At 44.7% G+C, this 144179-nt stretch overlaps 2 protein-coding genes across 13 annotated transcripts; one reads left to right on the top strand and one right to left on the bottom strand.

The window, feature by feature from the left end:
* Positions 1–33460: 33460 nt before the first annotated feature.
* On the bottom strand, positions 33461–128065 carry LOC147612928 (chromatin-remodeling ATPase INO80-like). Of its 12 annotated transcripts, none has more exons than XR_015263326.1 (25): positions 127519–128047; positions 127251–127320; positions 127001–127064; positions 126035–126900; positions 125677–125868; positions 125478–125588; positions 124689–125110; positions 124484–124592; positions 124205–124285; positions 123888–124060; positions 123668–123793; positions 122703–122864; positions 122525–122582; positions 121921–122151; positions 107757–107903; positions 107134–107664; positions 90553–90810; positions 90337–90444; positions 50499–50593; positions 50226–50382; positions 49925–50128; positions 49637–49816; positions 34188–34602; positions 33888–33948; positions 33461–33778 (listed from the first exon to the last, which is right to left on the bottom strand). XR_015263326.1 is itself a non-coding variant. In XM_086782200.1 (24 exons), exons 1-23 carry the CDS (start codon positions 127542–127544, stop codon positions 34234–34236), a joined length of 4728 nt encoding a protein of 1575 aa, XP_086638326.1. In that variant the 5' UTR covers positions 127545–128065; the 3' UTR covers positions 33625–34077; positions 34188–34233. The 12 variants fall into 12 exon arrangements, 9 of the variants coding, with proteins under 9 accessions (XP_086638326.1, XP_086638322.1, XP_086638324.1 ...); XR_015263328.1 differs by having other exon boundaries at positions 33888–33921; XR_015263327.1 differs by having other exon boundaries at positions 33888–33912.
* LOC147612929 (uncharacterized) lies at positions 118361–119413 on the top strand. Its single transcript, XM_086782204.1, has one exon. The coding sequence runs from the start codon at positions 118498–118500 to the stop codon at positions 119272–119274; it is 777 nt and encodes a 258-aa protein (XP_086638330.1). The 5' UTR covers positions 118361–118497; the 3' UTR covers positions 119275–119413.
* Positions 128066–144179: the final 16114 nt, after the last annotated feature.

The following is a 144179-nucleotide window of genomic DNA, read 5'->3' as shown; positions in this document are numbered from 1 at the left end:
GGGGCACCTATAAAATGGTGTACTATTATAAAATATCCTTGGGCAAAATGTCACCCGATGGTGATGAGACTTTGAGAAGCTCATGGTTAGGGTTTTGTTGGTGGTTGCATTTTTTAATCATTTTTTGGGGCTTATTGAGGGAGAGAGATTATAGCTTATAGCTTGCTTGGTTGCTTCTTCTACTTTGATCACTTTCTAGGGGCTTATTGAGAAGCTTCTTCTACTTTGATCACTTTCTAGGGGCTTATTGAGAAGCTTCTTCTACTTTGATCACTTTCTAGGGGCTTATTGAGAAGCTTCTTCTACTTTGATCACTTTCTAGGGGCTTATTGAGAGAGAAGCTTGCTTGGGTAGCAAGATGAGAGTATATTCCTCATAGTATCCTTGTGCTTAGGAATCATGCTGATACCCACCATGTTGATACCCTGATACCCACCATTGATGTGAGTGGAAGGATTATTATGTGGTTTGGTTCTTTTCCCCCCTTTAATTTCCTTGGTTTGGATCTTTGTCTTCTTGGGTTGTTTGGTTAGCTTCTTCATGGGAATTTTTTGGAATCTTTTGGGAGCCATATTTCAATGCTCAAAGTAGCCTTTCGTAGAGAGGAGATTTGGCATCCACCAATGATTGATTTTAATGGTATGAAGTCATGGTGCTCATGGTGTTGGTGGTTGCCAAAGGAGCTTTTGGCATCCACCAACAATTGTTTTTTTAATGACATGAGGTCAAGGTGTACATGGTGTCAGTGTTGGGTGGATAGGCATTTTTCCATGAAGGGGTGTTGGAGGTTGATACCTTAGAGCTGTTGATGTAATAATGGCTAGTTTTGGCATTGAAGGGGTAGTTGGTGTAGAGGTCTTCAAGGTAGATGGCAAGGCTTTGAGTATAGGTGGGATATAGAACCTTCGCTTCCCACTTGCAAGGTTTGGCATTGAATTGTTTTGATAGGTAGAGGCCTCATTACTTAGGGAGACTAGATGAGTCTTGATTGGGAAGGTCAACAATGAGGCTATTTCCTTTGTGGGGATGGAGTTAGAAATATTTATCATAGTGAGTTCTTTTTTAATTAGCACAAAGAGATAATGTCACCTCTTTGAACTCGAGCTTCATCATCATGGGTTGCTTGGACCAATGGTGAGGCTATTTCCTTTGTGGGGTTGGAGTTAGAAATACTTAGTATAGTGAGTTCTTCTTTAATTAGCACAACGAAATAGATACTGCCACCTCTTTGAACTTGAGCTTCATCATCATGGTTGTGTCCTTGGACCAATTGATGGTACACTTGGTGGCCTCCATCCACCGAGGATGATTTTTTTTGGAGAGTGAAAATAAATCATGAAGCATAAAAAATTATAGGGTTATTTTTATTGTTTATTTTATGGTCATGGGACCTTTGTTGCATCAAATGAGAATGGATTATAAGACCACATTGGGACAAGGTTTTGTCAAACCTAGAGATTCCTAGGTATCATATGTCATGATATTATGGTCCCTGTATATACGGTTAAGATGTTGTTTAAGCTTTATATTATTATTTTGAGTAACCCTAGCCACATATGTTAGGAGGTACTTAAGGTTATTCTTGCCCTAGTCTTTAGAGGTAGCACTCGTGTGTTATGTGGGGTGAGTATGTTTCCATCTCTAAATCCAAATCAAAGGTCATGAGAGAGCAAGACTCAATGTGTTAAGTGGGGTGAGTATGTTTCCATCTAAATCCAAATCAAAGGTCGTGGGAGAGCAACACCTTTGCTCCTAATATATGCATCCAGACTCTCGTGTCTTTGAAGTTACACAATAGTACATGTCTTTTCATCTTGATCACCGTCTACGAATTTTAATACAAGTCTAACAAACATTGATAGAATTAATTTTAGCTATGGTGTCAAACTCTTGGGCTAGCACATATTTACTCGTGGGATGTGATCTCCTTATACAAAAATGTTAATCTTTAACATTTGGCCTTGCATTCAAAGATAATATATGGTTGGTACTCTAGTTATACACTAGCTTGGCTTCTTTTATGTATGCATGTTTGAGTTTGACATGGTAGGACCTCACTTATTAGAAATCCACAATCACAAAAAGTGTGTAGGTAGCTTAGCCCAAATGTTTTTAATGTCTCTCAAGACTCCTGTTAATGTGACTATGTTACCATCTGCAAGATTTACTATTAATAAGTTTGTTTCTTCCAAGGGTGGTTCTCCCTAGGTCTCCCAGAAATGCTTGGTGGTTATGCTAACACTAGCACCACCATTCAAGATTATAGTGATCTCTATTCCTTTGCATTCTATGGGGATTAAAGCGTTTAGTTTTTCACCCTTGGAATAGTATGCTAGTTTTTTACTGGCATTTTTGGGTATTCCATAATGAGTTTTAGCATTTCATTGATGGTTTGAGTTTAATTCAAGCTCAACAAGATCTTCAATGTGTGCATGTAGGTTTTAATCCATCCAATGTTTCAAAGTGTCTCTCCATAATCGAGTGTTTCATTTTAATAGAGAGCCTATGAGCTCATTCATTTAAGTGGATAACAAGGGGATACAAAGGCAATCAAGTAAACAATGGGCAGTTGCAAGTGTGCCTAGTTTTGGTTAATCAAGTAAACAACACAAAAAACATGCATTTTTCCACATTTAGTGGCCAATGCCTATAGCTAGCAAAAGAATTTCATTCTAAAGTCATAGTTAGGCACCTAATGATATAATTTGATCAAATATTTGATAATTGTAATTCCTTGTTTCCTTGTGTAGAGAGTCAGTGCATACCTCTCGTCCACATTTCCCTGTGTAGAGAGTCAGTGTATATCTCATGTATTGGATTGGATTGATGGACATTATGCCCATAAAATTCTAATAACTTTTGCACCTTAACTCATATGAGCTTCTCACTTTAAAAGTGAAAATCTCACATAGCATAGAGCTTAGCTTAATTTTGTGGTATTTTCCTATTTTCTATATTTCAATGCTTTGTAAGTATTTAACAATACATTATCTTTTGTACACAGAAGATCTACCACTTAATATGCTCAATTTTATGGATCAAAGTGAGTGGAAGATATGGGATAGTTAGTAGAACAGGGCTAAGGTGAAATTACAAATCTAGTAATTGGATTTTTCATACCTTTTTTGGGTAAATTTCTTAACTTTTGCATCTTAACTCATTTTTAAAAGTCACAATCTCACATAACATAGAGCTTATTAAGATTTTAATGTAGTGTTTTCCTATTTTTATAAATATTTCAATGCTTAGCAAGTGTTTAAAACTACATTAATTTTTGTACACATGTGATCTACCACTTAAAATGCTAAATTTTATGGATCAAAGTGAGATGAAAGATAAGGGAAGGTTAGTAAAATGGTTGGATTTTCGTATAAATTCTTTCAAACTCTTAGAAAGCATTTAAAAGTTTTATCCTTTAATTACATAAATTATAATATTGATGCAAAGTACATTAAACTTATAAAGATTAATGTACTTGTAATTATGAATCATTTAATTATGTTTGAAGACTCATGTATTTTTAAATATAGAATCTTCTATATCTAATGAAATGTAAGCAAAAGCTTCCTTTCTCACTAAGCAAACTGCTACTATATTTACACATGATCCTAGGCTCATTTAAGCAAAACAAACTAGCAAACAAGTGTAGGGTTTCAATCGTGCTATATTAATACAATATATTAACACATGATTCTAGGCTCATTTAAGCAAAACAAACTAGCAAGTGTAGGGTTTCAGCTGTGTTATGGTGGTTGGAAGATGAACATAGCTATGGCTATTGCATTACACACAGTAGAGAAAGGGAGAGAGAGAAGACAAGTTCAATACTAGAGAGAGGTGAAGTACTACATGGCTTAAATTGATGCGACAATTGCTTGATTATTTTAATGAAAGTACAAGTATCTTTATAGGTTACAAAGGTTGCCTCTTGACATCATTGCTTATGTTACTCACACACAAATATCTAGATAGTATTTGATACCCCTCTAAGAGGTGGTTCACACACATAGACTTCCTCACTCTAGGAGTCCATAGGTAAGACCTTGATTCCCAACAATCCCCCCTCAACAAGGGATTACTTCATACTATGTCAAGGATAAATCAGACTCATGTGTCCGAGTTTCCCATGCTAGTTATGGGGTCCCAAGGGTAGAGTGCACATGGCATCATATCACTCACAAAACACAACTAAACAATACACACCGAATCATAACACAATGACACAACACATTACATTACTTCGGACTCTAAAAGGCCCAATCATGGCATTGGAGACCCCATATCTCACCTTGAGGTCACAGCATTACATAGCAAACTCTAGCTAAGATGTTGAACACATGCAACAATACATGAAAGCAAGGGTGTACATATTGTTCTTTACTTCCATGGGCCACTATCATTGCTACTTCTTCACAAAGACACCATAGAGAGATGCAAATTACATTATATTTCAAATAAAAATAGCAATATATTATGACAAATACTTCCATGGGCCACTATCATTGCTACTTCTTCACAAAGACACCATAGAGAGATGCAAATTACATTATATTTTAAATAAAAATAGCAATATTGTAGCATAATATTGTAGCATATTATGACAAATACCTACGACTATGTTGAACACATGCAACACTATATGAAAGCATTTTGGGCCTCAACTATCATCTTGGCCTTCTCCATCCACCCTAAATTTTCAATGAAGGTGGCAACTTCAGCTCAAAGAGGAGCCTCATTTTCCTCTTCAATGATGCCAAATGCTCTCCTATCCCAATGGCTATTGTTGTTTCTTTCACCTCTAGCATGTTCTTGCTTGCAAGGTCTAGCGCTTTCTTTGTTGTGAGCTTCTTGTAGAGCTCCTACACTTAAGATGTTGTTATCCATGCTTCCATAAGGGCATCCGATCTAGGTTCCTTTTCTTTGAGGTGCATGAAAGATTGAAGAGAGCAAGGCTTAAGATGCTTGCAAACATAGTAATATTAGAGGGATTGCTGGATGAAGCCATGATAAAAGAGTTTACAAAGAGCCTATTGCAATACGAAGATATAAGGGGAGAGTGGGGTGGGATGTGTGCCTAGAAGAAGAGTATTGGAACATGGTAATCTCTACTATATTTATAACTTTGAAAGAAATAAAAATTACTATTCTAAGCATAAAAAATACTATTTTAAGCATAAAAATAACTATTTTAAGCACAAATGTAATTATTTTAAGGTCTTTCTCAACTCTCTCTCTCTCTCTCTTTCATTCTCTCTCTCTCTCTCTCTCTCTCTCTCTCTCTCTCTCTGTGTGTGTGTGTGTGTGTGTGTGTGTGTGTCTCGTGTCGTTGAGATCTCAATTTCTCCATCTCTCTCAATTGCCAATTTAATTACCTAAATGGTCACGGAAGAAGCTAAAAACAATGCCAACAATAATGTCTAAAATAATATATTTCTTTCATTAGCAAGTGAAATACATCAATACGGACATCGCGGGTGCTGGTGGAAGAAGGAAGGTGGTATGGAGTAGGGAGCTCTACTAAATGGTGTAGAGGTGCGGGTGGGAATAGTGGCCTTGCAAGTTCAGGCCATGGTGCCCAGGATGAGGGCATTGTAAACGAACCCACGAAGGACATATGTGGTATGACATGTCGATATTGGGGCTCCCTTGGAACACCATGTGGCCATGATGAGGCACTTGATTGTGTTGGGCTCATGGGTGCTGGGAGGACAAGTGAAGGATATGGCTAAGGAACGAGTGGAGATGGTGCCCCCATGTCCATCTGCTGCTCTTATCAAGCATACTTAGACCTCACCCCTGAAAAATTGTTAACCCAAATCAATGTGCACGTAGGCAAGTGGTCATAGACACGAACTAAGGCACACCTCATCGCTCTCCACATTGATGCAATGTCATTGTAGGATCCTTCATGCTTTAGCCATGGTCCCAGTATGGGCAAAGCAATCTAGGACTACATCCTCGTGATTGGTGGAACGTCCCGAGTAACTACCTGCCATAGTACAAGCTCACAATTGGAATATATATAAATGGACGACAATATAAAAGACAATGACTATATAATGATTACAATACTCGAGTTGAGTTGTAATGAGGTGAGTGCTGTGAAAGGCTAGCTACACTCAACATCTAGGATGGGATTCCTGTTCGCATCTAACTGGTATGGTGAGGTTTGCTCTTGCAGTTTTGCCTCCAAGAAGATACGTTATCCACCTCGAAACCTGAACAATCTACAGCTACCTCGCCTCCCTGCCTGTCATACTTTGGACGACTGGACGTACTCTCACTGGGCTCGTGAAGATGGCAATGAGCAAAATAGTGACTGGAGAGACAAAAAACTCTCTCACTTATAGCAAGAGTAGTATGATCCAGGTGTAGCTCAATCCAATGGGATTTGCATCCCTTTCGGAGCTAGGGATTCAACCCGTACCGGTGCACAAAAGCTTTATCCATTTGATGGAGAGAATGCTAAGAATACTACTATTATTGACATAGACTTACACAAGCTCAATCTTGCCATTGCTCACTCACTCATCATCCCACTCATTCATGCATCCAACACAAGAAGAAAGCTAAGCTAATTCATACACAAGCTCAAAGCATCCTTCGTTCTCAAGCTCTTACTTCCCTAGCATGCACACAAACCTTGAAGCTATCAACAAAGAAACATGCATACTAGAGAATAGACATGAGAAGAGAGACAAACAAACATCATCTCATTGCATTGCATTGAATTAAAAAAAGAACATTGCTCATACCATAATGGGGAGAGAGAAGAGCTTGCACCTCTATGGAAAAAGAGGGAGAGCTAGTCTCAAGAGAGCTCAAACATGAGTTTAGCCCAATGTGTCTAAGCTCTCAAATAAGCCACTTTTTACAGATCCTCAGGTACATAAAGTCCACAGTTGATTATGGACTTTTCTATGAGGCTGGTACAGAGAAACAGTTGTATGGGTACACAGATGCTGATTGGGCTGGTAGTAGTATTGTAGACAGGAGATCTATTAGTGGTTTTATGTTCTCATTTGGGAGTGCTACTGTGAGTTGGAGCAGTAAGAAGCAGCCAACAGTTGCCTTGTTGAGTATAGAGGCAAAGTAAAGGGGTGCTGCTATGGCAAAGTAAAGGGGTGCTGCTATGGCAGCTTGTGAGGTAGCTTGGTTTTAGAAGCTACTTGGTGACATGGAAGAGCTCGTGGTGGATAGGGCAGTTGTTATATATTGTGAGAATATGAGCAGCATACAGTTGGCCAATAACCCAATATATCATGCTAGAACGAAGCACATTGAGGTGTATTATCACTTTGTGAGAGAGAAGGTTCTAACAGGAGTTGTAGACCTGGTATATGTCAGCACAGAGGATCAGGTGGCTGACATCTTCACGAAGGCATTGGGCACAGAGAAGCTCCACAGGTTTAGGAGCTTACTTGGAGTGCAGTGTGTGGAGTTGAGCTCGAGGGGGAGTGTTGAGATATCGAGCTCAACTAGTGCTACGACGGACATTGATGACCCACTTGGGTGATAGCTTTCGCATCTACACCACTGGCATGGTTGGTGAGATTATGGGTAATATGTGGCCAATGGGATGACAGGCTATGTGACAGCCATTTTGGATTACTAGAGACTGGCATAGTTATAGTGCCAGCTCATTTAGTCAGGTTCACATTATGGACCGACCCTTGTATGTTGTAGTAGTTGAGTACTAACCCATATAGTGTGTACTCTTATCTTTATGTTATGTTGGTTGAGTAGAGAAGAAGAAGATAGAAGAAAATTCAGCTATCCATCTCTCTTTTGTGTGTTGTACTTGGGTCCTTCATTCTTACACAATGAGTACCATTCAAGTTGTGCAATCTCTCACACTGGACATCTCTCTCTCTCTCACACACACACACACACACGCACACACACACACTCAACTATGATGATGATATTTCATCCTCCATAGCTCCTTGTGTGATCTTGTGGATACCAACAATTGTAACAAGACGATGAAAGGGAAAGATATGACAAGATGTATGAAGTTCTGTGCTCTAAATTGCCAAAGCCTATAAAGAAAGATGAATTCATTAACAATAGGCAAAATATGGACTCTCATTTTTGCCCCTTAAGGATTTTCACACCCCCTCTCTCTAGAGAAATGGGCTCATGGTAAAATTTTTGCAAATCAACTCAAAAGTGATTGGAGTTTTGACATTTGGAATTTGCTCTTCGAGACCTTTCCAATGATATATAGCATGATAAGCAATTCTGAATATTTAAGAAGTCCCCAAATTGGTGATGATGTGGCATGTAAAATTTCACCATGAGCCCATTTCTCTAGAGAAAGGAGGTGTGGAAATCCTTAAGGGAAAAAAATGAGAGTCCATATTTCACCTAATGGTACATGGTGTCTACTAAAATAGGAAATCTATGATTCAGGCATGGTGAAACATTATTCCAAGGTTTATTTTTATTTAATGGTGAAGGAGTCACTTGTGTATAACTTAAGAAATGGCTTCGCAATTGGGAGGTCTACTTCTATGTGTTTCCTTGTGGGAGACAAAGGCAAGGTGGATATATTGACTTCACATTTCATGGGCAAAGCTAGATCTTGGTGGTTGCAAGCAATGCACAAGCATGTGTGGTGGTGGGAGAGTTAAGCCTATGAAGTTGTGCAAAGGTTTGTGACTATCCCCACCATGAACAAAAGAGCTTTAGAGCAAGATGCATGAAACTTCTACCTAAGGAGTCTTTTTCTAGGTATGACGAGGAGTATTGGTATCTTTCTTTCTTTGTGCCCAACGTCAAGTAGAAGGAAGACATAGATAAATTTGTGTGGAAACTAGATAAAGGTTTCATGTAAGTGGTTCAATGCATTATGAAGAGTGACGATGACATTGTCCTAGAGAATATGTGGGTCTTTATGTGTTCCTCGTGTGGGTTTCCATGGGAGTAATACACTTGCTGAAATTTCTAGGAAGCAAGAGATTGGGAATCCATACACTCAAATGCAAAAGGTTTTGGACATTGTCTCGTGTATCAATGATATTCCAACGTGCATAGATCTTTTTCCTATGATGGAAACTTTCACATGTGTTAATTTGGAAGCCCATTGTGAGTATGGAAACTTTCACATGTGTTAATTTGGAAGCCCATTGTGAGTTAATTTGATGAGCTTCATGATGATGGATGGAAATTCTTAGCTCATTGATGGTTGTGTGGACGAGCCTCTATCACCTTCCTCAAATACTCTTCACACTTGGCTTTGTAATGCATGGAGGATCGATGATAGTTATGAGCAGCAAACACATGTGGATTGGCACCAAGTTTCTTGTGGTGGTGACATCTTTTCTTTGGGTTGATATGGAGTCGTTCCCAAGAGATATGAAGTGGTACAGAGATGGTGGAATCCATATATGCTACGGAGTTGGATGGTTTTTCTTTGGGCATTAAATTTTTAATAGAGACTACTTGTGACGAGAATTCTCATGATGATATCTTGGTTGAGGTGGATAGGGATTTAACTATCCTGATTGTGGTTCCATGGGCTACACACACTTTGTTTCGCATGGATGCATCTTCTACTACAAGTGCTTATGCTTTTCCTTTCTATGTGGAGCAATGGAGTGATGCATATATATATGATTATAATTACTTTGAGGAGGAGTTGAATCCCTATGTTCACAAGGGATGGGATAGTCGTGCATTTGCTCATGATGTGGATGCTCATGGCGTAAGCATATGTGATTTTTATACTTTGGACAGCTATGTTTTAGATCCACCTATGTAGGGTGTTGCACATGCATCTATTGGTGTGGATAGCCATGCTTGGGATTGAGGGATAGTCTATGAACACTGCGTTTGTGAACCCGGTTTGCGATGCTTTTTTTGAGCTCGGAGTGGAAAGTGTATGATTGTAAGCTCTATGAGACCACTTCATGTGTGGATGCCTTATCGAAGTCTAGTGTTGATGAAGATCATGCTTATGATGGTCTTAAGGATCATACTTTGGATACATGGGAAGATTACACGTGGTCATGGTTATGCACATGAGGATTTTGACATGTATTGATCAGAGTGTTGTGGGATGACAGTGATGCCTTACACTTGCTTATTGGAGATCCTTTTGACTCTCTTTGTACATGAGACATTGGCAGGTGCTATGCTCATTATATATAGGTGACATAGATAGAGTCATATATATGGAGGTTTTTTGGATTATTATTGTACTACCACTTATCATCATGAGGACAGGTATGCCTATGATGATGCATGTGATGGTAGTCTTGATGATGTCGATACCCACTATGACGATTCATATTCTATACTTGATGGTGTAGATTTTTGTATGCTTGGTACACATGTTACTAGTGTGATGAGTTGGGGATTTGCTTTTACAACAATGAGCATGTGTATTTGAATGATCACACCTATGCCCATATGGATGTCAGCTATGAGGTGTGTATCTTTGGGTCTTATGGATGCTGATATGATGTGATGGCTTATGCAGTTGAGGCAATCACTTTTGGATGTGTCATACACTCCTTGGATTGTATTGTCTATGGAGGACAAATGACTACCCTCATGTGTCCTCCATAGATAATACAATCCAAGGACACATGAGGATAGTCATGTGTCCTCCATAGACAGTACAATCATGTGGCATATGACACATCCAAAAATGAATGCCTCAATTTCATAAGACATCACATGAGGGTAGTCATGTGTCCTCCATAGACAATACAATCCAAGTGGCATATGACACATCCAAAAATGAATGCCTCAATTTCATAAGACATCACATCATATCAACATCCACAAGACCCTTGGATTGTATGGTCTATGGAGGACACATGACTACCCTCACAATAGAGATGAGGACTCTTTGCATTTTACATTTGGTTCAAGTGGTCATGTGGATGGTGGATCATGGCAAGGACCTTATTTTGGGACATGTGGTCATGTAGATGTGTATATGGATCATGGCCTTTTGGGATTCCCATTTGATTCAAGAGATTGGGTGATGATTAAGGATGCATGATTTTTAATCCAGGGGATATGCTTTTCAGCTTGGGAGTCAGTCTATGTAGTTTCCCATTTGATCTAGGAGGTTTCATAGATTATTATATGGGATCATGGATTGGTAGCTCCCCATTATGATTTATGACTCATATGGGAGTTTATGAGGTCACACGACCAATGTTGTCTTTGTAAATATAGCCTTTTGTATACCTTGTGTGCATGACTACCATTCAATTTTGAGGATGAAATCATTGTGGGAAAGGATGTTTTGTAATGTAGAGATTTAGGTGCACATTCACATGCGGAATGGGCCTAGGCACTTTGGGCTTAGGATCATTTACATATATGGGTTATTACAGCCTTGGGGGATAAAAGGTAGAGGGCACATGGGTTATTATAGCCTTGGGGGATAAAAGGTAGAGGGCACATGGATATTGTACCTTTTTGACATATCACTTTTGGGGATCTCATGCCCAAGCTTCCATGGTGGTACTCCCTCATGAGTGCAAGGTGGTGCTCTGCTAGAGTGAAAATGTGGTACTCCATGTGATGAGTGCATTTTTCTCTTCTCTCTCCTCACCTCTTTCTTGCATTGGTATATCAAATCCATGGATTCTCTTCATTGCACCCAATGTAGCATAACTTAAAACATCCGAGGCACAATCCACTATATCCATGCGTGTATGTTCATGATCTAAACTATGCATCACATTCTCATGTGCAAATCCCTCTATGTGGGTGTGATCCTTTAAGGTAAAAATATGATCAACATGATCATCATAAACTTCATTGTTCACTAGGGAGTGACAACATATCCACACATGAGAGATAAGTGGAATCATCATCCAGAAAGTCACTAACCCTGGAATCTCCAAGGTCATTGAAGTAATCCTCATAGGTAAGGTCATTGAAGTAATCCTCATAGGTAAGGTCTCTCTCATCAATAATGGATCTAAGAAAATTTCAAAGTCAAATGTAAAACTCTCTAGATCCATATGTATAATCACGTGTCTCCTATGGAATCTCACCTTAATAAAGTCATCACTGCCCTCATGCTCAATGCTTGATTGCTTAAATATATGCAATATACTCACATAAATGCTAATGCTAGGTAAAATTATGAGTAGCAATATCGTGAATGTCTCCACATGCGAAAGACCTAAAGGAATATTCTAATATATCTAGCATAAAAACCTCAAGCCTATGCTTATGTGTATCACCTGACTCCACATGTGAAGTAACACTAACCTCGTGTGTGCTGTGGATGCATCACTAATCGAATGTTGACCCCACGAGATCATCTAATGCCAAACTATGATCCCTAAAAAGGTAGGTAGGCCTAGATATATCAACATTTATAATGCTCGTTGTATGAACACTTGTAATTCTAGATGCCCTCCTTGCCCTTGTTTTTGCAATCATGCCCATATGACTTTGCTCACACACATCACTAACACAAATATCAACATCATGTGCATATGTGTCCATGTCATCATATACACATATATCACTATCATCATGTGTATTATTAAATGCATGTGTGTGTGGTACATCAATATCATCATGTGTGTGTGTGTGATACATCATAATGTGTATGAGTATAAGATACATCATCATCATCTCTAGATCTATGTCGATGTAATCTACACCATCAAGAACATAAGCATGGTGGCTCAAGAGTGTGGGACACTCATACAAGTCACCAAAAGAAGAATTGTCCCATGCGAATAATTCCGAACCATTTGTGTTGAGGTAGCCAAGCAACGAGTCAATGAAGTCATCGTATAGAGACCATCTAGACCATAGATCCTCCTCATTAAAATAATGACTCAAAGGACTAGGAAACAAACCCACAAGCTCAAACATCCAACAATGGAATGAGTATGCTGCCATGTCATAGCATGAAGTCTACATAGTATGAAGTCTACACAAATGAGGGTGTAGAGGTCTAAGCCTTGAAGTACCAACAATATGTGTGAAATCGGCAAAAGATATGTGAACCATGACACAAATTGCCAAGTCAAAATATTGATCATACAACCATGAAGTCAATGCACGACACTCCTAAGATTAGGATATGAGATGGTAACATAATAATATTGATGATGATGATGGTGTGTATTGTGTCGGAAGATATAAGTAGTAAATCATGGCTGTGTGAGAAATATAGTAGTAGTAAATCATGGCTATGTGTGAATATAACACCCAACACACTCAAAGCGTGTGAACATAATAATATTGATGATGATGATGGTGTGTATTGTGTTGGAAGATATAAGTAGTAAATCATGGCTGTGTGAGAAATATAGTAGTAAATCATGGCTATGTGAGAAATATAGTAGTAAATCATGGCTGTGTGAGAAATATAGTAGTAAATCATGGCTATGTGAGAAATATAGTAGTAGTAAATCATGGCTATGTGTGAATATAACACCCAACACACTCAAAGCATGTGAACACACTAAACCAATCACAAAGTGTGTGAATAGGAGCTAGCAATGCACTAATACATGTGAACACATCCACAATGCACCAAAGTGTGCAAACAAGGCCAACAATAATGCTCCAATGAGCATGAAAAAGCCTTAACAAATCCCAAAAGCATGTGAACACCCCACACACAAGGTAGATGAACAAAACACCAATAATGTATAGCTTGAACACACACTGCAAAAGTGAACAAGCCCAAACAATGCACCAATGCACATGAACAATCCCATAATGCACCAAAGTGTGCGAACGCTACAAGGAAATGATGGGTTACTAATGCCTATACTAGTGCCCATTCATGGCATTGTAAATGATGGGTTACTGACGCATACACTGGTGCCCATTCATGGCATTGTAAATGATGGCTTACTGACGCATACACCGGTGCCCATTCATGGCATTGTAAATGCCCTGAGCATCGGTATACATGCCGGTATATGCATCGATACATAGATGCCGGTATGAGTGCCATTATGTATGATGGTATCTGTGTCAGTAAAATATCTATACCGATGCCCATACCAACATAGATATTGGTGCTCTGTGCAGATTTTATTTTTGCCAGAATAGTGCAGCCAGATTGCAGCTAGCTACACCATTCTACCAACTAGTTAGAGTACTCAGCCAACTGTACTCAAATTTGACAAAAAATAAAAGTTTTATATTATGTACGACATCGATAGTTACAAAGTTGGATATTTACATTGAGGTGTACAATGCCCTATATATACCAAAAAGGCAAGCCCATATACCAAAATGGAAAGCCTACAAGTATTCAAAGTAGTCATACATCCCCACATAGGTGTGCAATCCAACTGGCAAGCCTAATCACCACCAAGATCGAGCATATCTGTAGCCGTTGCCGCTCCCCAAATGATGGACGTGTACTTCGACTCCAATTTCTCGAGGAGCGCTTATGTGCCATACTTGTAACCATACCTCTCCTTGCTCGAAAATGGGGCACGGTCTACCATGCTCTCCTGTATAAACAAGTCTGTAAAAATTCAAATGCATGCAAATAATACCCATCAAAGACAATAAAATGTAAGAGATTAGTAAAAAACTTAGAAATTACTCACAAAAGTTCTCCTAGCCACACCACTATCAGAAGATGCGACAAGCCCACACTCTCCATCCATGACCATGTAGCTACCTTCTGGTGGCTGTATTTTTCAAGCACATGTCTCTCTACTATGCTTGGATCATCCACCACTCTTTATCATGTAGCCAAGTAGTTTCTCGCTTTCCCTCCTTTAAGGCATCCCTTGCCTTGGATCTCTGTGATGCCATGGTTTTCACCATGACACTATTGATCCAATGATTAGGGACTACCTCACCTCCACGAGTGGACTAGCTTAATTTGCGAGATGATGAATTTCTTTTTATCTTGATCCAAGGTATCCCAATTCTTCATCACTTTTGATGTGAAATTTGGATTTTGAGGACTTGGCAGATACAACCTTTCATCTCCTTCCCTACATCATCCATAACCACGGAACCATTGTGCACATGATAAACTTTCTCGCTTATTGGTGTTGTGCGAGGACTGTAAGGACTCTGAGGTGTGCATGGTGTACTAGATGTGGAGGATATGGGTGTGTGCACACGTTGCGGCTCAATCCATCCGCCGTGCCACCACCCCCATCACAACCACTCCCACCACCATGGCTACATTTATGTGTAGATGAGCGACAAAAAGGTGCACACTAGTGTATGCGATGAGGGAGTGTGGACCCGTGTGGCTTCAATGGTAAAGGGACTAGAGGGAGAAACCCCACCAAAGTACTAGTGGGTGACGACTCTCTACTCGTGAAATGTATTAGTAGAATTGTTTAGGGTCATAGCTTATGGTTTGGGCATGAATGAAAACTCCGAAGAACCCCCAGCGGGGGTATATCTGGGCATGTGTAAGAGGCTCTAAACCTCTAGAGTGTTGGCCATCTTGCTACACACACAAAATAAAAGTTAAGCTTGGCATGCACATATGCATGACAAAGCCTATGCATAGCCAAGCAATGGCACTTTGGCATAGGCTTGGCTATGCATATGCATGCCATGGTGGTAGCAAAAAAAGGAAAACCTCCATGGCATGGCTATGCATAGCCAAGCCTACACACGACCATGCCAATGCATAGCCAAGCCTATGCAAAGCAAAGTTATGGCTATGGCTATGAATTAGCATATGATTGGCTATGCATAGACATGGCCATGTAAATGCTTGGCTATGCATAGGCATGCCATGTCGGTTTCCCTTGGTGGTTACCTTGCAACTGCCATGGCATGCCTATTAACCAAGATCAAAGATTTTAAGGAGTAGCTCGCTAGTGTGTGGATGAGATATATCCTAATAGTACATTGGTACCCACAGTTCTCAATGCATTGCCGGATTCTTATCAGAGTTTTTCCTCTACCCTTAGATTCATGATGAAGGGAAATCCAAATGTCCTTACATTTGATGAGCTGGTTTCAGTACTTTTGCACAAGAAGAGCAGTCTAGGCAAAACAGATATGTTATGCGAGTTGGTGACCAAGCTTTTATTTCCAGTTAGAAAGGAAAAGGTAAAGCTTCTTCGCATAGTGGCTATAAGACAAAATCAAAATCCTTAGGTAAGGATGCAAAGAAAGAAGGTGACAAGCCTAGAAAGAAGGGCAAGTGTCACTATTGTAGAAAACCACGGCACTACATAAATGAGTGCAAGAAAAGGCTAGATAATGAGAAAAGAAAGAATAGGGCATAGTTGTGGTGGCTGAAGCATCTGCACCAAACGTAGAGAAGAAGGAATCTGCAAGTTTTTCTCAAGATGATTGGGCATGGACTGTACATTGTAGTTATGACCCTTCTGTTCATGATGTATGCATGTCAGTGGGGTAGAATGGGATGCTTTGTACTTTGACAGTGGTGCTAGTAAGCACATTACTTCACAAAAAACTTTATTCTCATCTCTGGAATCTGTTCCAAGTGCAAGAATCATCACATGTGCAAATGGTTCCTTATATCCTATCAAAGGAATTGGTAGAGTTGTGGCTCACAGCTCCAAATGGGGATGCATTTACTCTTTCTAAAGTTTTATATGTACTAGGCATTAAGAAGAACTTGGTGTCAGTTTCAACCTTACCCTTATTAGGCTTGACAGAGTGAAATTTGTGGATGACAGATGTACAGTTCAGGATAGAAATGATGGTTATTCTATCATTGCCTCAAGTATCTTGCTTCATGGCCTATACAAGATGGATATATTTGAGAAGTTGCAACATAATGCTTGCTCAGTCTCTACGACTCATGCTATGAGTGATGTAGAATTATGGCATGCATGATTTGGCCATCTAAATTATGGCAATTTGTTACGTCTTCAAAGGCATGATATGGTGTCTGAGGAGTTGCCAACTCTTGAGACCCCTACTAGACATGTATATGAGGGGTGTATTCTTGGTAAAATGCATCGAGAATCATTTCCAAAGGATGGATCTATGAGAGTTGTTAAGAAATTACAGCTTATACATAGTGATGTATGTGGTCCTATGAGGACACCATCTATTGGGAGATATCTCTACTTCATTACTTTTATTGACGATTACTCGAGATATAGCTGGGTGTATCCATATAGACTCTACCATCCGGTTTCAAAGAGGATTTTGGTAAGTAGAGATGTTTTTGTCAAAAACTCACTTTAGCCCCCATGCTTTTATGTAAAAAACAACAGAATGTATGCTCATAGGACATGTTTGATTTGCTCCTACCTTTGTTTAATGGAGGGCAGCCATATGTAGAGTATGTGAATGCTCAGCCAAGTGCTAAAATTCAGCCTTTGCAAGTGCAAAATCAGCCTGCAAATCAGCATTTTGATGAGGCAATTATTAAGGATGTAGTGGATGAGGAGAGAGCAACCATAGAAGAATCTAGGCATATGCCAAAATGGCTTGTGCAGACATTGAGGGATAGCAAGTTGGCAGCTCCTTTACCTAGCAGAACTCATGTAGGTTCTCATCATGCAGATTATTCTCATGTGGATCATGTTCTCATGTCTACTTTATGTAATGAGGAGGAACCTGTTTCCTTTGAGGAAGCATAGGATGATAATCATTGGATGCATGCTATCTAGGATGAGTGTAACTCTATACTCAAGAATGACACTTGGTATTTGACATATCCATCTCATGGAAAGAAGGCCATTGGTAATAAGTGGGTTTACAAGTTAAACTTCAAAGCAGATGGTAGTGTTGATCGCTACAAGGCCAGACTTGTTGCAAAGGAATATGCCCAGCAAAAGGGCATTGATTATGATGAGACCTTTGCATCCACATCTCGTATGACTACCATTAGGTGTCTCCTTGCTTTGGCAGCACATCATGGGTGGAATGTACATCAGCTGGACACTGCATTCTTGAATGGTGATTTACATGAGGAGGTGTATGTATCGCAGCCTCCTGGTTTTGTTGGCCTTAAGTAGGCTTCTAGAGCATGGTATGAGAAGATTCATGCATACTTGGTTGCAAATGATTTTTGCAATAGTCCAACAGAGAGTACCCTCTATGTAAAGAGGAGTAAAGACACACTTTTGGTCATTGTTCTATACGTTGATGACATGTTGCTCAATCACGGGACTCGATATAGATAAGTACAAAGCATTGGCAGGCTATTAAGCGGGTTTTCAACTATAGGGCACTCAATATTTTGGATTATTTTATCCAAAGGGGGGTGAATCACAGGTGTATGCTTTCAGTGATTTAGATTGGGTTGAATGTTATGACACACGAGTGTCCACTAGTGGGTTTTGCTTTTGCCTTGGTGATTCATGTATATCATGGCTCAGCAAGAGGTAGCCTACAATGGCCACTTCCAGTTGTAAAGCTGAGTATAGGGTAGCTTTTACAGCTACAATTGAGTGTGTGTGGGTCAGACGTCTTATGTTGATTTGGGTGACAATCGTCTAGCACTACGATTTTCACTGATAGCTAGAGCGCATTAGTAGTTGCGAGAAACCCAGTGTTTCATGCTCGCACTAAGCACATTGAGGTGCATTACCACTATGTCACTGAAAGACTCTTTACAGCAAAGATCAGCTTGGTCTATGTGCCTACATGCTTACTGCCTTTTCAGGATTGATCGACCATACCCTGTACATGTTCACATCATCACTTCAGGGGGGATTTGTAGCATTATATGTAGTGATGTGTGTGAACACACTTAGGACCACCCAGGTACTTTTTCCCTCACTAGGAGGTTTTTTCCCCCGTGTGTATGTACACCCTCTTATCTACTCATTTTGTGGTGTGTACTTATCTTTTATATTTGGCACAAATTTGTTTATTATAATCTAGTGAGTTTGTGTGCTCTCAAGTTTCTCTATCTTGTGTGTGTGCATTGTTGCAACCCTAACCCTAATTCTAACACCTACTCGTGCCCATACTGACGTCCAATGTTTTTCATTCAAATTTTTTAGTTTGAACATTTTTTGCCGCACCTGACATTGTAAATTTCAATTTGAATTGGTGACCGACAAACTGGGTCTTGCATTATAAAAAAAACTCCATTAGCCCAAACAAAAACATCCAAAGGAACGTGTGTAGGACCCGAAATTCATAGCGTGACGCATCTGAACAACTAGGGTCCACTACCGGCGTACTGACAATTGAAAACTTAGGCAACGTGGTGGACATGGCAACATGAAAGAATGACAACGTGGCACTCAAAATCAATGGTGATGTGGAGCCACAAAACATTGACGTACTAGCAACGTGCCAGACATGGCACCCCTAAACAATGACAATGTGATGCTCCGCCACATTGAGGCATGTATCAATCTTGAGGAGAGATGCATGTGCCCATGCACACGTAAGTATCAGGTCACTCAAAAATGAAGAATTTATAGCAACCATACACGTGTGTATGGTATATCTAGTGGAACGTTTATAAAATCTACGTTTTCACTCACAGGAGGATCCTAGTAATTTAATGATCATGCATATATGGCTGAAAAAGGCATAAGGCATCAATGTACAGTGCCATACACACCTCAGTAAAATGGTGTGGCTGAGAGGAGGAAGAAGAGGTCTCTCATGGAGATGGCACGATGTATGGTGAAAGCCCAAGATTTATCTCATGGTTTTGGTTAGAGGCAACTATATGCGCAAACTATGTGTTGAACAAATTCCCTACCAAGGCCTTGTAGTCTAAAACTCCTTATGAAGCTTGGCATGGCAGGAAGCCTTTTGTGGCTCATTTGCTTGATTTTGGTTGTCTTGCTTATGCCCTTGTACCTGAGAAACAATGCAGTAAGCTTGATGATAAGGCAATTAAATGCATATTTGTGGGATACAATTTAGAAAACAAGGGATATAGACTCTATCAAGTGTCGAAAACTCACTTCAGCCCATGCTTTCATACAAAAAATAGTAGAATGTATGCTCACAGGACATGTTTGATTCGATCCTAGCTTTGTTTAATGGAGGGCAGCCATATGTAGAGTAATTGAATGCTCAACCAAGTGCTGAAATTCAGCCTTTGCAGGTGCAAAATAGCTGCAAATCAGCCTTTTGATGAGGCAATTATTGAGGATGTAGTGGATGAGAAGAGAGAAGCCATAGAAGAATCTAGGCGTATGCCAAAATGGCTTGTGCAGACATTGAGGGATAAAAAGTTGGCAGCTCCTTTACCTAGCAGAACTCATGCAGGTTCTCATCATGCAGATTATTCTCATGTGGATCATGTTCTCATTTCTACTTTATGAAATGAGGAGGAGCATGTTTCCTTTAAGGAAGCATAGGATGATAATCATTGGATGCATGTATGCAGGATGAGTATAACTTTATACTCAAGAATGACACCTGGTATTTGACAGATCTACCTCATGGTGGCAAGAAGGCCATTGGTACTAAGTGGGTTTACAAGTTAAAACTCAAAGAAGATGGTAGTGTCGATCGCCACAGAAAATGACAACTTGTCTATCTACTGATAGACCCAAATCTGCAAGTAGCTTTCTCAACCAAGCTACCTCACATGCTACCATAGCAGCACCTCTGTACTCGGCCTCTATACTAGATAGAGCAACCGTAGGCTGCTTCTTGCTGCTCCAAGTCACAGCAGCACTCCCCAAAGAAAACATGAAGCCACTAGTAGATCTTCTATTTGAGATACTACCAGCCCAATCAGCATCTATGTACCCATGTACACATATCTCTATCCCAGTTTCATAAAATAGTCCACAATGCAAAGTATATCTCACATACCTCAGTATGCGTCTCAATGCATCCAAATGCGGCTTCCGAGAAACCTGCATAAATTGACTCACCAATCCAACGGCATAGCTCAAATCTAGCCTGGTGATCGTCATGTAGATTAAGCTTTCTACTATGTGCCTATACATAGTAGGATCCTCCAAAATCTCTCCTGAATCTGCACTCAACTTGCCATTTTGATCCAATGGCACTGAGATAGGCTTACAACCTGTCATACCATACTTGGACAACATGTCCAAGCCATACTGTCTCTGTAGTAATCCGATACCATGTGGTGATCTAATCACCTCAATGCCCAAGAAATATCTGAGCTCCCCCAGTTCCTTCATCTCAAACTTCTGTCAAAGATCTTTACATCAAAGATCTTTGCATCATGATCCCCCGTAATGATCAGGTCATCCTACATAGATGACAACAAGCACAACCCCTCTATCACTGTGTCTCACATACAGCGAGAAATGTGCATTGGCTACATGAAAGCCAATAGTGACAAGATATTCAGAAATCTTATCAAACCATGCTCTTGGTGCTTGTTTTAGGCCATACAAGGCTTCCTTCAACCTACAAACATGCTCGGGGTGACTCACATTCTCATAACCAGGTGGCTGCAACATATACACCTCTTCCTGTAAATCCCCATGCAAGAATGAGTTCTTTACATCCATCTGATGTAAAGACCATTGCTTTGACACAGCCACTGCTATCACAACTCTCACTATTGCCATCTTGGCAACTGGGCTGAAAGTTTCGTAATCAATGCCATATGTCTGTGCATATCCTTTGGCTACCAATCTAGCCTCGTACCTGCTTATGCTTCCATCACTGTTATGTTTTACTTTTGTACACCCACTTGCATCCCAATGGCTTTCTTGCCTTCAGGCAATTGCACTAAATCCCAAGTCTCATTTCCAAATAGTGCATCCATCTCCTCATCCATAGCTTTCTCCCAACACACATTTCCAACAGCCTCATCAATGCATGTGGGCTCTATAACCTGCACAACTTTTGCCATGTATGCATAGTGATGTGCCACATAACCATCATAGGTAAACCTTTGCATAGGAGTCTTCACTCTCCCACATCTTCGCAGCTTTACATTCATGGCTTCCATAGCCTTCTTTACACCAGGTGTTCTCATAGAGCTGGTATCCCAAGATCCTTATCAAGGCTCATCTCTGAGCCACTAGACTCTCCATCAACATGAGAATGCCCTGCAAAAATGTCAAGCATACTAAGGGGCTCAACCACTTTCTCTTTGCCTTTATGTGATGTACTAATCACATTTGCAGGACTGGTATTATGACGTAGCCTGCCACTCCATGATCTATCAACTGAACCACTAGATGAGGACTCTCCTGGTCCACTCATCAAAGATTGTGATTGCTGACTTGCATTCTGTGCAACCACATTTCCACTCACATTAGCCCCAATAGCTTCTTTTTCAGCAGCATACCAGCTGCTCATCTCATCAAAAACAACATCCTTGCTTACCCTCAACTCACATGTAGTAGGATTGTAACAACTGTATCCCTTTTGCTCAAGGGAATACCCAATAAACACACATTTTTTAGCTTTTGGATCCAGCTTCGTTCTCAGCTCATCTGGCACATGCACATATGCAATGCATCCAAAGACTTTAAGATGAGACAAATCACGTTTTTTGCCAGTAAACCTCTCCTCTGGAGTTACATCATATATGGCTACAGTTGGAGTCCTGTTCATGATGTAAACTGCTGTAGAAACAGCCTCAGCCCAATAGCTATGCAGCATATTCTTCTCTCCCATCAATTCTCGTGCAATCTCAGCAATGTGCCTGTTTTTTCACTCAGCAACTCCATTTTGCTGCAGAGTGTATCTGCATGTAAACTGTCTCCGAATACCATTCTTCTTAAAAAATTCAGAGAACTCATTGGAGAAGTACTCTCCCCCTCTATCTGACCTTAGGCACTTTACATATTTCCCTATTTTCTTTTCAACCATAACTCTAAAATTCTGAAAATGAGTGAACACCTCACCCTTCTCCTTCATGAAGTATACCCACACTTTCCTTGTGTGTTCATCAATAAATGTCACATATTACCTGCACCCTCCCATAGACATGATCTTCGTAGGACCCCATACATCTGAATGCATAACATCTAGTGCATTTCTGCTCACATTTCTATCGCGTGGAAATACATGCCTTGTTTGCTTTCCAAATTGGCATGCTTCACATATTTTTTGCATACCTTCAACTTTAAACTTTGGCAGCCCTGTCACAATTCCTTTAGTCTGCACACAATTCCTTTATTCTGCATAGACTGCATTCTCTGCACATTCACATGTCCAATTCTTTTATGCCAAATTTCTGTGTTTGCAACAATTCCTAAACCATTTGTTTGTAAACATTGCAGCACTCACTTCAGGCATGTTTACATTCAATGTAAACATTCTGTCCTATCTGTTACCTTTTGCAACCAACCTACACTTGTCTTTAAAGTCTTCAACATAACAACCATCAGGGTTAAACCGAACCTGCGAACCCTGCTCAATCATCTGGCCAACTAAAACCACTCTTTGTTATATTCGGAACATGAAGTACATCTGCAAGGTACTTCACTTTGCCATCCTGCATAGACAATGGCACATCTCCAACATGGGCAATTGGATGAGAAGTGTCATCCCGTGTTTCCACAAAACTTGGTCTTTCAAGGTTTTTCATCTCCTTGAACCACTCCCCATGACTTGTCATGTGGTCCGAAGCACCTGAATCAATGTACCATACATCATCTTTATGTGCTCTCACAACATGGGGAGTGCGTTGACTATGCCTCCTACTGAGCTTTCTACCGCCATTGAGTGGGGACACTCGGAACACCACTCTACTGAGCAAACCTTCACTCACACTCTCTTAGCTCTCACTTTGCAACTCACCCACTGCACAGATTCTTATTAAGGTGCAAAGAGTGTCAAGAAGGGCCAATAAGTTTAATCCAAGTGTTGGGATGAGAAAAAGGCAAAGAATATAATAAAATCTCTTAAAAATGGGTAAACTCTCACATAAGATGAAGAGTTGACTAGTACAGGGTTTATTAGTTAAAAAATGAAATTTTTTAGTAAAAAAATAAAAATTTTGACACCTCAGAATGGGGAGAAGGGCTCATGAAGGAGGCGCCTAGAAATCACATCAAGAGGGTATTTTTTAATTCAAAAAAGTGAGATATTTCATCTCTCCTCTCTCCTCTCTCCTTCAAACCAAATCAAAAAAGTGAGCTAAACTAGTCTAAACTTGTCTAAAATGGATCAAACTAGAGCAGGAAGCCTCTAGATTCTAGTTGGACTTGGTTGGTGGCCTCCCTCACCTATAAATAGACTCCCATTCCTTTATATTTTCATATTGGAGTAACTTTATGCTAGTGTAATTTTTATTTTAGTATATTTATATTATCTCTCTACCTTGCCTCTCCATTGTGAAGCTTGGGGCTTCACTAAACCTCCTCTCTCTTGAAGATTACCCTTTCCCCTTGGTTTCAATGGAACTGGTTAACCCATCTCGCACTTAGAGATGTTTAGCCAGATCTTTGAAGCCTTTGGCCATGTGGATGACCAAGTCAAGGTGAGTGCCTTTGGCCACACCCTAGACGATAAAGCAGTTAAGGAACGAAATGAAGTCCCGTGGAGCAGCTATACAATGTTAAACAAAAGGATAGTGAAACCATCCGAGATTACATCAACAGAGTTAGATATCTCCACTCCCATTGTAGTGCCAGAGACAAGTTCTCTGATGAAAGGAGAATAGGGAGATTTCTAGAAGGTCTAGATGACGTACCCCTACACAATTCCTTGTATTCCTTGGCCCATACCTCCTTCGAGCAATGTTGCAGGAGCGCTACACATTCCCGAGAACTCCATGTTAGGGCACATCAAGAGCCTTGTTCAAGATAACCAACACCAGATCTAATGGAAAGAGCAATGAGTCCACCTCCAGAGAACAAGTCGAACAGTTGGCCGCAACATTAAGGTAGCAAATGACCCAACATTGGAGAATCAGCCAAGGTTGGCCAACCCCATCTCTATCCAAAGAGGGAGCCAGTATAGTGCCCAATTTATCGGGCTAATCATACCATCACAGAGTGTCCACATCTACGAACCTGATCCACCCTCTAATGCACATATTACCAAAGACGGGGCAATCATGAAATCACAAATTGTTATCAACAAAGGGCTGCTCAAGCCTACGCTCTACCTCAAGCCCTGCCTGCTGCAAACCCAAGGCAACCACTGGCCTTGCCAGCACCTGTGCTTCACAATGTACCTCAACCAAGCCAAGAAGTGACCCAAAGAGTAATTCTTATAGTACCCGAAATGCCCTTACCACCCCTAGTTCTCCCTCCTCAATCCCCATTGCTACGAGTCATACCTATTTGTCAGCTAACCACCCTGACAAAATTTTTTGAAGAAGGGGACGAGGGGGAAGTTCCTAAAGGTCCCACCTATGAACCTCTTGAGACAATCAGTCCACCCTCCCAAATTCTAAGCCACTACATGATGGAGGGCGACCAAATGTTCCCAGTATACTTAGCCGCCCCAACCCCACAGGGCCGGGACATGAATATAATGGCTAAACGACCACCCATGGAATGCTACCATTATGTAGAACCTCACCGAGTGGCTAAGTGTCCAATCAAGAAAGGGATGGCAAGCACCTCTGTGTAAGTGCTTCCGCATTAACCCCTTTATGCATTGGGTGTGGGATAGACCACATATATAAGGATTGTCCGCCGCTGAGACCAGGGACAATAGGAAAAGCTCCTGAAGCTAATCCCAGCACTAGTATTAACATGATGTGTAAGAGATAGCTTCATTCATACAGTCCCTCTCAACGCCACCATGACCAAATTGCAGAACAGATAGAGGTCCGCAGCTCATGTTGCAACAGAGGCATCAACCTCGCAAGACCAAGGACATGCAAAGATCTTATCATCAAAGAATGTCCTTGAACAAGCATGAGCAACTAGACGCTCGAGAAAGAAAACCATGAAAAATTGACAAATGGGATAACCGAGTATTATTAAGAGTGGTTTGGAAGATGGAACAACCACACATGCATCAACCTCTTTGTTAGAAGAGCCACCTAAGCTAGGGGACCAATTGACACTAATCAACTCCCTAAAAATCTTTCTGAATACCCTAACGCCATTGAGGAGAAGCAAAGATTCTTGGTAGCACTGCCAAGCTCAGGTAGAAGATGAGCCTCTAACTGCTTATACCTTGAGCCATGCCCTTCGGTCTCCAACATGAGACCAAATGAAGAGGCTCATGTATATAATAGAGAGCTCCCAGACCCACTCACCCTCTCATAGGCCAACTCTAGCAACAACACCCTCTCCGACAACAGCTACCCCCCACCAGGGAAACCGGGTAGCTGAATATCTCATAAACTTGGGGGATGACCATCTCAAAAGAATGGACACACAGGTCCCCATCCAAACACCTTATACAAATGAGAGCTTGAAAACAAGCCAAAAAGGTGACCTTCCTCACAGAACAGCCTCTGCTCCTATAGACATTTCTGGTCTCTCTTCCTACCTCTCTTCTCAGATCCAGATCCCCATTGGCGCCTTGCTTCAAGGTAGCCCAAGCTTATGGAAGGATTTGAAAGATTGGATGGAGATATGCCTCTGAGCAGGCATGCAAGAATCCATGGAGCTAGACATATCTAATGAGTCAGAGGAAGACGAACTCATCAAACCCCATGAGATCACTAGCACACTCTGAGTAAATAAGCTCGGACAATACTTTGAAGGCAATGAACTCAATGTTGCATTGTCGATAACCTTCAACGGCCTCCACGTCTTACAAAAATCCTAGATGGGGGAGAAGAAGTGAGCATTGTTACCAAACAATGCTATGAAAAATGGGAAGCACCTGCCATGGATGACACAACATTACTGGTAAAACTTACTGATGTAGCCACCACTAAACCCATTGGTCTATTAAAGGATTTGAAAATAAAGATCCTTTGGGACCACCTTCTGCCACACCTTTGTGGTGATGAACTTTGGATGTCGGTTAGGTTCATATGACTGCATCCTTGGGTGACCATTCATGAGAGGGAAACTAAAATGATCCACGATTGGGATACCAACCATATCTACATTCGAAGGAAAGATCAGAGAGTTACGATTAACAACGCACATGAAAGGTACATTGCATGAGCGGCAAACCCTTTGCAGAGGACTTAGTAACTACCAGATCCATTGCAGAGTCCACTTGTGTCAAACTTGCCATAAAACAATAGATAATGAAAAGGATAGTGAGGAATGTGTACCTCTTTTGGAGCCAAAAGACTCTAAGAATTGGATGCATATCCTTGCTACCTTGGACATACTTTCAAGACACATGAGAACCAGGTTTGCTACAGCTAATGGACAGGAGATCACATGCTTAGCACTGCATACTTGCCTGATGTCGCCACTCATGAACCTAAATAGGCCGATACAGCAGAACCATCATGGGGAACACACTCACATAGAACTTGCAAGCCTGATGGATTCCGAGGGCCAGAACGCTATGTTTTCCCTACCGATTCGGACACCCACTGGCTAAAATATGTAGAGGCGGTTGAAGCACATGACCACTTCAACCAAATGTGGCAAAAGGAGTTCACAAATAATTCCCTTTTGGTCCACATGACCACCCCAAAGCAATGAAACCCATTGCTCTCAAACCCGAACCCGAAAAGCTCTACTGCTCTACGTGCAAAGCAGAAAAAGAGCTTTTGTTGCAAGAAAAAGAAGCCAAAAAACTGATAAAAGAAGAAAGCGCTAGTGTAGAAGAGACCAAACAAGTGCCCAAGAAAAATCAAAACCTAACAGGTGGCCGACATATTTGTGCAATATGACTTGGCCCAAAGGTCCCACAACAATGGACAGCCAGGGACCTTATATGATGGTCCAGCCAAGGTGAAGGAAATTAACTTGGCAGGCCAGGCAAAGACCCAAGGCCAATAAACATTGGAAATAACCTCTCTACCAAGGAAAAGACCAAGCTCATCGCTCTACTCACATAATTCCAGGATTGCTTCGCTTGGAAGTACATGGATATAAAGGGTGTACCTCTCCCAAAGTAGTCAAACACACCAATCCGATGGTCGATGGAGCAAGACCGGCCAAACAAAGGGCTTTCCAAGATGATCCAGGAAGAAATCAATAGACTTATTGACGTCGGATTCATCTACGACATAAAGCACACAGAATGGGTATCACCCATAATGATAGTGCCCAAAAAGAATGGAAAGGTAAGAGTGTACGTGGATCTCAAAAAGGTCAATGATGCTACTATACGGCATCATTATCCCTTACCCTTCACGGAGCATGTGCTCAAATGAGTCGCACGAAAGAAAGTCTACATCTTCCTTGATGGATTCTCCAGTTTTACAACCAGGTGGTGATCGACCCCAAGGATCAACACAAAACAGCCTTTGCCAAAAAATGGAGAACTTGTACATACCGCGTCATGCCTTTTGGATTGACCAATGCCCCCAGTACCTTCCAGTGACTAATGTACACGGCTTATAAGTAACATCTTCGAAAATTCCTTCAGGTCTTTATGGATGACCTCTGTGTCAACTCCTCGTGGGAAGGCACACCTTGACTATTTACATAAGGTGCTAGAAAGATGCAGGCTGTACTACTCCATTTCATTGAACCCACTCAAATGTCAGTTTTTGTGGGTTTGACAGGGAGTTATCCTGGGATACATTGTCTCCCAATAGGGGATCTCCATGGACGATAACAAGGTGCGGCTCATCCTTAAGCTACCCCCACCACCAATTTTAAGGGAGTCTAGCGTTTCATGGGACATGTTGGCTATTATTGGCGTTTCATTTTTATGTATGCTGATATAGCTCGATCCCTTTACAAACTCTTGATCCTTTTTTAATGAACGAAGGAATGCCAATAGGCTTATACCACCCTCAAGAAAGCCTTGGACATTATCTTTCATGTCCACATCGACGCCTCTGCCTTTGCTGTTGGATGTGTATTGGCCCAACTAGCAAACACAAGATGGATTTTTCCATCAGCTTTTCCAGTCGCCAACTAAATGAGACCAAAAGAAATTATACTACGACTGAAAGAGAAGGATTGGCCATGATTTACATCCTTAAGAAGTTTTGCAATTATCTTTTGGTGACCAAATTTATCTTCTTCGTAGACCATCAAGCTCTTCTATACCTTGGTAAACAAGCCCTGTATAACAAGAAGAATCATCATATGGCTACTGATCTTGCTTGAGTTTGACTTCACTATCATCGCAGTGCAAAAGGACTCACAACATGTCTTCGCAGACCACATGTCAAGAATACAAACGGCGAGTCACCCGTGGGAGTTGATGATTTACTAGATGCCTCCCTGTTCCAATTATGTTTAATTCTTAAATGGGATGAGGAGGTAGCACACTTTCTAGCCAATGGCTTACCAGTTGACCCCCTCCTAATAAACAAGGACCGTACCCGACGCCTCATTAAACAGGCAGCCCCCTGCCAACTAATTGCAGGACAACTCTATAGACAGGAAAAAGATAAGATTATCAAACACTGTGTCCGTGAAGACGAATATGTCTTCCTTGTAGAACAGGCTCACTCTGCTCTGGCGGGGATACTTTGTGGCGGTAGATATCACTACACGAAAAGTCATCACAATATCGGGTTATGGTGGCCCACCTTAATGGTTGATGCAACGGAATACGTCAAGTGCTGCGAGATGAATGCCAATGAGCGACAATCTCTCGCTTTAAGGACAACATGCCCCTGAACCCTGTTGTGTCCTTGCAACCTTTCAAAAAGTGGGACATTGATTTCATTGGGCCCATTAATCCCGCGGTTAGGTACACTCAAGCCCAATATATTATTGCTACCACGGACTACTGCACAAAATGGGTTGAAGCTCAAGCTACCCGTAAAGCTGATGCACGCTCTACCGCAAAATTCATGTGTATGAGTTAGTAATCACACTCTTCGATTGCTCCCTTGAGATTGTGAGCGACAATGGAACGCACTTTATTAATGAGGTAATCCAATTCCTCTTACAAGAATTCCTTGTCACGCACAAAAAATCTTTTCCATATTTGCCCCAAGCTAATGGCAAAGCAAAAAGCAATAACAAAGTTTTATGTACCATTCTCAGCAAAACTGTTGAGACTAACCGCAACGATTGGGAACAAAGATTGTTGCCACCACTCTAGGCCTATCGAACTTCCTACAAGGCTGCTACCAATGCAACACCCTCCTTCAGTCGATCTATGGTACTGAAGCGGTTACACCAATGGAGTTCTTAGTCCCAAGCTTATGCATTGTTACACAAGAAAAACTCACGAGAAATGTCTTAGGTTGTCATCTGTTTCAGCTTGAAAAGCTTGACGAAACGCGCCTCCTAGCTATACATAACATGATTGTAGAAAAGCTAAGGTGTAAACAATGGTTCGATGACCAGCTGAAGAATAAGCAAATGAACGAGGACGACATGGTCCTCCTCTTCATCACAAAAACACATAAAAAGAAACTCAAGCTCAGAGGCTTAGGACTTTTCCTAGTCACTAAGATAACCCCGTAAGCCGTTGTGTACATAGATACGACAATGTCGAAATGACGAGACCACTATCCAAAATCACTCTAAGGACCATTCATGACAAAAAACAAACAAAAAACGAAACAAGGAGCCCAACAAGAGGCTAAAGCGAAGTAAGCCAAACTTAGAAAGAAACATATAGTAGTCAACATGGGCCAAGTTGTAGACCTCGAAGAAGAAGACTGGAAGGTGAAACTGCTCGATTATGGTTAGGAATAACCACCCTGACGAGCTTCGCCCAAAAATTAGTTCTTGTAGATACAGGGACTAATTACAACTTAATGTCTTATGAGACATGGCTTTCCCTCGACGAACCCCCATTGAAAGAGACTCCTCATCTCAAGAACATAATTTAAGCATAATCACGCTTATGTTCCACATTGAAAATAATCCCTTGGAAAGAAAGTTTTATGCACAAAGAGATACTTCTTGGAAGAGGTTGGATAGGACACAATTGGTGCAACATAGACTTGGAAGAGATTGGATAGAACACAATTGGTGCAACATAGACTTGGATGCAAGGACAGCTGTCCTATATAGCTGGCCTCCAACCAAGTTACAATTCTCATGACAGACGAAGAACCGATACTTGCTACTCCCTCATGCCAAGAATTCACCTGTCCACTCACCACCGTTCTTTCACTCTCCAATCCACACAGATCCATGCTGCTCAAAAAGAGCCAACGAACCCACCACTACCTCTCACATCCTCTCCACTACCCCACTTGACAGCATCCCAATTTCGACTCTCAAAAGCCAAGTTGTTGATCCCCCACAAAAAACTGTTCCACTATATGTTCTTACCTCTTCAGCCAACCGGTACTCTAATATCACGAGACGAATGTGGTGGAGATGTTGAGTTTGTGCTCCTTACAAGCTTTCTTTTTCACGCGAACGCACACACACACACAAGAGAAGACAAGCACACAAGGAAGAGATAAGAGTACATACTATAAAAGAAAGTAGTCGCCTACTAAAATATACAAGATTTGTTCATTCAATACGAACCACCTAACTATATAAGGTGGTATTATAACTATGCCATAACTCTAATAAACCAAAGTAATTATCACATAACCAGTACCATTACCAATAAATCAACCATAATCTCACCAACCATGCCAGTAGAGTAAGTGTAGAGCTATCATTCGAGTGTGCCATCTATATCCACACTAGTTGACTCAATATCTCAACAATAGAAAGACATTCACTTATGGTGTGCTCAAGTCCCTAGACTTTAAGCCAATAAATTTGAAATCGTGCCAAGTATGATTGTATACTTAGGATGGATTAGTTATCTATATTAAAAATCTATTATTGATGGTGAATCTTGAAGGCTATTCTTCACCAATCTCCAAACAAAGTCAATGAACTTGGTGGTGAGAAGACTGGGTGTTTTGCACTAGGGATTTCTACCATGAAGTTAACCAAGACCTCCCTAGTGTTTGTCAAAGAAAAAAACAAGACCCTAAAAAGATAAGAGAACCCTCCCTATATGCGAATGTTTGTCTCAAGGATTTACCAAGAATACCACCTCTAGATGTCTTGACCATGTTATAGAGCTCATTGCTAGAGCCATATCATTTGTGAAAGCACCTTACCGATTCAAGATACAAGAGTAAAATGTTTAAGCAAATAAATGATCTCTTGCAAAAATGATTCATTAAACCTAGTTCATTACCTTGGTTTTTAATCAAAAGAAAAAGGATGGGACTTTTAGGTTGTGATTAGACTATGGAAGACCCAATACGTAGACAATAAAGAACAAGTATCCTCTATTTTTGACCATCTTCTTGTACAATTGTCAAAAGCTACAATTTTCTCCAAGATTGATCTCAGATTTGCATATCATCAAAAGCTAAAGTTTTCTCCAAGACTAATCTTAGATAGGATATCATGACATAAGAATCAAACAGGAGGACATCTTTAAGACTCCATTCCGAATTAGGTATAAACATTATGAGTTTACAGCCCTCCCTTTTGGATTAACTACTACTTCTGCAAATTTTATCTCATGAACAATGCATAGTAATTTAGGCATAGTTTTTAAAGCATGTGTTAGCACATTCAAATAATAATCAATTGACAGTTTCACACTAGATGCACATGTTATTTGATATATGAGGACCACTCACACAAGGTGTTATAAAAGGATCCACGTTAACAATAATCAAAGGCAATCAACTTCCAATTTCCATCTGGTTGAAAACTACATATAACGAGCACCTAAAGACCAACTTGTATATTCGAATGTTTTGAAATTTGGCTGGGTGGGTGCGTGTCAAAATGAATCTAAGGTGAAGGTCATTGTGTAAGACACCAACTGTCCTCTTAAGAAAGGCCGATTGCCACCATGACTTTCCACCAAGGAAAAGGTTGATCAAAGGCATTTCACAATTGTTATAGCATGTGGAGAGGCCAAGATTCAAACACATCAAATTTATTGAAACACGACAACAAATGAATAGCGAAGTATTGACTACTCTATCTCAGTACAATTTTTGCATGATGACACAATGCAAGTGCAAGTGATGGAGAATGAAAAGGCTAGCTTCATGACTCGATGGGCTGGATCCTCGTGACGGTCGAAAGAGGACACAAGAACACCCACAAATTAGGGCGCAACACAAGAATCCATTGTATAACAACTCAAAAAAAAGCCTCCCTTGCAAATATACAATTCAAAAAAGCATCCCTTGCACACACACACAACCCGATATCCACTCCTCCCCACCCACAAAAAAGATTGGCCATCATTCACACACCATCGTTGCAACAAATGTCTTTGCTACAATCCCGGTCCCCTTCGTTGGGTGAGGTCACTTTGCCAATTTCATGGGCTTACAAGAGACTATGCAAGCAGTTTGCTTATGCAAAAGATTGGAATGCCTCAAGAATTTCCATTGAGCATTAATGTTTCTCGTGAACCAACGTCCATTAAAAGTTAATGCGCAAGGCTAACTTCAATCTCAATTGGTTTTAATGCTTCATCACTACCTAACATCTTCTTCAAAATATAATTCATGGTGCATGGTAAAATGCTCACCAAAATCAAATTTTGAGTGTCCATCTACCGCATTTAGCAGTTGTTTTTATAGGTACGGGTTATATTCAAGATTAAGAGATTTTGAATAGGCATGAGATTTACGAGCCCTGTGTGAAGGAGACGGCCCCCATAAAATCACGAATACACCAAATCTACAATACTTGTTTATCAAGCTGCCTATACTCAAGCTTTTTAATAGTCATAGCAACTACAAGCCACCCAATCAAGATATACCACATGGATGTGCAAATCCAAACTAACTGCATGGATGCAGCTTTATATTGAGCTAATTATTTATAATTTTTCAAATCGACCATTCGTAAACCCCCCAAATGTTCCAACACTAGTGCCAGTAAATAACAGGCATGATGTTATCATCATTACCGAAGAGGGTGGATCCCTGTCCCCACACCCACAAATACAGCGATCAAATTCTTAAAAATTGCAAAATGAAGACTGCAAGAGCAGGTATTGCAAACGTTTTACACTACAAAAAAAGATAATCAAACCTCAGAGTGGTATGCATGCCCAGGCCTGCAGCAGCTTCCCAACATTCAGAAAAACAATTTCCTGTGAGACAACAGTAGTATACCTACTGTATAGTAAATATTTCTCCTTTTCAGCTGACAACTCTCTCAGAAATGTAAATGCTTCAAGAGGGTGGTGAGTGCATTCTACTTTCTTCAACCTTTCGGCGACCTGCTACCATTTAATTTTATGTAATCAATGTAAAGCTTTAAGACACGTCCCTACACACATCTATAAGTATTGAGGCCCTAGTGCCTTAAACATGGTTAAAAAATTTGCACCTGTAAAAAGATACGAGCGGCTGGATGTAACTGAAGCCTCTCCTTATCAAAAAGCACCTTGGCCAAAACAGTTCTCATTCTGTAAAGGGAAGGATGACCCAGCAGAGAACCCTTCTTGTGGACTAAGCTCCTCATTGTCCTCCATTTTATACATATCATGCACATTATCCTCAGCTGAACTCTCCACAGAAACACTTCCACAACAGGTCACCATCTGGACACTATCATGATTACCACTTGCCATGGCCGTGATAGATGCACTCTTCTTTGACCTTCCTCTCACCGTTGACATGCCAGCATCAGTAGCCTCAGAGAAGTTTTTAGGCTCTTTCACGTCTTTTTTTCCATTGGAACCCTTGTTTGTTTTAGGTGCTTTAGGAGGCTTTGGTGGCTTGCCTTCCACGTCACTCTTTCTCTGCAGAACAAAAAACAATTTGTTTCCGGTGCCATAAGATGCAGACTAACTATGTGCACTCTCTCTTTTAAAAAAACAATGTGCACATTTCCATTTTTTGGGTCTTTTAACTTTGACAAAGTTCTGACCAACAACTCTACTGTGCAAGGCAAGGGCTGGCAACGATGCAAACGCACACATGTATGCAAAGTTACACGCAGGAGACGTACAAATGAAAAGCTGAGACAACCTCTAGAGTTAGTCAGATCATGCACAACTGAACTGGAGACACACTCTGCTGCTGAGTACAAGCTCACCCTTGCATTCTGATGAGATGCAAACCTGAATATGCAATTAAAACTAGAGAAACATCTACAGAGCCATGTCATCTGTCTAGTGGCATAACTTGCAAGAGATATAAATGAATGCAGAGACAAGCCTCCAATCTAAAAGGTGGCACTCACCACTTTATGGTTCATATTCTAATCTATGATTTCTATTGCTCAAAGATGCTTGATGAATGCCACACAACAAAATGGTGCCCTCTCCCATCACATGAAAAGGTCAAAGGTACTCAATCCGCATGCTTATGCAGAAGTAAAAGTGACTAGCAAGTTTGCAACATAATCATTTATGAAAGAAAGGAGGCAACAGAGAGAAGACTCGCTAGCATAGAGTCGGGAACATGGGACATCGTTTACATGGAGTCCAAAACATGGGTGAAGGTCATCATGGAAGCTTGGGCATGAGGTCCAAGAAGAGAGGCAAGAGAGAGAAGACTCGTTAACATGGAGTCGGCACTAAGCTATGACGAAGGCCACCACACTGAGATTCTATCACTTCTCCCAAGGTGAAGGGTAGACTCAGCCATGATAAAGGTTAAAAAGGCCATCCATGATGAACGGTAGACTTGGGCATGGTGACGGTTAGCACACATGCATGTGCAAATACAGTGTAGGCACATTGATCAATACACTGCTTTGGCCCATCAACTATGAGAAGGGATGCAGCTTATATAGGCATTGGAGGTGCTTCATAAAGAGCAGGCCGGCCACCTTGTGAGTGTACGTGGGCAGTCGTGATGGCTGCCCACACTTTTCTTTTGTATAAAGGTGGTCATGGGTCACCTGTATTCACCCACGTATGCTCCTATTCGACAGCACAAAGCATGGGGATCACTTTGAAGATAGGCAGCAGCTACGAACAGGTGGCAATGACCTCCTCCGAACAATTTTGCGGCATTTTTCATAGTCGGGCTGAACACCTTTTCAATTTGACTCTTAAAAACGTTATTATCAAGGTTTCTAAATGCCACGTGCAGGTGTTCCTATGTGCCATCATTTGCCCCAATTTTGAAGCCTTTCACACCTTACTTAGGCTACATATATGCATCAAATGAATCCTACTAAAAGCTTGATCCTATGCACTCCTCTTACACCCTGTTCCTATGCAATGGTTTGTCAACTCAAAAGCTGTCCCTCAACAGGGCTCACAACCAGGAGATGACCACTTCTATGTACCCACCTTTAACACCCCCCCTCAGATCCTAGTTCATCCCGTGGCACCGACTTCGTGAAGATATCTACGACATTGTCCTCATGTTATGTACCTGGACACTAATCCAACGAGATTAGAGGGCCCCAAGATTAAGGATTAGCAAGTAGATACTTGGCTATGATTCCTGGATTGATAAAACAAGCTTAATGGCTGCTATAACTATTTATGGCACAGTTATCACTATATAAGTGAGCTTGTTTTATTATGAGATACAGCAATGCAGATGCACCCGCTGAAGGTTTGGCTTGGACCAAGAGAGCAAACATGCTCATGCCACGCACATGACGAGTAAGTAAGTCGGCGTGTCGAAGGCTTCAGAGCAAGCTTCAGTGGTATGGGACGCAGCAAATTGCCTTACGAGATGAATCAACTGGAAGAGGTTGAGATTGCCCGACCGTCGTTGTATGGGACAAATTCATAAGAGTAAATCTCCTTGGGAGACACCGGTACTATTGAAGCACAAGGACGCAAATTGGAGAATGTGTGTCAACTATTAAAACTTGAATAGTTACGATCAAGAATAGATATCCCCTTTCCAGAGCGCATGATTTGATTGGTAGGTTGCAAGGAGCTTCCTATTTTACGAAGATTGACCTTCCGACTGGTTATCACCAAATACGGATAGTTGAGGAGGAAGACGTCTTTAAGATGGGATTCCGCACCTGGTATGACCATTACGAGTTTCACGTGTTACCTTTTGGACTCACGAATGCTCCTGCTACTTTCAACCAATTGATGAATGATCTCTTTGGAGATTCGTGAAATTCATGGTCGTGTTTCTAGATGATACCTTGATATACAACCGTACTCTCAAGGAGCACGTCGAACATCTCCAGATCATCTTGAGGATTTTGAGGTGAGATAAGTTGTATACCAACTACACGAAGTGTGAGTTCTTAAAAGAGAAGTCATATATCTAGAACATCGGATTACACGAGATGGGATGAGCATAGATCTTGAGCATATACATAAGGTTTTAGATTGGCCTCTTCCTTAGATTGTGAGGCTACTTTGGGTATTTTTGGGATTCATTGTCTTTCTTAAGAAGTCCGTGCGGGACTATTCACGATTAACTGTACCTTTCCAATACCTCCTTCAGGAAAGCAGATGTCATTCCCATAGCCCAATGTCTTGGAACGAGAAGCTGGAAGAGGCTTTTCAAGCTCTCAAGCTTAAGGCGAAGGATGTGCCAATATTGGCCTTGCCGGATCCCAGCAGTCTGGTATTTCAAAGCAAGAAGCTTGACAATACCCAGGTCAGATGGCACACTCGAGAGAAATAGTTGTATTCCATTATACACGCTATGAAAACTTAGCGGCATTATCTTTATGGAACCAAGTTTATTGTGATGATCGACCGTAAGTCGATTTAAGTATATATGTGATAGACCTGAGTTGAGGGGGAGGAAGGAACACTGAACTAAGTTGATGCTGTACTTCGATATGGAAATAAAGTATCGAAAGGGTAGTCTAAATTGAGTGGTGGATGCCTTGAGTAGAATTGAAGAGGTGACCTCATAAAGTAGCATTGTATTATGTCCAAGCTTAGACTTTAAATAAAGCGGTTCCAATGTGTGTGAATAACCATTAGTGTGTATGAGCTCTTTTGTGTGGGAACCTCCTCTTGGAAGACTATTATGTAAGTAGTGATGTGTGGCAAAGTGACACCTAGCATCATGTTTGGCATATGGCATATGTAGTGGCATAATATGCTTCGCCTTTGTAAAGGGGAGTCTCTCCTATAAAAAGCACCTATTTCTATAATGCAATCATGCTTTCCACGACTCTTGTATATTTTCCATAATCCCCTCATTAATGTACTGATTATCTTGCTCGTCAACATACAACATCTCTCTCTCTCTCTCTCTCTCTCTCTCTCTCACCCCTCCCGCTGCTCCCTTCGCTCTTCGCTCTCCCGTCTTGCTCCGCGCCTTTTCCCCACCCACCCACCCACCCACCCACCAACCCTTGGTAAGGCCCCCAAGGCAGCAACATAATGGGGACTTGAATTTCATCCATTTCTTCTCTTTCTCTCCCACATATTTACCTGCGCCTTTCAAACATTCCCTCCCTCTACAATGGGAGGGTCTGTAGATGACAAAATCAGCCAGCTTGATCATATCCTTAGGGATCTTATCAAGGACCAGAAGAAGACATTGGACAGCACCATCACCGCCATCAAGAAGGACTTATTGACGCGCATGGGGAAGCTGGAGGCCGAAGCGGAAATATGGAAGGAAGAGAAGCTTACCATGCAAGAGGAGTGGGAGAAGGAAAAGCTCGCCATGCAGGAGGATATCAACCTTTTGAAGGGCGAAGTGGCATCCTTACGCGATCGTTCACGGGAGGAAGGAGAGACTCTTGAGGTGGACAAAGAGACGATCAAAGAAGAGATCACCAAAACCCTCACCCACACAATCGAGGGAAAAATGGAGGCGGCCTGCGAAGGATGGATAGAAGTGATGAAGAAGAACATCAAAAAGGAGGTGCAAGAAGATGTACAAGTGATGAAGAAGAACATCAAGAAGGAGGTACAAGAAGATGTACACATGATGCAGTCTACCCTTGATGAAGAGAAGATGCGACGGATTCGGGACCTCAACATCCGAGTCACAGGGATACCAGAGAGCACTACCTCCACGCCCGAGATTGACGGGCGGAACCTATGTACCAAGGTAGGACTAAAGGAGGATGAGCCGCTCCCATTCACTAGAGTATGGAGGACAACCCCAAAGGACTCCACCAACGGCAAGGCCTTAACTACAGTTCCCGGACGAGGAGAGTAGGATGAGCTTTATGAGAAGACGGGCTATCTTGAGGAGCTTGCCAGAGGACCCCATCTACTTCGATGATGACCTCACATGGATGCAACTGGAGCACAGAAGAATATGCATGCCGAAGATCAAGGCGGCACGCAAAGAAGGGAAGAAGGTACATTATAGGGATGGTCACATCTACATTGATGGGAAGAGGGTCGAATAGCGCCATCTGGCCTATGAGACACGGAGGAAACAACATGAAGACAAAGAGATACACATAGCAATCTGGAACTGTAATGGAGTCCTATGGACACATCCAGGGAGACTTGAGGAGGTGATGGAGGGTCGGGATATCATCTTGATGACAGAGACACATGAGAGCCCGGAGAGAGGCTTACCATGGGTTGAGGGTTATCAGTGGGAGTCAGCTCACCGACAGGGAATGAGACAGGCCACCTCTCGAGGTTCAGGAGGTATTGCAGTGCTTTTCGGGCATGGGTTACATGAGCATGTTCGAGTCGTAGCACGAGACTCAGAGGCGAGATACATGTGGATTAGCTTACGTCTCTCGGAGACCAGATGGATTTATATCGGTCGCCGTTTGCCACCACCGAGGAGCCGGGTGGAGGAGAGGCTAGTGAGTCTCCATACTCTGTCTTATCTGAGGAGATCTTACACTATTCGACACTGGGAGAAGTCTTCTTGATGGGGGACTTCAATGCACGGACTCAGAGCAGACAGTGCGAGATCTATGACTTTGAGGATCCCTTGAGACTAGAGCCACTAGCTACAGAGGATACGGGGACCACTCGGATATCCGCTGATGGAGGAGCAGACAGCACTGGATATGGGCAACATTTGCTGGAGCTTGGGGCCCGACACTATCTCGTTATTTATAACGGGATGACTCAGTGGCCAGATTCAGGTGGGTTGACTTGCTTTCCAGTGGGAGGCGGCAATAGTACAGTGGATTATGTGATGGGATCCCGGGAGGCAGCAGATATGGTGTCTCACTTCACCGTACCACCATGCCCCATTGGGGCGGATCATACATACCTATCCCTCACTTTCAGGAGCTTATTGGAGACCCACCCACACATCATACAGCCACCACGCACTATTTTTCACTTCACTCAGGACCTAGCCGAGGTGTACGACTATCATGTTCATGATCAGCTATTTGCCTTAGATCCATCGGCACCCATGGCCATGCTCACCTCCCAGCTCTCACATGTACTACACTCCGCAGCCGCGAGGAGTTTCCCATACCACATACAGACAGGACGGCCACCTACATCTGGGAGCATGTCCCAGAACCGATGGTATGATGATGAGTGCAGAAACCTTTACCGCAGTCTCCGAGTGCAGAGGGCTCGCGGGGAGATCACCCATAGACAGGCAGGCAAGAGGATGCATACTCTCACCCGCCGTAAGCGGCGAGCTTATGAGGAGGCTCAGTACTGGGACACATATCACATGCTCATGAGCAGAGATGCTGCTCCTGCTTGGAGGAGACTCAGAGAGCCCCGTCCTCCCAAACCTATTGCCTATCCTTAGACCTGGCAGACATATGCAGAGAGACTTTATGATGTGCCTGCACAGCCCCCTATACCACAGCCCACAGAGCCATGCTCCACAATCTCCACCTTCTTCACCCCACCTATGGTTAGGAGGGCCATATGTTGACTCCAACATGGACGGGCGACAGATCATACAGCATTACAGGGAGAGCATCTCATCTATGCTATTGATACATTGGCACCATTTCTTGCTCATCTCTTCAACAGAGCTCTGTCAGAGGGGTTTCCGGCAGAGTGGACGATGCACACTATTGTGCCGATCCATAAAGCGGGAGATGTACTAGACCCCGGGAACTACAGGACCATCATGACTGGCCATATACTGGCCAAACTATACGGGGCAGTTTTGGAGGCAAAGCTGAGCACTCATGCAGAGATTGGGGGATTGAAAGCAGCAGGCCAGGCAGGCTTCCGTCGAGCCTTCTCGACCATCGACCACATTTTTACATTGAGGTGCCTGATTGATCAGGCCAAGGCACGGAGGCAACGGCTCTATTGTTGCTTTGTGGATTTCCGCAAGGCATTTGATATTGTGCCCAGAGAGCGCCTCTTTCAGTGACTCCAGACACTAGGCATACCTTCAGACATGATGTGGGGCATATACAGGCTATATGAGCAGGTCTTTGGGAGAGTCCGATGCCCAAGAGGCTTGTCCGACATAGTTGCTAGCACCATTGGTGTGAAGCACGGGTGCCCGCTCTCCCCCACGCTCTTTGGGCTCTATATTGATGAGGTGGTCGATTACATCACACAGGCAGGAGGCTCTTGGGTTGAGCTATCAGGTATTACTGTCCATGTTATGCTTTATGCTGATGACATCGTCTTGGTATCCGACAGGTTGGGCTTCAAAGACACCTTGTGGCTCTTGATGACTTCTGCGCACAGCAGGGTGGGAAAACCAGGGTTATGATCTTCCACACTTCACCCGCAGTCAGGAGCCACACTACTCTCACATTAGCAGGAGGGCGAGTCGAGGTGGTGAGCTCTTATGTTTACCTTGGCATCACATTTACTAGCTTAGCTGGACGCTTCTCCATGGCTCAGGTAGTCCGAGATAGAGTGACCCGGGGGTATGCAGCTCTTGCTGGCCTTGAGCGTCAGTGTCATCAGGCACATTTTCAGGAACCCCGCACGAAGGGGTGGCTCTTTGATACATTAGTGACACCAGCCTTGATGTATGCAGCAGCGGTTTGGGCACCGGGGCTTGCAGCCTCCACATGGGTACAACTGGAGACACCACAGATCTTGATGCTCTCGAGGATGATACGCAGCAAACCATCCGTCCCGCACGACATTGTTCGAGCTGAGTTTGCTGCACCACCTATGGCAGTGGAGGCATTGTTCCAGACGATCTCTTTTATATACAGGATGAGGGAGATGCCCACAGAGAGATTATCCCGCCGAGCTTTTGAGGCATCCAGACAGCTGGCGAGGCTGGACACACTGGATCTTGGTATGCACAGATGCTACAGTGGTTCTCACATGATGGGATAGACATTCAGCGGTTGCCACCTTTTCAGTATGATCAGTCTGCTCCACGGGGTTACCTCTCTCTCAATGAGGGGAACAGAGTGAGGAGACAGGACATATGGCAGCACTACATACACGAGACATGGACAGCACCAGAGAGCCCACTACCACCGAAGATGCTGTATTACAGTGACCACTTTATGAGCATCTCAGGGGATGGGTTTATACATCGACCGCGGTACATGGATGTATACATGCCACACAGCTCTCGCGTTGCTATTGGACAGCTACGAGTCTCATCACATCAGCTAGAGATAGAGGTTGGGAGAGCGGCACGGGTTTCCAGAGCTGAGCGGATATGCAGATTGTGCCGCGAGGAGGTGGAGACTGAGGATCACTTTGTATGTAGATGTAGAGCCCACCAGGGGGTCAGAGATAGATATGCAGGATTGTTTGAGGAGCACTCTTCACTACATTAGTTGATGGAGGCCTCGGACCAGCGACAGCTTGGCAGACTACTACTAGAGCTTCATAGTTCTCGAGAGAGACTCCTCCAGACACCCGCTCCCACTAAGGGTGGGAGACAGTCCCAGCTCACAGATTTCTTCCAGAGAGCTATGCCAGTGCCCGTGGGGTGACCGCACAGAGAGCAGAGGAATTGAGAGCCAAGAGGAGACCTAGACAAACTGGACATAGAGCACCCCGACTCCGTCACCGAGAGATAGCAGCTATCCGAATGAGACACCAGATGGAGACACAAGAGAGGCTAGCTTGCTTTCACTCAGACTCAGGGTACATGTTCACGCCATTCACAGCCTCACCATCGGCGATGTATGATATCTTATATCCCTCTTATGGCACTGGATGGAGTTAGACATAGATCTGCATAGCATGCTTGTACTACCCCTTCAGCATATAGAGATGCATCTCGCCTTAGCACTCCATCCACATCCCCACCCCCCCCTTATATTGTTTGTATATGGGCTCCACCGATCCATGATGATTCATAGTTGTATCCAGACACATGCACACTTTTTCTTCTCTTTCTTTTCTTCTGATGACCGGAAGAACACAATTGTATTATTTTTTGTCTCATAGGCCGACTTTGGCCTCTTGTAGACGTTAATATATCTTTCTTTCTTTCTTTCTTTCTCTCGCCCCTCTGTGCACAGCCGCATTGTTCGCCACCTTCTCTGCGCAGCCGCCGATCTCTCTCCGTAGGCCGACTTTGGCCTCTCATAGACGGTTCGCTTCGAACCTGCGCCCCCCCCTTCGAACTTCGCTGCCCTCGCTTCGAACCTGTGCCCCCTCTTCCCTTTGCTTCGAACCTGTGCCCCTTCCTCTCTCTTCGCTGCCCAACCTGCGCCTCCTCTTGTTGCAGGTACTTGCCTCCCCACTTGCAGCTGGCCACTTATGGGGGCCACCAACTGAGGACCAAAATCAATACTAGAAAGGGGACCCCTTCAGTCCAACATGGACAGCTCGCTGAACAACATGGACGAAGAGGAGATTGTCGCCGAACTCGGAGGAGCCGCTGCTGCTGCATTTCATACACCGGTAAAGTCCCCTTTTGTTAAGAAGTTTTACGTGAGAAAAGGTAGGGAATGGACACTCTCCCTGGGGGTCAAAATGACTGGGGAAGACATCCAAGAGAATTGATAAAGCAATGTATGATGAGATACACATATTGATCAGGACAGAGATACATCTCCTGCGTGAGGAAGTTAAGCAAGAAATGCAGCAAGAAACACATGCATGTTTGGCTGAAACGTATGCAGACATGTATGCATAGATGAAGGGCGAGATGCAAGCCCAAATACAGGCGGAATTGCAAGTTGCACAAACTTTTATGCAGGCTGAAATCACAAAAGAATTGCAAGAGGAAATGCATGCAATGATTGTAGTATGATCTTGGAATTAAGGGCAGAGCTGAATGCATCAAGGAAAAGTTAGACCATCAAAATGAGGGACAAGGCATGGCTGCAGCACCTCAAATGCAAGAGGAAATAAAAGAACTAAAAATACAGGTGGAGAAGGAGAGAAAAACCTTCGCCGAGGTTCCACAACGCACCAAGGCGGAGGTGGAAGAAAATGCTAAGTGGATTGATGTGGTAAAAAAGCACTAGGGAATGCCTGACAATAAAGTGGAGGTGATGAATGCAACCCTGAAAGAAGAGGCTAAACAGCGAGCCAGAGCCCTACATGTACGGGTTACAAGGTGGGGGGAGAAAGGTCCTCCTCAAGAAGATGCTAAGACACTGAGTACAAAGATAGGAGCCACAGAGATTCCTAATGCAGAGGCCAGAAGAGTGGGAAAGGATGCCACCAGAGAGCACGAGCATTGACATTGAAATTTGCAGATATGAATAAGAAGAAGGCGTTTCTCGCCAAGAGGGCCGCGCTTAAGGGGGAGAGAATTTATCTAGATGAGGATCTTACGCCGGCCCAGGTAGCACACCGGAAGGAGAACATGCCTTGAGTGTTCGAAGCACGTAAGGAGGGGAAGTGGGCTGTATATAAAGATAGGCAAGTATTCATCCGGGAGCGCCGGTCATCTTGACGAGGAACGGCCTATGGGACCTTGAAGTTATCGGTGTGGAACTGCAATGGAGCCCTACGGGTAGATGCAGGGTACTTCAAAAACACTTTCAAAGGCCGGGATATTGCCATGTATACATGGACACACCAATGTGCAGGGAGTGAGTTACTGAGGTTCCTGGGTATAGATGGGAATCAGTATGTCGACCCCAACCACACATGGCAGGGGGGGCTAGAGGAAGTGGGGGGGGGGGGGGGGGGTAGCAGTACTGTTAAGGGAGGACTTACGAGAGGCAATACATGTGATGCATAGAGGTGCAGGCGCACGCTACATGTGGATCAAAGTGAGCACAAATAGACCTCGGGACATTTACATTGCAATATGCTACTTCCCACCGGCACATTCCAGATACGCTACGTCAGGAGAATCACCATATATGCCGCTATACGAGGACATCATGAGATTTGCGAGCTTGGGAGATGTACTACTCACGGGGGATTTTAATGCACGAACAGGCCGGCAATAATCAGCTCTATATGCTACGGATGAGCCCATGTACCGCGAGCTAGCAGCAGATGAGATAGGGATGCACAGATCTGCTCAGGACACAGGAGAGGTGACAGAATATGGGAGACACTTCCTAGCCTTGGGGAGTGCACATGGGCTAGTTATCTATAATGGCCTATCCCATTGGCCAGGTTCAGATGCTCTCACATGCTGGAACAAAAAGGGACAAGCTAGTGAAGTGGATTACCTGATGGGCTCACCTACCTTGAAACATGATATACAGGATCTCTCCATTTCAGGCAGACCCATTGGGATAGCAGCAGACCATGCACACCACCCTCTAGTCATACCAGATACCCAAGATATCACTATACTCGGGGAGATGTTGCTGCATTGTGGATATGTTAGAGGCACACCACCCTCTAGTCATACCAGATACCCAAGATATCACTTTACTCGGGAGACCTCTAGTGTATATGGCAATGCAGTATATGATGGTTTGTTCGCTCTTGACCCAAGCAGTCCACTTGATGAGCTTACGAAAGAGTTGGCAGATGTGTTACATGGTTCAACAACATATGCTTTCCCGTATACCCCCCCTCTTTCTACCCCTCCTCGCCATACGGCCCCACAGAGTGCGTGGTACGATGATGAATGTCGCGAGACTCGTAACCGCTTGCTGCGGGAGATCACCCTTGGCATCCACACACATAGACAAGCTAGAACGCTCTTCAAACGCCTTGTGCGGAAGAAGAAGCGGGATTACCTGGCCAAGCTTGAGATGGAGATATACCAACTATTTTTGGGGCAGGACAGCAAGAGGGCATGGAAGATGTTCCATGAGCGACAGCCACCCACAACTATCACAGCACCTGAGGCATGGCATGAATATGCAAGAACTTTATATGAAGTACCAGGGCAGCCCCCCACCCCTCATCCGTCAGCGACCCGCCCGGATTATAGTACTTTTGTCACCATTCGGATGGTTTTGGATGCTATTGACAGACTACATAATGGAAGAGCCCAAGACCAGGATGGTTTGGTAGCAGAACATTTTTCATATGCCAGAGATGAATTGGCACCACTGCTAGTACACATGTTTGACAGGGCCATGTGCGAAGGTTTCCCAGACAGTTGGTCGGCACATACTATTGTACCTCTATTTAAGAGTGGTGACCCCATGATACCAGGGAACTACAAGACCATCATGATTGGCCATTGCTTGGCCAAGATATTCATATCTATTTTGGATCGAGAGCTGAGTAGATGGGCTGAGACACATGGACTCAGAGCACCTGGGCAGGCAGGTTTCAGACGAGGTTTCACGACTTTGGATCACATATTTACCCTCAGAGCTCTCATTGAGGAGGGACGAGCACGGGGGAAGAGGATATATTGCTGCATTGTGGACTTCTGCAAAGCCTTTGACAAGGTGCCACGTGCCAGACTCACGAGGAGATTGCATGACATTGGTGCTCCCGAGGAGATGCAGTGGGGCATTTATGCATTATATGAGGCGGTGATAGGCAGAGTATGGACTCCCGGAGGCATGTCGGATACAGTGACTAGCACCATTAGGGTGAAGCAAGGATGCCTACTGTCACCCACCCTCTTTGGACTTCACATTGATGAGTATCCGACTACGTCAACAGGATGGGGGGGCAGGGGGGCCAGTCTGGTAGGGGTTTGGATACCCATGCTGCTATATGCCGATGACATTGTACTTATTGCAGACTCCCCTGAGGGTTTGCAACAGCATTTAAATTTTTTGCAGTCGTTTTGTGCATATAGGGACCTCACAGTGAACCTTGGGAAGACTAAGATTATGGTCTTCAATACCGCACAGGCCTGGGTGACTAGATCCGACCATCACTTCACTTTTAGAGGTGAATCAGTGGAGTACACCAGATCATATGTGTACCTAGGAGTCACATTCAACGGACCACAGTTCTCTCTGAGGCAGGCAGCAAAGGCTAGATTGGCACATAGATATCCAGCCCTAGGGACACTAGAGAGACAATGTGCCTACATTCAGTTTCAGGAGCTACGCACCAAACTCTGGTTGTTTGACACATTGGTCACACCTACACTCTTATATGGCTCACCCATATGGGGACCCATCCTCTACCACACAAGGAGGGAGCCGCTCGTCAACCAGGTCGGACCAGAGAGAGTTTCTATGATGGATGGCAGGTACTAGAGAAACCACTGGTGACTATGATCGCACGCATGATTCGGAGCAAACCATCGCTACCTCATGAGATTGTCAGAGCAGAGATAGGAGCCACACCAGTGGTTACCGAAGCCCTGTTCTAATCAGTGACATTTTTGCACAGGATATGGGAGCTCCCCAGACAGAGATACCCACACCTAGCACTTACCTCTTCCACACCTAGCACTTATCTCTTCCAGGCAGTTATAAGTAGACGGCGATACACGATGTTGGTACGCCTAGATGTGATGGCATGACGATCAATGCACTCCCTCCATTTGATTCCAGCCTGGACTGCCCCTTCTTGGACCTTAGTCGCTCTAAGCAGAATAGGGTGATAGGGATGGACATCGTGAGGCTAGATGCAGAAAGGACATGGTCCAGCCCCCCCCTACCTCTAGGCACGAAGATGGCCCACTATCGGGACCATTTTCTACATCTCTCCCTCGATGGCTTTGTGACACGGTCTACATACATGGACACCCATCTCTCACATGGCATTCGCAGTGCCATTGGACAGATCCGCACTTCATCACATCAGCTGAGGGTAGAGATTGGCAGATACGAGGGGATGAAGCCAGAAGGCCGCATTTGTCAACTATGTCACTAGGAAGTGGAGTCAGAGGAGTACTACATATGCCGATGTACTGTGTACTATGAGATACAACGGAGATACGAGGGGATGAAGCCAGAAGGCCGCATTTGTCAGCTATGTCACTAGGAAGTGGAGTCAGAGGAGTACTACATATGCCGATGTACTGTGTACTATGAGATACAACGGAGATACTGGTGTCTCTTCCGAGAGGGTTTTGGACCATTACGACATGTGATGGAGTTTGAGGATCAGAGATGTTTGGGATTTTTCTTATTGGAGCTCAGACGCCATCGAGAGGCTCTCCTATGAGCCAGGTCAGTACGCCAGGATCCACCCCGCCAGCGCCATGACAGATTTTTTTAGGGCCAGGGACCACCCCGACAGATACAACCAGGACCTCCACTACCCCCTCGGCGAGCCAAACGTCCCATAGACGTCCTTCAGGAGGAGTCACCCTTGACACATCCATAGCACTTTGTCGAGCGAGACACCCATGCTTACCAGGACCTCGTCCACGGCCGCTTCATCACCGGTGGATTAGAGCCATCATCACCCGCCACATGAGACGACTGCCCCGCCACTTTAGTTTCTCGATCTTACAGCACCCCATGAGAGAGAGATACTGAGATGAGCAGATTACACCAGTCTTATGCTAGTTGTAGATATTATACACTTTTGTTATACCTCAGTACGAGTATTTTCCTTTCATGGCTGTCTAGGACTGTTTAGGACTTTTTTAGTCCTTTTTGTCGTACTTTTGATGAGAAACCATCAGCTGTGTACTATGTTTTGGTCTCATAGGCCACTTTGGCCTTTCGCAGACGTTAATCTCTCTCTCTCTCTCTCTCTCTCTCTCTCTCTCTCTCTCTCTCTCGTGTTCCTTGCACACCCGCACCAGAGGGTACAACAGCATTCACTTTGGTCGGTATTGGCAACAAGTCCAGGCACGGAGCTCCACACATTTCAACCAAGACTAAGGAGTCATGTCATCTGTGAGTGTGGCAAGTGGCCACTTCCTTATCAGGAATGGATTGCTGTTCCGGAATGGGGAGGTTTGTTTACCGGATAGCGCTGAGATTAGGAAAAGGATAGCGGGTCATCCAGGGGGATACAACAAGCTTCATGGCCTTTTCCAGCAAGTTAGCTATTTATGACGCAATTATCACTATATAAGTGAGAGCTTGGGTTGTTATGAGATACAGTTGTGCGGATGTGCCACCGAAGGTCTAGCTTGGACCAAGAGAGCACAGATGATCATGCCACGCACATGGCAAGTATGTAGGTTGGTGTAGGGGAGGCTTTCGAGCAGCAAGCTTTACTGGTATGGGACGCCAAAGTTAGACACAAGCCTATGGGATTGTGCAAGAAGCCCTAGCCTTGGCTCGGGGGAGATCGGTGGATGCTAGTCGCGGTTGGCAGGTGAGCTAGCCTGCTACCTCATGATTTGGTTTAGGACTAACCTTGGTTTTCAGCTGTGTTTTTTAGGGCAGATTTTGGGAAGGACTTCACACCTCAAATGGACAATATTCCAGAAACATCATCATCAATCAATATCTTCTCTCGGACATAGTGATATTACACCTCTATATGCTTCTTCTAACGGGTTTTTGGCCATAGCCAAGCAGTTTTCAAGCATAGGATTATAAGATGGGTCAATTATTGTTTATGTGAACAATGGAATGATTTTGTGCTTGGAAACTGGCCATAAACATCATGCCACAAATAGAACTACTCATAGTGTTGTTCAGAAACATAGAACTTCTACCACCTTGAATGTAGTTAAACAAAATTGTTGATGAGAGCCCATGTTATCTACATCAAGCTCAGAGGTTCTCACCTTGCTTTGCCGCTGTTTAGCTGAGGGGACAGCATTCTCCACACCCTTTTCAACACTACCATCTCCTACCAAAGGATTCTCTTCCTCGATAGATGCACTACCCTCTGCATCCAGCCTTACAGTACGCTTGACACCAGAAGCTACCACCCCCCATCCTTTCTTTCGTGTCTCAGGTTTATCCTGCAATTGTACAATGAATGGTTTAATGGTTCTGAAATTATCAGAGTGTTTGGGGTTTTATTATACTGAAAAAAACTAAAGGAAACACAAATTGAGATCAAAATGTACCGGTTGCTTTGAGATTTGTTCCTTCATTTTCTGTTCGAGCTCAGCATCATCCAGAAGTAAAGACACAACCTCTTCAGCTTCAAAAACATCTCCCTGAGAATGCCCACCAGTCATCACCAATTGTTGCACAGTATTCTTTTGACTGGCACGCTTCACAATTTTTTCTTCCACAGTTCCTTTGCAAATTAATCTGTACACAGTCACCTGTTCATACAAGAAATAGTGGTAAGTACAATGTCCATGGGGGTCACATGCCACCTTCAAAGTTGGCCCTGTCAAAAAAACAGCTGCTTTATTTTACCTCCTTGGTTTGCCCAAGTCGATGAGCTCTATCCATGGCCTGCAGGTCCATGGTTGGGTTCCAATCACTTTCATAAAAAATGACAGTATCAGCAGCTGTCAAGTTAATCCCTAAACCACCTGCCCTTGTGCTTAGCAGAAAAACAAAAATGTCCCCCCTGCAAGACTCACGTGTGTTAGAACACCCATGTATGTGTTAGACTCACGTGTGTTAGAACACCCATGTATGATAAAAAAAACTAGTACATCCATTAAATAGGTGAGCATTCGTCACCTATGTTGGAAATCCTTGACCATATCCCGGCGATCCATTATGCTCGATGACCCATCAAGTCGAAGATACTTGTACTTCCGGTAGTTCATATAATCCTGAACAAAACCATCGGCAAGAGGACCAAGTTGATTTTATAAATAAATAAAAAACTTAAGAAATTGATAACAAAACCAAGAGGCTCCAGACAAGAATATCAATATGAATTTTATGCAGCTATAAGAATTGGGGTCTCGTGACTCGACATAACGACGGCGGTGATGAGGCCAACCAGATAGTTCATTATATTGTGAACAGGTTTGAGGACTATAAAGTTGCGTTTGTGGCTCATTTGAAAAGTGTTCCTTGGTGGGACTCTGACCTTGGAAGAGGGGGGGTGCGTGGTATGGGATGTGCATGCCTTGAGGGTATGGGCTATGCTGCAGTTGCATTGGTCTCTAGCTCAGGGGTGGCTTACCATATATCCGGTTTGCAGCCTATGGTTGGGTGGAGAGTGCTAGCTATACCCACCTATGTCCTGATTATCGATCTTGAGCGGACACACAGGTAAGTAGACTCCTTACTTGGGGTGTTTCAAGTATAATCATAAAAACTAATGCCACACAGCAACTTTTTGAGACAAATTTGAATACCGCCATGCAAATGCAAGAAAATCATTAAATGAAAAAAAATATCACCATCCAAAGTTCTCAGAATATGCCACCTCCACAATTGAACCATGAACTCTTGTGACTTTATAAAACTACTCTATCGTTTGCCTGCATTCCGGACGATGTGGCAAATGCATTCCGGACGATGTGGCAAAAAACTATAGCTGCTCAATATTCCACCCCGTTGCATAGATTGGCAAGCAAGTGGTGCTTCCTCAGCAAACTGGCTGGCTGAATCAAATGCCTTTTATGAAAAACAATTTCAACGATGCATCTATTGCTTGGTTAGCTCTATTGTCTCTTAAGATGCTCACAACAGTAAACACTGCAAGCTTTATATATACCTCACTGGCAAAGCACTCAGGTGGTGGCAACAGTTCGAGGTGTCTCACGTTGGTAAAGAGGGTGGAGTCCTACAACCTTAGGAGTTGCCATCTAAAAGCTGACACAGATTTCTCTTTTTCTCTACCATCAAAAATCTAAAGGATAAATACTGGAGATATTTGATTTGAAAACATAAAGAAGAAGTGACAACTGCAGCTTGCAACTTAGCTGCATATATTAGAGAAGTCACTCACGATCTTCAGTCATTCAAAACCATCGGCAAAACGAGAGGGGTGGCCCAAGCGAAAGGGAAAAGGAAAAGCAAGTTCCACAAGAAAAGCACCAGATTATTTGTCTTGAGGAGATGGATTGTCGGTTGTCAAGCATATCAGTGTTTAAGCTGACGTGACCTAGAGAGTATGCCAAGACATATTGTCTTGAGCTCAGAGATGGCAAGGCATTGGACATAGAATGTAAGGACCATGTCTTGCAAAACCACCTGTGATTATCTTTCTTCAAGGAACCACCTCAGCCCCAGTCCCAACCATAGAGCCCATGAATCTCACCCCCCAAACTAGAGGTTTGGAGGTGTCTAGAGACTAAACTCTAACCCATGCATAATAAGTCCAATGCCTCTATCAACCACTAAAGTTCCCCTTTAGATGCCTCAACCCAAACCCTAAGTTAACCAAGGTGGTTGAGTACTTGCAATACCAAAGGAGTACACAAAGTACACATCAAGATAAGTACTTTAAGTACATTCATTTTTTTTCTTTTTAAATATATAGTAAACAATATATAACTCAAAAAATACTATTAATTTGGGGAACTGGAACAAATTGGGAGACTTGGAGAAAATTGAAGACAATAGGGGAAAATTCAAGGGAATTGCATGGGCTTGTAGAAATCGGGGGAGATTGTGAGAATTGAAGGAATTAGGAAACTTGGAGAAAATTGGGAAACTTAGGTGACATTGACGGAATTGGTAGAAACAAAGAGAAATTGAAGGAAATTTAAGCGAAATTGACGGAATTGGTAGAAACAAAGAGAAATTGAAGGAAATTTAGGTGAAATTAGAGGTATTAACGACTCTGGAGAATATGGGAAAAATTGAGGAAAATGGAACAGAATAGGGAAGTTTGAAAAAATTGAGAGAAATCAAGAGAGATTGGGAGAAAAAGAGAAATTTGGAGAAATATGGAAAAATCGTAAATTTTTAAAAAAAACTTGGGGGGGCTAAGAAAAAATTTGGGAGAATTGGGAGAAAGTTGACAAATTGGGGAGAGAAATTGACAACAACAAATGCAGGATATTGGTTTCTAGAACATAGAGAACAACTTTATTTCCATTTTTTACACAAACTGGTAAAAAAATAATTGTATCGTGTAAGGTACATGTTGATTGTACGAGTGCGGAATGCACCTATGAGTTATCTTGACCCTAGGTTAGGCCTCTTAACCAGCCCCACCCTTGGGGTGTAATCCCCCTCCCCCCCCTCGGCACGGTCCTTAAGAAATGTCGATGCCCTTAGCTATGAATTTAAGGAAGCAACCCTTCAAACTTCATGCACACCCCCCAACTAGTTGAAATTTAGCATTGCTAGGGAGGCTCATAGCAAGCAACAAACTACATGATCAAATAATAAGAAGATTCCTTAAACAAAGAATAACTCAAGCATAATCATGATACTAATCACATGATGATTGCATTAATCTAGGTCTTAAAATGAGCCAAGGATTACATTTTTTTGTAGCTCTCAAGAAGCCCTCATCCACAAGCTACATGCATCCTTGTGACATCCATGTGTCAATAAGTGCCCATACTCCACATGCCTCCTTGTGCTTTCCATGTGCTACCTTTATGAGCAATGACTTCATTTTTTATATGTAACCATACAAATCAACCTTTGAGCTCGGACCCTTCGTCTTTCTTCTTCCTTTTTAATGTGCATGCTCTCCCCCTCAATCTACTCATGTTGTACCCTCACACATTTTTATTTCAAGACTCCCCCTCGCTGTGATGAGGTTCTATCACCTAACATGCTACATTGGACCTACACTCCTAGTCATATGATGGACTCGTCTTTCTCAGCTTACCTTGGGGGCTACAATGTTGGCTTTAACTTGACACTTTTCACATAGGAAGATGTAACTATTTGGCCCTCCTAGCTCTTTTTCACATGATGGAACTCATGCCCTAACACATGGACAGATGGATGAAAGCATGGGAACGGGGATCTTGAATTTGGCTCATGAAAAAGCACCAATTTTAGTCAAAAAGCAAGGAAAAGCAAAAAGTCAAACTAAGTTGACCATGAGCTAAGGGCACCATTGGAAAGAGGAGACTGAGCTGAACTAAAAAGCTAAAAGCCGTTTCTTCAAAATGCAGCTCCAGGGCCAAAAAGCAAGGCCCTAAAGTTGGAAAAGAATAATTAAAGAACTTTAACCAAAGTTGAGTAATATTTTATTAAAAGTCCAAAAAAAAAAGAGACAAAAGCATAGTTAAAAAAAGTAAAAAGCAAAGCTTGGCCCGCTTTTGGTAAAAAGCAAGGCCTCCCTTAAGTATAAAAGAAGCAAGAGCCTTCCTTGATGGATTATCTACAAGTGGAGATTATCAAAAGTGCATAGCCTCTCCAAGAAGATAATCTTCATCATTCAGCTTAGCTTCTCCACTGTTCTGCCGCCTGCCGCCAGGCTGAGCCGCCACCTCCAACAGAGCCGCCATCGCAGGCTGAGCCACCAGCGGCGCCACCGCCGCTCTACTCTGTTCTGCGCCGCCCTACCCTCTACCCATTCCGCCCTGTCCTGCCTGCTTCTGCTCAGCATCAGAGAGCACCGCCGCCAACACCAGCAACCAACAACCCTATCCACAACCAACAGCCAACAACGCCTTGTTCTGCCCGTTTTGCAGTGCTGCTTGCAGAGAGCACCGCCGCCAACACCCATCTGCCGACTGATTTTTGAAAACTTCATTTATTGCACACATCCAATGTGTGAGCTTGGAGATCTTTGGATTTGGATCTAGGACCTGGACTTGGATATGTACTTTCATTTAGTACCAGCCTGGTGAGATACTCTTGTGGGTCATCCTTGTGGTCTGCTCAGCATCAGAGATCTTTTGTTTGACACTGACTTCAACTCGGACTTCTACATCGACATATTTGTTTGATATTGTATTCTTTGGTTGTATTGATCCTGGCTCGGAAAAGCTTGTAGATTCTTGAATAAATTCCTGAAAGGGGCCGAGGCTTGTTCCCCGCTTAGTGTAGTGTATTGTGCAAGATCCCTTTGCCCTTCTTTCTCTCTCCCTCTTTCTCTCTATCTCTGTAACTCTTGGACACATGGTTGAGTCTGTCACTACACGCCCCGTTGGGCTTATAGTGGTATCAAAGCAAGGATTTCTTTTCAAGAAATCTTTCTTGGGGTGACAGAGCGGTGTCAAGAGCAGAGGGAGACCAAGGGCTTAATGAAGGGAACAACTATGAGGCCAATATAGGACTTCAAGATGGAAACCCAGCCCAACAATCTGTTTCCCATAAAACCGTGGCCATGACATCAACAGAGTATCGAGATTTTCAACAGTTTAGATAGTTTCTCCGAGATGAAGAGTTCTTAGCTTGGAGAGCCAAGAAGGAACACAATCGTAGAAGCCATCTCATTAAAATTTACTTCTTATACTCCCATTCCATCACTAATGGAAATGCGTAAGTTTGTCAATGGATTGCAACCTAAACTTATGCAAGAAATTTACATGGCGGAACCGAAAACCTTGGAAGAAGAACAAGACAAAGCCTTGCAAGCTGAAGCCCTGCACATGGGCAAATCAAAGAACGAAAATCAAGATCCATCCCAAAAGAACAGGTTCCAAAGAAGAAATGAGCCACAAGAGAAGAAGGAAAAGAGGGGGGACAATCCTCCATTTTACCAAAAGAAGTTATCCTACAAGCAACTTGAAGAATGTATCAAAGAAGAAAAGTGTTTCCAATGTGGGAAGAAGAGACATATGGCTGTAAAATGTCTTGATAGGCCAAACCAAGAAGCCAAGCCGCCCCAAACCAATGCATTGTCAAAGGAACTTCAACATCAGGATGACACACCGCTAGAGAGAAGGCAACTTTTCAAGGCTTGGGACAAAGTGGCTAACCAATCCGTGCTCATCCATTTCGATAGTGGTGCTACCCACCACTATATTCATCCGAGTGGTTGAAGATATCAATCTCCCTCCGGATAGGTTCACAGCTCCTATTTTTGCAGGTGCCGCCTTCGAGGGAATGTCAACAGAGGTGACCTCTATTTTGGAAAGCTTCGCTTACAGATTGGGGTCTATGTGGACCATGAGAACTTTGTTGTAGGAAAAGTTGGACATTGTGATGTAATTTTGGGTATGCCCTGGCATAAGAAGATAGATCCGGCCATTGATTGGGCTGGAAATAAGATTAGGTTCCCTTTAAGGGCAAGAATTTAACTTTTGATGTAGGAGAGTTGAGGGGAATTCTATTCCACTCATCAGCCATGTACAGGTTCCAAAAGCAATAAAGCAATCTGTTTCCTCGTACTTGATATATGTCAGAGATCCAAAGGAGTCTGAGAGTGATGTCACTCCCAACACTTGATCATGAAAGGAAAGACTTCTTAAAGAAATATGAAGATTGTTTTGCAGATACTCTTCCAGGAGAGCTACCTCCAAAGAGACCAGAAGATCATCAAATTGACATCATGCCAGGAAGTTCACCTCCATATCGTGTGAGTCAAGCACAAGATGAGAGTATGAAGCAACTACACGAGCTACTAGAAAAGGGTTTGATAAGACCTAGCTCATCACCTCCATATCGTGTGAGTCAAGCACAAGATGAGAGTATAAAGCAACTACACGAGCTATTAGAAAAGGGTTTGATAAGACCTAGCTCATCACCCTTTTGCTCTCCAGTCTTATTGGTTCAAAAAAAGGATGGTCCTTGGAGTATTTGTATTGATTACAGGACTCTTAACAAGATCACTGCGCAGAACAGGTTTCCTATTCCTAGGATTGATGACATCCTAGATAGATTGGATGGAGCCAACATCTTTAGCAGGATTGACTTGAAGACTGGTTACCATCAAGTCAGGATTGTTTCAGAGAACATTCACAAAACCGCATTCAAGACAACTTTTGGACTTTATCAGTATTTGGTGATGCCTTTTGGTCTTACCAATGCCCCAACTACCTTCAACAGAATGATCGAACGAATATTTCGACCGCATAGAAAGTTTGCAGCTACTTTCTTTGACGACATCATTGTGCATTCAAAGAATGGGAAGAGCATCGAAAGCATTTGGATATGGTATTTCAAGAACCGTGGAAGCACAAGTTATATGTGAACGGCAAGAAGAGTGAGTCTTTTTTGTTAGAAATTCACTACTTGGGCCATGTAGTGTCCAAGGAAGGGGTCAAGATGGATCCAGACAAGATCAAGGTTATTATGGAATGGCCAGAGTTGACGAGCGTGCATGCAGTTCCAAGTTTCCTTGGCTTATGCTCTTAGTATAGAAAGTTCATCATGTGATTCACCGTAGTAGCTAGCCCACTGCACGATTTGACAAAGAAAGCCATGCCCGTGTATGACCTGGACTGTGTTCTATCCATGGGATTGTCATGCCATGAAAGAGCCAGTATTCGTGCCGTGTCTTGCCTATGGGACTGTCACTCCATAGGGAGGCTCGTGCCTGGAACTGTGTTTTACCTATGGGACTGTCACTCGGAACTCCATAGGAAGACCAGGATTTATGTTTTATGTCGTGCCATTTTTTGTGCCCGACAAATATTTTGTACTTGTTCCATGAACGGGAGATATGTCCATGATACTATTTGCACATGCACTCATGTTTTGCATGTTTGAAACTGTTTTGGCATGACTTGTATTTTTGTGTTTGCCTGTTTGTCGTGTTACTTACTGAGCGGGGACGCCTGCCAGTGAGTCGTGAAGTTTGCTCTGTCTTTTGACGAGTTTTGGTGCATGTGCCCAGGTGGTAAGTGTATTGCACATGTTGGTTTAATAGTTTATTTTCTAACCTTTCATTTTATAAGGTTATATGTTCACACTCACTTAAAAGTGGGCACCCACTTAGGGGCCAAGGTGGGGAGCCTCACTTATCTTGTGTGTGTGTGGGGGTGGGTGCATGGTCACCTACCCACACCACCTTGGAGCTGGCCGCCCACATGCAAACATGAGGAGCCAGCCAACTCAAATTGTTAACTCCCCCTCCAACCTTTACAAAAAGGGAGCCACCACCTCTATCGAAGCATCTTGGCGTTCATCTCCTTGGTTTTTCAGGCTGCGCCAACCTCATCCCCACAGCTGACGGCGGCGCCCTTTGTCCAGCAGGCTGACGGCTGCATGTGCACTTCATCTATAGCAGCTGTGTGACCAACTTCGCAGGGCTGTCTTCTCTGCTCTACAAGCAACCATACAGGCTGCGCCTGTCCACTGCAGGCATCCCCTCTTCTTTCAGCAGCCAGGCGGCTGTGACTGTGCACCTCCAGATAGGAAGCCAAACAGGCTGCGCTACCTACCTCAACAGGCGGCTGTGCGCCTGTTCCCCAGCCAGCAGCGCTCTGCCCTCAGCAGGCGGCTGCACTACAGATAGCTTCGCAGCCTACCACAGCAGCCAGCTGTGTGTCCATCACCAGCAGGCTGTGTGTGTTCTTCTCCAACAAGCTGTGCTCTGCAGCCAGGCAGTTGTCTACCACCAGCAGGCTACGCTCCAACTCCAGCAGGTGGCTGTTGACTGTGCGCTTCATCCCCTTTTGCTAGCGGCTTCTCTTCAAAGTGGCGGCTACTACTCTTCTTCCTTCTCCACAAGAAGGTGGCTGTGACCTGCACAGCGGGTGGTAGTTTCTCCATTACAGGCAGGTGTGCCTCCTTTTCATAGGTGGCATCTCCTTTCTTCAGGAGGTTATACTTTTTCCCAAAACAACCACTCCACTCGACTTGCTGCTGTGTCTCGCTGTCTCTCTCAAGTAGCTGCACACAGACACCATGGTTATTGGTCTTCCATTTGCCATCCACAAGTAAGTGAATTTTCAGATTTAAGTAAAATACTTTGTGATAAATCTGATAAGGGATTCTCTCCACGGAAACACCCGTTCGGTGCCGGGTAGTCCAAGCTCTTGGAGAACCACGGTCCAAAGGTGCTGAGATCGGGAGAGCCAGGCGTTAGTACAAGAGCGCCTGGTTGTGCGTGGTCTTGGAACACCAGTGGGGCGCTCTCAAGGCACAGGACCGTAGAGACTGGACCACTCAAGTGGTCGCTCTACTTCGAACATCTACTTCGAGCCTTTTGTTTGGTACTGTATTCATTTGTACATGGACATCATTTGGTTCTTTGAACCCATGGAGCATTGTATTTGTTAAATACTCCCAATAAATATATATATTGAGGGGGGAGTCGGCCCGTTCCGGCCCCAATGCTGGTGTCCATCTATTTCATTTCATTTCATTTCAAATTCCAGTTGTTATTAAGTTGTCCATTTCAAATTGTGATATTAAGTTGTGCTATTACGTGTGTGGGTGTCCAACGGAGTCTACTCCCACTTGATGGGATCGATTTCATCTCATGTGTTTTTTTTTAAAATTTAATCGCCTAGACTCGTGTATTTCTCTCGGATGCCTTATTTGTGTTTTTGATCTTGCAAAGAAGTAGGTGTTTTTCTCAACTTTTGCTGGCAAGACAGGATGCATGTGGATTCTGAGAGAGAGAGGAAAGAGAGAAAAGGATGTGTAGATGTGCAAGAGGGAAAAACTGTCTGGAAATCCCTATGCACAACCAAATTAGAGAATAAGCCATTTAATAGTAAACCTTAATATCAACAAAGAGTTGCTTCTTTTCAATTCACCACCCAAACATAGAATGGTCCCTTGTCTTACACGACACTTTATTTCAAAGCCCTCATTGGGCATTTCGTCAATTTGTCGCTTCTATACATGCTAGACCATTCTCCCCCTTGTCCAGCACTTGTTGTCACGTGGCCAATAAATCCTCTTAAGGCTTAAACCACTTTTGGGTCTTTCACCGTAACACTTCAATTAATATCTATGGGTGTGCTTATTGGTACCAATTCACAAGATCACAGAGCAAGCTATGGAGGATGAAAGATATCCATGATACGTGTGAAGGAGTAGAGTGCAAGTAGAGAGATAAGATGGAAGCACAATGGAGAGAGATTACACAAGACAATGATGAATGAATTATGATAATATTTCCACCAACTCCCTACTCGGGAGCGCCAACGAGAGCTCGATCGAGAGCGAATGTTACTCGAACATAAGCAGAAAAAGGAGGCCATGCATTTTTCGATTTCAGCATACACTCTCTTCAGCTTCCCCACCCATAGGTGCCAACAGTCGACATCTACGATCGTCATCCGAACTCAACCAAATTTTAGTAAGTATGACGGTAAGTGTGAACATTTAGCTGTCCATCAATTTATTCATCAATTTAATGCATATTTCTCTTTGGCAAAGCTAACAGATCCTCAAGATAAAGTCCACGTAGCGGCTCCCTACCTTACGGGTGAGGCAGTGACTTGATGGCAGCATTGGTCTAGTCTATACATAGACCAGACCACAGGTGTCACAGCTTTTCGTTGGGATACCTTTGTCCATGACCTAAAGACTAGATTTCTCACTCCCTAATATTTGACCAACCTAGTTCTTATGGACTCGAACATAACGGGTCACCTATGCTTCAATTTTCCGGTAAGGTTATTACTTTAGCGCAACAATTAGGGTTATCCCAAGAGGCCAAGATGGATCAATTCATTCGTGGATTAGATCCTAACATCCGGTTCAAAGTTCATTAACTTTGAACCCAACACATATGATCGTGCTTTGACTCTTGCTCAAAATCAAGAAATGAAGATGAACGGAGGCAAGCCTAAGCAACCGCAATCTAGTACCAAACCCCAGTAGCAGCAGCAATCTGCTTCGCAGCTAGGGAAAGGTAATTCTTCTTCTAAAGACGCTACTACGGACGGAAGTTCTAGCTCTAGTTCCGAGGGTAAGAAGGATAAGGAATTCAAATCTAAGAAACCCCTGATAAAAAGGCTAAAGCAAGTATCACTAGAGGCTATATTCCCCAGAGGAGCAACAGAAATACAAGTCAAAAAAAAGATGTTTTTTCTATCATACTATTGGGTATGGTAAGAAGAATTGTCAGAAATGGCAAACGGAGCAAGCCTGCAAGCCACCTTCTTCCACAATTGCTACAACATCTCCTGTTCCTCCAACTCCGCATACTACCACCAACGCTGTTCAACTTTTACCTTCTATGCATCCTATTCCATCCATGGTATTTGATGCTAAGCAGGAGGGTGAGAGTGATGCTGCACAAAAAAGCCTGATCCGAGCTTATGGTTCTGCCAAGGTCCTCCAGTTTGTTGTCCTATTTGACATGGGCAGTTTTGAGGACGCCATCTCTCCCCAGTTGGCTACCAAAATGAGTTGTATATTAGTGCCCTATCATTTGGATGTGGATGAGTTTACACCTGGTCTCCGCACCCAAATTTCTCAAAAGACAACAATTTTCCTTTCAAGTTCAAAAAGGCCTCATTCCAGCGAGATTTCATTGTCTCGCCTCTTTTGGGGTGTGACATGATTTTAGGAATCTAGTGGCTTCGCCAATATGAACCTATTTCCGATTGGGAGCATGACACTTTTACTATCTGTAAAGGTTTTCTGAGCTCGTCATATTTCGTGGGTATAGGAGCATTCTTGGTATCCCATTGATTTCTCATCTCCAGGCCCGATGAGCTATCCACAAGGGTGCAGAAGGAGCATTGATTTATGTTCGTGCACAGACAGTCTCTACCTCATCAATAGCGGCTATCTCATCTCCAGTCCCACAGCTAGCAGACCTTCTGTCTCGACACCAAGACATTATGATTAGGGACGATATCCCACCCAGTCTCCCCCCTCTCGTCCCGAGGACCATCATATCGATTTGGTCCCTGGCAGAGAACCTCCTAGCAGATTTCCCTATCGTCTTTCCAAGACTTTAGAGGGTGAGCTAGAAAAACAGTTATCTTAGCTCCTTCGAGCCAGATTCGTTCGGCCATCTTCCTCACCTTTTGCTGCACCCATCCTATTTGTCCAAAAGAAGAACAAGTCTGCACGGCTTTGTGTAGATTACAAAGCATTAAACAAACTCACCATTAAGAATAAATTTCCTATGCCAAGGATGGAGTACATTTTGGAGCGTTTAGACAGTGCAAATTTTTTTTTCTAAAATCAATCTCAAGAGTTGTTACCATTAGGTCCACATTTTTTACGCTGACATTCCAAAAATAGCTTTTAGGACAGAGCATGGTCACTACGAGTTTGTAGTGATGCCCTTCGGACTTACCACCGCACCAGCAACCTTCAATAAAATGATGTCCAAGATTTTTGCAGTCATTGGTAAGTGCGTTTTCATATTTCTTGATGACATACTTATATTCTCAGCCACTGTGAAGCAGCATGAGAAAGAGGTGGAGAAAGTCTTGCAACTTTCGCAAGATAATGGGCTCTACATAAACACCAAAAAGTCTATCTTTGGCATTACAGAGGTTCAATACTTGGGCTACATCATCGGTTCCTCCGGGATTCGATTGGATCCCTCAAAGATTCAAGAGATCTTGGATTGGGACATTCTTAAGACCGCCCAAGAGATCCGTTCATCCGTAGGCCTTTGCCAGGCCTACAGTACGCATGTTCACCAATTTTCCAACCTTGCGACACCTCTCACCGACTTACACAAGGGGATGAAAAGTCACAACTACAAGCAAGGCGCTTGATGCATTCTGTGCACTTCAAAAGGTAGCATCAAAAGTGCCTGTTTTGAAGTTAGCATATTGGAATGAACCTTTTGAGTCATTTACCAATACCAGTAATGTAGCCATAGGCGTTGTTCTTCAACAAGACAATAGACCCGTGGCCTACTACAATAAAAAGTTAGATGTCGCCGAAAGAAAATCGGTTTATGACAGAGAGCTTTTAGGTGTGATCACAATGCTCAAACATTGGAAGCCTTTTCTTTATGGCAAGTTTTCACAGTCAAAACAGACCACCAAGCACTTAAGTGGCTTCAGACCATGCCAAGTCCCTAGTGGAGTGATCGGCAAGCCAGATGGAGTCAAATCTTTCAACAATTTGGAGCAATGATCCAGTACATCCCTGGTAAGCATAACCCAGTAGCAGATACTCTTAGTCGAAAGACCAGCATCTAGACCTTGAAGAACTCTACCATTCTTTAAATCACTGAAAATCAATACAATTTGGCCCTCAATTTTGAGCCTGACCATTACTTAGTGCAAAACGGTTGATTGTTCTACAAGAACTGTCTGTGTCATTCAAGAAAAGCGAGCAACTCTTCTCCATGATGCCCATGACTCCTTAGTTGGAGGCCATAGAGGTATCAACAGTACCCTCGAGAAATTGGAACGGTCAATTTATTGGCCAAAAATGAGGCGTGATATTTATTTACATGTTCATGCCTGTAAGATTTATCAAAAAGTCAAGGTTCCACATACGAAAAGGGTTGGTTTACTTCAATCTTTGCCTATCCCCGACCGGCCTGTCATCGACATTTCTATGCACTCTGTAGGACCTCTACCAGCATCCACCGAATCTCGCAACACTCAATGTTTTACCATTGTGGATCGCTTTAGTACGTTCAACATGCTCATCCCATGCAAGCATACGGCCACAGCCGAGGACGTAGCCCATCTTTTTCTCAAACATTGGTAGCCCATTTGTGGTTTACCTAGGACCATTACATCAAACAGGGATTCCAAGTTCACCTCGCATTATTAGAGGACTTTGGGACCAAGTTGCAGTTGTCTAAAGCATTCCATCGACAGACAGACGACCAGAAAAAAAATCTATAACCAATTGGCCACCTTTGATGTTCTCAAGTCATACTGTCATGACCAACAGTCTAAATGGAAAAATTTTCTTCCATTGGTGCAAGCCATCTTAAACCATACTCATTCGTCCAATGTCGGACGTACTCCATATGAGACAACCTTTGGTCAATGTTTCTCTTCTCTTTTGTGGAGAATGGTGTCTCCATCTCTAGATACTAATAAAACGACGAAAGAATTCTCCAATATCATTGAGTCAGTTAAAGACCGTGTTGAGTGTTGGACTCACACACTCACACACACAAACCTACACATTAGGGTTAGGTGCAGGATAGAGAAGCTCACACACAGAAATGAGAGAGCCAAAAGTGTGGTATCCACAAAATGCAAGTCAACCCTTGCATGTGTGCCACATCCATATAATATAGAAGTACAACATATTATATGTGTCCTTTCACACTTGATGTCCAAGGGAAAAAACCACATGGGAAAAAGTGCCCTTGGTTAAGCCCTGTTCACACATAGCACTACCATAAGTGAGCATATGCCTACGAATCCCCCCTGTAGTGAAAGTGTGAACCTGTACAAGGTAGCAGATCACTCTCTATATGACAGTAAGCCCAAAGCTTTGCGGAAAGCTTCAAACTTTTCTCGAGGTAAAGCCTTTGTGAATAGATCTGCAACATTATCCTGTGTAGGGCAATAAGATAAACTGATCTCGCCTGCATGTAGCCTCTCTCTGACATAGTGATAATGAATCTCTATGTGCTTGGTACGTGCATGAAATACTGGATTTCGTGCCACGGCCATAGCACTCTGGCTATGAGTGAGAATGGTGGTGGGTGTCTGCTGACACTCACGAAGATCAACCAATAGTCTCCTCAACCATACACAATCTATTGTAGCTGTAAAGACTGCCCTGTACTCAGCCTCACAAGTAGATGTAGCAACAGTGGGTTGCTTTTTACTCAACCAAGATATGCATGAACTGCCAAGAAAAAAACAATTCCCACTGGTGGATTGCCTGGTATCATAATCACCAGCCTAATCTGAATCACTGTATGCATAAAGCTGCAAGCTGCCCCCCCTGGGATAGAACAAACCAAGATCCAGGGTACCCTTAAGATATCGAAAAATGCGTTTGACTGCTTGCCAATGCTTTGTGCCTGGGCTGTGCATGAATTTGCTCAACAAAGACACCCCAAAAGATATGTCTGGCCTCGTGTTACACAAGTAAATGAGGCATCCCACTGCCTGGCTGTAAATGCCGGCCTCAAAAGGCTCTCCAATATCATGCATAGTAAGCCGTACACCAGGTTCTACCGGAGTAGAAATGGGCTTACATTCATCCATGTAAAACCTTTTTAGCAAACTTTTTATGTACTTAGTTTGCTGCATAACAATGCCATCATCTGTATGCGTAAACTGTATACCAAGATAGTAGTGTAAAGGCCCCAAATCTGACATATCAAATTCAGCTTTCAAATCTGAAAGTTGTGCTTTGCTTGTACCTATAATGAGCATGTCATCTACATACAAGATGACTGAGAATATCGGCATCGGTTTTCTTCACATACAATGTGCTTTCAGCTGGACTATTCTCATAACCTTGGCTGGTTAGATGAGCATGTATCTTATCATACAAGGCTCTTGGAGCTTGTTTTAACCCATACAATGCTTTGTGCAACCTGCATACTTTATGTTCCTCACCAGGAACTACAAAACCAATGGGCTGATTTACATATACTTCCTCCTATAAATCCCCATTTAAGAATGCAGTTTTTATGTCCAATTGATGCACTTTCCATCCTTTATGGACAGCCAATCCAATCACTGATCTTATTGTGGTCATTCTCGAAGTAGGAGCAAAAGTCTCTTCATAATCTATTCCCTTTTTCTGGGAGTAGCCTTTAGCCACAAGTCTTGCTTTGTACCTGTCAATAGTACCATCAGACTTTCTTTTGACTTTGTACACCCACTTTGTTCCAATTACATGCTTGCCTTTAGGCAATTCCACAAGATCCCATGTATTATTCTTCATGATAGAAGAAATTTCAGCTTGCATAGCTTGCAACCAATGCTCATTCTCATGTGCTTCTTCATAAGAAGAAGACTCTTCTGAATCAAAGAGACCACCCATTGCGAATGCAGACTTCCCCACGATGTACATTCAAAGCATGGCTGGAACTAGCCCTTGTTCTACCTGTGAGAGGAGCTGCAAGTTTGCTTTCTTGCAAAGTTTTCAGCAACCATCTTGGCACTGACTTGGCTGTGTCTATGGCTGCTTGCTCTTCCCTGACAAGATCTTCCACTTCTTCCATAGAAGGGGGCTAAATGGCTGGCTGGTCCACATGTTCTACATGTGGATTTTCTTGTGTAGGGGCTGGTTGCTCTGAATCCCCCCTAATTGCAATGGGTAAAAGTCCATCAAACATGTCCTGTATGCCTGTATCATTGCTTTTATACAAGCTGTACATGGGCTGTTCTGAATTTTCAGCAAATACCACATCTCTACTGACAAAAATCCTTCGTGTAGTTGGATTATAAAGACGGTATCCTTTGCTTTCATTGCTGTAGCCCACAAAAATGCATTTAATTGCTTTGTCATCTAGCTTTGTTCGGAGTTGTTCTGGCAAATGTGCATAAGCCAAACACCCAAATGTAAGCATATAATCCACTGTTGGCTTTCGGCTATACCAAGCCTCAAATGGTGTTATGGTTTTCAAAGCTTTTGTTGGACACCTGTTCAACACATGAGTTGCACACATTATAGCTTCCATCCAAAATTTGTGAGGCAACTTTTGTGCTTTCACCATGCATCTTGCCATCTCCATGAGAAATCTATTTTTCCTTTCAGCTACACCATTCTGCTGCGGTGTATAAGGCACAGTACATTGGTGTTTGATGCCCTTTTGAAGCATATAATCTTTGAATGCATTTGACATGTATTCTCCACCTCTATCTGAGCGGAGTGTTTGAACTTTACATCCACACATATTTTCAGCCATTGCTACAAAGTGTCGAAAGCATGTAGACACATCTGCTTTTGCTTTCAAAGGGTAAGCCCAAGCAAACCTGGAGTAGTCATCAATGAATGTGACGAAGTAAAGATGCCCCCCTATGGCATTGGACCACATACATCACTATGTATGAGCTGTAATTTACTTTCAGCTCTAACAGCTCCATCTTTGGGGAATGGTTTCCGTTGCATCTTTCCGAAAATACATGTCTTGGTGGAGACTTAAGAGGCGGCATATTATCAACCATATGATGCTTCTGCAAAAGCATCAAAGTTTGAAAATTTACATGCCCAAAACGAGCATGCCATAGCTCTGCATCATGCATAGCAGGAGTGTGGGCAGCATTGTATTTGCATCATAAGTACGCTTGTCATAGCTGTTTGCTTATACAAGCCTTTGTATCGTGTTCTAGAAGTGACTATTTCATAACCCTTTGATGGGTCTTTTACCAAACACTTCCTGTCTTGAAATTCAACCTTTAAATCTTGGTCGTTTATGGTTGAGACGGAGAGCAGATTTTCTTTAGCCCTAGAACATACAATACATTTTTCATACAAATATTGGCACCATTGGTTGCAATAAGTATGACATTGCCCATTCCCTTTACTGGATATGTGGTATGATGTGCACATGATACAGTGTGGCCATTTAAAGCATAAACCAAGTGCTGAAATACATCTTTGCATGAAGTGATGTGGCTCGAAGCACTTGGTGTGTCACTAGTGCATGTGACCAAAAAAGTGTACTCTTCCTGGATTTCATTAGCTAATTGTTGTGCTTTGTCATCAGAAGAGTCTGCTACTGCATTGCCTGCTTCTTTCCTTTCCTCTTTTGCAATCCGCTTCCTACATTCACTGATGTAGTGTCCAGGCTTATGGTAGTAGTGACATTTGCCCCTCTTTTTGAGCTTGTTTGCATCCCCTTTGTCAGACTTTTCACCACCAGAAGAGGACTGTCCATGACCAGCCTTGCTAGATTGTTGTCCCCCATGCCTAAAGCTCTTTGCTTTACCCTTATCCTTGGCTGTAAATGCCTTTTCTCCACCACGGTTGCTCGCTAAGTTTGCTCTTGTGTGCTCTTCCTGCAAGAGTAAACCTACGAGCTCTTCAAAAGTGACGGGATCACCACCTCCTCTCATTGAGAGGATGAGAGAGGTGTGAAAGCCCAAGTAGGAAGGTGGTAAAGAATGAAGAGTGTTGATGACCATCTGTCTGTCTGGGATAACCTCATCAATGTTGAGCAATTGTTCCTACAAATCTTTCACTTTGGTGAGATGATCTGCCATGGAGTCACCCTCATCCATAGAAAGAAGATCCAATTGCCTCTTCAAGTAGGCAACTCTTGCCTCGTTGCGTACCTGATACATTGCTTCCAATGTGTCCCATGCAAGCTACGATGTCTTGCATGAACGAATGTGTGGAATAATAGTCCTTTTCACTGAAAGGGCTATCAATGACATGGCCTGTGCATCTCTAGAGTCCCATCTCTTCTGCTCTTGTGTGGGAGCAGGATCTACATCAGGAGCTCTTTGAGCAGACGGGCACTGGCTAGGTGAGCAGGCGTGCTGGAGCCGGCTAGGCGAGCTGGAGTCGCTAGCGATGAGGTAGGCGGAGGCGGCGAACAAAGGCCACGAGGCAGTCGTGGGCTAGCGCTGGGAGCGAACAGAGGGCGCCTGGAGTCGGGCAGGGTGCGCCGGCGGGCTTGGACCAGCGCGGGTGCATGGAGTCGACGGATACAGGTCGAGACGGAGCAGAGATGGCCGGCGGGCGGGCAGCATCGTTGACGGCCACCCGAACAGAACGGAGGGGCAACGCGCGACGGGGTCGGCGGGTCGAGATGGCCTGAACGGAGACGCCGCGCCGGGGCAGGAGCGACGGGAGCCATCGACGGCTGCTGTGACGGAGGGCAGGCGGGCCCGGGCGACGGCAGGACCGGGCGCCGGCTGGAGACGGAAGAGCCGCCGGCGAGCTGGGCGGTGGTGGTGGGCTCCCCACTAGTGCCGCCCGTTTCTGGCGGCCGGACCGTGGAGCAGCGACGAACGGAACGCCTGTTTTCGACGGAATTTTCCCAGCAGCAGAATATCAGGGCCAGCTGCCAGCTCCCAACTCTGATACCAAATGTTGGGTGTTGGACTCACACACTCACACACACAAACCTGCACATTAGGGTTAGGTGCAGGGTAGAGAAGCTCACACACAGAAATGAGAGAGAGAGAGAGAGAGAGAGAGAGAGAGAGAGAGAGCCAAAAGTGTGGTATCCACAAAATGCAAGTCAACCCTTGCATGTGTGCCACATCCATATAATATAGAAGTACAAAATATATTATGTGTCCTTTCACACTTGATGTCCAAGGGGAAAAACCACATGGGAAAAAGTGCCCTTGGTTAAGCCCTGTTCACACATAGCACTACCATAAGTGAGCATATGCCTACAGACTGCTTGACCAAAGCCCAAAAAGCTTATCACAAACAAGCAAATAAGTCTAGACGAGATGTTCACTTCAAGGAAGGAGATTGGGTCTATTTGCGCATAATGAAACAAAGATTGAAACAAGTGGATAAACATTGTCCCAAGCTTTCTTTCCGTAGTTTTGGACCTTTTCCTATAGTTAAGAAGATAAGTGATGTCTCCATGAAGTTGAAGTTGCCTAACAGTTAGACAATGCATGATGTTTTTCATGTTTCTTGGCTAAAACCATATGTCGGACCATAAGTTTATGATGTTTCAGATGAACAGCAGCCAGACGTGGTTGACGAAGCAGATGTCATTGAGCCTGAGCAAATCGTCCTTCATCGTTGGAAGCATAGTTCCGGCCGAAGACTCCGTCAGTTCTACACTAAGTTCCAAGATCGAGGTATCCACTAAGCCGTTTGGATAGACGAGGAGTTCTTTCAAGAGTACCCCCCATTATTGGCGGACTACTTGGAAGCCATGAACCTGCCACCAAGCTAAGCAAGAGGTAATGTCACATGCACTCTGCAGTGTAGTGCATGGTGACAAGATGGCTCATCACATCAGTGCATCATTGTACTGCAGTAGGACCCTTTAGGATATAAAAATGCCGTATGTCGTGCCTCCATTGTAATCCTCGGTCCAAAATATGTCAGGCACGAGCTACGTAGGTCATTCCTCAACCTTAAGAATGTCAGTCATTCAGTCAAGTCCCTTAACCCACTTGGAAAGAATCATTCATGCATGTAGAGTCAGTAGAAGCCTTAGCGTTTGCATCAAATCATGGTATGCATTTGCATAGCATTCATCCCATATGCATATAGACCATTGCAGAAGCCTTAGAATATTATTTAGCATTTTTACCATATTTATTAGAATTATTCTAACATTTTTATCACATTATTTCCACATTTATCACATTAATGATTATACAAGTCGTGTAGCATTATTTATGGAGTCGGCCAGCTATGTAGCCAGCCGACCAGCCTTATGCTCACATTAATAGCATCAACTGCATCATTCCATATCATCTCATCATTCAAGCATAAGCGATTCAGCCCTCAACCTCGGGGAGCATCATCACTTGGAGCATAGAGGCATACCACAGCACAAAACGCATCATCCACAATCAGCCAAGGAGGAAGCGCTTCAGTCCCTTGCGTTTCTCAACCTACAGCAGATTTCAGCATTCATCCAATTCATCGTTTGCTCCAACCATCAGGGTGAAGTTAAACGCAACATGTACATTCATTCATATTGCATATTCACAGCCTAGAACAGTCCCGAGACAGCCCATCTCTCAACCACAGTTTGCAGCCTTCCTACAGCCCCTTGGAAGAGTGCATTGGCCTTGAGATTGGACATCATTGGTGCTTCTACACCCGTGTACATTTCAGCCCAACTCTTGGTCTTCCGAAGGTCTTGTGTTTGCCTTATCTACTGTCCCAAGTCAGTCATATAGTCATTCTCTTCAAAGTAATAAAAGCAAATACTCCTAGCAATAGGAGGGGGTCCTTCAATGGGTAATTTGGGACCCAATAAGGTGTACATTGATGGCCGGCCCATGGATTAGCGGTTTGGGGCCTATGGGACACAGACCAGGCCACTGACAGAGATACACATAGCAGTATGGAACTGTAATGGTTCACTATGGGTGCAGCCTGGACGACTGGAGCATGTTATGGTGGGGAGAGACATCATACTTCTGACAGAGACACATCAGAGCCCAGAGAGAGGGCTACCTCGAGTAGAGGGATTCCAGTGGGAGTTAGCATACAGGAGGACCACACGCCAGGGTACCTCGAGAGGGTCGGGGGGAGTAGCAGTCCTATTCAAACGGGAGCTACAGGGGAGACTGAGAGTGGTAGCACAGGATCCAGAGGCCAGATACATGTGGATCAGCTTACAGCTCTCACAGGACAGGGTTATATACATAGCTCTATGTTACTTTTCTCCATCAGGATCCTCCTACGTCATTACAGAGGACATGCCACAGGAGGAGGAGATAGGAGCCTCGCCATACACTTGTCTGTCAGAGGAGATTATGCATTATTCTACACTAGGGGAAGTATTTCTTACAGGCGACTTCAATGCCCACACACAAAGCAGACAGTGTGAGGTGTATGACTATGATGACATGGAGATCCTCCACCCTGTGGATCCAGAGGAGATAGGGGCTAGTCGGGCATCAGAGGACACTGGACCAGACAGAGGGCATTATGGGGACCACTTACTAGAGTTGGGAGCCAGGCATCGTCTCGTTATTTATAACGGGATGCTACAGTGGCCGGGATCAGGAGGGCTGACATGCTTCCCACATGGGGGTCATACACGGACCGGAGGCACGGTGGTAGACTACATTATGGGGTCTTTGGAGGCATCACAGCTTGTCACCTCGTTCTCCATTCCACCTCGTCCTATTGGGGCAGATCATACATACTTGGCATTTTCACTAGCCGGATCACCAGTATCACCAGCCCCCCACATACCGACGCCACACACTACCATCTACTTCACACATGACATGGCAGACATATACACTAGCAGAGTAGAGGATGGACTCCTACTCATGGATCCCCTGGCATCTATGGATACCATTACAGCCCAGCTCGCATCACTCCTACACACGGCTGCATTACAGAGCTTCCCACATCGTGTACACTCAGGAGAGCCTGCGAGACCTGGGACTATGCCCCAGAACAGATGGTATGATGACGAGTGCAGAGCCCTATACTCACGACTCCGCATACAGAGAGCCTTGGGAGCCATCACAGAGCAGGAGTCGAGGAGAGAGATGAGGAGACTTACTCGCCGCAAAAGGCGGGCCTTCGCAGAGATACAGGAGCTAGAGATCTTTCATTTCTTCATGAGTAGAGATAGCCTTGTCTCATGGCGGCACTTCAGAGAGCCCCGGACCCCGACACCTATTGCAGACCCACAGACATGGCACACATATGCAGAGGGTCTATACCATGCCCCACAGCAGCCACCTATACCTCAGCCACAGGAGCCTCGACCTACCACAGCTAGCTTCTTTACCCACTCGATGGTACAAGAAGCTATCCGCCGCCTACAGCATGGACGGGCCGCCGACCATATGGGCCTGCAGGGTGAGCATCTCATATATGCAGTAGATTCTTTAGCTCCTTTTCTTGCACACCTGTTTAACAGGGCACTAGCAGAGGGTTTGCCTGCGGAGTGGACGATGCACACCATTGTGCCGATTCACAAAACAGGGGATATGCTCAATCCGAGCAACTACAGGACGGTTATGGTTGGCCACGTGCTGGCCAAACTCTATGGTGCAATGCTGGAGCAGGAGCTTAGCTTATATGCTGAGCGAGCAGGTTTACGCTCATCAGGGCAGGCAGGCTTCAGGAGAGCTTTCTCTACCATTGACCATGTATTCACTTTGAGATGTATGATTGATCAGGCCAGAGTGAGGAAGAGAAAGCTCTATTGCTGCTTTGTGGATTTCCGCAAGGCATTTGACACAGTACCACGAGAGAGGCTCTTTCAGCGCCTGCAGTCTCTTGGCATACCAGCAGATATGACATGGGGCATCTATGCATTATATGAGCAGGTTTTTGGGCGAGTCAGATGTCCAGGAGGTATGTCCGAGACTATTGCTAGCACCATTGGTGTGAAGCAAGGATGCCCACTTTCCCCCACGCTATTTGGGTTATACATTGATGAGGTGACTGACTTCATTACAAGGGGAGGCGGAGATGGAGTTGATTTAGCAGGTACCTCAGTACATATTATGCTCTATGCTGATGATATTGTATTAGTGTCTGAGTCCCCAGGTGGTCTACAGCAGCATCTACATGCACTCCATGATTTCTGCACGCAGAGGGGTCTTACTGTGAACCTTGGGAAAACCAAGGTTATGGTCTTTCATACATCGAGACAGGGCAAGAGTCAGCTGACATTCACTCTCGCAGGATGCCAGGTGGAGGTGGTGACATCATACGTGTACCTAGGGGTTACCTTCTCTGCAGCAGCCACACGCTTTACCATGGGTTCAGCAGCCAGAGCTAGATTGACACGGGGATATGCAGCATTGGCTATGCTAGAGAGACAGTGCTACCAGGCGCATTTTCAGGAGCCCCGGACGAAGGGGTGGCTATTTGACACATTAGTCACACCGGCATTGATGTATGGAGCAGCAGTATGGGCGCCAGGCCTTGCTACTCATTGGTGGACACAGATAGAGAGACCACAGGCCCTCATGATGGCACGCATGATACGCAGCAAACCGTCAGTACCTCATGACATTATCCGAGCAGAGTTTGCTGCGCCTCCTATGATGGTAGAGGCCATATTTCAGACTATATGCCTGCTAGACAGATTCAGAGAGATGCCACAGGACAGATTATCATACAGAGCTTTTCAGGCATCTAGACAGTTGGCTGAGGCAGGAGACAGAGGATCATGGTATGCACAGGTCACACATTGGTTCTCACAGCATGGCCTAGACATGGATCATCTACCACCATTCCAGTATGACAGGGATGCACCACATATCCGTCTCTCTCATAGTGAGAGGAACAGAGTATTGAGACAGGATCTATGGCAGCTCTATACACGAGAGACATGGATATCGCCTACACAGCCTCTTCCACCGAAGATGCTATACAACAGAGATCACTTCATGAGTATCACTGATGATGGATTTATAGAGAGGCCTAGATACATGGAGGGCTTTTTACCACACGGCTCCCGAGTGGCTATTGGTCAGCTCAGAGTTTCATCACACCGATTGGAGATTGAGACTGGCAGAGCAGCACGGATCCCCCGAGAGGAGAGGGTATGCAGATTGTGCAGAGAGGAGGTGGAGAGTGAGGAGCATTATGTATGCAGATGCAGAGCATATACAACCATCAGAGAGAGATATCCCATTTTATTCAGAGAGCCACATTCCCTACGCCAGATCTTTGAGACAGCAGACCAGCGCATACTGGGGAGATACATTCTAGACATACAGCGCCACAGAGAGACATTATTACAGGCTCAGACAGCTCCAGAGGGGGGGCGACAGACACAGATTACTACATTTTTTCAGAGATCCATACCCCTCCCAGCCCCTACACGGCAGGGAATTACTCTCCAGAGAGCAGAGACACTTAGAGCCCGCAGGAGACAGAGGACACCTGGCTTTCGGACACCACGCCTATACCAGAGAGAGATGACAGAGATCAGAGCTCAGTTTCACAGAGAGGGTGCGGAGCGACTGGCTCGCTTCAGAGCACACCCAGGCATGTTCTTCAGGGAGCTGTGGACACACCCTTCACTGATGTATACCATTTTATACCCCCAGTATGGTACAGGATGGAGCTAGCTAGGTTGCATATCATGATTGTATACTCCATGCATATAGCTTTGCATTCTCCTAGTAGTAGAGCTCCATCCCCTGCACACCCAGATTCAGCTTTTTTATTCAGTACTTTTTCATTTTGTTGGGATGACAGAGGATACCCCATACAGGTACTCCGATTTGTCTCATAGGCCGAGTTCGGTCTTTTGGAAGACGTTAATAAAATCTTTCTTTCTTTCTTTCTCTCTCTCTCTCTCATCTCTTAAAGTGTGAAGTAATAAAGTGGATTGCTAAAGACTCGCGAAACTAAGGATAAATAAGGCGGTGTGAGACTTTGTGTAACAGGGTTCTACATCTACGCATAATTCTGGTGCATGTTACGTGAGTGCCTGGAACTCAAAATTCAGACACAACATTTGGCTAATGTATATCGACACGTTTGACCGAGGTTGCCTGGGACCCTAAACAGAAGTCTAATAAGTGTCCCAATCACCCTATACATCATATCTTACTGCCCACAAGTGGCGACGATGGTGTGAAACGGCACTACAAGGCGGTACGACACGCACAACACAACTGGCTACCCTGACAGTACACCAACTTGTCCCTAGACGAGGGCTCACAAAATGCTTAGTGTCTCGCATTAGGTCTACAATAGTCCTGTTCAAACATGTCCACATGGCATCCAAGACTGAATTGCAAGATGCACATGATACTATATAAACTCAAGAAAGTCTTCATCATCTACCACATTATCCTTGTCACTCATTTCTCTTCGTATGAAACGCTCAATGCATTCTACATCCCTTCGATAGCTTTAATGCATAAGCAATCTCATCCATCTTTCTAAGCACTGTGAATACATATATAGTGAATATATATATATATATATATATACCTAGATGAATCCAAGAACATGCCCAAATTTATGCACAATACCTAGGAGATAGCTTAGGGCACCAGCCCATCCTCAAGGTTTATGAAGCATTGAGTATCTTTCAAAAATACTTTTTCATCCTTAGTAAACTTTACGGTTTACCCATCCTCAGTTGAGTGATAAGTCTACATACTTCTTGAGCTTTCTTAATGTTATCTTGAGCAATCATGAGCAAGCTTCACTTGCCCAGTAGGGTGTGATTGCTACTCGCCTCCCCCCCCTGCTCGCGCCTTCGTCCCGCCTACTTGTGCCGTCGTCCCCCCCCCCCTGCCGTGCCCGCCCGCCTGCCCCCCCTTTCGCGCCCGCCTGCGCCCCCTTCCGCACCCGTCTGCCCCCCCTTTCGCCCCCATCCGCGTCCTCCCTCCCCGCCTGCCCCCCCCCCTCTCACATCCGCCTGCCCCCCGCGCCCGCCTGCCCGCCCGCCCCCCCTTCGCGCCCGCCTGCCCTCGCCCTCCCCCCCCCTTTCGCGCCCTTCTGCTCCCACTCCCCCTCGCCTCCCCCCCCCCCTCCCCCCTCTGTCATCCGCCCCTCCCCCCCTCGCTTTCGGTCTTTCCCTCCCCGCTCCGCACTCCCCCCCCCCCCCGTCCCGCTTCGCCCTCAACTCAGCTTCAGACTCTGATGGAGGCCCCTCCCGTCCCACCTCAAGAAGGACTCTTTCGCAGTCCCCTCGCCCGCCCCCCTGAGGATACCCCCATCAGGCTTTCTCTTTCGCCAGAAGAGGAAGCAAGCCTCGCCGCCGCAGAGGTGGAACGCCTCCAGGCACATTCCACCATCTGCCGTATAGTTGGCACCTGCCCCAACAGAGGGGAGATCCGGGATCTTCTCCAGGCCCGCCTTCTTTTGCAGATGTGGACAAGATCCTAGACATTCAGTTACTGGGCCGCGGCCATTACCAGATTGAGTTTGAGATAGCCCAGAGCGTGGCCCAGGTCCTAGCCATGAGTCCCCTTGACATCAAGGGCGCTCGGGCCTTCTTCAGGCATTGGCAGCATGGTTTCGACCTAGCAGCGGCCGAACAGGGAGAGCGCCTATTCCATGTCACAGTTTGCTTTCCTGGACTTCGCCGCCAGTACCTTCCGCTCCTCTCCAAGATAGGATCATTGGTGGGCTCGGTGCTTCAGACTGGCCCCACAGCAGCTTCAGTGGTGACTAGAGCAACGGGCCTGCCTTCGGTCAGAGTTTTGGTTCTTGACATCTCCTCCCTTTCGAAGGTCATTCACTTACCTAGGATGGGGGGGGGGAGGGACGGATCGATCAGAGAGTGGAGTTTTCGGGGCTCCCGAACCAGTGTTTTATATGCACGCAGGTCGGCCACCTGGCCAACGCCTGCCCTCGCAGGAGACCCCGACCTTCACCGCCGCAACAGCAAACCTCCGATGGCCCGTCCACATATGCGGCTCGGCAGGCAACCTCCGGGACACCTGCTCAGCCCACAGAGACCTCTGATTGGCAGCCTGGACAGGGGCGCCGTAGAGGGAGACAACCACAGCAGCATGCCTCGAGACCGATGCAGCAGCAGACACAGCCTCAGCATCATTGGGTTCCAGTGAGGAACAGCTTTGCTCCCCTCCAAGAGGATACCCCAGCGCAGACTGAGGATCACGAGATGCTAGCGCCCCCCCCTTCACCTCCACCCCCCCTCCCCCATCCCCCCCTCCCGCCTCGCTTCCACCCTCGCCTCCTCCCGTTCCCGCTCCCGCATTTTCAGCGTCTCCTTCCCCACCCCCTTCTCCCCCCCCTCCTCCCCCTCCGCTCGCCTCAGCTCCTCGGGAGGCACTGGCAGTGCTCTGGCACTCACCTGCAGTCCGGCGGGCACTGAGCACCGACCTTGCTCGTGTACCCCAGAGGAGACCTACCATGCCAATTCGTGCTTCACGGATATCCTCTATGCGCAGTCGGCTGAGTAGTCTCGACACTAGACAGCGCTCAGAGGCTTTTGACTACTCCTTTACACGCCTATTTGGAGCGGAGGACCCCCATGAGCCAGCACCTATCAGAGTTCATGTGGTGATACTTCCAGCCCGAGGGGAGAAGGCACTTGATTCAGCGGTGGCCTTCTCCTTCCCTCTTTGCGGCACTAGCGATCGGGAGTGGACTCTGGATCTTGAATTAGTATTTTGCAGACACAGGCAGTTGAGTTTTCTCACCATGTGAGCGATTTGGAGATTACAGACATGGTAGGCCGAATCTGGGAGTCGGCACATTTCTTTGATACCGGGAGTGCGGATGCCTCCAGGAATCGACACTTGGTAGTTTGCATAGTGGCAAACCTAGCGCGAGACCCTGGCTATGTATACATACATGAGGATTCTTTCTCCGAGCCGTAGGCAGTCGCTATGGGACACAACCACTGGCGCCTAGTCCGAGACTCTTGCAGCACACCGGGTGGGTAGATTCGTAGTCGCTCGGATGGGGATTACTCTCCATCCAAGCCGCTTGCGAAAACCCGCCGTATGGCTGAGACAGCCTCCACATCAGCAGGTCATCCATGAGGATCATCTCATGGAATGTACAGGGCCTTGGTGGCGCACACTATGTACATTATCATGGTTGCTTGAGGCAGGAGCTTCAGAGATGCCTGGTTGGGGGCAGTATTGATATTTTGATGATGCAGGAGCACCATTTGAGTGAGAGCAGGATTCGGAGATATGGTTCGGTGATGCCTGGTAGATGGGACAATTTTTGGTCTGCAGGTTTTGGCCCCTTGGGAGGGCAGGGAGGAGTATGTATGGTCATTGCGGATGCATGGCGGCAAGCCATTGTGGATCGCGGGATCATTGTGCCTGGTAGAGCGCAGTATGTTATTCTGAGGATGCACGATGAGCACATTGCTGTGCTCAATGTCTATGCGCCCAATCATGCTAGTGCCAGAGCAGAGTTGTGGACCCTTGTTACAGATGCATAGCCCGAGGCCGCACATTGGTGTGTTGGGGGAGACTTCAACATACTTGAGGACCCGGCCGATAGGGTGGGAGGCAGTCATGTTACAGTGCACGGCACGGAGCTTGCAGCTTGGGAGTGATTTTGTATGACACTGCGGATCACTGATGCATGGCAGCATGAGGCTTTCTCCCGTTCTCAGGACAATCTTAGTTTTTCTCGGTCGGATCGCCAGCAGGGAGGGACTAATTTATCACGGATTGATCGCTTCTATGTGGGCGACAGGGTCGGGGAGCATGGTGGCTCCGTTGGCATTCTCGCTGGCACCTCTTTCTCAAACCATGCACCAGTTATTTTGACTCTTGAGGAGAGGACACAGGAGACCAGCTTGCAGTTGAGGATCCCAGAGAGGATACTTACAGACCCCAGTCTTTTTGAGGACATTGAGAGGATATGGCAGGATAGCCAGAGCTCTGACCTGGATGCAACAGGCCAGTGTGCTAAGGGGCTCATCGAGCTCAGCTCTTTTTTGCACGCTACAGCCTTGACACAGCTAGGAGAGACACGAGAGCGGGAGCATCGCTTGAGACGTAGCCTTGCTTCGCTCCAGCGCCTTCAGGAGCAACAGCCCACATGTGAGTGGGTGGCGTCCCAGCTGAGCCAGGCACGTCAGGAGGTTCGAGAGGCAGAGGAGCAGACACACGAGTTTTACTATCATCGCTAGGCCTCTCAGTGGACTCAACTTGGTGATAGAGTGACTGGGGAGTTTTTTGAGATCACCGGACCCCGCCATGCTCAAGCAGGAGTACGCCAGCTTAGGAGGCAGGACGGAATGTAGCCACTGAGCCCGAGGAGATTAGAGCTATTGCCCACTGAGTTCTACAGAGACCTCCTTTCAGCGGAGCCAGCCACGGAGGCACGTGATGCTTGCAGACAAACTGTGTGGACCCATCTGCAGAGGAGCAGAGACACAAGTTTTACTATCATCGCCAGGCCTCTCGGTGGACTCAGCCTGGTGATAGAGTGACTAGGGAGTTTTCTAAGATCACCGTACCCCACCATGCTCGACCAGGAGTACGCCAGCTTAGGAGGCAGGACGGATCGTTAGCCACTAAGCCCGAGGAGATTAGAGCTATTGCCACTGAGTTCTACATAGACCTGCTTTCAGCGGAGCCAGCCACGGAGGCACGTGATGCTTGCAGACAGACTGTGTGGACCCATCTGCAGAGGAGGGTCACAGATCGTATGCGCACAGCTTTGGGTGCGCCCCTTTCAGAGCATGAGCTTGTTGAGGCTTTCAGGGCCCTCCCACGTCATAGTTGCCTTGGGGAGGACGGTTTGACGCCTGCCTTTTCTATGCGCTATTGGGACCTTTTGGCCTCCGCAGGGGTTTTCAGCATGTTTTGGACACTGGGGTGATGCCACAGAGTTTTTCAGAGGGCTTGATCTTTCTTATCCCCAAGAGGGAGAGAGTGTCGGATGATATTCGGCAGTGGAGGCCTATTACGATCCTCAATACTGTTTACACGGTCCTAGCCAAGGCCTTGAGTTTGAGGATCCAACCCTTCCTTGGGGATTTGATTCATGCTACCCAGCCAGGCTTTGTCAAGGACCGCAGTATCCTTGACAACATCTTCACCTTCTCGGAGGTGACGGCCCGAGCTAGGTTCCTCGGCGAGGACTTGGTCGTTATGCTTCTCGATTTTGAGAAGGCATACGATAGAGTCGATTGGGGTTTTCGGGAGGGCACTATGCTTCACCTGGGTTTTGAGCCAGACTGGATTCCAGGAGTGGCGGCTCTATATTCCACAGCTCGTAGCCAGGTGTTGATGGCAGGAGGACGGGGGCCGAGTTTTGAGCTGACCAGATCAATCCATCAGGGATGCCCTCTCGCTCCGTTCCTTTTTCTTTTCTTTGCATAGGCTATGAGCATGTATCTGACAGCAGAGGAGGTTGGCTTGAGAGGACTCCAGCTTCCAGTCCGGGGTGAGGACTTGCTTGATTCTGAGTTTGCTCATGACACGGGATTGTTTTTGCATGGCAAGGAGGCCAATCTACAGAGGCCAGAGCAGTCTCTACAGGTTTTTGGTGTGGCTTCGGGAGCATTGATCAATTGGCGCAAGACAGTGGCTTTTTGAATCAGTAGTGCTCCCGCTCCGGCATGGAGCCCAGACCCGAGTTTTAGATGGATTTCTCCTGGCACAGCAGTGCAGTATCTGGGATGCCAGATTGGACTTGATTTGTCACCTGAGCAGCAGATCGCCCCGCTTCTTCTGAGCATTCGGAAGAAGCTTCTATATTGGAGTACAGCTCGGCTTTCCTTGGCTAGGAGGGTAGTGGTGACAAATCAGGTGCTTTTAGCGACTATGTGGTATATCACGTCTTGCTCGATTTTCTCGAGCTCTTGCATCAACCAGGTACAGAGGCTGATCAGGAACTTTCTTGGTCAAGGCGGGATGGTCATCCGGCCCGAGCAAAGGTTGCTTGGGCAGTTATTACTCTTCCGCTGGCCCAGGGGGACTTGGGCATTATAGATCCAGCTGATCAGAGTAGAGCCTTGTTGGGGAAGCTTACTGTTCGGGGGTTACTTCCAGGCGCTGAGCCTTGGAAGGAGCTTCTTTTTCAGTGGCTGCAGGCTAGAGCTCCCCCAGCAGGGGACACTTGGGCACCAGAGATACGGTAGATCTTCATAGAGATGAGGAGGACAGGCCTCAGTAGAGGATGGGAGGACAGATTTGCCTTGAGCATCCTGCGAGCTTGGGAGTTGCTGAGACCGGGGCTTTCTCACAGACCTCCCACTTGTGATGAGGAGCGGGCCAAACAGACGCTCATCTGGAGCCCCGCAGTACGCACAGAGCAGGATCATATGCTGGTTCTCGGCCTCGTCTAGCCTGGGGACCATTGGCGGCAGGCCCACCACGGAGTTTTGGAGATTGGCAAGCCTTTTGCAGTCTCCCAGGGGACATCCAGGCGGAGAGGCTGAGTCACTTCAGAGGGGGGCTCATTATGAGGGATGACATCTAGGAGACACTCACTCAGGAGTGGTTCACGCCTTTCGAGCCAGCGGCCCCACGGTGGATGGGAGCCTTTACACAGTTGGAGATCTTGATTCCTGTCAGAGCTTGCACTGAGGATGGTAGATGCCTCTACTATGAGATACAGGATGAGGGCAGACTTCAAAGAGTGGAGGAGGAGTCGCCTTTGGTTGCAGAGTGCATCTTTCAAAGGATACGGGTAGTGGCCGCCGCTTCTCGGAAGTGGCATATTGATCCAGACCCTGCAGATGTGGACTCTGATTGGCGCATATGGACATATGCTGCACGCCCCTTGGCCCGGCTCCAGTGGGACCCTGGCGAGTATGAGTGGCATGATCCTTATGCGTCCCCCGAGGCCACAAGATCACCTTAATCCAGTACACTGTTCGGTTAGGGAGGCATATTTTGGCTGCGAGGAGGATGGTCTCTCCAGCTGCATCGGAGCATTGGCGGTAGGGACTCTCACAGGAGTTCCTGGAGGATTTTTGGAGGCTCTGGGCTAACAAACAGGCACGCAGGATCTCGGCTTTACAGTGGCTGGTTGCCCACAGGGGCTCTGCAGTTGGCACCTGGCTTGTCTACAGTGGCCTTCCGCCGGCCTGCGTCCGATGCAGCCACCCCTTGGAGACACAGCGACATTGCCTATGGGACTGTCCACAGGCGCAGCAGATTTGGCTGAGGATTCTACGCATTTTGGCCCCCCCCTCTCCAGAGGGAATGTATACGTGGGGAGCCGCTGCTTGGTCAACTAAGTCGGGGATAGCTATGGGATACGAGACGGAGCAGGCTAGCCAGGCCATCAGATTCATTGGGGGTCAGCCTTCCTTCACCGGATTTCTCGACAGCCGGCTAGACACAGGAGAGGGATTTACGATGGGAGCTCCTCAGCAACCTCACCATATGGTTCACCTGGAGAGCCCGTTGTTTCAAGGCTTTTGAGGGGAGACTGGAGCCACCAGCAGAGACTGTTCGGGCTATCTGGCAGGAGTTGATTCACACCCTGCGAGGACAGTATGACCGCATCCGGGCCGACTCGGATCGAGCAATCTTGCGACGCCAGGCTTTCCACACCACTTGGCGCAGTGGCCCTTTCTATACTCTACACGCGGGTACCCCCCGCTTGCACTACAGAGGCCACCTGTTTGGATTTTCCCCCCTCCTATTGTATGATATAGCCTCTCAGTTTATTTGTACTTTTCTGCACCTAGGGAGAGTCTCCCTAGCTGCCTTGATTAGTCTCTGCTCTGCCTTCTTATGAGCAGGAGAGGGTTTGTAGTCCATTGGGCTTTTTTATAACTAATGAAAGAATCTTTTCATGGAAAAAAAAAAGCTTCACTTGCCCATCCTTAGGATTCATAAAGAACTTTCAAATAGGCTTCAGCACATTGTGTCCTTTCCTTCCTTGACCCTAATTCTAGTGAAGCTTTAGGCTGAAAATAACTGAATACCTATTGGTATATACTATTCCCAATTAGTCTGCCTCTTCTGGCATATGCATGACGCATATCCTCGATTTTTCGATTGACTCTCTCTATCCAGAGGTCATATGTAACCTCATATCCAACCTTTAAAAACATTTCTTCAATGTAATGGTTTAAATTTAGTATCTCAACCTTTAATATTAGCAATCAATAAAACATAACTTTAAGCAAACTCCATGAATATTTCTAGTTAATTTGGGAATCTACTTATTCTTGTTATCTTCTTCTCTTCTTGTTTGGAAACATGAGCCTTTTTTGTCAATCAAACAACTACCACAAAGACACAAATATGTCCTCTCTACATCTTTCAGTAGTACCATAGTAAAATCCATGCAAATTACTCTCACATCTACCACCTCTTGTGGTCAGCCACGGATACTCATTGCTACTTATTCATCCTCTACATTTCTTGGTCATAGAAGTGATCATGCTCCCCCCTTACGTTTTCCCCCATCCCCTTTCTCAGCCTCCATAAGGGCTTTATCCTTATCGATCCCGGTTCCCCATTCTCACCTTTCAACATTTCTAGCTTCTATTTGTATGCCGGCCTCGTCCATGATCCATCTTAACGGATGCAGACAATGAGCTTGTTTCTCTCTCTTGGAGAAACCCCTATTTCATTTTTGAAAATGCAAATAAAATGCTGAACAATAAGTGTAGGCATATGCTCACTTATGGTAGTGCTATGTGTGAACAGGGCTTAACCAAGGGCACTTTTTCCCATGTGGTTTTTCCCCTTGGACATCGAGCGTGAAAGGACACTAACATATAATATTTTGTACTTCTATATTATATGGATGTGGCACACATGCAAGGGTTGACTTGCATTTTGTGGATACCACGCTTTTGGCTCTCTCTCTCTCATTTCTGTGTGTGAGGTTCTCTATCCTGCACCTAACCCTAATGTGCAGGTTTGTGTGTGTGAGTGTGAGAGTCCAACACCCAACACTTGGTATCAGAGCTCGGAGCTTGCTGTGGATTTCTGCCCCAGGAAAAACTGCCGCTGACTGTGGAATTCTGTCGCCGAAATTCCGTCAAAAAACTGCCATTCAGTCCGCCGCCTGTGTTTCCGACGACAGCTGCCATTCCGTCCGCCGCCCTGCCGGCGACAGTAGTGCGCAGCAGGCTACCACCTCCGCCCCTGACTGGGCGGCGCTACTGCTCCCGTCGCCAGTGCCGCCCCTCCCAGCCGGCATCTCTGCTCGTCCACCGCCGCCCAGAGCCCGCATCCGTCCCTGGTCCGCCACCCAGATGCCACCGCCTTCATCGCCGAAGCTCAGCGCCCAGGCCTCTTCCCGACTGTGCATCAGTACTGCCTCTTCCCGACTATGAATCAGTACCGCCCACACGTGCAGGTACCTTTGTTTCAGCAAACAGAAAAATTAAACAAAGTAAACAAAATAAGTTTTGCAAGCACTCCGCTCCAGATTCGACAAATTTTGGGGGTTTGCCAGGAAGATTTGAAAGCTTGCAAGTGGTACAGGATTCAAGCAAATTGGAGGATTTCTCGATTTGAGGCCAATTTGAAAAATTGGACATGTTGCTTTGCTTGCATTTGGGAGTTTTCCAAATTGAAGTCAAAATCAGCAAATTGAAACTCTTTCAGTTGCAGAAATTTGGGGCTTTCGTGAAAATTGGCCAATTAGATGCACATTGAAGCGATTGGAGTGCATAACAAATGGGGATTTTCAGATTGGAGCATGTAATTGGGCATTACAGCTCCAATTTGTCGCGTATGTATACACATTGTGTGTAATTGGATAATTTGGTGCAGGTTTACACTTGCTTTGGCTTGCAGGCATACATTTCCACAGGACGTTTGGTTGCCTGGCAGTGCACATTGGTGCTTGGTTTGCTTGCAGGTATATTTTGTTGATATGGCACAGAATGCTACAGATGTATTTGGTGTGCTCACCCAGGAGGACAAGCTAGATGGATCTAACTCCTCCCTCTGGAGTTTCATGATCCATAATTTGCTGGTAGCCAAAGGGCTTTGGGGCATCGTGTGTGGTGATGATACACGCCCACTTACCATACAGCCAACCACGCCTCAAAGGGGAGGTGCTCAAAGAGCTCTTGATGTAGAACCTGCTCCCACACAAGAGCAGAAGAGATGGGACTCTAGAGATGCACAGGCCATGTCATTGATAGCCCTTTCAGTGAAAAGGACTATTATTACGCACATTCGTTCTTGCAAGACATCAAAGCTTGCATGGGACACATTGGAAGCTGGAAGCAATGTATCAGGTACGCAACGAGGCAAGAGTTGCCTACTTGAAGAGGCAATTGGATCTTCTTTCTATGGATGAGGGTGACTCCATGGCAGATGCAGGAACAATTGCTCAACATTGATGAGGTTATCCCAGACAGAATTATGGTCACCAACACTCTTCATTCTTTACCACCTTCCTACTTGGGCTTTCACATCTCTCTCAACCTCTCAATGAGAGGAGGTGGTGATCCAATCACTTTTGAAGAGCTCGTAGGTTTACTCTTGCAGGAAGAGCACACAAGAGCAAACTTAGCGAGCAACCGTGGTGGAGAAAAGGCATTTATAGCCAAGGATAAGGGTAAAGCAAAGAGCTTTAGGCATGGGGGACAACAATCTAGCAAGGCTGGTCATGGACAGCCCTCTTCTGGTGGTGAAAAGTCTGACAAAGGGGATGCAAACAAGCTCAAAAAGAGGGGCAAATGTCACTACTACCATAAGCCTGGACACTACATCAGTGAATGTAGGAAGCGGATTGCAAAAGAGGAAAGGAAAGAAGCAGGCAATGCAGTAGCAGACTCTTCTGATGACAAAGCACAGCAATCAGCTAATGAAATCCAGGAAGAGTACACTTTTTTGGTCACATGCACTAGTGACACACCAAGTGCTTCAGACACTGATATGTCTTGCATTGCATCTGACAGACAGAATGCATCATGGTATTTTGATAGTGGTGCTTCGAGCCACATCACTTCATGCAAAGATGTATTTCAGCACTTGGTTTATGCTTCAAATGGCCACACTGTATCATGTGCACATCATACCACATATCCAGTAAAGGGAATGGGCAATGTCATACTTATTGCAACCAATGGTGCCAATATTTGTATGAAAAATGTATTGTATGTTCCAGGGCTAAAGAAAATCTGCTCTCCGTCTCAACCATAAATGACCAAGATTTAAAGGTTGAATTTCAAGACAAGAAGTGTTTGGTAAAAGACCCATCAAAGGGTTATGAAATAGTCACTTCTAGAACACGATACAAAGGCTTGTATAAGCTAGACAGCTATGACAAGCGTACTTATGATGCAAATACAATGCTGCCCACACTCCTGCTATGCATGATGCAGAGCTATGGCATGCTCGTTTTGGGCATGTAAATTTTCAAACTTTGATGCTTTTGCAGAAGCATCATATGGTTGATAATATGCCGCCTCTTAAGTCTCCACCAAGACATGTATTTTCGGAAAGATGCAACGGAAACCATTCCCCAAAGATGGAGCTGTTAGAGCTGAAAGTAAATTACAGCTCATACATAGTGATGTATGTGGTCCAATGCGGACACCATCCATAGGGGGGCATCTTTACTTCGTCACATTCATTGATGACTACTCCAGGTTTGCTTGGGCTTACCCTTTGAAAGCAAAAGCAGATGTGTCTACATGCTTTCGACACTTTGTAGCAATGGCTGAAAATATGTGTGGATGTAAAGTCCAAACACTCCGCTCAGATAGAGGTGGAGAATACATGTCAAATGCATTCAAAGATTATATGCTTCAAAAGGGCATCAAACACCAATGTACTGTGCCTTATACACCGCAGCAGAATGGTGTAGCTGAAAGGAAAAATAGATTTCTCATGGAGATGGCAAGATGCATGGTGAAAGCACAAAAGTTGCCTCACAAATTTTGGATGGAAGCTATAATGTGTGCAACCCATGTGTTGAATAGGTGTCCAACAAAAGCTTTGAAAACCATAACACCATTTGAGGCTTGGTATAGCCGAAAGCCAACAATGGATTATATGCGTACATTTGGGTGTTTGGCTTATGCACATGTGCCAAAACAACTCCGAACAAAGCTAGATGACAAAGCAATTAAATGCATTTTTGTGGGCTACAGCAATGAAAGCAAAGGATACCGTCTTTATAATCCAACTACACGAAGGATTTTTGTCAGTAGAGATGTGGTATTTGCTGAAAATTCGGAACAGCCCATGTACAGCTTGTATAAAAGCAATGATACAGGCATACAGGACATGTTTGATGGACTTTTACCCATTGCAATTAGGGGGGATTCAGAGCAACCAGCCCCTACACAAGAAAATCCACATGTAGAACATGTAGACCAGCCAGCCATTTAGCCCCCTTCTATGGAAGAAGTGGAAGATCTTGTCAGGGAAGAGCAAGCAGCCATAGACACAGCCAAGTCAATGCCAAGATGGTTGCTGAAAACTTTGCAAGAAAGCAAACTTGCAGCTCCTCTCACAGGTAGAACAAGGGCTAGTTCCAGCCATGCTTTGAATGCACATCGTGGGGAATCTGCATTAGCAATGGGTGGTCTCTTTGATTTAGAAGAGCCTTCTTCTTATGAAGAAGCACATGAGAATGAGCATTGGTTGCAAGCTATGCAAGCTGAAATTTCTTCTATCATGAAGAACAATACATGGGATCTTGTGGAATTGCCTAAAGGCAAGCATGTCATTGGAACAAAGTGGGTGTACAAAGTCAAACGAAAGTCTGATGGTACTATTGACAGGTACAAAGCAAGACTTGTGGCTAAAGCCTACTCCTAGAATGACCACAATAAGATCAGTGATTGCATTGACTGCACATAAAGGATGGAAAGGGCAGACATCAAAACTGCATTCTTAAATGGGGATTTACAGGAGGAAGTATATGTAAATCAGCCCATTGGTTTTGTAGTTCCTGGTGAGGAACATAAAGTATGCAGGTTGCACAAAGCATTGTATGGGTTAAAGCAAGCTCCAAGAGCTTGGTATGATAAGATACATGCTCATCTAACCAGCCAAGGTTATGAGAATAGTCCAGCTGAAAGCACATTGTATGTGAAAAAAACTGATGCCGATATTCTCATAGTCATCTTGTATGTAGATGACATGCTCATTACAGGTACTAGCAAAGCACAAATTTCAGATTTCAAAGCTGATTTGAAAGCTGAATTTGATATGTCAGATTTGGAGCCTTTACACTACGATCTCGGCATACAGTTTATGCATACAGATGATGGCATTGTTATGCAGCAAACTAAGTACATAAAAAGTTTGCTAAAAAGGTTTCACATGGATGAATGTAAGCCCATTTCTACTCCGGTAGAACCAGGTGTACGGCTTACTATGCATGATATTGGAGAGCCTTTTGAGGCCGGCATTTACAGCCAGGCAGTGGGATGCCTCATTTACTTGTGTAACACGAGGCCAGACATATCTTTTGGGGTGTCTTTGTTGAGCAAATTCATGCACAGCCCAGGCACAAAGCATTGGCAAGCAGTTAAACGCATTTTTCGTTATCTTAAGGGTACCCTGGATCTTGGTTTGTTCTACCCCAGGGGGGGCAGCTTGCAGCTTTATGAATACAATGCTTCAGATTGGACTGGTGATTATGATACCAGGCAATCCACCAGTGGGAGTTCTTGGCAGTTCATGCATATCTTGGTTGAGTAAAAAGCAACCCACTGTTGCTACATCTACTTGTGAGGCTGAGTACAGGGCAGTCTTTACAGCTACAGTAGATTGTGTATGGTTGAGGAGACTATTGGCTGATCTTCATGAGTGTCAGCAGACACCCACCACCATTCTCACTCATAGCCAGAGTGCTATGGCCGTGGCACGAAATCCAGTATTTCATGCACGTACCAAGCACATAGAGATTCATTATCACTATGTCAGAGAGAGGCTACATGCAGGGGAGATCAGTTTATCTTATTGCCCTACACAGGATAATGTTGCAAATCTATTCACAAAGACTTTACCTCGAGAAAAGTTTGAAGCTTTCCGCAAAGCTTTGGGCTTACTCTCATACAGAGAGTGATCTGCTACCTTGTACAGGTTCACACTTCCACTACAAGGGGGATTTCTAGGCATATGCTCAGTTATGGTAGTGCTATGTGTGAACAGGGCTTAACCAAGGGCACTTTTTCCCATGTGGTTTTTTCCCTTGGACATCAAGTGTGAAAGGACACTCTAACATATAATATTTTGTACTTCTATATTATATGGATGTGGCACACATGCAAGGGTTGACTTGCATTTTGTGGATACCACACTTTTGGCTCTCTCATTTCTGTGTGTGAGCTTCTCTATCCTGCACCTAACCCTAATGTGCAGGTTTGTGTGTGTGAGTGTGTGAGTCCAACACCCAACAATAAGAGGCTCAAAGTAAACATGGTGCTTCCTGATATTTACACGGCTTGGATGTTGCTTTTGTGCAGATTAACAAGAACCGGTGTCTGTGGTACTTCTTCCTATGCCCACCAAATCCACACGTATAACGCCAGTATAGGTGCATACCAGTGTTTGCAGTACTTCTCGTATGACCACCAAACTCATACAGGTATAATGCCAGTATAGGTGTGTACAGCCATGGGGTGGCAAACCGATGTTACACAAGAGAGATACGCTGTTTATAAGGTTTTTAAAGCTAAGGTTGATAGAAATATTTATTAGCCTTAGGCTTCACTATAATAAAACACCCAAATGATAGTGAAAATAAGTCAACTATAAGCGTTCTAATAAGTTAGTGCAAAATGGCAAGAAGAAACAAAAATGCATGCTACAGAAGAAAGTTGGACTACTATAAAAGGGGCGCGTACAGGCACGGAATTTACCAATGAAAAATTAAGCATCTCTTCAACACGCAGCCAATTAAAGCCTAAATCAGCTTTGCAGAATTTAGTTAGTAGATAAGCTAATTAACAGTGAACTCGAAAATCAACAGAGGATTCTTGCTCTATTTTCCACCCGACCATAAAATGATCTCGTCTTGCACAATTCTTTCCTATTGGATATTGCCACAATTTGTTGCTTCTACACGTGCTAGAGCATTCTCCCCCTTGCTTTATTCTTGCCATATGACGAATGTCTTTGGGTGTCCCCATAGGCCTTTCTGCTACACATTGGCCACCCCAAGCATTAGTTAAGCCCTCTAGAGTCCCTAATTATTCACCCATCCCTAGAGGAATATCATCAATACACAACATGTAACATGCCTTGCTCTAATGCCAATGTAAGGACCATGTCATGCAAAACCATTAATAGTTAGCTTTCTTTCCAAAGAACACAAGGAACCTAGCATCTAGAGCTCATAAGCTCACCCTCGAGCTAGAGGTCTAGAGGCATCTAGAGACATGACTCTAGCACATGTACTGAGCCTTGGCATCGGATACCATTAGGAGACACACTCCTCTCGGTGTGGCCCCACAAAGTAAAATCTATGTTAGGCCATGAGTCCAAGATGGAATTATCAATTTCCCTCCATAACTAAGCCAATAATTGACTTACATAGCCTAATGCCTCTCTAGCCACTAAAGCTCCCCCATACATGCCTTAACCCAACCCCCCCTAGGTTAACCTAACCAAAGTTAGACATGTTAGCTAAACCAGGCGCTTGAAAGAGTGATTTCTAAAGAATTATGTTAATTCAATAGCTCTTTCAAGTACTTGAAGAATTACATTAATTCAATAGAGTTATACAAGTAGAAAAATCATAATAGCTGGTGAAAGCATTCTGTGTAAGGACAGAGAATGACCTTACAATACTATGATTACAAAGCTTCATATATAGCTTCATTAAGTTTAATTGTGTTAGACGAAGGCAACCAAAAGAGATAACACTTGAACCAGACGTTTCTATGAGCTTGTACCTCCAAAATATTGAGCATCTTTGTCATTTGTGCAAACAAAAGAACCCTATGATGCTCAGCTCGAAGACGCTTCAGTAGAACATCGAGTGTCTGTAGCTTTCCAGAATCCTAGTTAAAAAAAGAAAGAGAGATTAGAGATTGCTCAACAAACTAAAAACCTATCAGACTTTGCCTTATTACAACGAAGAACTGCAAGGACCATCATTCCAAACTTACAGTCAGCATCTTTGCAAAGTCAAAACTTTGTAAAGGTGGAGATGATCCAAAGATGTGATATGGCAATGCCAGCATTGGCTGCTGCGAATGAACTCTTAAATCTTGCTCCTGAATGTACTGATGTGGTGAAACTGGAACAGCCGGCCCGTTCCGATCCGAAGTGCGAGCAAAACCCAAAAGAAGCCTTTTGATCCAAGGGTTTTGCAGCTCTTCTTCCCTCTGATATGTGAACCCTCGATTTGAGCACAATACCTCAATCTACAAAACAAACAATGTGAAAATAGCCATCAGCCTGACACATGTTAAACGGTTTGCATCAAGGAAAAGTCACCTTCAAAACAATTGGAAAACTGGTGCCAATTTGAAAAGCAGAATTGAGCATTGAAAAAAAAAAAACAGAACATCAGCAGGCCTCAAGTGGTCACATTTATCTGCCAAGACAATTTCACCATGCTTGGGCAATCAAATTTTCATCCTTGAATGGTTGCAGCCCGATTAGGGTTTCCATTGTACGGATTATTAGGGTTTCTATTGTGCGGCCTATTTTCTTCTATGTGCAGTCATTCCAGACCCATGAGAACTATACTATGTACCTCAACAATCTGTACAAAGCCACCCCCACCCCCCCCCCCCCCCCCCGTGTTCTGTTTTACGCCAACCACTTTCCATGTTTCTACTTGTGCCAACCAACATAGCTTATCCAATAGCCCACATAGCTGTCCAGAAACCCATATGGCTGAATCATAAGCCCATAAAGATGTCCATGGACCCCTATGGCTGAATCATAAGCCCATAAAGCTGTCCATGAACCTATATAGCTGAGAGACAATACCCCATGACAATAGCAAGTGCCCAATGGCAATAGCAAGTGTCCAATGGCAATAGCAAGTGTCACCAATTGAGAAGACAAATGCCCAATGGCTGAAACTCATAATGATTAAATACCCTTGCCTTCAATATATATTCGCAATGGAAGCCTTCAAAGCAATCCCCAACTGCCAGTATAGTTCACAGGCAGCCTGAAAGAGAGAAAGAGAGAGAGAAAAGAAAAGAAGAAAAGAAAAGATATATTAGCATCTACGGAAGGCCAGATTGGCCTATGAGACAAATCTATATACAACAAGTCCATGTCTTGAGTATCATGGAAAGAAAAACTGAAATGAAAAGCTAATCCTAGTCATATGCGGCTCACTATGCAATCACTGTCTAGCATGTTATAGCTGTACAATCATGATAGGTGGTATACTACTAATTCCACCCACTGGAAATGGTGGGGTGTAGTACATCATACATGGGGCATGGGGCAAGGAGGACTCTCACATCTGTTGTGCCCTGGTGTAGCCTTTGGACGCTCTCCTCAATAGCTCTACAGTATCATGCTTGGATCTAGGCAAACTGGGCCTAATGGAGTAGTGGTGGTCTGCGTCCGGGTAGTCCTGATCTCGTGGCAACTCTAATCTCCGAGGCTCTCTGTAGTGTGAGGTAGATGATGCAAGGGGAGGGGGATGTGGCTCGCTGATAGGCCTGAAGAAGCTGGTGATATGTGGCTGGGATCTCTAGTTTTGCACCTATAGAAGCCTCTCTCTATGCCAGTGTAGCTCAAGGAGGAAAAGGCCTAAACATCTCTAATCGGGATACTCCATCACCCAGCTAAGTGGGCCAAAACCCTCTCTGAACAAGCAATGGTATCTCCCTCTGATCTCATAATATACACGGCATCTTCATATGTAATGCTCCTCTGTCTCTACCTCTCTGTGGCATAATCTGCATACTATGTCCTCTCTAAGGGTCTGTGATGCTCTCCCTGCCTCAATCTCCAGAGTGTGAGGGGAAACTTTGATCTGACCAATAGTCACCCTCATAGCATGAGACATGTCACATGTGTACATACATATAGCCTGGGCGTCCGACAAATCCATCCTCTGTGAATCTAAGGAAATGATCTCTATAGTACTGCATCTTGGTGGGAAGGGCACCCGACCAAGTCTCCCTAGTGTGCATCTGGATGAAATCCTGTGTCATAACTCTATTCCTCTCCTCTTGGGAGAGTGTAAAGTATGGGGAGTCATCATCACACTGGAAGGGTGGTAATCTATCCATGTTGATCCCATGTGTTGAGAACCACTCATCTACTGCAGCATACCATGACGCGTGATGGCCCACTGCGGCGATACACTGTGAGGACTCCATGGCCAAGCGGGGTAGTCTCTCTGGACCCATGCCTCTGATGCGTCTAACGTAGGCTATGGTCTGAAATAGAGCCTCGACCATCATGGGGGGCACTGCAAGCTCTACTCTGACGATCTCATATTTGTTTAAGAATTGATATTAATGGGAAGATCCCCATCATTTTGAGTCATATTTCTCATAGTATCCTAGGTTTTGAAAATATCCTTGATGCACTACAGCATGTCGGGGGCACACAACGTTGTCTAGGAGCGTTTTAATAGCATTTTGGAAGGAGGAATATTGGGTTTTTTATGCTGCTCATCTTTTCACTACATGCAACAGCATGTTTTCACTGCACAATAACATTTTCATTGGTAAAAACACTACTCAACCACACATTCACTACAGCCCAAATCCCCTCAGCGATGTTTGTTTTTGTCACTACATGCATCGCTACTGAGCATCGTGTGTGCGGCACTCAAAACGACGAGCATACATCGCATAAGCAATGCAATTGCATCATTTAAATGACGCTTCTACATGGCATAAATGACACCTATTGCATGGGCATCATATAAAGATGGTTCATTACAAAAATAAAAGTCTGTTGATTACGCGATGACAAGAAACATGTGGTATTGATGGTTTGTGGCGAATCATCCTAGAGATCATGAGGATCTGCAGTCTCTCCATCCGACGCCAATCATATGTGGAGAGGTTAGGGGCCCAAACCAATGTTGCATACATCATAGCTAGGGTGACTAAAGTGTCAAATAGCCATCCTTTGGTGCGAGGCTCCTGGAACTCAGCCTGACGACACTGTTGCTCCGTCAATGCAAGGACAGCATAACCTCGGGTGAGCCTGTCTTCATGGAGAAACGGCTCCCATTACTAGTGAAGGTAATACCCAAGTTATATGTTGGCATTTTTCACATAGTTTTCCAGCATTTTATCACCATTAGTCTATTTATCTAGTCGTGTAGCTTTAGGGAGCGAGTCGGCCAGCTTTACAGCCAACCGACCAGCCCATAAATAGCATTGTTTCTCATCATTCATTCATCAGCCTTCAAGCATTTCAGTCTTCAGCCACCTGGAGCTTCATCGCTTGAGCGTATAGAGCATACTTCAGCAAACGCATCAGCCCATATTCAGCCAAGGAAGGAAGCGCTAAAGAACTTGCATTTTCAGCCTTCATCCAGAATCCAGCATCCATACATATCATCGTTTTGCTACAGTCCTCATGGCAAAGTTAAAACGCATTCATACATTCACAACCTAGAACAGTCCCATTCAGCCCCTTCTCTCAGCCTCAGATTTACAGCCTTTCTACATTCCATTGGAAGAGTGCATAGGCTTGAGATCGGTCATCATTGGTGCCTCTACAACCGTGTAGAGTTCAACCGGACTCTTGGTCTTTCAAAGGTCTTGCATTTGGCTTATCTACAATCTAAAGTCAGTCCCTCCGTCATTTTGTTCAAAGATAATAAAGCAAATACTCCTAGCAATAGGAGGGGACCCTTCAGTGGGTAATTTGGGACCCAATAAGGTGTACAGATCTCTCTCTCTCTCTCTCTCTCTCTCTCTCTCTCTCTCATCTCTTAAAGTTTGAAGTGCTAAAAGTGGATTGCTAAATACTCGTGAAACTCAGCATAAAGAAGGCGGTGTGAGACTGTGTGTGACAGGATCCTTCATTACGCATAATTCCGTTGCATGTTACAAGCTCAACGGATTCGTGGAATCTAGGAGGTAGTCTACTGTGCTGCTCCCTCCTCTGTGTGGGAAGCAAGTGAGAGCTCCAAATGATGGCCACCAATTACGTTATAGATAACGAGATGATGTCTTGAAACTAGCTCCAAGAGTCATTGGCCGTACTGAGTGATATCTGCTCTGTTCGCTGATCTCTGCTCCACCTCTGATTCCTCCAAGGAGGGTAACTGAATGGGGTCCCTAAAGTCGAAGGTGTTGCACTGTCGACTCTGTCCTCATGTTAAAGTCCCCGGCCAAGAGAACCTCACATAGCTGCATATACTGTGTGATGTCCTTTGATAGGGCACATATGGTGAGTCCAACCTCTCTCTATGTCCCTGCTCTTCCTCCGGCAACTTGTCATTGGGCTGTGTCAATCGTGCATAGCGGGATGTGTCAGGTGCAAAGTAGCATAGTGCTATTATCCTCACCCTTAGATAGTCAGTTAGTCCAAGTCCCTTAACCCACTTGAAGAGATGCATTCATGCATGTAGAGTTAGTATAAACCTTAGGGTTTGCATTAGAAAGCACTCTACATATTGCATTTCATTCATCCATTGCATATAGACCATTGCAGAAGCCTTCAAATAACATCTAGTATTTATTAATATTTATCTAGCATTTTTTCCATAATTTCCAGCATTTAATACCATTTATTTATCATGAACAAGTCGTGTAGAGCATTTGGTGTCCAGTCGGCCAGGCTGCCAGCCCTTCAGCCAACCGAGCAGCCACTTGGAAGCATATAAATAGGTTGCTTTTGCACCATTCACTCATTCATATCATTATTCAGCCCACAAGCCATCAACACTTGGAGCCTTCAGCCCAAGGAGCATAAGCGATTGGAGCATTCAGCATATCAGCTCTCAGCATTTCATCCATCAGCACGTAGGAGCATCAACGCATGAGCATTCAGCCTTCATTCATCAAAACACAGCATCTACGGCATTCAGCCCTTCAGGACACCTTGCATTTTCATCATACATACAGTTTTCAGCATCCTTATCTTCATCGTTTTGCTACAGCACTTTGGTGAAGGTAAAACTCAACATTCATACATAGCGAAGACAGTCCCAATCAGCCCATACCTCAGCCTCAGATTTGCAGCCTTCCCTCGTTCCATTGGGAAGAGTGCATAGGCTCGAGATTGGTCATCATGGGTGCTTCTACAGCCGTGTACAGTTCAGCCCGACTCTTGGTCCTCAGAGATTTTGCGTTTGCTTATCGTCAGTCCACAGTCAGTCTCTTCAAAGTAATAAAGCAAATACTATTCCGGTAACGGGATAGGGGCCTTTCAGTGGGTAATTCGGGACCCCATACAGTGTACAGTGTACAGCCCACAGAGCCATGCTCCACAGTCTCCACCTTCTTCACCCCACCTATGGTTAGGAGGGCCATATGCCGACTCCAACATGGACGGGCGACAGATCATACAGGATTACAAGGAGAGCATCTCATCTATGCTATTGATACATTGGCACCATTTCTTGCTCATCTCTTCAACAGAGCTCTGTCAGAGGGGTTTCCGGCGGAGTGGACGATGCACACTATTGTGCCGATCCATAAAGCGGGAGATGTACTAGACCCCGGGAACTACAGGACCATCATGATTGGCCATATATTGGCCAAACTATACGAGGCAGTTTTGGAGGCAAAGCTGAGCACTCATGCAGAGATTGGGGGATTGAGAGCAGCAGGCCAGGCAGGGTTCCGTCGAGCCTTCTCGACCATCGACCACATTTTTACATTGAGGTGCCTGATTGATCAGGCCAAGGTACGGAGGCAACGGCTCTATTGTTGCTTTGTGGATTTCCGCAAGGCATTTGATACTATGCCCAGAGAGCGCCTCCACACACTAGGCATACCTTCAGACATGATGTGGGGCATATAGAGGCTATATGAGCAGGTCTTTGGGAGAGTCCGATGCCCAGGAGGCTTGTCCGACACAGTTGCTAGCACCATTGGTGTGAAGAACGGGTGCCCGCTCTCCCCCACGCTCTTTGGGCTCTATATTGATGAGGTGGTCGATTACATCACACAGGGAGGAGGCTCTGGGGTTGAGCTATCAGGTATTACTGTCCATGTTATGCTTTATGCTGATGACATCGTCTTGGTATCCGACACGCAGGTTGGGCTTCAAAGACACCTTGTGGCTCTTGATGACTTCTGCGCACAGCAGGGTGGGAAAACCAAGGTTATGATCTTCCACACTTCACCCGCAGTCAGGAGCCACACTACTCTCACATTAGCAGGAGGGCGGGTCGAGGTGGTGAGCTCTTATGTTTACCTTGGCATCACATTTACTAGCTCAGCTGGACGCTTCTCCATGGCTCAGGCAGTCCGAGAGACAGAGTGACCCGGGGGTATGCAGCTCTTGCTGGCCTTGAGCGTCAGTGTCATCAGGCACATTTTCAGGAACCCCGCACGAAGGGGTGGCTCTTTGATACATTAGTGATACCAGCCTTGATGTATGCAGCAGAGGTTTGGGCACCAGGGCTTGCAGCCTCCACATGGGTACAGCTGGAGAGACCACAGATCTTGATGCTCTCGAGGATGATACGCAGCAAACCATCCGTCCCGCACGACATTGTTCGAGCTGAGTTTGCTGCACCACCTATGGCAGTGGAGGCATTGTTCCAGACGATCTCCTTTATATACAGGATGAGGGAGATGCCCACGGAGAGATTATCCCGTGGAGCTTTTGAGGCATCCAGACAGCTGGCCAAGGCTGGACACACTGGATCTTGGTATGCACAGATGCTACAGTGGTTCTCACATCATCGTAGGACATTGAGCGGTTGCCACCTTTTCAGTATGATCAGTCTGCTCCACGGGGTTACCTCTCTCTCAATGAGAGGAACAGAGTGATGAGACAGGACATATGGCAGCACTACATACAGGAGACATGGACAGCACCAGAGAGCCCACTACCACCGAATATGCTGTATTACAGAGACCACTTTATGAGCATCTCAGGGGATGGGTTTATACATTGACCACGGTACATGGATGTATACATGCCACACAGCTCTCGCGTTGCTATTGGACAGCTACGAGTCTCATCACATCAGCTAGAGATAGAGGCTGGGAGAGCGGCACGGGTTCCCAAAGCTAAGCGGATATGCAAATTGTGCCGCGAGGAGGTGGAGACTGAGGATCACTTTGTATGTAGATGTAGAGCCCACCAAGGGGTCAGAGATAGATATGCAGGATTGTTTGAGGAGCACTCTTCACTACATCAGTTGATGAAGGCCTCGGACCAGCGACAGCATGGCAGACTACTACTAGAGCTTCATAGTTCTCGAGAGAGACTCCTCCAAACACCCGCTCCCACTAGGGATGGGAGACAGTCCCAGCTCACAGATTTCTTCCAGAGAGCTATGCCAGTGCCAGCTGATGTACCACGTGGGGTGACCGCACAGAGAGCAGAGGAATTGAGATCCAGGAGGAGACCTAGACAGACTGGACATAGAGCACCCAGGCTCAGTCACCGAGAGATAGCAGCTATCCGAATGAGACACCAGATGGAGACACAGGAGAGGCTAGCTCGCTTTCACTCAGACTCAGGGTACATGTTCACGTCATTCACAGCCTCACCATCGGCGATGTATGATATCTTATATCCCTCTTATGGCACTGGATGGAGTTAGACATAGATCTGCATAGCATGCTTGTACTACCCCTTCAGCATATAGAGATGCATCTTGCCTTAGCACTCCATCCACATCCCCACCCCCCCTTATATTGTTTGTCAGCGTACATCAAAGCAGGGGTGACTAGTGTGTCAAACAACCACCCCTTCGTGCGGGGCTCCTGGAAGTGTGCCTGGTGACACTGTCTCTCTAGCATGGCCAGAGCTGCATACCCTCGTGTGAGTCTCTCCCTGGCTGCCTGTGCCATAGTAAATCTTCCTGGCGGAGTCGTAAATGTAGTCCCCAGGTACACATATGAGTCTACCACCTCTACCTGTCGTCCTGCTAGTGTGAAGATGACATGTCGTCGAACCGGCCCTAAGGTGTGGAAAATCATGGCCTTGGTTTTCCCAAGGTTCATTGTAAGCCCCCTCTGTGTGCAGAAGTCATCAAGTGCATGGAGATGGTGCTGTAGTCCCAGCTGCGACTTAGAGACCAGAATAATATCATCTACATATAGCATAATGTGGACTGTGGTACCTGAGATGTCTACCCCGTCCCCACCGCCGTGACCAATGAAGTCAGCCACCTCATCGATGTATAGTCCAAATAGTGTAGGAGAGAGTGGGCATCCTTGTTTCACACCTATGGTGCTAGCAATAACATCAAATAACCCCCCGGGGCATCGTATGCGCCCAAAGACCTGCTCGTATAAAGCATAGATGCCCCAAACCATCTCTGACGGGATCCCCAATGACTAGAGGCGCTGGAAGAGTCTCTCTCGTGGCACCGTGTCAAATGCTTTGCGGAAATCCACAAAGCAATAGTATAATCTCTTCTCCCGCGCCCTAGCCTGGTCAATCAAACATCTCATAGTGAATATATGGTCAATAGTGGAGAAAGCTCGTCGAAATCCAGCCTGCCCTGGTGCTCACAGTCCCTCCTTCTCTACATATGAGCTCAACTTTGCCTCGAGCAATGCGCCATAAAGTTTGGCCAATGTATGACCAATCCTGATAGTCCTGTCGTAGCTGGGGTCTAGCATGTCTCCCGCTTTGTGGAGAGGCACGATGGTGTGCATAGTCCACTCAGCTGGTAGGCCCTCCACTAGTGCCCTATTAAAGAGGTGAGCAACAAAGGGTCCCAGTGTGTCAACTGCATAAATAAGATGCTCACTCTGTATACCTGTGTGGTCAGCCGATCTCCCATGCTGTAACCGGCGAATAGCTCTCTCTACCATCGAGGCGGTAAAGAAAGTAGAGGTGGTAGGGCGGGATTCCTGTGGCTGTGGTATGGGCGGCTACTGAGGGATATGGTAGAGGTTCTTTGCATATGTGTGCCATGTGTGTGGATCCTCAATCGGGGTACGAGGGCGAGGCTCTCTCATCCTGCGCCATGCAATGGCTGCATCTCTGCTCATGAGTACGTGGTATATATCCCAGTACTGTGCCTCCTCATATGCACGCCTCTTATGGCGTGTGAGGATCCCCATCTGTCGGCTCGCCTGTCTCTGTGTAATGGTCCCCATTGCTCTCAGGGCACGGAGGTGTCTATATAGCTCTATGCACTCATCATCATACCACCGATTCTGGGGCATGCTCCCGGATCTATCTGTGTGTGCATTGTGTGTATGATGGGGGAAGCTGCCGGTGGCGGCCGTATGTAGTAGAGATGACAGCTGGGTGGTGAGTGTGTCTAAAGGTGACATGGGATCCATCTGGAATAGCCCGTCATATACATGATGCTCATATATGTCTGCCAAGTCATGGGTGAAGTAGAAAGTTGTATGCGATGCCTATGTGGGCTATGTGGGTGCTGGTGTGGAGCTCGCCAGTGAGACAGTAAGAGGTACATGTGATCCGCACCAATAGGACAGGGCGGGATGGTGAAAGATGTCACTGCCTGTGTGGTCTCCATGGACCCCATGATGTAGTCCACTGTGCTACCCCCCGATCATGGAAAGCATGTCAGTGCTCCTAAATCTTGCCACTGTCTCATCCAGTTATAAATAACAAGATGGTGTCGCGCTCCCAGCTCAAGTAAGTGATGACCATATCTGGTGTTATCCGGCCCCATGTCCTCTGACACCCTGCAAGCCCCCGTGTCCTCCACCTCTAGTGTGTGCATCACCTCAAGGTGCTCGAAATCATAAATGTCACACTGTCAGCTCTGTGTTCGTGCATTGAAGTCCCCCATAAGGAGGACTTCCCCCAGGTTGGAGTAGTGTATGATCTCATCTGAAAGGGCTGCATATGGTGACTCTCCCAATGGCCCTGTGTCCTCCTCCCCACCTCTACTCTCGTCCTCTGTTGTCATGGCATATCTCGATCCTCTAGGAGAGAAGTAGCATAGAGCAATGTATAACACCCTGTCTGCTGAGAGCTGGTGATACAAAACTGTCCCTGGAAACTCGTCATGGACTACTGAGAACATAAAAACATGGGAGCAACCTCAGCTTCGAGTAGATGGTATACCACTCTCCAAAATGTCAAACATGGGGTTGATGAGTATGGGCGAGAGGTCTCCCTCAGCTATGTCACGTGGAAAGGTAGCGCAATGGCGGTGGAGCATGTCCTAGATCTGGAGCTGATGAGGTGATCGTGGGCCGACAGGGGGGGTCGAGGGCGTCGAGCACGCTAGAGTACAGAGGCTCGGTCCGAGGTAACTCCTCTCGGGCGAGGTAGGTCCAGAGCAGCTCGTGGAGGGTCCACAAGATCCACTATGTCGGTGTCCTCCGCCTCCTGGGTCCAGAAGAAACTGGTGATGGTTGGCTGCCGAGGGAGGGGGCGGGGTGGTTGGGGCCTGTGTCTCAAGAAGGTGTCCCTGTGTCTGCGGAGCTCAAGCAAGAAGAGGCCCAGGCAACGTTGGTCCTGGAGGTCAATGATCCTGGAGAGTGGACCGAATCCCTCACGAAATAGACAGTGAAACCTCCGGCCGATCTCATAGTATACTGGGCAGCGGCATATGTAATGCTCCTCTGTCTCAACCTCTGTGGCATAGTCGACCGATCCTCTCCTCTTTGGGTGTCCGTACGAACTTCCCGGCTCTGAAGATGCGCTCAGCTCTACCTGCCTCCACTCTGAGGCGGTGGGAAGAAACCTGTATCTGGCCAATCGCAATCTGCATGGCATGGGACATGTGAACACTCAAGTAGCCCGGCTGCTAGATGAATCCATCCTCAGTGAGTGTGAGGAAGTGGTCTCTGTAAAAGTGTATCTTCGTGGGGAGCTCCGGGGGTGTGATCCATGTACAATGTGTGTAGAGGCTAAGAAGTGATACCATCGACCAATCAGCAAGGAGAAGAGGGAGGGACCATATGGCTCTGATACCAGTTGATGGGGAGAAACTTGAATTTAGGGTTTAGAGATCATTCATGGGAGACATACACAGAGAAGCAAGGGAGAGAGAGAGAGAGAGTTGTGGGGATAAGTCAACTCATCAAGTATGAGTGTGTGACTCCCCTATCACACATGTATATTGCACTAGTACACATAGTGCACTTAGTACATTAAAAGTACTAAGTGTACTATGTACTATAACTTATGGGCTTGTACACACTATAAGGGTGGGCATAACGCCTTTACCCCAACAAGAAGATTTGATCGGATAACCTAGTTGGTATCCTCGTGAGACAGCCGGAAAAAAGGGGAGTCCAAACTGTACTGAAGGGGAGGTAGGCGGTCCATGCAGAGCTCGTATTGAGTGGTTTAAAGCTAGGCACATTTACACTAAGTGCTCATCTTAATATTTTTTGTGTATCACCCTTGAGGCTCTTGTTTGTAAGAGACATAGGCATGTCATAAGCCATATGCTCTCATTTCCCAAGCCCGAGGCATGTTATTCCGCTGCATACTCAGCATTTTCATCTTCTAAGATGAGTTTTAAGGTTGAGGATAGCATTTCTAAGTGCTCTACCTTGTTGATTGTCATGTTTTTGATAAACACTTCTTGGCATTGTCTTTGTAAGAGGCATAGGCAACATTATGAGCCATGCCCTCACCTTCTTGAGCCAAGAATGATGTACCTTATTGGTTTGAGCATTTACCTCAGCCACTTACTCACTTTCATTAAGTTTGTACTTTCAAATCCTAATGGGTATCATGTAACCAACATGCACAAAAGCTCTTGTTGTAATTATGGAGTAGACACTGCCCTTGACCAATCTATAAGGCAAGTGGTAAGACCCTTCCTTTCCCTTTCCCATATAAATCTACCTCATAACCATTACTCTAAGGAATTCCCTCATTGCCCATGGAGGAGGTATGGTATGCAGAGAAGCATCAAGCATGTTGAAGGAACATATATGTGCAAACCACTTAAGCAAGGGTGTCCCGATGGCAAAGGGGGAAAGCATTCCTCACAGGTGTTGTATGTTCCATCACTTGGTTTTCATCTGTTGTCAGTGCATCACGTTTGCAAGACTGGTGTACGGGTGGAGTTTGATGAGCATTTTGTTGCTCTCCAGGACAAGGCAACAGGCCAAGTAGTTTGGGAAGGCACAGTGGAGAATGGAGTTTACAAGCTTTCAGCACTCTCTCTCCCAGGTCCTCAGGTTTGTGATGAGTGGCAGTCTAGTAATGGCCACTTTGGTCGACTATCCGAGAGGCTAGAAGGCTGATCATTTTTGAGGTACAAGTGGGTATCTGCTGATTAGTGGCTTTCTGGAGCATAGACTACTGTTGTATGACCTGTTAAAGGTTTCTAAGGGCTGGTTAACTGTTGTAACAGCCTTAAAAGACTGGTCAACCTACTCTGTGAACCTAACAGGTGAAAGAGAACGAAGAAGAGCTGTCCCGGGCTGATGCGGGAGTGCTATGGGCTGTCCATGGTTGTCCTGCATGTGCTTTATGCCGGGAATGTTCTTGGAAGAAACAAGTGCAGCCAATGGTGAACCCTGGGCACCCGCAAAGTTGTATTGGGAGGAGACTCCTTTCTGGTAATCTAACTATAAAGAAGAAGGGGGGGGGGGGGGCGCGGGTCAGCCCATCTTCTGAACACTAGTGTGGTGTACTATGTAGTGTTGTTATCATCTTTATATCTGCCATGCTTATATGTATTTTCAGATTTCATGATTGATAGGATTTTCCGTGTACAGTTGCCCTTCCGTTTACACATATGCCCCAAATATACTCGCTCCTTTCATCGCCCACCTATTTAATTGAGCACTTGCAGAGGGCTTCCCACCCACTTGGGCCACAAGCACTATTACCCCGATCCATAAGGCTGGTGACCCTATGGACCCCGGGAACTACACAACTATTATGGTTGGCCATGCCTTGGCCAAATTCTATGGATCAGTGCTCGAGGCTAAGCTCAGCATCCTAGTAGAGAGGGAGAGCCTTTGATCCCTTGGACAAGCCGGCTTCCGCTAGAATCACTCTACTCTGGATCATATCTTCACTTTACAGGGCCTCATTGAGCAAGCTAAGACAGAGGGGCAGCGCCTTTATTGTTGCTTTGTGGACTTCCACAAACCTTTTGATATTGTGCCGCCCCAAGACAGGATGCTTCAAAGACTTCAGGCTTTGGGGGTTCCCTCACAGATGGTTTGGGGGATTATAGCATTATATGAGAGGGTAGTGGGGAGTATTCGCTGCCCACAAGGACTATCAACAGAGACAGCTAGCACCATAGGTGTTAAGCAGGGATGCCCTCTATCTCCAACCTTATTTAGGTTGTACATAGATGAGATCTCTGACTTTATAGATGGAGGAGGTTTCCCATTGTCAAGGTTCCTTATTTCTTTGATGCTCTACGCTGATAATATTGTTTTGATCTCTGACTCACAACTTACAAGAGGGCTTATAGCGACATATGGTAGCCTTGGAGGAGTTTTGCAGGGAGAGGGGATTGACAGTGAACCTTGGGAAGACCAAGGTTATGATCTTCCACACATCACCGAGGGTCAAAGTCAAGGTGCCCGGGGAACTAGGGCCTTTGACACACTTGTTGATATCATCAATGCATATCAAAACATTTAAACATGGCCACAGCCTTAGCACATATCCATCATCACTTTGCATAAAACATAAAAGCTGGACAAAACATCCACAAATGCTGAAAATGGAGTTGCACATGTGACACTGCATAGAGGCCAAAATGGGCCGACCCCCCCCCCTTAGAGTATTTTATTACCCATAGAGGCCAGAATGGGCCGACCCCCCCTTGGAGTATCATGTACAAGCTTTGCGGACCTTACTCTCCCCATGGGAGATGCCGGATTATCCATATACAAATCAACATGAGGCAAATCAACACGAGGCAACCATAAAATTCAGCCGGCACATAGCTATAGAAATGTCGAGCCACCAATATAACCCATATACCTCTGTGTGGGTACTAATTCTTCCCCAAAAACCACGGGTCTTCATGCAATAGAGCTAGTACAACAAGTACAACTCTCCATTCAACCGGTACAATAGGTACAATGGCTGGTACAATAGGTACAATGGCTGGTACAACAAGTACAATGGCTTGTACAGTAGGTATAGTGGCTGGTACAGCAAGCACAAGGATTGGTACAACAAGTACAATGGCTAGAAATCATAATAAAATGATTAAATATCCTTGCCTTCGGTATTTCTTCACGATGGAAGCCTCCAAAACAGTCCCCAACAGCCGGTATTCTTCATGGGCAGCCTTCAAGAGAGAGAGAGACAGAGTAGCCATCATTAGGGCAACATGTAACGGTGGTAGAGGCTAGTGTGCAGCAAGAGAGCCTCCTTTAATGAAGAGAAAGGACTCCAATTTATAGCTTTGGGACTCCCATGAGTGAAAATGGAAAGAGAAGGCTATGATGACAAGTGGAGAGCCACACAATAGCTGAAGTGACAAGTGTGAGGCCACTTGTCTCACTTTGATCCACTTTCTAACAAGTGTCACGCCACTTGTCTCACTTTGGTCCACTTTCTTGCCACATGTCCCAATCTAAAAGATGGGTCCTTTCATAGACTTTATCTCTAAAAATATCCCAACTAGTAGCCCATTTGTCATAGGTACTTTGGCAGCTCTTAGTATTTGCTCAATTCCAGACGTAATGACACGAACAAAAATTCCATCAGAGTCGGGCCAAAAATAGCAACCCTCCTAGATTTTAGGAGTGTGATCCTTTGTATTCCAGGATAATCCCCCATTCTCAAAGCTTGTACTTTCCAAATATTTAGACGTCGTGGAGTCCACTAGACCCCTTTCATACTGGGAAATGTCCAGGCTGGTGACAAAGGGTGAGAACCAACATGCAGTTCTTCTATGGAGGCAGCCAAGTTGAGGTGATGAGTTCATATGTGTACCTAGGGGTGACTTTTACTAGCACAGGGGGGCGTTTTTCCATGCGACAAGCTTCACAGGACCACTTGACTCGAGGATACGCAACTCTAGATTTGCCAGAGAGACAATGACAAGTGTCACCAAGCACACTTCCAGGAGCCCAATATGAAGGGCTGGTCACCCCAGCTATGATGTATGTTGCCCCAGTATGGTTCCCAAGTTTATCTTCAGTCGACTGGCGACAGATCGAGAGGCCCCAAATCCTGATGCTATGATGGATGATCCGCAATAAACCTTCGGTTCCCCATGATATTGTATGAGCTGAGTTTGCTGCATCTCTTATGGTGATCGAGGCCCTCTTCCAGATGATAGCTTTCATTGAGAGAGTCAGAGCCATGGACCCAGACCAACTTCCCCACCATGCACTAGAGGCAGCACACAGGATGGTCACCCAGGGCTGAGATCGCTCACGTTGAGAGTGAGAATCAATAAAGGTGATAGAGTCAACCTTCCATGTATATCACATCCATAATAATATGAAGGTACAAAGCAATAGATAGTGTGCCTAAACGGTAATTTGACAATGAGGGCACACATGGAACGGCAGCATGGCAGCCCTTCTATGGATAAACAGCAGCCCTTCTATGGATAAGCAGCAGCCTGATATGTACGGACAGTAGAGCTGACCAGGTACAGCCTAATGACGTGGCTGTACAGAATTTCTGTACATTGTACGGGCAGAAGCAACATGGTGATCAACAAGTGAGGCTGAAGACGATCGTGAGGTTGACGCGCTTATTGAACTCGATGATTACTACAAGGGGCCAACCCCGTATAAATATACCAAGTGATGAAATAAAAGCTAAGTATGCTTTTCTTTTTATTGATAAAAGCTTTATCCCCACATTACAAGGAATACAAGACTAAAAACTTACAAAATAAGAGTAAAGGGGTACCCAACAGCACAGCAAATATGGCTTAGGATAGCATGGCTATTCACTTCTTTTAACGCTTGGGAGGCAGTAGCCTTAGTCACAAAAATGGCCCTGATCAACCCTTTCCGGAGGACAGCACCAGCAAGATGGCGGTAAAACTTAGTACTTTCATCAAATCAATGGCCTGGGACCCTCCACGGAGTAGAACTGGAGGTGGAAAAGCCTTGCAGTGTGGCACATTTAGAAAACATGCAGCAGGAACTCGGGAAACAAGACTGCCAGCAGCATTTAAACAAATCCTATTCGCATGCTCTCTAGCTGAACATAGCACCTTCACATGCGCTATCCAGGAAAGGAAAGCTGCTTTTATTCGCATTTGAAGCCTGGGACATTTCTTTACTGGAGGATCAGAGAAACTCGAATAGTTTAAAGGCCCCAGTACAGCTCTGATTATATGTCATTCCCCTTCTAGAGGGGTCAGCAAAAGGGAGACCCCTCTCCCATGTCAGTTGTCTGCCTCAGATGGTGGTGTTATCAGTTTCTCTGATTAATTTATTTTTACTAATAAAAGAATCCTTTTCTTGGCGGTATCAGAATGTTGACACAAAACTACAAAAAGGTCCATAGCCTTAAAATGTCTGCAGCTTTGATGCAAGCTAACAGAATAAACCTGAGTTTCAAGTTCAGTGGATTTGCCTTTTGAAAATGGGCTTTGTGTACATCAAGAAGCACTTCAATATGAAGAAATGAAAAAAGATACTTGTTTTCTTTCTTTCTTTTTAACATATGCAGCCAATCAAGAGATGCAAGAACTACCACAACAAAATATTTACCTGGGGAGCTCGTACAGCTGGCATGAATGTGTTTGTAGACCTCAACAGTGCAATGTTATCAAGAAAGCGTTCCTCATAAGATGTGATCAAAGCCTCAAAGGGTAAACTAGGCAACCCAGTAGCCACCTTATTTCTCAGAATGGCCAATTTTGATCGAATAGGACACATCAGTAATCTGCTCACTGCTCTAAGCCTTGCATCATCAGTCTGACTCACATAGCTTTGTATAAAGTCCTCCATATCCTCCTGCTGTGAAAGGGAAAATAGCAGTCTTTCCAGAGCAGTGGCCCTTGCCAAAAACCCAACTTCCGCTGGTGAAAGGTTTAACAACCGAGTGAAACCAAGACCACCACTGTGAATGGCCTGAAGCTCACTTGAATGCCCAATCTCAGGGAATATAGACATATGAACATTTGCAGGTGAAAAAATGTTGAAGTTGTTGTTCAACCATCTTTCTGTAAATTCTTGCGCAGACCCAGAGCTGGCAGCGGGCAAGCATCGCATGCCATCGCAATATAAAAGCTTTGGAACCTAGAAAATCACAGGTCAAGAAGCATTCTGTAAGCAATAGATATATTAACCAAAGGAAAGGTAAGAATTTCCCACACTTAAGGAGACACTACCTTGTAGCTTATTGGATTGTGAGCACCAGAATAGTGAATATTCTCAAGCTCGCCAAAAGGAGGAGGAAGAAGTGCAGGTTGCATGACAGAGAACTGTACAAATGTATGCCCCTCATTTCGTTCAAAAAGATCAGGATGATTGCATACCTACAAAACAAAAGTCCAAATGTGATCATTGACAAGTAAAAACAACCCACACCACACTATTTCAGTTTCAGGAGTGGAACAGGCAGAGCAGGTCACTTTTTAAAAAAGAAAAAAGAAAAGAAAAAAGGGGGAAGAGAGGGGAGGAGAGAGAGAGAGAGAAAGAGATTAATGCCTACCAAATACCCCAAGGGTCTATGAGACCATGAGTGCTACAATGACACCATGGGTATACTGAGCCATGTTGGGATTTGGAGCCTTGCGTGTGTATCCACCTCGAGTGTGTGGACCCTTGTTTGTGTATCCGTATGTGTGTGAACACCCCCTAAAAGTGTTAGTGCGCTAGCAGTGTGTGAACACACTCTTATGAGTGGATAGGATAAGTGTGCCATGTGGCATGCATTTATTAGTGTGTGATATCCTGTGGTGCTTACTCTGCATATCTGATCCTCCTCAGAGGTATTTTCTGCTATGCCAGTCTCGACTTTGAGACGGTGAGAGGATACCTTGAGATCATCATGCTGCAACACTCTGTTTCTTGTTGGGATGGTTGCCGCAAGGTGGTCTTAAAGCAACTTGTTCCCGTGGACTATTATTGTGAGCTAAAGCGGCAATGGGAGCACTTTGCCCAAAAGCAAAGTGAGGAGGTAACCAACTACCAAGCACGTTTCTAGAAGCTCTTGCTCATGCTCCCGAGAACCGTCTGGACAGTCCGAGCAAGTTTAGATGGTTTGAAACCGTCCTTGCATGTAGACGCTTGTGCACACCGGTGTTTATGCACATCGACCACATGATCTTTCGCACGCTGTTCGTCTTGCTATAACCCTTGAGACGGGGACGAGTCCCAAGCCTTGTTCATGCAACAGAAGGACAAGGGGATTCCTACAGAAGGAATCTAAGAGAGTCTTCACAATTGCCAACTACACTAGGTAAAGAATCTTTGGCCTCACTGGCAATTGCCTTACTTTCGAGGCTAATACATGAGGACTCTTCTCACCTACCATTTGCATTGGGTGGAGAGTTCTTCTTAATAATACGAAAGGGTCCATAATATCTTGGGCGAAGCTTTGGGAAAACTGATTTCACTGTCTTGTCGATGAGGGGCAATATATAATAATACCAAGTCTCCTTCTTGAAATTCAATGTGACGACGACGCTTATTAGCTATGCGTTGATATTGCTCTTGGACGCTGATCATCTTATCCTTAATTTGTAATAGAATATCTTGCATTTCCTGAATGAGGTGGTCTGCTAAAGCCACTTTATGTTGAAGAACAAAGTTGGCAGGAATAAGGGGAGTATGGCCATAAGCTACTTGAAAAGGTGTCATTCCAATAGCTGAATGATAAGAATTATTATAAGCAAATTGCACCAAAGGTAAATATTCTTCCCATGAAGCTAATCGAGACTGAACATAATGTCGCAACATTTCTTCCAGAATCTGATTAACTCGTTCCGTTTGTCCATCTGTCTGAGGATGATAAGCAGAGCTAAAGAGTAAATTTGTACCAAGAGACTTAAATATCGAAGTCCAAAAATGTCCTGTAAACTTTGGATCTCGATCCGAAACTATAGATTTTGGCAATCCATGAAGTTTGAAGATATACTATATAAACAATACTGCAATATCTGGAGCCTGGACTGCTTTCTTGCACGGGATGAAATGTGCCATTTTAGAAAATCTATCCACCACCACAAGAATCTGTGTATTGCCTTTAGAAGAACGTGGCAATGAAGTGATAAAATCCAAACTAATACTTTCCCAACCTTCATTGGAAGCTGGAAGTGGTTGAAGAAGACCAGCTCAAACTTGTCTGCTAGCTTTCATACGTTGGCATAAGAGACATGCTGTAACAAACTTAATAACATCTTGCTTCATTTAAGGCCAATAGTATGTAGCTGTCAAAAGACGATAAGTCTTGTTGATGCCTGGGTGTGCAGCATAAGTGACCTCGTGATGTTCTGTCACCAATGCTCTTCGAACATGAGTATCATGAGGTACACAAATACGGTCCTTATAATATAATAAACCATCCACTATTGTATATGCTCCATAAATCTTTAAGTCGGAAGGAGTTGCATTCTGAGAATTGAGAATTCGAAATGCATTCCGAAAATCACGATCTGTTGAATAACGGTCCTTGAAACTTTGAGGTATATCCATTTCAACTATAGAAATAGCCAAGACCGAAGCTGACAGCATACGACCTAGGACATCCGCAACCACATTGGTAAGACCAGGAACATACTCAATTGTCATATGAAAATTGGCTAAGAATTCGACCCAACGTGCTTGCCTAGCATTCATAACTCACTGCGTGAAGATATATTTCAAAGAATGATGATCTGTTTTCACCATTGAATCCGCACCAAGGAGATAATGTTTCCATGCACGATAGGCATGAACAATAGCTAAAAATTCCTTGTCATATACCGGGTATCTTCCTTGAATTGCAGAGTGCTTATGACTGTCAAACGCAAAAGCACGTCCTTGTTGCATTAAGACAGCACCAGTGGCAATATTAGAAGCATCCGTGTAAACATCAAAGAGGAGAGTAGGGTCTGGAATAGCCATGACAGGAGTTGTGGTCAAAGCTGTCTTTAAATTTGCAAAAGCTTGTGTTGCGGCTTCAGTCCATTGGAATGCACGAGCGAACTTTAAAAGTTCGATGAGAGGAGCAGCTATTTCGGAAAATCGATGAGCCTTTGTGTGATAGAAGTTGGGAAGTCCCAAAAAAGAACGAACATCATGGATGTTTGTGGAAGTTGGCCAATTGACAATAACTTGTATTTTCTTTGGATCCACGGAAATACCGTCTGCTGAAACAACATGTCCGAGGTATTCCAAGGATATCTTGAAGAATTCACTTTTGCCTGGATTAATATAAAGAGCATTGTCTCGAAGCACTTGGAAAAAGATCTTAAGATGTGCCTTGTGGTCTTTCATATTACGACTGAACACCAGGATGTCGTCAAGATAAATAATGACGAACTTGTCCAAAAAAGGACGAAAAAGATCATTCATCAGACTCATAAATGTTGCAGGGGCATTGGTTAACCCGAATGGCATGACCAGGTACTCGTAATGACCATATTTTGTGCGAAAAGCTGTCTTATATTCATCACCTTCACGAATGCGAATTTGATGATATCCAGACTTAAGATCAATTTTGGAGAAGACCTTTGCATGGAGCAATTGATCAAACAATTCATCAATGCATGGAAGAGGATACTTATTCTTGATAGTTAACTTATTAAGGGCACGATAGTCGATGCAAAGACGCATAGACTTATCCGTCTTTTTCACCAAAAGCACTGGAGCTCCAAAAGGGCTTTTACTTGGTCAAATATGTCCTTTCTCCAAAAGTTCAGTAAGTTGTCGCTGTATCTCCTGAGATTCCGTAAAAGAAACTCGATATGGAGCACGAGTAGGTGGAGCACTGCCAGGAAGAATATCAATAGCATGGTCGACTAGTCGACGAGGTGGGATGACCGCGGGAAGCTCCTGAGGAAAAAGGTCCAAGTATGGAGCAAAGAAAGGTTGCCTGAGATACGTCACCTTTGTATCTCTGTCCTCGGGAGGGTCGTTGGCTCAATAGACCATTGAAAGTGCTGAGGAACAACCACTCTTACGGACCCACCGTTTCACTTGAAGAGCTGAAAGGGTTGGTGTAGAAGGTTGGTCTCTGATTTCTTCGAGAGCCACAAGCATACCATTTTGAGCAAATTGTATAGAATGGTTCCGAAAACTGATCAGGGGATCATATTGATACAACCATTCTTGACCAAGGATCATATCATAATGTGCCAAATTCAGACTTGGAAATCCAATTTGTCACTCACGATAGTGCTGAATTCGAAAGGAGAGGTATTTGGCAGTGGTGTTACACGAGGATGTGGAACCATCGGCAAGCTCTACTTCATAAACAATAGTACTTGGAGAAGTCCGAATCTTCAATCTCTGAGTCAAAGTGTTCCCACAAAATTATCAGAACACCCACTGTCAATGAGCACCTGAATAGGGTGACTGGAAATAGAACCTCGAAGAACCAAAACCTGAGTAGACTGCTAAGGCAACGGTGAAGAGGCACGTGCTGCTGTAGCAGTAGCGGTAATTACTGAAGCATGTGCAATAGCATGGTGATTAACTGCACGCTTTTCTTTGTCAGCAATTAGGGGTTTCTCCGCAGAAGTGGAGGATTCTGCATTAGAATTCTGTCGATGAGTTGGTCTTTTGGGGCACGCAAACCAACGATAAGGTCCATTACAAATTGTGCACAATCCTGTCTTTTGTTGATCCCGTCCAGAAGGAACAGTAGAAGGACGAGGATTGCGAGATTGGTCACGTCTTTGGTCCCGTCCACGATCCGAACTGCGTGGTTGGAAGGAGTTAGAACGTCGAAACCGAAAAGAGGACGATCCTTCTGATCGGCGAGGGTGTTGAGAATTATTCCATTGGGGATTAGGCCGGGAGGTAGAAGAGTCAGATGACTCTCTGTGTGACGAGATCCATTGGCTTTCTGAAAGTCATTAGCTCGATCGGAAGACGCCGAATTTCGAGAATTAATGTCTGCAACACGCTCGGCATATCGTATGGCATCGGCAAGATCGACAAGGTTATATTTCTGAACATCGGCACGCAGTGTGGGATTAACCCTTGAACGAAGGCATGAAGTTCGTCCGCTGGGGACAAAGAATCAATCTCCAGTATCAAGTTGGTGAACTAGGAGATATAAGAGGCCAAGGAACCAGTTTGGTCCAAATGGCGTAAGCAAGTATGGGCTTGGAAGTCCGCATTGGCAGGTATGAACTGCTTACGGAGAACCCGCTCGAATTTTCCCCACGTTGTAACCGTTTTTCCAGCGTGCTGTCGTCGTTGCCACCATAATAAAGCAGTGTCTTTGAGGAGGGATACCGCAAAAGTCACCTTTTTGGAGTCAGAAAGGGTCATGGTTTCAAAGTATAACTGCAGTTTGTAGAGCCATTGGTCTAAGATGCACTTATTGCGCTGACCACCATAAGGGTCAGGGGGTTTAATTTCCAATTTCTTTGTTTTACTGACTTGTAAAAGACGGTAAAAAGTTTTAAGGTCGTCGCCTTCTACCTCAGAAGGAATGACGTCTTCGTCTGCTGGTACTGTTGCTGAAACATCTGCTGCTGGTACGAAACTTGTGTAGGAGTGGCGATTCGTGTGAAGCTGCTGGATCTCGGAGGCCAAGGATGCCATAGACTCTTGGAGTTGCTCTTGGAGTTGCTGCAAAGCTGACTGCCATTCCAGAGAGGCTGGTATGTCAACAGGTTCTGCCATGAGAGGAGATGATGTAGAGGCTTCAGGGTGATGAGGCTCTGGGGGTTTTTGCTGTTGATGATTCCGCTGGGCTCTAGTAAGAACCATTGGCTGGAGGGTGCGGCGTCTGGAAATCCCGCGAGGAGAGGCTATGTACTGGTGAAGCGGCTATAGACCATCCAGTATAGTAAGGGCGATCCTCTGGGACTGGGCTCGCACGAGAGTCTGCTACTGGAGAAGAAGGTACAGGGGTAGGGGTAGCTACTGGTGTCAAGGGTGTATACTCCGGTGTAGAGGGGCGCATCGTGAATGAAGATGGATGAATGTCCTCAGAATAAGTGCAATATTCATGAAAAATAATGCTACACTCGGGGAGGATAGCGCCCAGATAAGGATGACGCTTGAGTATAAAACAACAATGATCCAGATCCTGTGCAGAAGTACGAACACGGATCACCCAAACGTCGAATTCTCGGAGGTGATAAGTCGGTGTGGCTATCTGAATGTGGTAATGAGTGGGGTGGAAAAAGGGGGACACACTCACTGGAACAGGGGCTAGGACTGGTGGAGAAACACGGGTAGGAGAGGGCACTATGGACTGAGAGGGTGTATCCTATAAATAACTGAAGTCATAGGTTTCCTCTGCCATAAGCCGTCGGAGAAGATGGTAGTGTGTGTCCACGTGATCGGAGAGGCGCTCTTGATCCCGTAAAAAGGGGTATTGGCCCCGGAGTAGTGAAGAGCCCGCAAAAGAATGAAATGGCGGGTTGCTGATATGTTAATACTCCACTTTATGTGAAATGTGTATACTCAAGAAAATGGAAAAAATCACACCTAAAGGAGGTTGCTATAATAAGTAGTATTGCTGGAGAAGAAGCACCAAGGTAGTAGCCGTCAAGCCACGGAGAACACCCACTACACGTAGTTGGTCCAAACACCAACATAGACCACAGGACCCTAGCAATGAAGAAGGCTGCTTTCGAGGAAGGGAGGCGGCAGCAAGTTGGCACACAGAAGACCAAGGCAGGCGCCGTTTCGTAGGAACCCGTAAGGTAAGTTGAAGGTTTTTTTTTTTTTTGTAAATGCGCTGATCGAGCTGACCGTTGGGTTCTCCTTTTTTTTTTTGGCTTAGCGCTGGTCGCTGGCCGTTGGGTTCTCCTTTTTTTTTTTTGGGCTTAGCGCTGGTCGCTGGCCGTTGGGTTCTCCCTTTTTTTTTTTGGCTTAGCGCTGGTCGCTGGTCGCTGGCTACGGCTGGTCGCTGGGTTGCTTAGCGCTGGTCGCTGGCCGCTGGGTGCTGGCTACGGCTGTTCACGTGGCTGGTTGAGGCCACGTGTATGAAAGGCTTATTGTATAAGCCTTAAATTATAAGGCTTTTTTTTTGTAAAGGTGATGGCCTGGATCGCGTAGCCGTCGCACCGCTTCGTAGGGGCGCCGCCAGCAAAGCGAAGAGGTGGCGGGCAGTCACGGCGAGGAGCTCTGCACCAGCAGCATGAATCAAACGAGGGGCTCACAGCTTGCAGCGCACGAAGCGAGGAGGGGGAAGCAATCGATACTCAGCAGCTAGGGGCGCATAGCCTGTAGCGAACGAAGCAAGGACAGGGATGTTATGCCAGATCTGCCATTGCTCCATAACTCCCATACAACACACATGTGGGTTGTCGAGGGGAGAGGACGCTGAGTGAAGAGGCTAAGTGGCCCGCAAAACCCACAGGGGAAGAAAAATAAATATTTTACATCACCATGGGCAAAGCTTTACGCCAAGTCCACCATCGCTCTGCTGCTTCCATACAACACCGAGAAGAGGGGTGGACGAGGGAGTGCCGCAGAGAGGGTGAGGGCTTCACAACCCACAGGTAGGAAAAAAATTTTGCTCTAATACCACTGTAAAGCTTTTATAGCTTTATTAACATGATTAAGACTTAATTAACAAACATAAGACAAATGCTGATAGAAAGATTGAGTTGAGTTGAGTTGAGTTATAGCTTTATTAACATGATTAAGACTTGATTAACAAACATAAGACAAATGCTGATAGAAAGATTGAGTTGAGTTATATTGAGACAGGGGCCTTTCTTAAATAGAGGCCGAAAGGGTACAAGTGAAGAGACACATCCCTGTGAAGGGCCACACCCTTACACATGGGTCACTATCAAAGGACATGTCTATTCATTAAAAGGCACACCCCTAAGTCCAAAGGACATAACCGTTGACTCAAGCCCCGTGGGTTTCGCGGGCCACTTAGCCTCTTCACTCAGATTTCCCCCCCGCCCTCGACAACCCACACGTGTTGTATGGGAGTTATGGAGCAATGGCAGATCTCGCGCAACACCCTCCTACTTGCTTCGTTCGCTACAGGCTCTGTGCCCCCCTTCACTATGTGCAACTGTCGGCCCTGAGCGCTCCTGGCTGCTGAATATCGACTGCTCCCCCCTCCTCGCTTCGTGTGCTGCAGGCTGTGAGCCCCTCGTTGATTCATGCAGCTGCCGCAGAGCTCTTCGCTTTGCTAGCGGCGCGCCTACTAAGCGGCGCGCCTCTTCGCTTTGCTAGCGGCGCCCCTACGAAGCGGCGCCTCTACGAAGTTTTCAGGCCGTCACCTTTACACCCAAAAATAATAATAATAACAAAAAGCCTTATAACTTAAGGCTTATACTTAAGCCTTCTATACACGTGGCTTCCACCAGCCACGTGGGCAGCCGACAGCCAACACCCAACGGCCACCCGACCAGCGAAAGGCAACCTACCAGCGCAAAGAAACCCGGCCAGCGACCAGCACATTTTTTTATTAAAAAAAAGAAGAACCCAACGGCCAACCGACCAGCGCATTTTTTTAAAAAAAAACATATACTTACCTTACGGGTTCCTACGAAATGGCGCCTGCCTTGGTCTTCTGCGTGCCAACTTGCTGCCGCCTCTCTTCCTCGACATCAGCCTTCTTCATTGCTAGGCTCCTGCGGTCTATGTTGGTGTTCTCCGCGGCTTGACGGCTACTACCTTGGTGCTTCTTCTCCAGCAATACTATTTATTATGGCAACCTCCTTCAGGTGTGATCTTTCCATTTTCTTGAGTATACACATTTCACATAAAGTGGAGTATTAACATATCAGCAACCCGCCATTTCATTCCTTTGCGGGCTCTCCACTCCTCCGGAGCCAATACCCCTTTTTACGGGATCACGTGGACACACTACCCTCTTCTCCGACCGCTTATGGTAGAGGAAACCTATGACTTCAGTTATTTACAGGATACACCCTCTCAGTCCATAGTGCCCTCTCCTACCTGTGTTTCTCCATCAGTCCTAGCCCCTGTTCCAGTGAGTGTGCCCCCCTTTTTCCACCCCACTCATTACCACATTCAGATAGCCACACCGACTTCTCACCTCCGAGAATTCGACGTGTGGGTGATGCGTGTTCGTAATTCTGCACAGGATCTAGATCATTATTGTTTTATACTCAAGCGTCATCCTTATCTGGGCGCTATCCTCCCCGAGTGTAGCATCATTTTTCATGAATATTGCACTTATTCTGAGGACATTCATCCATCTTCATTCACGGTGCGCCCCTCTACACCGGAGTATACACCCTTGACACCAGTATAGCTGCCCCTACCCCTGTATCTTCTTCTCCAGTAGCAAACTCTCGTGCGAACCCAGCCCCAGAGGATCGCCCTTACTATACTAGATGGTCTATAGCCACTTCACCAGTACGTAACCTCTCCTCTCGGGATTTCCAGATGCCGCACCCTCCAGCCCGATGGTTCTTACTAGAGCCCAGCGGCGTCATCAACAGCAAAAAACCCCTAGAGCCTCATCACCCTGAAGCCTCTACATCAACATCTCCTCTCATGGCAGAACCTATTGACATACCAGCTCCTCCGGAATAGCAATCAGCTTATTTTAAGTGGGAGGGAATGTCACGATTGTGAATAACTCTCTTAATCTCTCCTTAATTACTCCTTAATTCCTTATTAACTGAAAGGACACCTGTGAAGGATCACACCCTTACACATGGGTCACTATCAAAGGACATGTCTATTCATTAAAAGGCACACCCCTAAGTCCAAAGGATATAACCGTTGACTCGAGAGCCACACCCCTTCCCAGGGATGTGTCTCTTCACTTGTACCTTTTTTTTTTTCCGAGAGAGAGAGATCCTACTAATAGTTAACATTACAACTCGCTCAACGTCCCAACCACGCTAGTGTCGTGAGCTACAAGATCATCTACGCGGCCCTCTGAAGAGGGCGACGAGCACACTCAACCACAGAGAGCGGAGGGGCTACACTGGAATCCTCCTGGAAAAGGCCCCTTTCGGCCTCTATTTAAGAAAGGCCCTGTCTCAATATAACTCAACTCAATCTTTCTATCAGCATTTGTCTTGTGTTTGTTAATTAAGTCTTAATCATGTTAATAAAGCTATAAAAGCTTTACATGGAGGCACATTTGCGGGACATGCACACCCGACCATGATCATGTACGGGACTTGTACACCTGACAATGGACGCTTAGAGTGGATCCTTGGCTGACTTGTCCTAGACTAGGGCTCACAAGGGGCCAGCTACCACTCTAGGTCCTCATCCAAGCGCGGGATGCACGTAACATGCCCTTCTGCTTAACTTGACGCTTAACTTGACGGAAGCTGCATAGCCTCCAAAAAGTCCATCAATAGTGCCAGATAATCTCATGTCAAGCCAAACCGCTTCATGTGTCCCTCGGTCTTGAAACTTCTCGAGAAACTCTCTCTCTCTCTCTCTCTCCCGTCGCCGCTGCAGCAGGGCCTGCCCCGCTCTTCGCTGTTCCGCCTGCGCCCCCTGCTCTCTCTCTCTCTCTCTCCCCGTCACCTGCTCTTCGCTGTTCCGCCTGCGCCCCCTGCTCTCTCTCTCTCTCTCTCCCCGTCACCTGCTCTTCGCTGTTCCGCCTGCGCCCCCTGCTCTCGGCCTGCGCCCCCTGCTCTCTCTCTCTCTCTCTCTCCCCGTCACCTGCTGCTGCCCCTGCCCTCCTGCCCCCCCCGCTCTCTCTCTCCCTCTCTCTCTCCCCGTCACTTCCTCTCTCTCTCTTCCCGCCACAGACCCAGCCCCCCCCCTCTCCGCTCTCTCTCTCTCTCTCTCTCTCCCCGTCACTTCCTCTCTCTCTCTCTCTCTCCCGTCGCCGCTGCAGCAGGGCCTGCCCCTCTCGTCGCCGCTGTAGTAGCAGCCCCCTCCTCTGCTCCTCTGCTCGCCCTTACCCTCTCTTGAGTAGGGTTTAAATTCAGTACCCCCCTGAGGGGGAGGGGGGGGGCTCCCTGTGGGCTATTTTCAGCACCCCCGTGATACAACATGGCCCCTAAACTGAAGTCATTTGCAACCATGGCCTCGAACCCACCCCCCCTTCCACCCCTTATCAAACCTCAATCCCCATGGGAGATCTTCATCATGGGAGAACTGAAGAAATTGCAGCAGGAGGTCTCCACCCTCAAAACTGAGCTGACACACAAGGAAACAAAGATTGCCAGTCAAGAAACAAGGATTGCTGGCCTCGAAGCTCAATTGCAGGACATCAAGAACAAGCAGGAGATTCAGGAAGCAGCCCAAGAAGCAACCCAAAAAATACAGGAAACACAACAAGAAAGCACAAAACCTCAGGTAAAATCAGAGAACTTTGTCAGTGAAGTACTGTCAGTCCTGAAAGAAAATGAAAGGGTCAAAAGCCTGGAAACTTTTGTTCGAATTGGGGGCTTGCCAGAAGATTGGTCAGTAGGTACCAACACAGATGAACAGCTAGAGGGATACATCTTGGATGTAGATATCATAAAGGAACGACTCACTAAAGTGGTACCTTTTATAGACCTTGGTGACCCAACTGACATTCAAATTAAAGGGAAACAGGCTAGGGTTCGATACTATGATATGATTGATAAGATCAAGGTAATGAAGCAGACTAAATCATTGCAAGGTACCTCGGTGTGGATTTCTGATGAGTTGACCCCACTACAACTAAAGAATAGAGCGGGGGAACTGGCCAAAGTCAGAGAAGCAAGGAAACAAGGGAAGTGGGCGGTCTATAGAGGAGGAAAAGCTATCATCAAAGATTTTAAAGGTCCACCCTCCTTTTGAAGGACATGAACTTGATACTTATACATATCTAATCACATTAAGCACATGGTGATTTTACCATTGTAACATGTAACTCTCATGAGTCATGAGAGCTTTGAAGTTAGTTTCTTTTTGATCCCACATGCACTTTTCTTTAACCGATACCCCGAAGTGGATTGTAACCAAAGATGTATTCTGATCTGTCCTATAGGTCAGCTTTGGCCTCGACAGGACGTTAATATATCTTTCTTTCTTTCTTTCTCTCTCTCTCTCTCTCTCTCTCTTGTCGGAGCCATGCTTGAAGCGATGCAAGAGGATCTATTCTGGAACCCTAACTTTGGCTTCGTCCACTATGTCTGGTTCCTATTCATCGTGGACAACAGAGAGAGGAGATCCTATATAGGGCTTCAAGCAACTGACATGGAACACATCATGCATGGTCAAACTAGGAGGTAGCTTTAGCTTCGTAGAAACCTCATTGATCTTCTTTATAATAGGAAAAGGTCCGAAGCTCTGAAATGATAACTTTGGGCATCGCTTGCCCACCTGTCTCAACCTTTGCTTCATAATCCTAAGATATACCCAATCTCCCGTTGGACATCATCTCCTTGTTGCAAGCTTTCTATTTGGTGTTCTATTTTAGCCTTTAGGGCTGACCATGTTAGCTAGAGGGGTTGGTCACCCCTCACACCATTCACCCATATTTTATCCCCGTTTTATGGAGTCTTGGCCACTTTTTCCCTAGTCGTGCTGGTCGGCTACCTACATCTCGGCATATATATAGCCGGCATACCCTACTCTTTTTCATTGCTTAGCATCGTTTTGTTGCAGTCCCTCACATACGAGGTTTTCTCCCCTCTTACTCGGGACATGTATTCCTTTGGATGATGATATTGAGAGCAAGTTCTAACCTGTGTTTCCTCTCCATCTCTCTCTCCCACTCTCTCTCCAAGTTCTCACCTGTGTTTCCTCTCTCTCTCTCTCTCTCTCTCTCTCTCTCTCTCTCTCTCCTGTGTTTCCACTTTCCCTTCTTCCGCTGCACATTCTATCATGGTATCAAAGCGCCAGTGATCTTCAGTGTTGGATGCTCCCTCCTAGTTGCGTTTTTCTACAGATGGACAGGTTTGCCTTTTTTTCTCTGAGGTTGCTGCTGGTCGGCTGGCTTCTTCCAGGCGTTTTTCTCTACAGCCCGTGGTCATCCATATCAGGTTTTGACCTTCTGAGAACCCCCTTCACCTGTCAGCTGCACTGTTTTCAGGGCAGCACCACCTAGTTTGCTGCGTTTTCTTCTACCGGTGTTTCCTACATCAGTTTTGCAGCAGATTGCGGGGTTTTTCAGCATCTTCCCCCTTGTAGCGTGAGCCGCCTGTTCTGTGCAAGACAACAGCACCTTTGCTGGGTTTTTTTTTTCTCCTACAGGTTTCTGGTTCTATTTGCTACTCTAAGGCTTGGTGGTACCATATATCTTCTGCTTTTTCCAGATTCAATCCTATCTCCTGCACCAAATACTTCTACGTTTTCAGATTTGCAACCATGGTTGCTGCGTTTTTCTGACCTGATCCTGCTGGTAGCTCTACCTTCACCTGGGCTCCTCCTGTTGGCCCCAAAGATACCTTCTTTTTAGCGTTTGTCCTCATAGGAGGTGTGGACACTGGTTGGCCTGAATTTTGTGGCTTGGGAGGCAGCCCTGAGGTGGCAGGAGGACCCAGTAGCTGGCCGACTAATGGCACTGGTCCACGACTCCATTACTGAGATGGCCGACTGCTGACACCTGGCCGACTGGCTGTTTTTTGCTGGTCATGGAGATTCAGCACCAGTCGGCTGCCTGTAGCTCAGGCCGACTGGTCTATGGGGCCATATAAATAGGCCCCCAGCCCCCTTGCCAGTTGTGTATCATACCTGGGATCTTCTTGTGTATATAGAGCAGAGTTACACGCCTATTTCTCTCTCGCTCTTGTGCTGTATTTTTCTGCATGCGTTTTTTGCTCTTGTGTTCCCAGATCTGGTCATCATCTCCACTGCGTATTCTGACAATACCCAGCCACCATGGAAAAGGCCAAAAGAACCTAACACTCGTACAAAAGGATAGACTAGCTGAATGTCTATCATGTGATCATCATCCACAACATCATCATAGTGAGAATCATAGTGATGGATACACATTGTTACAAAAGAGATCTCGTGTGTGTGGTGTTACCCTCATCCATCCAAAATATCTACCATAGGGGAGTGTATCCAGTCGTGGAGCCCACACACGTGAAAACGCAACATAACAGGCCAGTCACAAGTTTTTATTATTCAATCATGGGTATTAAAAACAGATCAACAGCTTTTATAACAGCCGACTTGTCCATATGAGGTCCTATATAAGCATGCCTCGGAATTTCATTTGGGCAATCTGCATTCTTCACAGCAGTAGACACCTAAAGAGCGTGGGTTAGCCAAGGGAAATCTTCAGCAGAACCTGGACTGTGAACTGACCAATTTCTTTCAAACGTTTGAACCCCCTCACGTGCCAGCAGGCCCATTGGGCTGCTGGGTTTGTCTATGGTGTGGTCTCTATCTGTCACTTACCAAATAGCCCATTCCATTTAGCTGATCCGGTCACAGTTACCCTGAATACTAAGGAGAGGGGAGAAAACATAAAAAGAGAGAGAGAGTGAGAACCTTTCTTAGCTGTATCACAATGTTCATGAGATTCAGCACTTTCTTTTCATTCAAATGGCCTCCACTGCTATCAAACAAGTCTGCAACAGAGATTTTGTTCTTGATGGCCTGATAGAAGGCTTGCTGACGAGAACTCAAGCTGCAAGAAATGACCACTTCTTTTTTATTGGTCATTTCTGTAATGACATCCTTCTTCACACGCCGTAGCATAAAGGGCTTCAAAATTGAATGCTGTAATAAAAACACACAATGTCAGAGACTTACGCTTCTACACCAAAAATGGCAGACAACATAGTAATGTATCCTTTCACCAAATACGTAACAGCCTGAAAATCTAAAACAAGGAATGCAACACATCCGCCTGGCACTACTCAACCTAGCTAGTATTGGAGGATCCAACTTCCTTAGCACCTTCTACAAAATCTTCCCTTTCACCTACACAAGGACCTTAGCTTCTGGAGAAAATCTTCCCTCATACACAACACACAGACCTTCACATTTTTTTACAAAACTTTAGAGCCCCAAAGAGACAAAGCGTAGTTTAAGCTTGTATCTGAAAAACGGAAACAAAATGAAGAAAAAAAAAAGCAAGCTGCGCAGAGACCAGTCTATTTAGCTGGTGCTCATTCAAGGTTCCTCCATGCTCCGCATGACCCTCGATGCTATCAAACATAAAAGAGCAATTCTTTCAGATGATTCGCACCTTTCTACCATGTCAAAGTGATTGACAACAAGGAACCCAAAGAAGAAAAAATAGAGTTATATAAAGCTTTTATGATTACCCTTTCGAGAACCATTCATTGAACTGTTCGTGGCTGTCAAAAAGAGTTGGCATAATAAAATGTAGCAATGCCCAAAGCTCTGCCATGTTGTTCTGTATTGGAGTACCGGTGAGTAACAGCCGGTTCCGACAGTTAAAACTGAGCAATGTCTTCCATCTTATACTACAAAAAGAGAAAAATAAAAAAGACGTATAAGTTCCGTGGTGCACAAGCATGTGCTTTTGAAATCACACCCTACCAGAAGACAAAATCACAACAACAAAAAATTCCTAGTCTGTCTTGGTTTGTAATATGGCAGAATATAGCAACCATCATGCAAATTCAAAGATCGAACAGAAATTGAAATTAAGGTCTGTTAACTCCTCAAAAGACGTAAGCAGCAAGGCTTTCATGATGAGGCTAGCCTAATACCAGTTAGAGGGTCTAATGATGGATTAATAACAGTAATTGAGTATTAGTAAGTTATAGGTTAATGACCTTGTGTAATCTTCAGTTAAGAGCACTCTCACATTAATAAGCTATAAACTGAAGTGTGAGTTCCTAGAGTAGAAACCCTTGGGAAGTCATGACCTGAAACAAGCCTCTTCCAGGCTCAAGTCTATCTGGAAGGTGGGTTTTAGTGGTATGGGGCACCAAAACTTGGGTCAGGGGTCACAGTTTGGTATTGATCTAGCCTTGGGTGCTTCTGATGGGAGTTATGCCTAGGTGGTCAGCTAATCGATTCATCCTTGATTGGTCTTGGAGGAAAATTGTACGTTGAACTTCTTACAGGCTAAAGCCGGTTGTGAGATCCCTTTAGTACACATACACAAGACGTCAGATTGCCTTACTTCCTTCGTATATGTTTCACGGTTACTGAAACCATGCAATAACAAGCACCATCAACCAAGAACAGGTGCCATTAACTTAAAAACAAGGATGCAACACTACACTTATTTGAATACTCCTGACCACGTTGTACAAACCTGGTTGAGCTCTTGATCGCCTGGGCTTCATCCAAGACCATGTATTGCCACTTCACCCGTCGCAAATATTTCTCATCAGTTACCAAAAGCTGATAGCTTGTGATAAGAATATGGAAAACTGCATCCCTACATTCACCAAGAACAGCTGAATTTCGATATGAAAGCTCCTCACAGCAAGAGCTTGCTTCAACTGACTAAACTAGAGTTAAATGCTTCCTGCCTTCGATAAAGGCGCTTGGGATTGATGTTCTTTCGGAGCACAGTCCTCTCTTGAAGTCCACCCCAGTAAGGCAAGATTTTGAACTCTGGGCAAAAACGGTTGACTTCATCTGCCCAGTTATTCAGCACTGATGCAGGTGCTACAACCAGAAAGGGTCCCCAAATGTTCTTTTCCTGATCACTCACACGAAAATACATATGAATAAACAAGAACGAAGATGCGCATTATGTTAGGTCATCATACAGAGCTGTGGGGTGAAAATATCCGACTAAAGACCTCAGCAACAAACCTTCATACATATAGCAGCAGTTACATACCTCAGCAAGGTGCGCAAGAAACGCCAAGGCTTGTATTGTCTTTCCTAAACCCATCTCATCAGCTAAAATCCCATTGAGACCCTGTGTAATCAGCCAATTAAGAATCTTAAGGAGTACATGAGCAGAAGGCAGCATCACTAGGAAAACTAATGTGGGCATTTCACCCTCAAAAAAAGTACACATCACAATTATCCTTTCTGTGGAACCAATATGCTGTTCTTTGATCCCCCTTGACTCTCTTGCATGTGCACATGCGTACGTGTGTGTGTGCATGCATACCTGCTCATAGCAATTCACAAGCCACTGCAAGCCTTTCAGCTGGTATTCCTTCAAAATTCCTTCAAAGAGTGTTGGCTGCAACACTGAAGAAGTCACTGGCATTGTTGACCTGAAATACATGGAAGCAACAATGAGAAACCAATATATTCTTACGCAAACTCTGAAACATTGAGTACCCACAACAACTATGGATATCTAAACTTACGGATGAAGTAGGTCAATGTCTGTAGCAGTATCAAGAAGTCCATCATGTGCTTTGTCTTCACGAAGCTTGAAGCATTCGTTATCAAAAGCATCAGTCTTCTCTCTCTGTTGAGCAGCTGCACTTTGAGCTGCACGTAGGGCCTCTTCTTGCAAAGCAGCTTCTTCGGCTGCATCCTCGGCTAAGCTCAAAGTAGTATCTCCTGGCACATTCTCTAATAGGGCGACTTCACTTGCTGACTCGGAACCCAAGGTAGGCTGAGAAGAACCAAAGCCTGCCGTTTTATTCTGCATAAAATGACTGTAAAGTTCCGTTTGCGTGAGTAGAAAATTTAGCCGCTGCTGCTGCCTCCTTGCTTCACGAAGCTCTTCCTCCCGCTTCAAAGCCTCTGCTGCTTCTTTTTCTTCTTTTCTCCTCAACTCTGCCTGATAAATGTTAAAACCAAAGGAATCAATCTTGTGCAAACCCGCCTTAATTCCTGCTAATGCAATGAACTCTTGACTAGCCCAAGCAGGCACACATGAAATTACAAATTTATCTACACAACACATCTGCAAAACCCTCCTAAATCCCTTATCTGCCTAGAAAACCATTGCATGTGAAAATTAGGGTAAATGCTCCCCATTGCACATGCTGCTACACAGGAGATTATAATGGATATTGGCTACCCATAAGCAATAATGTTCTGGACATGACTACGATACTTATTAATAATTTGGTTACTTTTACAATACGAAACAGATCAATTCCAACACCAGATGCACCATGCACATGACAAGCTTCCATATTTACCTGCTCCTTGTCTACTTTCTTCCTAAAGATAACCATGTCCCTTGCCAATTTCCTGATTCGCATTGGAGCAGCTTTCATTACTTTCAGTGATCGCAGACCCCGGCATTTAACCTGCATCCCAAACAAGCGAGAGATGACCATCTCACATACTTTGCAATGAATAGAAACAATCAGAACCGGCATGTCGTTAGAGGCTCACCTCCCGTTGACAGCATTCTGCAAACTTCTTCGCATCTAGTGATTGTTTCCTATAGTAGGCAAAAAAGTTCCTGTGGTGTCTAGGCAAATCCCTCCTCACAAGGCTGGCCCAGTACTTTCCAATCTTGTCACTATCCTCTTTCAAAACAACAGCAGGATCCACCACCTTCTTAGGCAATCTCCTCTTAACAAGCTGCCCACAAATAGTTCCACCAGCGAACAGAATGTCAGCACAGGGAATGCAATATCGTGAAGCCTACTAATTCTACACTAGAGAGGGAAATACATGAATTTTATCAAGCCCAAGACACTTCAAGTTTGTAACTCATAAATGACCACACATTGCAAAGACTACGTACTTCAAATCCATCACCCTTGTTTATAATCTCCACCTCGCATTTCATTAGAACCCCACACTCCGATAAAATGTGCCTCCATGTACCAGGCACGTCTTGCTGTTCGGGTAGTGAGGATAATTCGTTGCCGCCTGATCTTGGCACTGACTCAAGAACTTTCAAAGAAAACTTCTTAAGCCCAAGACTTTGCTTGAAGCTACTGCTTTTCTCTGAAGCTTTCCACAACCTTGCTAAAGAGTCAGAAGCCATCATGGAAACAAGAATGTCCACCCTTGGCTGCCCATTTAGAAATCGCTCATCTATTTCCAGCGCTTCAAATTTTGGTAGTCCAAGAGTAGGCGCCAGCTGATCATAAAAAGGTGGTACTTCCAAGATAATTCCATCCCCAATATCGAGAAGATTATTAACACTGCAGCTACGCAGACCTGGAGTCCCGTGATTCTGCCAGCCGTTGTCTGAATGTTCGACTGTCCTACCATCTGTGTAAGAGGCCCCCATGAGATCTTCTCTCAAAGACTCTAGCTTCTGAGACTTTTGGTTGATACTAGAGAAAGAAGCTTCCCCTGGCTTCTTCTTTGTGGTTGCACGGAGCCGAGCTGCAACGGCTTCTCGCAATTGAGCACTCCTATATTTCTTCAAATGATCACCTAGCATACCACGGTAATGCTGTTCAGATATACTGATATCATTTGTGTCAATATCATCGTTACTGTCTGCATCCTCTCGCTGCAATGAGTTTCTTCCAGCCTCTGCTTCCACTTGCACCCTTTTCCTTTTCAAAATCATTTCTGATTGAATATCTGCTGGCCTTTTTACACTACCGCCATTTGCAGGCTCGTTCAACCTCCTCTGACCACCTGCCATGGTCACTGAAATCACAAATGCGCTACGCATTTAAAAGAAGCTGCAACAAAATTTGACAGCTCTCAAGATATGAAGGCTTTGCCTATTCATGGGCGATATCCATACCTCTGCCATAGACATTCTCACCGAAACTGTCATCCCTGAGAGGGAGTTGAAAACTTGCTACAGACTACATACCACCAAAAGCAATATGAAAAACGTAGCTACATGAACATAAGAACATAAAAAACGTAAATATCTACTACAGCTTACAGTTTTGCTTGAAGGAGTCCTTTCCCAGGCAAACATCTTAACAGCTATGCAGATTTACCCGTGTAGCAGAGGAAGGAATAAAGGCTTGAGGCTTCAAACTTACATCTAGGTTGAAAAGATTCTCATAGGAGTAAGAGCTTCTTGGGAAGCATTGTGTGCTCCTGTGTTCCATCCTGTTTAAGCAGACCCTTTCAGGTGAATGCACAGTTATTCAAGCGAAAGTAGAAAGCAACACTCTGCGGATTTTCAATGAGGACGCAACAGAAATGCTATGACAAAGTGAAGGGAGATAATGATGATATGATAATAATGCATATTCGTAAAGAACAGGCAAACCCTGGCCCTTGGCCCAAGGTGAACTCTGACCTCACCTATTGTCGGCGGATGCTGCAGGCATGGTCGAGTATGGCGGATATAGGATTGCAGTGCAGTGCTCCCTCCCCTTCAGTTCCAATTCGCTCTCCTGTTTCTCTGCAAACCCTGAGTTTGCTGCAGCGATGGTCTATGCTGAGCCAAACCTAGCGATCCTCGCCGAAATAAATAGAGACTTGCGCGTCGTCGTCGCTTGTTACTGATGCAAAAGCGGAGGCCCGCGGCTATGGCGGGAGCAGAAAGCTTAGCGGGATGGGGTTTCGTTAAAAGATAGGGGTAGAAAAAGCAAGAGAGGGACGGAAAAAAAGCTGCTGCTTTTGTGTGTGTTCCGGCTATGGTGTGATGGTGTGTGGGCACTGCTTTTGTGTGTGTTCCGGCTATGGTGTGATGGTGTGTGGGCATGGAGATGGCCTTAGTGTTGTACTGTGTGTATATGCATGTGAGTCCTTTCTTCTTTCTTGTCTTCCTGTGCTGCCAAAAGCAACCCCTAACGTCGGAGGTGTACCTGCCTAGCATGCCATCCTCCTCTTCCATCATCATCCTCCAAGCGCCCTCCTTGACATTACGTGCATTTATTTGTCTTGCCATTTGTACAAACATAGATTGGCACATTTTTTTCCAAAGTTTGTTTTTTTTTAAATCTTGACTTGAAAGTAGAAACTACACATTTTATCACACACACACAAGTGCCGTCGCTCAGACGGAGAGACTCTCGAACTCTCTTCTAATTGCTACACTAACACTATCGGCATTATTATTAATTATACTATAAAATACTAGTGCCGGCATTCAAACCCAAGACCTTTATGTCCACACGTCAAGGGTGTTACCACTCACGCTAGAGCTTGCCATCAAGATTTGACACATTTTATTCATCGACATGTGTTTCATAAATTCAATTTATGTATTCATTTTATACTCTCAAAACGTTTGATCTTAGTTTTACAAAAATCAATTTATATATTCATTTTGTATTCTCAAAACATTTGATCTTAGTTTTACAAGAATCATGTTTTTACATCTACATGCCACAACCAGTGCTTAAGTCCTTTCTTATGGAACTTTGCTTGTAGTTGGAAAAGGTGGGATGCCATTGTACTTGGAGATTTCAGTATGACAGGATGGGGTGCATCTCGCTCTATTCCCAATCTCGTCGTTGTGATGTTTTTATAGTTGGCTCTCTCTCTCTCTCTCTCTCTCTCTCTCTCTCTCTCTCTCTCTCTCTCTCACACACACACACACACACAAAACCATGTCCTACCGTAAGGCACTTTACCATCTTACTCGCATGCAATGGAAACCCATCTTTGGTAAGACAGCACTAGACTTTATACGGCGACCTTACCCTAAGCTTAATGCCAAAGAGGAAAGTCATAAACTTTGTGCATTTACTTAATTAAGGCTGGAACTAGTGGAGCCGGACTATTTTTGGTTATGGTCGGCCAAGTGTGAACACTAGCCATTTGTATATAAGTCATTTTTACATTAAGCAATACACATTCATTCCCTTGCAATAGAATACTTGTGAGCTCTCCCTCTTCTCTACCCTCTTGCTCATCACTAGTATTGTGTTGGATTCTTACATGATTACTTATTGGAATAGGTTTGAGTGTAGGTTTCTCCCTCTCTTGAGCTTCTTCTCTATCCACCTCTTGTAAGAGAGAACCACCACAAAGGCTCTCCTCTTCTTGCCTCCATGTAGGCAAAAAGAGCTCTTCCTTCACCCCCATAGCCACGGAAGCATTATGGTGTGACAACGAAGTGAGGTCATGATAGACAAGCTAGCACACCCACAAGGAGAGTTGCATTTGTAGCTTTACAAAAAAGGTACCAAACACCCCCCCCCCCAAAAAAAAGGCTAAGGTAACTCTTGACTTGAACATATTTGGCACTACTCGTGGTGGGGACTAGCCTAGGACTTGGCTCTGTTTTTTCTTCTATTCTCAACTATTGGGATCACCCAATTTTGCCCAATGTTGATTAGGAGGTTACACTCCAAAAAGCACTGGTTGTGTCAGATTTATTGTTTTTTATTTTGTTTTGAAGCTTGTTTCCATTTGGTCATTCTATTTGCATAGTTGGAAGGGGAAAGCCCTTATTTTATTGATGATTTTGAAGTCCATAAGGCTTTCATTTTGTTGCAAATAGCTTAGCATTTGTGATTCGAAATATGATAATCCTGCGGTCAGTGGGGTGGTGGGGAAAGTTACAGGGAGGTTCTGACTGCATGTGGAAGCAGTGGGAAGCTTTCTTGAGGCTTTGGAGGCCTGGCCCATTTCGCACAGATAGAGGTGGTGACCCCACTTGGCATTATAGAACACCTATGTGATTGTTCCCCCCCCCTCTCTCTGTATGAGATAGCCTTCACCTCACAGAGCAGCCAGGCCAAGGAGAAGTGTCTCTTCCCCTTTTGATCATTTGATTTGTGCCCTTAAATGAGGCGAGTTTGTAGTTAGCCCTTTGTGGTTGTATCTAGCCCTTTGTGGGTGTTTTTTTTTCATTAACTAATAGAATGATCTTTTTCCTATTTAAAAAAAAGAAGTATAATAATCCATTCCAAAAAGCATAAGCTGCAAGCTCCGTTTGGTGTGGATTGGAGTGAGAAAGTTAAATTTTTGTTCAATTTTTCATGTGTTGTTGAAATTGGTAGCTTAAAGCATGTAAAGTCAACTAAAACAATTAAAAAACTCATAATCACTAACATAAATACTATTAATTAAGATTAGAAACCTTAATCGCCCCCAATCAAGTCCAAGAAACCTTGAAAAATCACAAAAAACTAGGCCAAACCACCTCTTGGATTAAGAGATTGAGCCTATATACGGTCCTGTTTAAATTAGACGTGAATCTATAATCCCATTTTAATTTGACATACATGGACATGACGTGAGCCATGAGCTTGGAGACGTGAGCTGCAAGCCTACAGATATGAGCCATGAGTTTAGAGACACAAGCCATAAGCCTATAGACGTGAGCTGTGAGTTTAGAGATACACGTAGTGAGCTTGGATTTTGAGAAGGTATGGTTTGATGCACTTCAGTTGACAAAACAATTAGTCTGGATCAAGTTCGCATCAAAGGGTCTCATAAAACAACCAATACTCAATAGAGTGCTCCCTTGTTAAGAAGTTAAGACTCCTTTTTGGATCCACCTCGAGCAAGGAACGAGCCAATTAAATGTAAACATGGGTGGATGAACGTAAGAACCCCTGAAAACAGGAGAGCTGCCATGGTCCTTTAGCACCATAAATAACTTTGTGAAAAGAGCATTAAACTACCCTGTCTTTGGGCAAATCTCCAGTGAAGGACTAAGTGCAAGATCAAGAACCTCAAGGTTTTCTCCCACTAGAAGTGTTCAAACCATGTCGATTTCAAAATTTTGGTGTTAGGTAGCCCAACAACCATAGTTGGCGACAATCAGGATATATCTCTTTTGTAGTACCATTAAGGGCAAACCAATCAACAAACATAGTGTAAGCATGGGTCCCAGCAGCAGTGAGAAGAAGTGGGAGCAAGAGGAGAAACCTTAAGGTTCGCTCCCACCGCAAACAAGTGCTCAAACCATATTGTTAGACACCACTATTTCAAACATTTGGTGTCTGGCCATGGCCAAGTAGCCTAACAACCACAATTCTGGTAATCGGGATATGTCACTTTTGCATTATTATCGGACTCCACAATCCAATCAATTGGGACATGTCTCTGGTAATTGGGACATGTCACTTTTGCATTACTATCACTTTTGTAAGTAGGAGTTGCATCTCCTTAATTAACCCATTATGAAAGCTTCTTCACAACATAACCAAGTTCTAACTCCTATCTGTTTGGATGAGGAACATGGAATGGGAGAGCAAAGGGGAAGGATTGATGATCCCACCAAGATCTATTCATTCTGGTCTTTGCGTTGAAGGTAATCATTCCGGTCTTTATCTTTAAGGCAAAGTAGGAGCATGGTTTAGAGCACTAAACCCCCTTAAAAAGGCCTCACACCCAATAGGGCTAAATGGATCCTCATAGCTCAAGAAGTCTACAACCTCAAGTAAGAGGAAGGTGAGACTATGCGAGACTACATTGCCAGAACCAAGTATCTCCATATGAGATGTAATCCCAGAGAAATACTAGATGAGAGCAAAAGGCTTCATGACCATCTCTATGACACTACATCTTTGAGTGTTAGAAGTAAGGCAATGGACCTAGTGGACAATCTATAAGATAGAGATGAAGTTTTCCACTACTAAGAGGATAAAGGGAACGCATCATCCAAATCCTCTACAACTAAGGGAGCATAACCGATAGGAGATAGGGGATGCATCATCCAAAGCCTCTACAACTAAGGGAGCCCAACCAACATTGCCAAAAAGAGAGTCCTAATCAAGGACATGAGCATAGATCGATCCTAATCAAGGACATGAGCACATAAAATTTGTTTAACCAAATAGGCCAACATTGGCAGGGCCAACCCTAGCTAGTTCCTCAAGCCAAACACCCACACTTATTCCCACAAAGAAGTATATTAAATAAACATCGAAAAACTACTATAGGAGCTCGTATAGGAGTAGGGGGACTCATTGGGGCCTCTCCTGCTATCATGATTTGTCGATGGGCATTCCCTAGTAAATCACTTGAGTTTTAATTGGAAAATTCCCCTCATCAAGTAATGCAAGAGATTCCTCCAGTTGGCTAAGGGTCTTTAAAAAAGAATTAAAATTTATTTTTTTCGTAATATTTTTTCCTTTTTTTTTCATAGCCATCTACTGAGCCTAGACCCATAATCTAACTCCTTGGGTCTAGCCATCCGCCCAACCACTCAGCTATGGATCTAATATTGAGGTAAGGGGTTGTGCCCGGGTATAAGGGAGGTTAAACTCCCAAGGCCCCTAGCTAGCACGAGGGTTTCTAGGAAATCCAAGCAAAAAGAAAAACCAAACACACCACTTAAACAATTATTTTCCAACGGTTATGGTCCATCTTTAGGTTCATTCATTACTTCATCATAGAAATAGTATACTCAATACTACTTCCTTTAGGTCCTTTCAATCATGGTCTTTGTAGACCTAATAATCGCAGTCAATGTTTCTGGCCTCTTGATGATATCTCTTTCCACATTTGGATTTGCAAATGGGTAGATCCATGGGGATTCTCATGCTCATTTCTGCCTCTAAACACATGTTAATGGTTTAACATGCTACCTCACAAACACAAGAGAGAAGAAGAGAGTGCTTGCAAGGGTTGAATTCGGTGACTTGCACTTGGCCAACCCTATTAGGGTTAACTCCCCGATGTGACGCCACTAGGGGCTCACTCTACACTCTATTTGTGTCACCCAAAGAGAGATCCAAGTAAGCTAGATAGAAGCAAGAGGGAAGGAGCTATGGAGAGCTCAACCTCTACCTCATGCCAATTGTATGCAAACAAGAGAAGGTGGAGAGCAATGAGAAGGGAGAGCAACACCATTCCTATTCACATACACCAACAATCACAAGCATCACAAGCAAGCAAACTACCATAAGCTTAAGAGAGAGTGAGAGGGAGAGAAGGCAAGACTCAATTGAGACAAATGGGATTGTCCCTTTTCATATTCCATAAAATGTCTTATATACATGAGCTCACTTTTTATAATGGTCGGCTGCCCAATTACAAATGGGTGCCCAAAACTAGTCTTCCTAGTTTAACTAGCTCTATGTACATCAATTCCTTATGATACCGGCATTACACAAGCCATAAGCTCGATCATCCCTTGTCTCATTTACAATTGGTGCTTAGCGCAGTTATAAAAAAGATAGATTACAAAGCTAGTGTGGTAGCCACGTGAAAGGTCATGTTAACTAGAGTGGTTAACAACACGCATCTAGATTTATTGGTTTTATGCGAGCTTATCCACCTCTTTGCTTCTTCTAGGCTAGGCCATCGCCTAGGGAGCACAATGCATTCCAGAGGTTTGCCCTCGCCCACTCATATCGGGACCACACCCTTATCGTCTCTTTTTTGAGAAGGGTCATGACCTCGATGAAAGAAGGGAGGAAGGATATGACTTGTTAACATGGAGTCAAGAACACATGACATCGCTTAAAAGTCCAATACATGGGTGAAGGTCACCATGGAAGCTTGCATGATCAAGGCTTTATTGATATTGAATAAGGATGTTAAAAGTGATTATCCATAACTTGGCCTTATAAGTGTCTTATATACCGTGCCCCCCTTTTCACACCTATTAATGCCTTGGCCTCCACATTGGGCCATGCCCAAGGCCCATAGCCCATAGTCCTTAGTCCTTTAGCACTTTATTATAAACCATCCTCACCCAGAGGTTTTGAATTCGAAACCTTATAACATTTAGGCTTCCATATTGGTTGGGTATCTATATAAAAGTGCTCAAATCCATGTCCACTAAGCATGTGGAAAAGAATGCCTCATGCGAGAACATTTCCAAGTGATCCATGGCTGTAAATTGTTTCCAATGGCCAAAAACTGCATTCTAAGTATGCAAAACAGCCCCAAACTTGCTCTCCATGATGGTACCTCCTTTACCAACACTTTCAATGTGCAAGTTCCATGATCTCCAAGTAGTGTAAAGCTCTCTGACAGTGATTACAAGAAATTCTAACAAGAAAAATCATTGTCCTCCTCATTTGATCCACATGGTGAACCCAAGAGATAGAGACAGCCATGTAACCCCCCAAATTAAATGGAAATCCACGTCGTGCATTCACCAAGACAATGGCTCTATAACTCCCTGGATTAAATGGCCAATGTTGTACATTCACCAAGAAAATGTCTCTAGAACCCCCTAGATCAAATGGCCAATGTTGGAAATCATCATCAAAGGCAAGGCTAAGCATATATCCTCCTGAATCAAATGGAAAATGTGAAGGACCATCGTCTATGATGAAGATAGCCATGTGCTCTCCATTAAGTTTACATTCTAAATGGTACAAAGCACATCCAAAAGGAATTCCCCAACTGTATAAACTATCACCTCATGTCGGCATCCACAAGGTCCAAAGATACACACCTCGTAGCCAATATCCATATGAGCATAGGTGTGATCATGATCATCCCATAGACTCTCCATAAGCGTTGCTCCCTTGTTGTCATCCTCTATGCAATCAGCATAGAACCTACCAATATCTGCATTAGGAGAATCGCTATGCACATCTTTGAAGTATAAAGCATCTCCAATAGGTGTGTGTAAGAGGCATTAATGTAATGCACATAGCTATGATCAACATAGACTAAATCCTCGCGTGTATCATTCACCGCAAGTGTGATTCTCAAAATTAACATATACACAACCCTTATCAATACTAGACTTTGATAAGGCATCCACACATGGAGTGGTCTCATAGAGCTCATAATCATAAACCTTCCAATTCGAACTCGAAAAAGCATCATAAGTTGGATTCACAAATATATTCCACGAACCACCTATCAATGCGTGACCAACACTATCCATAGGTGAATCCAAGGCATGGCTGTCCACACCAAACAATACATGAGTAACACTAATCGATGCATGAGCATCACATATGTCCACACCATAAACATCACACAAAGTAGATGCAGAGCTGTCCAATCTATCATGAACATAGGCATCCATCTCTTCCGCAAAGTCATCATACCCATGGTGAGAGTTCTTTTGATTTTCCTTACGGAAATGGAAAGCCCATTTATTTATTGTGCTTTGCGATCAACAACATTAAAAAGACAAAGCGAAGGCCATGTGACTTGAAGGACCTTTAACTCCCATGCATATGGAGAAGAGAGAAAAAGGAAAAAAAAACACACACGGACTTAGAAGTCGTGTTGAATGGAATATTTGAGCATGATTCTTTTGCGCTTCTACCAAAGTTCTTTCCTATTAACGTAACTATTATTTTTCCCATTCATGGATTTTTGTTTAGAACTTCCAAACAATATGATTATCTACTGCTAGTATATGTAACATGGGTTGGCTTAGTTTACCTAGTGTTATGTGCCTAGGAAGGCATGTTTTGGGATGTGGAGGTTGAAAGCCATCGCTCGGATGGACTCCCTAACTGGCGGGGATCGGACCGCTGCCAAAAACCATAGCATGGGGACTATCTGCTCGCCATAGGGCTTATCGTACTATGCAAGAGGAGCAAGGTAACTCCCCCCAGTTTATGGAATGCTCTGAGAGGCACCTGAGTCCGAATGCTATTCATGTATGACCAACCCTCCGGGAGTAACTGTAAGAAAAAAGTTGTATACACAGTACCAAATAGCAAGTCAACTACCAGATGCGCAACTTAGGGATCACCCGAATGGACTCTATAGGGATTGACTTCAATATGAGTGGGAGCATAGCCGCCCAATCCTTAGCGATCGAGGCTTTACTGGCCCATATGGGTGAAAGATCTTGCTATAATGTACACTGAAAATTACACCAGGCAACCCAAGTTGAGCATGCAACAATTCCCCTTAGCATGAAAAGCTTGAGGAAAGAGAGGTAGATGATAGATAAATACAAGAATCAATAGAAGGTGTAGTGCCTAAATCAATAGAAGGTGTAGTGCCCAAATCAAAACCATCCACCTACATAACACATATGGACTCCATCATCTCATGCACATCAATATCTCTTGAAGACAACTCCAAGTCAACCCCAAGAAAATATGAGTCATCCCAAGAAGCTCGGTGTCAATCCACATGTGCTCGTTGCCCACAACAATCATCAATCAATGCATCATAAAGCCAAGTGTGAAGAGTCCTTAAGAAAGGTGAAGGAGGCTCATCCACACAACTATCAATGGGCTAAAATTTTCCAGCCATTATAAAGCTTATATTGGCTCACAATAGGCCACTTACATCAACGCATATGGATGTTTCCAACATAGGTAAAAGATCTATGCATGCTGGAACAAAATCAACACATGAGATAGTGTCCAAAACTTATTGCATTTAAGTGTATGGCTTCACAATCACTTGCTTTTCATAAATTTTAGCAAGTGTGTTATCCCTAAGGATACCCTCTGAAATAAACTCACAAAGGCCTACATAATCAAAGTCAATAAGAGTGTTTTCCTTGAGAATACCCTCAATGAACTCACAAAGGCCCAAACAATCATAGTCCATGCAATGACCAAAAGGTTGAGTGAGCAGGTGTTAATCCCAAGATGGATTAACAAAGATGATCCTTCCATGGAGGACATTAATAACTGTTATGTAAAGGCACTATAAATGTTGTACATTATGAGATAGTGTGGCTAGTCATCAAGGCTGTAGTTAGTAAGTTTTTGGGCGCCCAAGTTTAAATAAGGGCCAATTGTATATAAGGTACTTTATCATAATGGAAAGACACAATTCCCCTTTGTGCTATGAGAACTCTTATCTTATCTTGTGTACGAGAGAGAGAGAGAGAGAGAGAGAGAGAGAGAGAGAGAGAGAGAGAGAGAGAGAGAGAGAGTACTTCAGTGCATGTGCCTCTTCCATGCTTGTGTGTGGGAGTGAGAGGACGATTGCCTTGCATTGTGGTGTGAGCAAATTCGCAGTGATAGAGTGGAGGTGGAGATTGGAGGATTAGAGCTTCTACAAGCGAGCTTGGAGAGCCTCAAGGGACATGACCTTGAAACATTGGTAAGTACCCTACGACAATTGTTGTCTATTGTTTCTTCCATTTATGAATGTGTGGAGTTCTCTTGGGAGGTGCAGTAGGCCATAACATTTTTGGTGTTGTTCTGGGTAGACCGCCATTGTTTCTTCCATCTTCTTAGAGCTCCAGCACTCACTATGCAAGATTCAATGTTGCCTTTGCATTATGGAAGTGCATTGTGAAAAAACGCATGGATAAGGTTTATGTGGAAGTGAATGAATCAGCTTAGTTGTGAAAATTTGTGTGTATTGAAGTGTTTGTGAGTACTTGGTAATGCTTGGAGGAAAGCTGCACTTGGAATTTCTTTTGATTTTTTTTCTCATCACCAATTTCACTATCGTGAGTTAGTAGTTGGTGACATGCTTTTTTCTATTTTTTTTAAAAATGATAAAAATCACAAAAATAAGGAGCCATTGGTTGTGTTAGTGTCTTGCACTACATTCCTTTTGCTAGACACAATCATTTTGGATACATTGAGCAGGCAAATCTCACTCCAAATCATTGAAAAAATAATTCTGTTGGGTCGACTCACAAACGCGTGAAAGTGCAGGAAGGCATTTCACGATGTGTGACTCATTGCAATTCACGACGTGAAACCCTACCCGCCATTAGTACTGGAAATCTTGGGATTGCCTTACTAAAGTTAGTGCAACTTATCCTGACACAAGGAAATAGAAAATTCTTATCTCATGAAAGTGCAAGAAAATATTTCATGACGTGAAACACAATTCATTGTTTCATGATGTGAAAAGGGTTATTCTCTCACGGATTGTCATACCAAAGGTAAGGGAGGGCCATAAGTGCACTATAGTAGTCTTCTCAACTTAGATTAATGTAATTCTAAACGGGAATTTCAAAACGTGAAACACAAGTTGTTCACAAAGTGAAATACATTTCATGACGTGAGATATAGTTTGCTATTTCATGGCGTGAAACCCAGTCTGATGTTTCACGACGTAAAACGTTAGACCGACAGAAACCCAAGCAAAAGAGTTGGAGTAGTGAGTTCGCTTTTTGTTGAACTTTTCTCTCTCATGCACTTAAGGTCAGGAAAAACTTACTGAAGACGATCCTGCCCCTGGCGACAGTGCATCTAACCACTCAAGATCTTCCTACCGTAAAAGTGTTGGTTCAGGTCGCCCAGCAAGCACTCAATTGAGTGTTGTAGCTTGGAGAAATTTGACCACTATAGAGACCAGGATAGTGAAGAATCCATAGAAGGGCTAAGGTTCTCCGAAATTGGAGAGGAAGGGAATCCTGCTTCTCCTGTAAAGTCTAGTGGAATCTTTGATATGGCCAGGGGATTCTTTAGTCTCCAAACTGGTATAGAGGATGAGGCTCAATTTGCGGGCAAGGGTCCATCAACGAGCATGGGACACAGTCCAAAACCGGACTTACCAACACATACAATCCTAACGTTTGGACCCAGAAACACTAACCCTTTGAGACTTAGTGGAATGACTCCTAGGGTTAGGTGGGACAAGGAAAATGCTACCAAGATGGGTCAAATATTCTTCCCCACATCTGAGAAATTAGAGGTTGACATAAAGATGGCAGGAGCAGAGCGTCAAATGTGGCTTCTAATCTTAAAAAGACAAGAGCTAGATATGCAAAGAATGATGGCAGAACAGAGGGAAATTGGTAATTTGAATCTATTACGGCCACGTGACAAGGAAATAGAAACATCTAGAGAGGCCACGGATAACATGGGGATGGGAATGAAAGAAGGAAGGAAACCAGCCCTAGAACCCATAAATGAGGAACTCAAGGTTGAGGAAAACCTTTGAACGTGAGAAAAGTCGACAATCTACCTAGGGCATCTGTTAGAGGAGAGAATCGGCTCTACACAAGAGAGGAGATAAATGAAATAATCAATAATCCCACATTCTTGCAGAGCATGGAACTCTTAATTCAACAAAGGTGGGCTGAGGCTGCTACTAATGGATGAGCCAGGTGATGAGGAATTGCCCAAATCTAACGCCATGGATAGATGAACCTACACAGGTAAAAGGTGAAAAGATGCAGGGGGGAAGAGAGCTTGAGCTCTTGCAAGCACACACACACACTCACAAAACCCTAATAGAGAACACACAAGGTGAGAGGCTGAAAATCTTCTTCTTCTCTACTCAACACTCAACACGCCATATACAAGAATAAGAGTACACATAATATGAAAGGTACTCAACCAATACATACACGGGTTCTCTATAGTGTGAACCCGACTAAATGAGCTGGCGCTATAACTATGCCAGTCTCTAGAATGGCTGTCACACAGCCTGTCATCCCACTAGCCGCATATCTCCCATGATCTCACCAACCATGCCAGTGGTGTGAGTGTGGGGCCTATCCCCCAGGCGGGTCATCAGTGGCCACCGCCTCACTAGACGAGCTCGATATCTCAACACTCCCCCTCGAGCTCAACTCCATCTCATGTACACCAAGCGAAGCCCTGAATCTGCGGAGCTTCTCTGTACCCATGCTTTGGTGAAAATGTCAGCTACCTGATCCTCTGTGCTAACATAAACAAGGTCAAGATCTCCTGCCAAGACCTTCTCTCTGACGAAGTGGTAGTGGACCTCTATGTGCTTCGTACGAGCATGAAAAACTGGGTTCCTGGCCAACTGTATGCTGCTAATGTTGTCACAGAAAATGACAACTTGTCTATCCACTGATAGACCCAAATCTGCAAGTAGCTTTCTTAACCAAGCTACCTCACATGCTGCCATAGCAGCTCCTCTGTACTCGGCCTCTGTACTCGATAGAGCAATCGTAGGCTGCTTCTTGCTGCTCCAAGTCACAGCAGCACTCCCCAAAGAAAACATGAATCCACTAGTAGATCTCCTATCTGAGATACTACCAGCCCAATCAGCATGTGTGTACCCATGTACACATATCTCTGTCCCAGTCTCATAGAATAGTCCACAATGCAAAGTAGACTTCACATACCTCAGTATGCGTCTCACTGCATCCAAATGCGGTTTCCGTGGAACCTGCATAAACTGACTCACCAACCCAACAGCATAGCTCAAATCTAGTCTTGTGATCGTCATGTAGATCAAACTTCCTACTATGCTCCTGTACATAGTAGGATCCTCCAAGATCTCTCCTAAATCTGCACTCAACTTGCCATTCTGATCCAATGGCACAGAAATAGGCTTACAGCTTGTCATACCATACTTGGACAACATGTCCAAGCCATACTGTCTCTGCAGTAATCCAATACCATGTGGTGACCTAATCACCTCAATGCCCAAGAAATATCTGAGCTCCCCCAGATCCTTCATCTCAAACTTCTATCTAAGCAAGATCTTTACATCAAAGATCTCTGCATCATGGTCCCCCGTAATGATCAAGTCATCTACATAGATGACAACAAGCACAACTCCTCTATCACCATGTTGTCATCTACATAGATGACAACAAGCACAACTCCTCTATCACCATGTCTCACATACAATGAGAAATCTGCATTGGCTACATGAAAGCCAATAGTGACAAGATATTCAGAAATCTTGTCAGACCATGCTCTTGGTGCTTGCTTTAAGCCATACAAGGCTTTCTTCAACCTGCAAACATGTTCGGGGTGACCCTCATCCTCATAACCAGGTGGCTGCAACATATACACCTCTTCTTGCAAATCCCCACGCAAGAATGCATTCTTTACATCCATCTGATGTAAAGACCATTGCTTTGACGCAGCCACTGCTATCACAACTCTCACCGTTGCCATCTTGGCAACTGGGTTGAAAGTTTCCTCATAATCAATCCCATATATCTGCGCATATCCTTTTGCTACCAATCTAGCCTTGTACCTGTTTATGCTTCCATCACTGTTATGTTTAACTTTGTACACCCACTTGCATCCAATGGCTTTCTTGCCTTCAGGCAATTGCACTAAATCCTAAGTCTCATTTCCATATAGTGCATCCATCTCCTCATCCATAGCTTTCTCCCAACACACATTTCCAACAGCCTCATCAATGCATGTGGGCTCAACAACCTGCACAACCTTTGCCATATATGCATAGTGATGTGCCACATAACCATCATAAGTAAACCTTTGCACAGGGTTCTTCACTCTACCAGATCTTCATAGCTTTTCATTCATGGCTTTCATAGCCTTCTTTACACCAGGTGTTCTCATAGCTGGGATCCCAAGCTCCTCATCAAGGCTCATATCTGAGCCACTAGACTCTCCATCAACATGAGAATGCCCTACAGAAATGTCAGGCAAACCAAGGGGCTCAACCACTTTCTCTTTTCCTTTACGTGATGTACTAATCACATTTGCAGGACCGGTATTATGACGCAGCCTGCCACTCCATGGTCTATCAACAGACCCACTAGATGAGGACTCTCCTGGTCCACTCAAAAACTGTGATTGCTGACCTGCATTTTGTGCAACCACACTTCCACTCACATCAGCCCCGACAGCTTCTTTTTCAGCAGCATACCAACTGCTCATCTCATCAAAGACAACATCCCTGCTTACCCTCAATTCACGTGTAGCAGGGTTATAACACCTGTATCCCTTTTGCTCAAGGGAGTATCCAATAAACACACATTTTTCAGCTTTTGGATGCAGCTTAGTTCTCAGCTCATCTGGCACATGCACATATGCAATGCATCCAAAGACTTTCAGATGAGACAAATTTGGTTTTCTGCCAGTAAACCTCTCCTCTGGAGTTACATCATGTATGGCTGCAGTTGGAGTCCTGTTCATGATATATACTGCTGTAGAAACAGCCTAAGCCCAATAGCAATGCGGCATATTCTTCTCTTCCATCAATGCTCGCGCAATCTCAGCAATGTGCCTGTTTTTCCGCTCAGCAACTCCATTTTGCTGCGGAGTGTATCTGCATGTAAACTGTCTCCGAATACCATTCTTCTTCAAAAATTCAGAGAACTCATTGGAGAAGTATTCTCCCCCTCCATCTGACCTTAGGCACGACATATTTCCCTGTTTGCTTTTCAACCAAAACTCTGAAATTCTGAAAGTGAGTGAACACCTCACTCTTCTCTTTCATGAAATATACCCACACTTTCCTTGTGTGGTCATCAATGAAAGTCACATAGTACCTGCAGCCTCCCATAGATATGGTCTTTGTAGGACCCCATACATCTGAATGCACAACATCTAGTACATTTCTGCTCACATATCTGTTACGTGGAAACACATGCTTTGTTTGCTTCCCAAATTGGCATGCTTCACATATTTTCTGCATACCTTCCACTTTAAATTTTGGCAGCCCTGTCACAATTCCTTTTGTCTGCATAGACTTCAATCTCTGCACATTTACATGTCCAATTCTTTTATGCCATATGTCTGTGTCTGCAACAACTCCTGAACCATTTGCAAACATCGCAGCACTCATTTCAGGCATGTCTACATTCAACGTAAACATTCTGCCCACTCTGTTGCCTTTTGCAACCAACCTGCACTTGTCTTTGAAATCTTCAACATAACACCCATCAGGGTTAAACCGAACGTGCAAACCTTGCTCAATTATCTGGCCAACTGAAACTAGATTCTTTGTTATGTTCGGTACATGAAGTACATCTGCAAGGTACTTCACTTTGCCATCCTCCATAGACAATGGCACATCTCCAACATGGGCAATTGGATGAGCAGTGTCATCCCCTGTTTCCACAAAACCTGGTCTTTCCGGGTTTTTCATCTCCTTGAACCACTCCCCATGACTCGTCATGTGGTTCGAAGCGCCTGAATCCACATACCATACATTATCTTTTTGTGCTGCATCAACATTTTCAGACATGGCATTCACAACATGTTGCATAACAAACAACCTTTCATTATCCTCATTATTTCTGCTTGAGGATGCATAGTTGTTTTGCTGCAATTTCCCATTTTGCATGTCAGCCTGCTTCTTATAACATTCTGACTGCACATGTCCAGGCTTACCACAATAATAGCATTCACGTGCATCATTATATTGCCTTTGCCAATTTCCACGGCCTCTTTGACTCCCCCTGCCTCTGAATTTGCCTCTTCCACCTGCGTGTTGTTGTTGTTGTTGATTCTGGGACTGTTGTTGTTGCTGCTGCTGCTGGCCATAATTTTGATTACCTGTTCGGCCACCTCCTTGACCGCGTCCACGGCCTCCTCTACCTCGTCCTCTTCCTGAACTCGTGTAGAAGGCCTGTTGCTCCGAACTGTTTTTGCTTTGTGAAGACAGCTGGTCTGCACCCAAGTTCTTCTCTTCGATAATCAGCATAGACACCAAATCTGTAAAGTTGGGAATGTTTTCCCGAGTTTGAATAGACCTCTTGAACGCCTTGTATTGTGGCCCGAGACCACGTAGACAGACTTCCACCTTGTCATCATCATCTACTGACACACCAATAGACGCAAGGGATTCCACAATACCCTTTATCTTCAACGCATAGTCATTCACAGACATGCTCTTTTTCTCCACAGTATGAAGTTCATTCTTCAACTGTATCTTACGTGCCTTGGTATTTGTTTCATAAAGCTTTACCAAGGTGTCCCACGCCTCCTTGGGGGACTTGGCATCCTGAATGTGCCCAATCATGGTGTCCTGTATACTAATGGAGAGCCAATACATGACTTTCCTGGCTCCTTGGTTCCAGTCTTTAAACTCTTTCACATCTGCAGCAGTAGGGTTTATGTCCGGTATCTCCGGTGCCTCTTCATGTTCACCTTCTATGTAGTCCCAATAGCCTTTTCCCATCAAGAAATTTGTCAACCTGAACCTCCAAGCATGGAAGTTATTCTTATCCAGCTTCTCAGCCCACAATCTGTGTTATGCCATCATTAGACATCTTGCTAAATACACAATTTTACCAGAAACTGCACTCTGGTTTTTCTGCTCAAACAGCTGTATTTTCTGCACAGCGGTACTGTAGTACTCTCAAATGTCACAACCAGTGACTTCAATGTGCATACATACACCCAATGGCAACTGTAGACCTCTTTGCAGCACCCACAGTGTCTGTACAGTCAATCTGTCTTCCTGCAGTTCTTAAAACAGAGTTCTGCAGAGAATCGATGACTTACCCGCAGTGCTCG

This window comes from Cibotium barometz, chromosome 44 (assembly GCF_041138505.1).
Source record: "Cibotium barometz isolate CiBa-2024 chromosome 44, ASM4113850v1, whole genome shotgun sequence".
Lineage (NCBI taxonomy): Eukaryota > Viridiplantae > Streptophyta > Polypodiopsida > Cyatheales > Cibotiaceae > Cibotium > Cibotium barometz.
This window is presented reverse-complemented; position numbering and strand designations above follow the sequence as displayed.

What these genes read in the sequence shown, in the direction of transcription:
- LOC147612928 (XM_086782195.1), bottom strand. Translation starts at nt 127,544, where the DNA reads ATGCCTGCAGCATCCGCCGACAATAG. An exon ending in TTGTGATACAGCTAAGAAAG is followed by an intron (nt 107,904 to 121,920) that starts GTTCTCACTCTC and finishes TTTGTTTTGTAG; the next exon opens with GTATGCAATCATCCTGATCT. An exon ending in GACTTGGGCAAACCAAGGAG is followed by an intron (nt 50,129 to 50,225) that starts GTAAAATAAAGC and finishes TTGTATGAACAG; the next exon opens with GTGACTGTGTACAGATTAAT.
- LOC147612929 (XM_086782204.1), top strand. Translation starts at nt 118,498, where the DNA reads ATGGCCCCTAAACTGAAGTCATTTGCAACCATGGCCTCGAACCCACCC.